This window comes from Anomaloglossus baeobatrachus, chromosome 5 (assembly GCF_048569485.1).
Source record: "Anomaloglossus baeobatrachus isolate aAnoBae1 chromosome 5, aAnoBae1.hap1, whole genome shotgun sequence".
Taxonomy (NCBI): Eukaryota; Metazoa; Chordata; class Amphibia; order Anura; family Aromobatidae; genus Anomaloglossus; species Anomaloglossus baeobatrachus.
Window position 1 is genome coordinate 564311888 of NC_134357.1, and position 144179 is coordinate 564456066.

Sequence of the window (144179 nt, forward strand, 5' to 3'; positions counted from 1 at the left end):
GTCCAGTGGGTTTTTGCTTCAAGGATTCAGCTCTTGAAAATGTTAAAGATGACACATTGTTATTGTTAAGCTTAAATGATAATATTGTGCCCTTGGAACAACCACCCGCAGCCCCTAATATTTCCTTCTTTCAAGGAGGCATTAAATCAAATTTTTTTCCACCAACTAATGCAGGTAACAGCATAGATATTTTCCAGAGAGCAGTATTGCAAGATATTGAATGCTTAAATTATCCAAAGGTAGCGTTTAATATTTCCCAAGCAGAGAGAATTGCAATTGACACACTCAGATCCTGGGAGGATGTCATCATCCGTAAGGCTGATAAGGGGGGAGCGACAGTACTCCTAGATAAGGATTACTATCTAAAAGAAGCCGCAAGACAATTGTCAGATCCCAAAGTATATACTAAACTTAAAACTGATCCTATGTCAAAAGTGGTGGAAAAAATACGCAGTTTTTTGAACAAACAAGTACAATTGGGTACTATCTCCAACAAAAAAGCAGAAAGTCTTTTACCAAGTTTTCCAAATAGACCTCATTGGTATTTTTCTCCAAAAATACATAAATCAGTGGACAATCCACCTGGACGCCCCATTCTGTCAGGGGTGGGTTCAGCGACTGAGCCGCTATCTAGGTATCTGCATTGGTTGCTGAACCCACTCCTGAATGTAATACCATCTTACATACGAGACACTAAGAATTGTTTGGAAATACTGGGAGAAATCCATTGGCAACCAAATTACAAACTCACCTCAATTGATGTCGAAAGCCTCTACACCCGAATCCCGCAGGATCTGGGTGTAGAGGCTGTCAGACATTTTTTGACCAACATGGGAGAACATGATGATTATACCAACTTTATAACTGAAGCGTTATTGATCGTACTTAAAAATAATGTATTCAAATTTGGTGAGACCTGGTACCTGCAACATGGGGGTGTGGCTATGGGCACCCCCATAGCTTGCACATTGGCAAATCTATTTCTGGCGAGATTTGAGGATGACACAATTTATTCCCAAAACAACAAATTTCTATGTTACATCAAACATTTTTATAGATATGTGGATGATATCCTAATTGTTTGGGATGGTACACAAGAAAAATTTGATGAGTTTGTCTTATTCCTTAATCAGTCTAATAGATATAATATGTTATTCACCAGTAATTTTGGAGATCAAACTTTGGAATTTTTAGATTTAAAAATTTTCATACAAAATAATGAAATCAAAACAGAATCATACAGAAAATCTATAGCAGTAAATACCCTCTTGCGCCACGATAGTGCCCATCCCGAACATGTAAAAAAATCAATACCATATTCCCAATTTCTCAGAATAAAAAGAGCAAATAGTGACATAGATCGTTTTATGACACAAGCAGATGAATTGAGTTATAGGCTAAAGGAAAGGGGATATCCACAATCTATAATTACTGAAGCTTTGGAAAAAACCCTACAGGGAGATGAAAATAAAAATAAGCTGGTTAGACATCAGAAAAATACTTTAAAAACAGAACGGTTTAGATTTAATTTTAAATTCAGCTCCATGGATCAAATAATAAAATCGATTATTAACCGCCATTGGCATATAATCGAGAGCGATAGGGACCTACAAGAGGTAGCGAATAATAAACCCCAAATTACATACCGGAGAACAAAAAATATGGGAGATCTATTGATAAAAAGGAGGTTTATTCCACAAAAAACGTGGTTAGAAAAAGCAAGCCCCATAGGAAACTATAAATGTGGGAATTGTACATATTGCGATCAACATCTGACAGGCAAGAGTATCAAAGTGGGTGATAGATGGTATAAAATAAACGACCTAATTACATGCCAGACTAAATGGCTGGTATATATCATTTTCTGCCCGTGTAAATTTTTCTATATAGGCAAAACTATTAGACCGTTATTCACCAGATTTCGAGAGCATGCACACTCTATTAGTGCAGGGGTAGGGGCTACACGCCTCATTAATCATATGCAAGAGAAACATAATGGTAATCATAAATTGCTTAGTTTTGCCGGATTAGAAAAGATTACACCTTCCCCAGCAGGGGGAGATACACACAAGCACTTACTAAGGAGAGAAGCTCGTTGGATTATGGACACCAAAGCAATGGGACCCATCGGCTTCAATGATAAAAACGATATGATAATATTCCTCTAGTGTCTGAAGCCATTTTGACCAGCCTCCCTCTCCTTGGTGATTTGCTTGTGTGTTATCTAATTCATGTATAATCATTATGATATATGTACATAATCCATCATGATTCTGGTACCTTAAAACAATTGATTCTCTTTGTAAAAAAATGTGTTTGCTTGCTGGAAAAATAGAATTACCAACCAGGATACATAAGAGGAATAATACTCTGAGTATTGGCATATAGCTTTATGAATGTTTTTGTCCACTTAATCGATCTTGACAGCCTTAATGAATTCATTTGTAAAAAGATTCTTTGGCATACCAGGAATAAGATAATTAATAGATTTCTATAATGAACAAAATTTAGCTTAATCCCTATATTGTTCTATATAATTAAACAAGCGCAGAATAAAATTATAAACTTGATGAGAAAAGAATATCTTTATGAATTCATAATAATAATAAGGTAAAGAACCAATATTTTTTCCATAAGGCTGTTGATTGAAATTTGGTGATATGCTCTGTTAAAAATGTTAAAAATGTGAGATCATGATCAGAATGGTAATAAGTCTTATAGTCTTAATATTAATGTGATCCAATATACAGCGATCTAATTGCAAAATGTGAATGTTTTTAATTATGTTTTAATCATGTACACGTGAGTTAGTAGTTTTTCTACTTAAATGTATGTTACTCATGTTTCACTTTGTATGGACCCGTGAAAGCATACCTAGTGGTGTGAAACGGTACCGTCGTCCTCGTGCTCCCCTCCCTGCATTCCCTCATGTCCGTTTCACCTGTCAGCATTGAAAAATAAAATAGTCCCAGTTTATCGGTGAGTGCTGCCCTGTCTCTCTTTGTTCTATGGATATACTTGTTTAAATTGGGCAATAGCACCTCGGTAAGGGACTTTGTTGGATCCATTAAGATGAGACAAAATGGTTTTCTGTGACATCTGAAAACTAATGGATATAATCAAGGAAACTTCACACTGAACTGTGTTTGGGAGAGAAATACCACACTACCTCCAGTTTAGGTAAGCAGTGCGGTGCACAATCTTTTCTTATTTTTCAAAGTTCCTATGTAAATACATGATTGAATTTTTGTAATGTTTTGTAATTGAATAAAGGTTTATATTTGTGAGATGTGAGCATTTGATAGTTCCTTCCTCTTTGTCAATTTGTCAAAAAAAAAGAGATAAAGTCAGACAGAAATTCAGATCACAAGGAATAAAACAAAGTTTGTTTTATTTTTTTTCCAGTACATGACAGAATTTTTTTCCTTAAACCCCATTCTAAATGAATGTCTGCAGACAGAACAGGTGATGTCAGAGCAAATATTGTATCTGGGAATCAGATTCAGAACTTTCAATTAAGTAGATCGTAAAACAAATGTCATTTTCGGAAGCACCACCACCAAAGTTGACCTGGCAGTAGCAAAATTATTACAGATCAGCGAGCTCTACCATGATCGTGTGCTAGGTACTTGTAACAAGCAGGTGGACACTCGGACATGCTCGACTTGTTGACGATTATAATGGAAGTCATGGGGAAACTCGAGTAATTTTGGACATCTCCCAGAAAAATGCTCAAGTTCCTAATTATCTTCCATTATACTTGGTACACGAGTTGATCACATATGAGCGTGCAACGTCCCATTACGAGTACCAAGCACCTGAGCATGGTAGTGCCCTCTCATCACTAGTTATGAGTACCAAGCACCCGAGCATGGTTGTGCTCGCTTATCACTAGTTACGAGTACCTGATTATGGAAGTGTTCGCTCATCATTAGTTACTGAGCACGGTAGTGCTCTGAGCACCCGAGCATAGTAGGGCTCGCTCGTCACTAGTTACGAGTACCGAGCACCCGAGCATGGTAGTGCTCGCTCATCACTTGTTACAAGTACCGAGCATGGTAGTGCTCCTCATCACTAGTTACGAGTATCGAGCACCCGAGCATGGTAGTGCCCACTCATCACTAGTTACAAGTACCGGGCGCCCAAGCATGGTAGTGTCCACTTATCACTAAAAATCAGAAGAATCTTCCCTTTTGAAGAGCCCAATGGACAGGAAGGTGGAGTCCCTTCTCCAAACATATTAAATGGTGTGTGCCTCCAAAATTGCCTTGGCATATGTCCCAGTTGCTAGAGCTGAGAATATTTCTTAGCCAGTTGTCTAATGATTTGTAACAAGGGGTTTCAAGAGAAGAGATCCTAGAAAAATTGACATTAATTACCTCAGCCTCAGATTTTTTATGTGATGCACTCCTTGATGTTCTGAGGTGCTCCTCAAGGGTTCAGACTACAGGCAAGTCTACGAGAAAAGCATTGATTATGCAGTGGTTTGGTGATGGTGATAGTTGGGTTCTATCGAATAACCAGCAAGTGGGAGTAGGAGTCTATTCCCTAGTTATTCCAGTTCCCAAACCAGGGTGAAATGGCATCTGGTTGCAGATGTAACCTTTCTAAACAGCCTTCTAGAAGGATAAAACTTTAAGATACTATCTTTCTGTTACAGCAATTCTTCAGAAAGAGAACTTCCTGGCAACTGTAGACCTTCAGTATGCACACAAACTGGCACATTACAGTCCTGCCAGTCCATTGCAAGTTTCTTTGGTTGGACAGTTCAGGTGAAATCTCCGATATTCCACTTCCAATTTAGCTATCTTTCGTTTGGTCTTGCAGCAGCTCCAAGAGTCTTCACCAAAGTCTCAATGGTTCTTGCAGGAGCTCTAAGGCTTTGTGGATTATACAGTGACAAACAAAATGGTAACAATGTTTTTAATTTTTTACTTTCAGGCTCCATATCTCATGATCTACTAGATCTTTGAGTGTGAGACTACCTTCATTTTATAGACAATCATCTTCTTTACCTCATACACAATTTTCACTTTCAATTATCTAGCTATTTAGCATATGATTAGTTATGCAGATTTTTGTCATGTTACTGCATTGTTACTGTTTTGCTCCTGGTTTTTGAAAACAAACCGTTTTTTTCCTGTATACTGCAAATTACAACCTGTTTTCAAATTTCTTAATAGCTCAGTGTTCTTATTAGGTGGATTCTCAAGCGAAAGGTCACTGATTCTGATCAAGGAACAGCCATGAAGAAGATTTCCTAAGAATAGAGAAACTGCATCATCCAGCTCATCGATAGCAATCTCTCTGCAAAGTAAATTGACAAACTGCATCATGTGACTGACAAGACTATGAAATGAAGTCTGTTCATCATTTCTAAAGCCAAGAGGTGACTTCCAGGCAAAATATCAGAGTCCACAAGTCGACTCATCACAAGGTCTATCAGTTCTGGTGCGACAAATCCGGCAGTGGAGGCAGCTCGTATGCTTCATAATTGTGAGATCACATACGTCCATGCAAGCACCGTATGATGCATGTTACACAAGTTTGGAATGGTGGCTTGAAAAAGGTGAAGAAGCCTAGACTTCAATATCATCATAAGAATTGTTAGCTCAAGTTTGCCTGCAAGAAGATTCATGTAGGAGAATGAAACCTGATCCAAGAGACTTTTACTAAAGGTCACCTACAAGATGGGTTTCCCAGATCTAAAGGTCATGACTATACACTAGAATGCGAAAACTCATCTGTTTTGCTCTGTCCTCTGACCGTCCATTGAGGTTAGAGTGTCTCTTTTCCCTGGAAGGGAATCCAAAATGATGTGTTTCCTCCAATCCAATTAATCATCAAAGTGCTGAACAAGATCTGAATCGGAGGTGATAGCAGGATATTCTTCCCATCTGGCCTCAAAGAGCCTGGTTTCCATTGGTTTGGCAGATAGCAAAAGGCAAATATTGGAAGCGAACGCTTATACCAGACCTGCTGATACATCAGAGCAACTATTATCCAGATCCAGCCCAGGATACATCTGACAGCATGACGATTATCTAAGAAGATTTAGCGACTCAAAGCCTCTTGGAACAGGTGAATTCCACCGTGTCTGCAGCCAGAAGACCAGCTACTTGTTAGGTCTATTCTAGTATATGGAAGATCTATTCTACCTGGTGGTCTTTTCAACTGCTGAATCAGAGACCTTGCATTCTACAGTTCTTCCATTCGGGTTTGAGAAGGGCTTAAAGATTAACACTCTTAAGTCTCAATTTTCAGCATTCAACTCTTCTCTGAATAGCTAATTTTTCGGTCACCAACATACATTTTTCAAAACTATTAAGAATCTCAGACCTCCCTTCCAGGCTCCTGTGCCCTCCTGCAATAATTTTAGAGCTTTCAAACCAGCAGAACAGGCATCCATGAAAGATTTATTGCTAAAGACATTGTTTCTAGAAGTGGTTACAATGCTAAGAGGGTTGGGGGAATACAAGCATTGTCTTCAAGAGAACCATACTTCTGGATCTTCCCAGATCATATTGCTGTCAAGCTTATGCATGCCAGAATTAACTCCTAAAGTGAATTTAGCCAACAATATTAATCCAGTTGCCGGTCTTTTTTTCTGATCATTAAGGGAACAAGCAACAGCATTTGAAGGGTCCTTCTTTTTTTATCTTCAAAGGACTCCGGCATTCAGGAAAGAAGATAACCTCTTTGTTCAATTCAGCAGTTGAAATCAGGGTAAGGTCAGTAAGGATGCATTGGTAAGATGGATCTGGGACGTAATCTGCAATTGTCACTCAGAGTTTTGCACAAACTTAGTTGACTGTCATGGTGGACTCGAGCTCCGCTAACATTGCAGATTCTGACACTCCGCCTGATGGTTTCTCTGGTGTCTGGGATCAACACAGGCAGACCTGTGTGTCAACCTGTTGTGTGCTGATTCATAGGCAGACTAGCGAGAGTTAATCTCTGCTTGTTAGGTTTCTTTGATCACATGTGGTTGGGAGGCCAATTACATCTTCTCCCCTTCTATTTAGGCTGGATGAAATCTTCTACCCATGCCAGCTATAGTTTCTATGGTGGTCTGTGTGCTGAAAATTGGGCTATTTGCAGTCTTGGAAGTTTACCCCTGATATTTTGTAGCTTCCTTCGAACTCTTGTGTTTTCTCCTGAATTTATTGCCTTTACCTATGTGCATGAGTGCTGTGTGACAGAGTTTTGGTTTTCCCTTGTCTGTTTATATCTGTTATTTTCATTACACTCCTGTCCTGTCCCTCCATAGGGGGAATCAGATCAGGACTGTTCAGGAGCAGGGTCAGGAAGGAGACTCAGGCATCTGCACCATTAGGGGTATCCCTGAGAATAGGGATTGCATAGGACCCTCTAGTTTGAGGGCTAGCGTAGGAGCTCCAGTTCCCCACTATCCCAGAGTCACCATGATAGTAATACTTAAATATAACAGAATAGAGCAGAATACAGGACCATTATTTTTTATCAAAGGGCTAAACCCACTAGAAACATGGTATAAAACAAGAGAGAAAATTTGGGAATCATAGCCCAAAATGAATTTTCAATTATTACACTAGTATCTTTTGCAAAAATATAAAAATATTTATTATTTCAAATTTTACATTATAACAAGATACACATTATTTCAAAATATTATTTATACAAATAACATATAATTACAAGTAGATAGGAGGATTCCTGACAAAAATATCACAGTGGTCCAGTATCCAGCATGGGGATAAGAATTAAAGGTCCAAACCAAAAGTTCTAGATTATACAGTCAGGTGAATAGACCACCAAGCATTATTTAAGAATAACACCAGCCATTAGAATACAATTTTGACTATATATAAGGTGACAATAATGGTCAATGGGCTTTCCTGATAATATACACCACGGCCCCCCGAGGAAGCTAACGAAACGTGCGCGTCGGGGCACGTTCTCCACTCTAGCATCCATTCCAGCATGGGTAAGCGCACTACCAGTAATGTACTTTAGATTTAACTATGGGACTCAGCTTTAGATGGAAAACAGCTGATTGAATAGACTGTTTATAATTTCTAATTGTCTGGTAGTTCAGAAGTTCACTCCTTATTTATAGATTTATTATCAGGAAAGCCCATTGACCATTATTGTCACCTTATATATAGTCAAAATTGTATTCTAATGGCTGGTGTTATTCTTAAATAATGCTTGGTGGTCTATTCACCTGACTGTATAATCTAGAACTTTTGGTTTGGACCTTTAATTCTTATCCCCATGCTGGATACTGGACCACTGTGATATTTTTGTCAGGAATCCTCCTATCTACTTGTAATTATATGTTATTTGTATAAATAATATTTTGAAATAATGTGTATCTTGTTATAATGTAAAATTTGAAATAATAAATATTTTTATATTTTTGCAAAAGATACTAGTGTAATAATTGAAAATTCATTTTGGGCTATGATTCCCAAATTTTCTCTCTTGTTTTATACCATGATAGTAATACTTACCTACAAAATTAGCAGGACCCTCAGCTTCCAGTCAGGGCTCACTCCACTAGAGCAACTTCTGCGTCTTGGACAGAATTGACACATGTTCCAGTAGAACAATTTGTAAAGCTGCCACTTGGTCATCTATGTCTACCTTTCTGAAGCTTTAATTTCCTGGAGATCGTAAACCACACAGACTCCTTTCTCCCTTTTTTTTTCTTTTGTGTAAATTTCTAATTGCTCCATGAACATACATGGTGTCTGTGGTCTTTGCTCTCTTTATGGTCTAGAACGGGTAGTAGCCAAACATTTGTAGCTAATTAACCTATCTTCTGTTTCTACTTAAGGGTAAAGTATTGGCCCAATATGTCCTGCTTACGGACTCCTTCAGTAAATTTTAGGCTTTGTTATGCATTCTTTGCAGCATGAGATGGTGCATTGTCAAGCATGAAAAGGATTTTGCTATGCATGGCATGGTTCTTCCTTTTGTGCCATGGAAGAAAATTGTCAGTTTGAAAATCTGTATACTTTGCCAAGGTCATTTTTACCATTTTGGAGAATGAAAAGGGACCTACGAGCTCTCTCACATGATTTCAGCCCAAACCATGACTCCACCACCTCACTGCTAACATTGCACTTTGGGAAATGTTAGCCATCCAGCAACCATCCACTACTCCCTCTATCTTGACCATCATGGTTTTATGACACTCATCAGTAAAAAAGTTTATTTTAAAATTATTCTTCATGTATATCTGCACCCATTGCAACCATTTCTGCTTGTGCGCACTATTTAGGCATGGTCGAACAGTAGGTGCACAACTGCAGCCTCTGGAGGATACTAAACCATGAGTTTCATGACGCTCCAGTAATATTTTAGCAGCTTCTCTCTTAATCCAATGAATTTATCTGGCAGAAACCTTCCTCATTATGCTTTATTTGCAGAAACCTGCCTGTGCTGTGTATCAGCCACAAATGTCTTCACAAACCGATGATCAAGCAAACTAATTATCACAGGTGTTTGAGATTAATATCAGTGATCCAAAAGACACAAGACCATCCATGAGTTTATTTAAAAAAAAAAATTATAAACACTTAAATATTTAAACTTAAATATGCATAACAATTTGGAACACAGCTTATATACATCATACACTATATATTAGTATAAAATATTCAGTGCAGAGGTGTGATTTATATTTTAATTATTTGGATTCTATTTGATTTTTGGTTTTATGAAACATTTTTGTAATTGACATGTTTTCTTCTACAATTTCACAATAAAACAGATAAAAAGTAAACATTTTTTAAAGTCTCATTTTTTTCATAGAGAACATTCCTTAAAGTCAGAACAAGAATATGGCTTCTCACTTTTGTGAGTCCTCCTATGTGTAACAAGACTTAATTTCTGATCAACAGAATTTAATTTTCAAATAAAATACCACATTCTGGGTATAAAAATGCTTCTTCAAATGTATGAGATGTGTTGTTTTGGAAAAAAAAAAAAATAATTTCTAACATTATCAACATAGATATGGATTTTTCTCTATATGACGTTTTTCATGTCTACCCAAATCTGATTTAGAAACAAAACATTTTCCGCAGTCTGAACATGAATATGGTTTCTCCCCAGTGTGGGTTCTCTGATGTAAAACAAGACTAGATACCTGACTAAAACCTTGGCCACACTCTAAACATGAATATGGCTTCTCGCCTGTGTGAATTCTCTGATGTTTAACAAGACTTGATATTTGATTAAAATATTTTCCACATTCTAAACATGAAAATGGCTTCTCCCCTGTGTGAGTTCTCTGATGTGTAACAAGAGTTGATTGACATGCAAAACATTTCCCACATTCTGAACATGAAAATGGTTTTACCCCTGTGTGAGTTCTCTGATGTGTAGTAAGAGCTGATTTCTCTGTAAAACTTTTCTCACACTCTGAACATGAATATGGCTTCTCCCCCGTGTGAGTTCTCTGATGTGTAACAAGAGTTGATTTATCTCTAAAACATTTCCTACATTCTGAACATGAATATGGCTTCTCTCCTGTGTGAGTTCTCTTATGTGCAACAAGGTTTGAATGACGAATAAAATATTTCCCACAATCTGAACATGAAAAGGTCTTATTTCCTATGGTAGTGCTAACATCCCGACTCAGACTTTTATTTTCCTTAATAGCCTGTAATGAATCAGAAGATAGGACCGGTTTAAAAGGATCAAATGGTAGATCTTTGCTGTGAAGCACTGAGGATACAGCTGGGATAATGCAATGTTCTTCATTTGTGTTTTGTGGCACACCAAGGTCATATGATTGAAAGTCTGAAGATGCCAGACATCCCTCTGATGTCCTAATACAGTCACCTGCCAAGAATAAATCTTTTATTACTTTTTTAATAATATAACCTTGGAGAAAATAAATAATTATAGAAAAAGTCTATTAACAATGTAAGCCATGTTGTAAAATTCGATTATTCACTAAGGTATTGGTGAGAAAACAGTTCACATTCTAAGTGAGGACCACAGAGTAAGGATCACTAGATAATGATATCAGGCCTCCAGGATCGGCTCTAGCAGTTTTCTAATTCAGTGTTAAATTCAGCATCTTCCTAGGTTCATGTCTCAGAGTGTCGGTCACCACAATTTTGTAGTAAGACCATCAGTGAAGAATCATAAATGAATCTGTCAGTCAGTACTATTAGGGGGTCTGTCCGGCACAATCCCTAACAGCCACATGCATTTTACTGCAGAACAGAGTAACAGTGCGATTATGTATGAAGAAGCTATGACTTTGTAGAAAGTGTTAAAAAATTAATTTATAATTCAAGATTAATTCAGATTTTTTATTTGAATTGTCAAAAAAGAGGGTTAAGTTAGAATGTGATAAATTAAAAAAAAGCATTACTCTCTTTGCTATTTCAGGACTACCAGTTTATCGCTCTTCTTTTTTCTTAGTCTACTTGGCTGCTTTGATGACGAGCCCAATAACAGACATGACCGTTGCATCCCGTATACTGTGAAGACAGTGATGGGCCGCAGTGCTCACATGTCGTATATGGCACAATATGGCTGAAGTCAAGAAGAGAAAGACCGGAGATAAGCACCAAAGCAGGTCCTATTCAGGACTCTTATAAAAGTCTCCCATTTTCCTTGTACTTTTATTTTTCAGGACATTGTCCCAGTTTATTGCACTAAGATCATCTCTTCTACGTTGGAAATTCGCCTTCCTGTTTAGGGTCTTTGTAGACCCTCTACTATACATCTTACTAAAGGAAATAAAAAACATATTTTGTGATCACTATAACCCAAGTGACCCCAAACCCATATACTTGATATGCAGTCCAGCCTATTGGTTAATATTAGGTCTAGCAGCGCCCCCCTTCTTGTTGGGTCCTAATCCTTTTGTAGATGGTAATGGTCTTCCGTTGTTTCCTTTGCTGGACGAGCAGGTTTCGGCTCTCCAATTGATATCCGGATAGTTGAAGTCTCCCATGATAATGACTTCTTCACCCATAGATACTCTACGTTTTCAGTAGCCTCACATTTATCATCATGTAGGATGGGATTTAGGGACGGTATTACATATAAACACTCCTCTCCCCCTCACTTATTTGTACTGTCATTCCAAAACTGAATCCCTGTAAATTAACAGCCTAGGTAATAGCTCTGGTCTCCGTTATCCACCCCCCACATCACTGCTCTGTTCATCTGCTTCTGTGTACTGTCCTAGCCTTTCTCCCCATCCCTCCTTCTCAGGACAGCAGACAGGGGTGGGTGAACAGAACAGGCCCCGACCCACAAAGGCCCGCCCCCGTTGCACACATGAAAAAGTGCAGTGTATGTCTGCAACTTTGATCAAAGATATTTCAGCAACCAAGCATCTGATCTTTCTACAACAGGTATGCTTGGATACAGCAACCTATTGCCAGTATGACACTGCCTTTACTTTATAGAGCAAAATCCTGGTGGTTGGTTCTCTTTAAGTTGATTCTGTGGTTTCCAGTTCCGCCGGGGGCATAATAACTGATAGGCGCATCCGTTTGTTAACTGACAATGCTGACAGGCTGACTGTTCTCAAAATGAACAAGACCTGGATTGGCTCAAACCTCTCAACCCCACTGGATGACAGCAGCAGAACATAAAGCCAAATCAAATGTTCCTTTTTTATTTGGTATATTCCCCTGCACCTCTTCCCACCCAAAAAAGGGTGTTATACAGTTCATGGTTTAATCTTTTTCTTGTCCTCCTCCTCGTACACCATATCAACAAGGTCATCAAGCGGCCCTTGCTTCAAACTTTTATAGGGCCATGAGGCTGCCTTCACTCATACATTTTCGAGGGAAATCAAGGGTCACCCACTCATGCATAAGAGCTTGACCACCACCAGCATGCTCAGGAATAGGTCAAGAAAACATCCAACTAGGTGGGCTGAATGCCTAGGTCCAAAGTGTCTGTGGGCGACAACAATACCTCGTTCCCTGTAGTACGTGCTTGCCCATCCCCTGTCCATGATGTAGGTGCGGATGCCTCGCACCCTGCCTCTGTCATTGCACATTTGCTACCATCAGCAACCACGTCCACTTCCTTGTCTCAACGCAAAGTTCAGCTGTCCCTCCCCTAGGCCTTGGAACGCAAACACAAATACATACCTTCACAGGCCCAAACACTAAATTAGCACATTTACATTCTGCTTTACCTGCAAATGTTGCCATTGAGGCTTTCTGCAACTTCATGGCGGCAGACATCCCTTGGTACTTGTTCCCCAGCCGCCGCTATTTTTCCTGGAAAGCTATCCCCGCCTTACACCAGGACGTGTCCCACATAACATGATTCGTGCCCTCACCAACGCAGTTACTGGAAAGGTCCACTTAAATATTGACACATAGACAAGTGATTGTGCCAGGGATGCTTAATTTCCCTGACGGCACATTGAGTGAAGGCCAGGACCAAATCGGACCCTGGGACAACACACTTGCTACCAACACAGAGGATTGCAAGCCCTAGTTCCATTAGGGTTTCCTCCACCTCCTACTCGTCAATCTCTGAATTATCATATTCGAGCAAGTTGTCCATATTAGACACAAGCTGTAAGCACTGCCTCGGTAAAGTGGCAATAGACTGTGCTGAGACAAATTTGTTAAGGTGATAAACAGCACAATACCACAGAGTTGTTGAAATGTATAACAGATCAGTCACTCTCGCCGCTGAACCTACAACCAGGCACGGTTGTGTGTGATAATAGTCGTAACCTGGTGGTGGCTCTGAAGCTTGGCGAGCTCACACATATTCTATGCCTGACCCAAGTACTCAATTTAGTGGTTCAGTACTTTTTTAAATCCTACCTAGATTTGCCTGAACTACCTGTGCGCCGCGAGTCTGCCTATTAACGCAAGTCAGCTACAGCTGCCACTGGTTTGGCAGTGCTGCAGCTTTGCTTGCCGACTGCTGTGTGACGTGACCACGCGCTGGAACTTCACATTACCCGTTACCAAGGCTTTGTGAGCAGTAGATGAATAACAGCCACAACATGCCCGTCAGTATTCCAGTGAGCCTCTACACATAAGAACCGATAAGTGGGCATGGATGTGTGACATCTGTGAGGTTCTACAAAACTTTGAGAAAACAACCAAGATGGTGAGCAGTGATGATGCCATAATCGGCATAACCAACCCGCTTCTCTGTATACTCAAACGCTTGCTGCTCACAATTAAAGAAGAAACAGTGCATGCAGACTAGGAGGAGATGGAGGAACAAAGTACACAGGGTGCTATGGAGGAACAAAGTACACAGGGTGCTATGTACTTGTATATCCTGACGTCTTTCCCTGGAAACGTTGCCATTTAGGCATGTGGACACTAAAGGGTGCTTTACATGTTGCGACATCGCTAGCGATCTCGTTAGCGATGTGACAAGCCAGATCGCAGATACGATCTGCCGAGATCGTACATAGGTCGTTTTTATAGCGCCGGTCACATGTGCGATCTCAGCAGATCGCAACTGCAATCTGGCGTGTCACATCGCTAACGAGATCGCTAGCGATGTCGCAGCATGTAAAGCACCCTTAAGGGTTTCCGCAACCTTATGGAGGGAGCTGTCCTGCGGTTCTTGCTCTCTAGCCATCACTATATTTCCAGGTGTACTGTCCCTGCCTTGTACCAACACATGTCCTATAAAATCACCCACATCACCCATGCCCTGACCAAGGCAGTTAGGTTGCAGCAGCAATATACCTATAGAAGAATTGTAAAGCAATATACCCTGAATATATGCCTCTAATCCAAAACTGTCCCTTCTCCAGCAGCTATCCCTAAACTGACTACAGCTAACAGCAGTATTTATAGGAAATAGAATAGATGTAGGCCTGAAAAGAATGTTTGGTTTTAGATTGAATTAGTAAGGACTGTAAGGCAATAATCACTGCCTAGATGCCTCTTATACACTATCCCTTCTCCACCAAGTCTCCCTACACTAACAGCAGCTAAGAGTGGTATTATTAGAGAATAGAATAGATTTGAATTAACCCTGAAAAGTAATTTTTGTTAATGTAGCAGCAGCAAGGTCTGTAAGGCTAGAATCCCTACCTACATGCCTTCAGTACACTATCCCTTCTCCAGCAGCTTTCCCTACACTAAATGCAGAGAAGAACAGTATTATTATAGAATGTAAAATATTTTTTTTTTCATAGCAGCAACAAGGACTGTAAGGCTATAAAACGCAGTAACACACTTTCCCTTCTCTCCCTACACTATTTCCGGGTACCATGCGCGGAGCATGGCCTCACCAGATATTATATAGACCCGATGATGAGATGTGGCCAGCCAATCACAGTAATGTCAGTAGCCAACATAGTAGGCAATCACAGCATTTTTAGTGGTTGAAAAACCGCCATGAAACAGGCATGGCGCCCAAGCACACAAATATTTGATTGAGTATAGAGTGCCGAGCACAGTTTCTCATCACTAGTGGTCACTACTCACCTGGGCGATCATCTGTAAGAATCTCCTCATTACTCCACTCATCACCCCTCACATATGTCTCTGTAGTATTAATATGGGGCAGATCTTCTCCCTGAAACAAATATTGGAAAAGTCACAGACAGATGGAGAAGTCCCATCTATGACCAGCTCTAATCCTGCCATCTCCACCGCTCTCATTACACAAGTATAACACATATAATACTGGAGGATAAAACAAGACTGAGCACAAGACCTTCACAGCCGTCTACACATCATAGGGAGATTTCATGGCACCTTCTCTCCATCTACCTGATGATCCTGAGGAACATCGGGGTCTTCTTGTTTACAGTCCTGAGGGAGAAGAGGACGGGGACATCTCTCTGGTGTTGTCCTCTTACTGGATAGACCTGGAGGAGACACATACAGGGACTGAATTCATTCCTTACATACAGATAATTATAGGCCGTGTGTATTTAGTCCTGTCTATTACCTGGTGATGTGAGGGGCTGGGGATCCTCCATCATGACGTCCTTGTACAGATCTTTGTGTCCTTCTAAATACTCCCACTCCTCCATGGAGAAATAGACGGTGACGTCCTGACACCTTATAGGAACCTGACACATACAATAATACCGTCACCCCCGATCCCTTCATAGCGTTACTGTATAATGTCCCAGCATTCCCAGCAGTGTCACCTCTCCAGTCAGCAGCTCAATCATCTTGTAGGTGAGTTCTAGGATCTTCTGGTCATTGATGTCCTCATGTATCGGGGGGTGAGGCCCCGTGATTGGGCTCAGGGGTCTTCCCCATCCCTCAGACACAGGGGCCTGACAGCGCTCACTAGAGGTCTTCTTCACTACTGTGTAATCCTGGTTATGGAGAGACACAGTAAGAAATCTCACTCCAGACATTTCCAGAGTCCTCACCTCTCCAGTTCTGTCCATCTGTTATTCCCATAGATAAGAATGGTGTAATGTGACGTCATCAGAATCTCTCACCTCTCCAGTAAGCCGGAAGAGGATCTCTAGGGTGAGGTGCAATATCCTCTCCGCCATCTTGTCCCTGTCCATATCCATCCTTCACAGGGCAATCAGGAGAATTCTCTTCTATAGAGCGATTGTTCTCCCCCAGCATCTAATGTGTATGGAGCCTGAGCCCAGTAATGGGGAATCTCCACACACCTCCACCTGCAGAGCCGCACACTAGATATATGGAGCTCTGTGCTTCCAGGACCTGTGATGATGTCACATGGAGGGGAGGAGTCAGGGGTCACATGATCAGCGCCTCAGTGTATGCAGGACTCTGCTGTGCTGGGTGTCATGGTGCTGGATGAGGGGAAGTTTATGTGTGGGGTCAGGAGGGGTTTACAGTGTGGATGTAGCAGAGCCGTGTGTTTACGAGGTGTGCGGAGTGGAGATGTGTGTGTACGAGGTGTACGGAGCGGAGCCGTGTGTGTACGAGGTGTACGTAGCGGAGCCGTGTGTGTACGAGGTGTACGGAGCGGAGCCGTGTGTGTACGAGGTGTACGGAGCGGAGCCGTGTGTGTACGAGGTGTACGGAGCGGAGCCGTGTGTGTACGAGGTGTACGGAGCGGAGCCGTGTGTGTACGAGGTGTACGTAGCGGAGCCGTGTGTGTACGAGGTGTACGTAGCGGAGCCGTGTGTGTACGAGGTGTACGGAGCGGAGCCGTGTGTGTACGAGGTGTACGGAGCAGAGCCGTGTGTGTACAAGGTGTACGGAGCAGAGCCGTGTGTGTACGGAGCGGAGCCGTGTGTGAACGAGGTGTACGGAGCGGAGCCGTGTGTGTACGAGGTGTACGGAGCGGAGCCGTGTGTGTACGAGGTGTACGGAGCAGAGCCGTGTGTGTACGAGGTGTACGGAGCAGAGCCGTGTGTGTACGAGGTGTACGGAGCAGAGCCGTGTGTGTACGATGTGTGCGAAGAGGAGCCGTGTGTGCACGAGGTGTACGGAGCGAAGCCGTGTGTGTACGAGGTGTACGGAGCGGAGCCGTGTGTGTGTACGAGGTGTACGGAGCGGAGCCGTGTGTGTACGAGGTGTACGGAGCGGAGCCGTGTGTGTACGAGGTGTACGGAGCGGAGCCGTGTGTGAACGAGGTGTGCGGAGCGGAGCCGTGTGTGCACGAGGTGTACGGAGCGGAGCCGTGTGTGTACGAGGTGTACGGAGCGGAGCCGTGTGTGTACGAGGTGTACGGAGCGGAGCCGTGTGTGAACGAGGTGTACGGAGCAGAGCCGTGTGTGTACGAGGTGAGCGGAGCCGTGTGTGCACGAGGTGTACGGAGCGGAGCCGTGTGTGAACGAGGTGTACGGAGCGGAGCCGTGTGTGTACGAGGTGTACGGAGCGGAGCCGTGTGTGTACGAGGTGTACGGAGCGGAGCCGTGTGTGTACGAGGTGTGCGGAGCCGTGTGTGTACGAGGTGTGCGGAGCCGTGTGTGTACGAGGTGTGCGGAGCCGTGTGTGTACGAGGTGTACGGAGCAGAGCCATGTGTGTACGAGGTGTGTGGAGCCGTGTATGTACGAGGTGTGTGGAGCCGTGTGTGTACGAGGTGTGTGGAGCCGTGTGTGTACGAGGTGTGTGGAGCCGTGTGTGTACGAGGTGTGCGGAGCAGAGCCGTGTGTGTACGAGGTGTGCGGAGCAGAGCCGTGTGTGTACGGAGTGGAGCCGTGTGTGTACGAGGTGTGCGGAGCTGTGTCTGTACGAGGTGTGCGGAGCAGAGCCGTGTGTGTACGGAGTGGAGCCGTACTGTAAATGTCCATTGTGTTGAGAAATTACACAAGCCTGAGAGAGGGGATCATTCGCAGCCTAAATTTTTTTTCAACAAGGGAAGCCTTCTGGATATTATCCTTTTCACCCTCGGGCGATTTTCCGTTTTTGTTTTTTTTCCTCTCCTTCTTCCGAGACCGTAACTTTATTGATTTTTCTGTCAATCTTGCCATATGAGGGCTTGCTTTTTGTGGGACGAGTTGTACTTTTAAATGAAACTATGAGTTTTACCATATGGTGTACTGGAAAACAGCAAAAAAATTTCCAAGTGTGGAATAATTGAAAAAAAAAAAAGTGCGATTGCATGATTGTTTTTGAGATATTTTATTCACCGTGTTCACTATATGGTAAAACTGATGTGTGGGTGTGACGCCAGAGGTCGGTATGAGTTCGTAGACACCAAACATGAATAGGTTTACTTTTATCTAACGGGTTAAAAAAATTCTGACGTTTGTCCAAAAAAGTGGCGTACGTTTAGCGCCATTTTCAGTGATCTGTAGTGTTCTCATTTTTCGGGATCTTTGCTTCAGTGAAGGCTTATTTTTTGCGTCTTGAGCTGACTGTTTTAATGGTACTATTTTTGCACAGATGCTACATTTTGATCGCCTGTTATTGCATTTTGTTTACAATTTGCGACGATTAAAAAACATAATTTGGGCATTTGGAATTTTTTGGCCTCTACGCCGTTTACCGATCAGATTAATTGATTTTATATTTTGATCGGGCATTTCTGAACACGGCCATACCAAATGTGTGTATATATATATTTTTTTTTTATTGTTTAATTTTCAGTGGGGCAAATGGGGCTGATTTGAATTTTTAAGGGTTTTTTAAACTTTTTTTATTTTACTAGTCCCCCTATGGGACTATAAGGATCAGCAGTCTGATCGCTCATTCATTTCTGATGATCAGAGTTGCACAGCTTTGATTAGCAGAAATGCAGTGTTCCTGTTAGAGCCGCTGCTCTGTTGGCTCAAACAGGAACTATGTCATGATAGCAACAGGAGTCATTACATGACCCATTGCTAGCATGGCAACCATTGGGTCCCCACGATGGCAAATATCTCTGATCTAATATGGACATGGCTTTTGCTGCTTCAAAGAAGATATCTCAACTCTCAATGAGTCGCTCGCCATTGCCTTACTAGCAGTCTCTTTTGTGCCTAAGGGAAGCAGGATAATTTTCAACCAACAACAATTAGGACCGTTCTTTTTTCAGTCTAGACCAGTGGTTCCCAAACTCCAGTCCTCACGACCCCCAACAGGTCATGTTTTCAGGATTTCCTTAATATAGCACAGGTGATGACTTGATAATGATTCCATCACTTGTTCAATAGTAAGGAAATCCTGAAAACATGACTTGTTGGGTGCCATGAGGACTAGAGTTGGGAAACACTGGTCTAGACCCATGTGAAATACACATCTGATAACGCACCTAAATGCTTCCTATTTAATTGGGTCTCGGGTGGGGTCTGCCCTGTGATCAGAAAAATTTGAGATGGTGTTTTTAATATCTGACAAGCACACTTTGGCAAGCTTTGCACGCTGCGACATCGCAGGCCGATGCTGCGATGCCGAGCGCGATAGTCCCCGCCCCCGTCGCAGCTGTGATATCCTTGTGATAGCTGCCGTAGCGAACATTATCACTCCGGCAGCTTCACATGGACTCATCCGCCCTGCGACGTCGCTCTGGCTGGCGACCCGCCTCCTTATTAAGGGGGCGGGTCGTGCGGCGTCACTGCGACGTCACACGGCAGGCGGCCAATAGGAGCGGAGGGGCGGAGATGAGCGGGATGTAAACATCCCGCCCACCTCCTTCCTTCCGCATATCCTACGGAAGCCGCGGTGACGCCGGTAGGAGATGTTCCTCGCTCCTGCGACTTCACACACAGCGATGTGTGCTGCCGCAGGAGCGAGGAACAACATCGGACCGTCGCGTCAGCGTAATTATGGATTACGCCAACGCTGCACCAATGATATGATTACGACGCTTTTGCGCTCGTTAATCGTATCATGTAGGCTTTACACACTACGATGTCGCATGCAATGCCGGATGTGCGTCACTTTCAATTTGACCCCACCGACATCGCACCTGCGATGTCGTAGTGTGCAAAGCCCGCCTTTGTCTTTAAAACTTTATCATTAAGTTTCCAAGTATTAAGAGTACTTTACACGCTGCAATATCGTTACCGATATCGCTAGCGAGCGTACCCGCCCCCGTCGGTTGTGCGACACGGGCAAATCGCTGCCCGTGGAGCACAACATCGCTAGGCTCCGTCACACAGACTTACCTTCCCTGTAACGTCGCTCTAGCCGGCGAACCACCTCCTTTCTAAGTCACATGGCAGCAGTCCAACAGCAGAGGAGAGGCGGAGATGAGCGGCTGGAAAAGGCCACCCACCTCTTTCCTTCCTCAACGGAGGTAAGGAGATGTCCGTCGCTCCTGCGGTGTCACACATAGCGATGTGTGCTGCCGCAGGAGCGATGAACAACATCACAACTAAACAGACAACGATATTTGGTGTTTAAACGACCTCTCCAAAACCAACGATTTTTGTCTGTTTTGCGATCGTTTAAAGTCGCTCGTACGTGTCACACGCTGCAATGTTGCTAACGACGCCGGATGTGCGTCACAAACACCTTGACCCCGACTATAAATCGTTACCGATATCACAGCGTGTAAAGTACCCTTTACTCTCCCTTCTCAGAGCCCCAATTCTCTATACCCTGGTTCATGATCCGACCAGAGGAGGACATCGATTGAACAATCAGGGCTGTTATCTAATAAGTTGTGCGAGATGAAGAAGTGGCCTAGCCTTGAGTAACTAGAGCCAGTGAATTGTAGCTATAGTCTCTAACCACCTGATGCAACACCCTCCATAGGTTATTCTTCAAGCGACGTAGTGCTGTAGCGCCCCTGACCCACTCAGCGCACTACTACAGTGCCTACAAGTAGTATTCAACCCCCTGCAGATTTAGCAGGTTTACACATTCGGAATTAACTTGGCATTGTGACATTTGGACTGTAGATCAGCCTGGAAGTGTGAAATGCACTGCAGCAAAAAAGAATGTTATTTCTTTTTTTTTTTTTTTAAATTGTGAAAAGTTTATTCAGAGGGTCATTTATTATTCAACCCCTCAATCCACCAGAATTCTGTTTGGTTCCCCTAAAGTATTAAGAAGTATTTCAGGCACAAAGAACAATGAGCTTCACATGTTTGGATTAATTATCTATTTTTCCAGCCTTTTCTGACTAATTAAGACCCTCCCCAAACTTGTGAACAGCACTCAAACTTGGTCAACATGGGAAAGACAAAGGAGCATTCCAAGGCCATCAGAGACAAGATCGTGGAGGGTCACAAGGCTGGCAAGGGGTACAAAACCCTTTCCAAGGAGTTGGGCCTACCTGTCTCCACTGTTGGGAGCATCATCCAGAAGTGGAAGGCTTATGGAACTACTGTTAGCCTTCCACAGCCTGGACAGCCTTTGAAAGTTTCCACCCGTGCCGAGGCCAGGCTTGTCCGAAGAGTCAAGGCTAACCCAAGGACAACAAGGAAGGAGCTCCGGGAAGATCTCATGGCAGTGGGGACATTGGTTTCAGTCAATACCATAAGTAACGTACTCCACCGCAATGGTCTCCGTTCCAGATGAGCCCGTAAGGTACCTTTACTTTCAAAGCATCATGTCAAGGCTCGTCTACAGTTTGCTCATGATCACTTGGAGGACTCTGAGACATACTGGTTCAAGGTTCTCTGGTCTGATGAGACCAAGATCGAGATCTTTGGTGCCAACCACACACGTGACGTTTGGAGACTGGATGGCACTGCATATGACCCCAAGAATACCATCCCTACAGTCAAGCATGGTGGTGGCAGCATCATGCTGTGGGGCTGTTTCTCAGCCAAGGGGCCTGGCCATCTGGTCTGCATCCATGGGAAGATGGATAGCACGGCCTACCTGGAGATTTTGGCCAAGAACCTCCGCTCCTCCATCAAGGATCTTAAGATGGGTCGTCATTTCATTTTCCAACAAGACAACGACCCAAAGCACACAGCCAAGAAAACCAAGGCCTGGTTCAAGAGGGAAAAAATCAAGGTGTTGCAGTGGCCTAGTCAGTCTCCTGACCTTAACCCAATTGAAAACTTGTGGAAGGAGCTCAAGATTAAAGTCCACATGAGACACCCAAAGAACCTAGATAACTTGGAGAAGATCTGCATGGAGGAGTGGGCCAAGATAACTCCAGAGACCTGTGCCGGCCTGATCAGGTCTTATAAAAGACGATTATTAGCTGTAATTGCAAACAAGGGTTATTCCACAAAATATTAAACCTAGGGGTTGAATAATAATTGACCCACACTTTTATGTTGAAAATTTATTAAAATTTAACTGAGCAACATAACTTGTTGGTTTGTAAGATTTATGCATCTGTTAATAAATCCTGCTCTTGTTTGAAGTTTGCAGGCTCTAACTTATTTGCATCTTATCAAACCTGCTAAATCTGCAGGGGGTTGAATACTACTTGTAGGCACTGTATCTACTGCATCCTCCTCAGGATGCAGGGCCTACCCACATGGACCTGGAACACCAGTGCCAGAAAACACCTAGACACCTTAAAACTCCAGTTTCCATTCCACACCAGGGGTAATTGGCTAGTCAGAAAAAGGGGATTGCCACCTAGAGGGCGGAGCCAGAAAAGGGAACTAGACAGGCTGTGGGAGGGGACGACAGTTCAGTACAGACAGTACAGTAGTAGAGCGTGAAGGAGAGAGACGTGTTTAGAGCTGAGTTGTGTAACGGTGAAACGTGGGCACAGGAGAGTGGTCGCCAGGGTCGGTACATCTACGTACCACTGGGACCAGAGCACCAACGGGGCACAGGGCTCTAGGTCAGGCGTCAGCTTCACGCGGCCTGTCAATTACCTGCACAGTAAGGGGACCCTTACGGACCTCATTGACCCACAGATCCGGGGGCTCCAGCAGTAAAGCGAGGATCAGGGATCAAGATACAGACCGGCCCTACAGGGTCCACACTGCCCACCATATGGACAAGGAGACTGCCACAAAAAGGTCAGTCGGGCCTCAAACCGCTCCAAGCTACGGGGACCCAACCACACTGAGGGTGCTGGGGACAGAGCAACCGAGTAATCAAACTGGCACTGGAACTACAGGGACCTGAACAGCCGTCCGAGGGTCAAGAGTGAGTAGAGACTGTTAATTACAACCCACAGTGTGGCCTCCCTTCTTTGGCGAAAGTCTCCACCATACATCCCCCCGGGCTCAGCCCTACCTGCAGAGGGCCTACCACCATAGCTGCCATTACCACCAGCCTTAGTGATAATCAACTCACCATATTAACCGCAACCCGCAGGTGGCGTCACATCCATGACTTTAATCTCCCCTGTAAATACTCCCCATTAAAAAGCACCCGGGGCACTGGACCGGGCAACGGCCACCAAAGTGACATTCCCCAGTTGTAAACCGCCCGGGACCGAGTACCCCATTCCCTGGCCGACACAGTGCCTTGTAAGAAATAGAGGACCAACCTATAGAAGAGTCTATGGATGGATCCAGAGTGAGATTAAAATTGCCTCACAATATTATCCCTGATCCGTTTGCAAAGGTCGCCAGCTTTCTCAGGATCCCGGAGGCAAAGTTTTCCTGTCCTTGATTAGGAAAATACACATTAGCTAAAGCATAGCTAAATCTTAGAAAGGAGATCTTAACAAACATAATGTCCATCACGGTCTGTGTCCATGTCAAGTACTTCAGGGGAGAAAGACTTTTGAAAAGCTATGGAGACTCCACAAACTTTGTGAGAAGGATGGGGTCCATGGTACCAAATTGGATATAATTTAGAGTTACAGATAGGTGTCTTAGAAGCAATTAAAATGGGTTTCCTGCAGCATCACCAGCTTTATTCCTTTTTTATGAAAACAGTAGAATATCTGACTTGTTTTTTTTAGGTTTGTTCACACCCCTCGCATTGTATGTACAAAAGGTCAAGGGAGTCACCGAGACCCAAGGGAAAGGCCCAGAGGGAGATTATGAGCAAGAAAAGTATGACATAAAAAAAGAGAGGAAACGAGAACCAAGAGGAATAAGAAAACCTACAATATTGGTTGTAATCAATCCCTCCTAAAAACTTTTAACAACTCCTGTCTAAAACAGCAACTGTGCTGTACTCTCTAATAGGGTTAACAAGGAAGCACTTGGCAGGATGCGAGCTCCACACATCCCTAGTGGTGAAGACCTATTGGTTTCAGCTATTTAGAGACCAAAATAGTATGTTAACTTGAAGAACCGCCTTACATCTAAATATGAATAAAGAACAATATAAGCAAACCATCATCTCATGTAAATATCATGTAAATATCATGGAGATGGTCTAGAGCAGGGGTGGGGAACCTCCGGCCCGCGGGCCGTATACGGCCCGTGACGACTTTTTATGCGGCCCCAGGCACATTCCCAGGGACCGCTCTGCTCTGGCAGCAGCCGCGCTTTTCCCGGCTGCCGGCCCTTTAAATCTCACTGCCTGATGCCTTGAGGGTAGATGCTAGAATGTACGGGCTCTATCCAGATCCTGACTTCCAGGACCTGACTGCAGCCCATACATTCTAGGCTTAACCCCGGCCTGTGCTAGTGTGCTCTGGTGGGCTGGGTAAGCAGCACGCTGCGATATGTCACAGAAGAGCTGCAGCAGATTTACCAGCCTCCCGGACCTGCTGTGTGTGTGTGACTCCTCCTCCCCCTCACTGTGAGTACGCAACCCATCGCTGCCGCCCCCCTGCTAAGTGCTGTGTACTCCCTCGTGCTGTGTGTACCCCTCAATGCTGTGTACCCCTAATGCTGTGTGTACCCCCCAGTGCTGTGTACCCCCTCGGGCTGTGTGTATCCCCTAATGCTGTGTGTATCCCCTAATGCTGTGTGTATCCCCTAATGCTGTGTACCCCCTAATGCTGTGTGTACCCCTTAATGCTGTGTGTACCCCCTAATGCAGTGTGTACCCCCTAATGTTGAGTACACCCCTAGTACAGTGTGTACCCACTAGTACTGTGTGTGCTCCCCTAGTGCTGTCTGTACCCCTTGGGTGATGTCTATACCCCCCCAGTGCTGTCCGCACCACCTAATGCTGTCCATGCTGCCACCAGTGCTGTCCATCCCACGGTCAGTGCTGTCTGTGCCCCCTTATGCTGTCTGTGCTTCCCAGTGCTGTGTGTCACCCCTCAGTACTATGTACCCCCCAGTGCTCTGAACTTGCTACTGCTGTCTGTACCCTCCCACTGCTTTCTATACCCCCCAGTCTGTGCCCTCCTGTTGATGTCTATGCTCCCCCAGACTTCTCTGTGTCTCCCTAGTGATGCCACCTAGTGCAGTCCGTGCCGCCACCTAGTGCAGTCCGTGCCGCCACCTAGTGCAGTCCGTGCCGCCACCTAGTGCAGTCCGTGCCGCCACCTAGTGCAGTCCGTGCCGCCACCTAGTGCAGTCCGTGCCGCCACCTAGTGCTGTCCGTGCCGCCACCTAGTGCTGTCCGTGCCACAGCCAAGGCTGTCCATGCCCCCCTACTGATGTATATGCCCCAGCCCCCTCCTGTGATGTGTACTCCCAGTGTCTCATGTAATTTATGCACCCCAGCCCCTCCTGTGATCTATATGCCCCCAGCATCTCCAGACCGAGACAAACCTGGAAAAGCAGCTGTGAGAAACAAGATGATCAATATCACCAAACATCACAGTCACACCAAACAGAAGCAGCTCCTGCCTCCACAGAACGGGTGAGTTAATTCATCGTTTGACCAAATATAGCTGGGTTATTTTTCAAGTTGATAATGTTGTGCGGCCCCCAAAGGTTAGTAGGAAATTCCAAATGGCCCCCGGCTGTAAAAAGGTTCCCCACCCCTGGTCTAGAGGCATATAAATGGTTTGGCAGTATAGAGATCTATAACTCTTAACTGACAACAATATACATCAGAATTATTTCTTCTGCTCAGAGCATCCCTAAAGGGGGCTTTACACGCAACGATATCGCTAACAATATGTCGTTGGGGTCACGGAATTCATGACGCACATCTGTCATCGTTTACGACGTCGTTGCGTGTAACACAAGCGACCGCTAATGATCAAAAATACTCACTTGATAGTTGACACGTCGTTCATTTTCCAAATATCGTTGCTCGTTCAGGACGCAGGTTGTTCGTCGTTCCTGAGGCAGCACACATCACTACGTGTGACACCCCGGGAACGACAATCAGTAGCGTTCCTGCGTCCTCCGGCAACGAGGTGGGCATGTCGATAATTTGGCTGGTCTCCGCCCCTCCATATCTATTGGTGGCCCGCTGTTTGACGTCGCACGAACCTCCCCTTAAAACAGAGGTAGTTCGCCGCCCACAGCGACGTCGCTAGGAAGGTAAGTACATGTGACGTGTACCGGCGATATTGTGTGCCACGGGCAGCAATTTGCCCATGACGCACAAACGACAGGGGTGGGTGCTATCGCTAGCAATGTCGCTGTGTGTAAAGCAGCCTTAAGAGTAAGAAGCACCCGGACAATTTAAGGAAAGTAGCTTATGCCAGCTAAAAATGGTCAGGTTGCAGAGGTGGTCACGTCTCACTCTGCTGCATTCCAGCTGTAAGGTCTCTATAGGGGGCTTGAGAGGATACACGAGTCGACCCGAGGTCGGCCACTCCGGCAGATCCACCATAGGCAGTTTAAAAATCTCTAAGAATTTCAGGAGGTCTCCCAAAGACCGAGAGGTTGCCGATTTCCTATTCTTCCTGGCAATGAGTTGAAAAGGGTAACCTCATCTATATAATATGCCCCTATCCCTGAGTAGTCCCAGGAGAGGTTTAAGGGCTTTGCAGAGTTGCAAGGTTCTGCGAGCCAAGTCCTGGAGTATGATGAGAGGGGATCCCTGATATGAGCGGGGACTTTTGTCTCTGTAACATCTGAGAATTGCCTCCTTCTCTTTATAGAAATGTATTCTACATGTAATATCTCTTGGACCCTTGGCATCTGTAGATCTGGGCCCAAGGGATTTGTGAATCCTGTTCCTATCGATGTGGATCCCCTGCTTGGATTCAAGGTGTCTAAAGAACTTCTGAGCCCATGACTGAAGTTGAGCTGGCTCCATCTCCTCACTAAGGCGGGCTTTGCACATTGCGACATCGGTAACAATGTGTTACCGATGGTGCAGCGATAGTCCCGCCCCCGTCGCACGGGCGATATCTAGTGAAAGCTGCTGTAGCGATTATTATCGCTACGGCAGCTTTACACGCACATACCTGCCGTGCGACGTCCCTCTGGCCGACGACCCGCCTCCTTCCTTAGGGGGCGGGTCGTGCGGCGTCACAGTGACGTCACACGGCAGGCGGCCAATTGAAGCGGAGGGGCGGAGATGAGCAGGATGTAAACATCCCGCCCACCTCCGTCCTTCTCATTGCAGCCGGCGGCAGGTAAGGTGAAGTTCCTCGCTCCTGCGGCTTTACACACAGCGATGTGTGCTGCCGCAGGAACGAGGAACAACATCGTACCTGTCGCACCAGCGGCATTATGGAAATGTCGGAGGCTGCAGTGATGATACGATAATGACGCTTTTGCGCTCGTTCATCGTATCAAAAAGGTTTTACACGTTGCAATATCGACTGCGACGCCGGATGTGCGTCACTTTCGATTTGACCCCATCGACATCGCACGTGCAATGTCGCAACGTGCAAAGCTGCTATTAGGCTTCTGATACATAAATTAGTTTGTCTATGTCTATTTTGAATGACATCCAGATGATTCACAATGTCACCTATCTGAAGGAAGTGTTTTTGCAGAGCCTGTTGATGTGTAGATAGGTGCTCCTGTGAGATTTCAATGTCTTCTATGCGTATGCTAGATTTCCCTCTTAAGAGTAGATATATCCTCCTTGTGGGAATTCTCAAGCCTACCCGTAAAAGATCCATCTCCTGTTTCGTTGGGATGGCTTTTATATGGGCCTTCTAGTCCCAATCTTCCTCATTTTCCCTGTTGTACTCCAGCCCCTCTGGCCCATTACTCTGAGCTAAGTATGGCGCTATAAATCTGTGCCTGCCCAGCCTCATTCTGGCCTCCTGGGGGGGCTCCACTTTGAAGGTGGAGATGTACCATAACCGTGGGGGGTAACTGTGGCACCCCTGAGGCTTCAGTCGCTACAGAGTATTGCACCCAAATTGGGTGTAATGCTAAACCCGGATCCTGAAGAGGTCAGTCTCGGTTTTCACCACATTACGCACTCAAATACACACCAGTTTGCCCTATTCCCACTGGGGACTGGGCTAGGCTCGGGTAATAAAGGGGTCGCTGACAGAGAGGTATTTATAGGATGCCCTCAACAGGGGCCCCAGTCCCACTAGCTTAGAACCTGGGAGGGAGAGGTACAGCCAGCAGGGGGAGTCAGGAACCAACACAACAGTAAGGCTATGTGCGCACGTTGCGTATTTGCATGCAGTTACGCTGCGATCTGCACCGCAGCGTAACTGCATGCGTCCTGCGTCCCCAGCATAATCTATGAAGATTATGCAGGAGACGTGCGCACGTGGCATATTCTAAGAAGTGACATGTCACTTATTCCATGTATCCCCCGCTCTGTCTATGGGAGGGGCTGCACTCAGAGCGCATGAAATCGGCTTTTTTTTTTTTTTTCATTAGGGCTCTTTCTGCAGCGATTTGAAGCGCACATGTGCTGTTCAAATCGCTGCAGAAATGTATGCAGGGACAGAACACTACATGCGCACATAGCCTTAGAGAGTTCTTAGCAGGAGAGCAGCGGAGCAGACGTGCCTCTTAGGTGCTCCGATGGGAAGGAGGAGAAGTTCACCATGGTTGCCACGGGGAGAGGGATCTCTGCTCCCCACGGAACAGACGCCATACAGCAGGACCCTAGGGATTATCATACTTCACGTTGGTTTTCCAGAATCTGCCTGGGCGGTGAATGTTTCAAGCTTCCCTGACCACACAGTGTCCGACAGCACAATGCCATATAGGATCCAGGGCCTTGCATCAAGCCGGACCCCACATCGCAACTGTGGCACCTAACTATAGGGACAAGAGTACATCTCGTAAAACCCGGGGTCCCCATGTAGCTTCAAGCCAGAGGATCCACAGACAGGCATTACAAGGAGAAACCCACCGATCACCAAACCGGATTGACCTCTAAAGGGATTCGGGTTCGACGGAGCCCATCATAGCAAGTGACCGATATTACCTGGGTGAGCAGCATCGTACAAAAGTGAGTAAACAACCTGGAATCGCAACCATAGACTCTGACTCTTTATTACCCGTACTGCCGCTCCCCGCCACCATTACTACTCACCTCATCATCCTCCCCGGGGCCTGCTCTACCTGTGGAGAGCGATACCACCCCTGGCTGCTACTACTATCTGCCCCAGAGGACAGCGAGGTGGCGTCACGACAAACACCTCACTACTACCACCATCATCCTTACCCAGCTATTTACTGTACGCCTCGGGGCAACAAAGCCGGGCTAGGCTGCTCGTGACAATGACAGTCGATGGCCCAGCAACGAGTAGGTTAAATGTACCTGCCCTGTGGGGCGCTACATAATCACATGTCCAGTAGTGCGTCAGGGGTCTCAGCGCTGGGCTGTGCGTTCCCTTTTGTAGAGGCAGGCGCCATCTCATGTGTCAATGGTGGCAGTGCGGGACGTGGCGGCGTCATTTTGAAGAGCATGTCACTACCTGTGATGGAGGCCGGAGCTTCAAAAAAAAGCAGGTAATATCACCTCCTTCCCCCTCCAATGCCACCTCTGACATCTTACTGCGCATCATCGCCTCGGTTTCAGCAGGTGAGTCTCTGTCCCTGGTAATGTGGATGGGATGTGTAAGCTCTGAGATTGTCCTTCCTATCCCGTCATGCGCTAGCCACGCCCCCTCAGTATTTTTAATTTCCAGGACGCCACATGACTGCACCACAGGAATTGCTTCCTCTGACCTCTACAGGGACACAAGAGGTTAAAAGCCCCACCCCACCCCTTCAGTGTTTTTCCTGTCCCTGTGCAGGATGGACGCAAGAGGCTTACCGTGGGATGTAAGGGGTCCAGGCGGATCGGGGGGGGCCTCGTTCTCTCCTTCCGGCCTGTCAAAACGCCCCAGGCCGACACCTCTCAAGATGAGGTCCCTCAGCCACGCCTGTGGAGCAGGAGTTCCCAGCGCCAGCCGCTTACTTCTCTAGAGGGCTCTCAGCATCCTGCTGCAGCCGCGGCACGAGGGGGTTGCGCGTGACATGCGTTCCAGGCCAGCACGCATCACCGTGCATGTGCAGAGGTCACACTTCCTGTTCCGGGTAAGTGCGACTACCGGATGGCAGCACTGATTCCGGTACGGAACTCGGAAGGCGGGATAAGGATCTGGAGTCACCTGGAGATAGGTAGTAAAACCTAAGGGGAGGGGATGGACATTGTCGGTATCCTCAAGCAGGCTGTAGGCAGGTTTTTCTGTTAGAGCCTAACAATGGATGAAGGTGAACGCTCAGACGCTAAGTCCCCTAATGAACCCCAGGTCTATGTAAGAGTCAGCCTTATCGGGATTGGCCCATCTAAGATAGAGCGGTGTACTAAATAGTCTGAGCCTTGTATGTTTGCAGGGTGGAAGTTCCTCTATGGGCCCTGGCACCATCCCTAACAAGGAGACCAAGATATCAGCAGGGAAATCTAAGTGGTGCGTAGTATGCAGTACGAAGCTGTCTGACACCAATTCCAAAAAGCTCTGCGAGGCCTGTATCGCTAAGCTCGTCTCAGAGCAGCAGAAAACCGTCCTGACTGACATGAGGTCTATGATACAAGAGGAGGTGCAGGCGGCAATATCTAGGGCAGTACCCCAACAAGAACTCATAGCCTCTAGGAAGCGGCAGCGTTGCACTTTAGAGGATTCCTCAGAAAAAGACGATGATTCCTGTGACTCTGAGCAGCAAGATGGAGGATGGGACTTTACCTGACGAAGGGAGACGTTACCGGTTCTCATCAGGTGATACGGATGACCTTCGCCGAGCAGTCCGAAAAACCATGATTGTAGAGGAGACGGAAAAACCAAGATCCATACAGGTTGAGATGTTCAGGGGCCTCAGATCTCAGAGGCACAGGGTTTTTTCCGTTCACCAACATGTTCGGGCAATGATAATGGAAGGAAGCCGAGAAGAAGCTTGTGATTCCAAGGGCCTTCGGAGCTCGTCTTCCGTTCGACCCTGAGGATATCAAGGAGACATTCCCAAGATTGATGTCCCTGTTGCAAAAGTTGCAAGGAAGATGTCCATCCCATTCAAGGACTCTTCAGCTCTTAGAGACCCAATGGACAGGAAGGCGGATGGCCTCCTGAAGAAAGCTTGAGAGGCTTCGGCAGCCATTAAGGCCAATATAGCTGCTACATCTGTAGCGAGATCTATGTCTCGGTGGTTAAACGACCTTGAAGCTCAGATGAAAGACAAGGGCCCCTAGGGAAGCCCTCTTAGAATCCATTCCTCTCTTAAAAATAAGTACAGGATTCATGACAGATGCCTCGGTAGAGTCAGTTAGATTTTCAGCTAGCATTGAGGCTCTGACTAACTCGGCTCACCATGCTATATGGCTAAAGATTTGGTCTGGGGATGGCGCTTCAAAAAATAAGCTCTGTTCCATTCCCTTTTCAGGTATCCGGATCTTTGGGCCAGTGTTAGCCGAGATTCTAGAGAAAACTACCAATAAAAAAGGAGGATTCCCAGAGAACAGGCCTCGTCGATCTCTTCCCGCCCCTCGATTTCGGTCCTTCAAAGGGCAGGACTACAAAGGGAAGGAAAAGAAAGAGAGGTAGAGCTATCACAAATGGGGGAAAGATAAAAATGCCCCACTTTGACTCCAGAAAAAGACCAGATAGATCCTGACACCTTAGCCATAGGCTGAAGGCTGTGTGGCTTCCTGGAGGAGTGGAGAAACATATCCTCCAATCCGTGGGTCCTCCAGGTAATAGAACAGAGTCCCTCACGACAGGTTTCTCATGACAAAGCCCCAGTCCAGGTCCGTTTATATCCATCTCTGGACGGATGTAGACACATTGCTGCACACTCAGGCTATTTGTCCTGTTCCCGTATCGGAACAGTTCCAGGGCCACTACTCAACTCTGTTCGCAGTCACAAAATAGTCAGGCGAATTTCGGACAATTATAAATTTAAAACCCCTCAATCACTGGGTCCGCTACAAAAGGTTCCACATGGATTCTATAAAATCTACAATCCCGCTCCTCAATATACATGCGGTCATGGCCGTGATAGACCTGAAAAGTGCCTACTACCACATAGGAATCTCTAAAACTGCAGGTGGATGGCTAAGGTTTGCCCTAGAAAAGGAGGGAACAATTTACCATTTCCAGTTCTGGTGCCTGCCATTCAGCCTATCATCTGCTCCCAAAACGTTCACTTGAAATGGTGGATGGACCAGAACAACCTGCGTGTCGGAGTTCCGTGAGATTCCTCTCCTTGTGTCACGCTTACCACCGACGCAAGTCAGACAAGTTGGGGGGCCCATGTGAAATCCTATTACTTCCAGGGAAAGTGGCCAACACGGATGACAAACCAGTCCTCAAACTTCAGGGAGCTGAATACGGTTTGGCAAGCCCTGAAGAGGAGTCGACACCTATTCCTGAAGCAGCACGTTCGGGTCCTCTCCAACAATGTCACGACGGTGTCCTTTCTTCGGCACCAAGGGGGCTTGAAACATCCCCCTCTACAGGCTCTGGCAAGAAAGAGTTTTCATTGGGCCGAGAAGTCGATCCGTTTCATCTCTGCAGTTCATCTGAAGGGCTCAGAAAATTGCCTGGCAGATTACCTCAGCAGGCGCACGGTAGATCCTTCAGAGTGGGATTTAAAAGAAAGCGTGTTTCAGACTCTGATCGACAGATGGGGCATTCCCAATGTGAACCTGTTTGCCTCCAGATGAAATGCAAAAACAAGGGACTTCTTTTCCCTGAATCCACGAGACAACCCAGCTACAGTAGATGCCATGTCTCAGACCTAGAATATGGGACTAGCATATGCCTTTCTGCCTCTTCCGTTAATCCCCCGAGTGCTCAGAAGATACAGCAGGACAGAGCCAGAGCGATCCTCATAATCCCTTATTGGCTGAAGAGGAGCTGGTTCTCATTACTGAAGGCCCTTGCGATAGCAGACCCGGTGCTACTTCCCCTGACAGAAGATCTCCTCAGCCAGGTACCAGTTTTTCACCAAGACTTACATCACCTACACTTACATAGTTACATAGTTACTTAGGTTGAAAAAAGACCTAGGTCCATCTAGTTCAACCTTCCTCCACCAGTTCTACATTTAGTCACTAAGTCATTTATAACCAACAATGTTTTGTGTACTGAGGAAATCATCCAGCCCTTTTTTAAAAGCTGTTATAGTATCTGCCATTACTACCTCTTGTGGTAGGGCATTCCACAGTCTGACCGCTCTAACTGTAAAGAACCCTTTCCTATTTAGGTTTCGGAATCGCTTTTCTTCCACTCGCAGTGAGTGCCCCCTAGTCCTTAGTACTGTCTTTGGAAGGAATAAGTCATGTGCCAGTCCTTTATATTGACCACACATGTATTTATACATATAAATGAGATCTCCTCTGAGACGTCTTTTTTCTAAGCTAAACATATCTAACTTTTTCAACCTGTCATCATATGGGAGGCCTTCCATTCCTTGTAATAATCTAGTTGCCCGCCTTTGAACTGACTCTAACTTCTGAATGTCCTTTTTAAAATGTGGAGCCCAAAACTGGATCCCGTATTCCAGATGTGGCCTTACAAGTGATTTATAGAGGGGTAACAATACGTTGGGATCACGGGATCTAATCTCTCTTTTTATACACCCTAAAATCTTGTTTGCTTTAGCAGCTGCTGCTTGACATTGAGTGCTGCTGCTCAGCTTATTTGTAATGAGAATACCCAAGTCCTTCTCCTGTTCTGTAGTCCCGAGTTTACTTCCATTTAATGTATATGCAGCTATAGGATTACTCCGTCCTACTTATCGGCTTGGATCCTGAAGGGAGATTTCTGAAGAAAAAGGGCATCTCGAAGGCAGTTATTTCCACCCTCAAAGTAAGAAGAAAACCAGTGACCAGAACTATCTATAGAAGGATCTGGAGAAAATTCTGCATGTTTCTAGGAGAAGAACTGGGGGACAGTGATCATCAAAAATCCCGAAAATCTTAGATTTTCTACAGATGGGAGTCTGCAAGGGGCTAAAACCAAATACACTGAAGGTTCAGATCTCAGCTCTATGTGTTTTCTTCAATGCACCACTGGCCTCGCATCCGTGGGTAGCGCGATTCATGTGGTTACTTCCAATGACTGAGACCCACGATCAGATCTACAGTGCCTCCATGGGACCTGAATCTGGTTCTGAATGGACTTTGTGATCCCCCCTTTGAACCACTCGCTGACATACCTATGGAAAAATTGTCCTTCAAAACAGTATTTTTGGTTGCACTGACAACGGCTAAGAGAATTGGAGAAATCCAGGCCTTATCCATCAAAGATTCATATCTGCAGATCTTAGACGACAGGATAGTCCTGAAAATGGATCTTACATTTCGCCCCAAGGTGGTCTCCTCCGTCACTCTAGAGCAAGAAGTCGTCTTACCATCTTTTTGCCCTTACTACAAGAACCAAAAAGAACAGCGCTTGCATTCCTTGGATGTTTGACGAGCAGTGTTGGTCTATTTGGAGGCTACCAGGAATTGGAGGATAAACTCTACCCTATTTATTCAATTTAGGGGAAAAAATCGAGGTAGGACAGCCTCCAAAGCGACCCTATCTCGGTGGGTCAGATCAGCGATAGCCTCCACCTATCTGTCGATAGGTAAAGACACTCCAGAAAGGCTTAGTGCCCACTCAACTAGATCACTATCTACTTGTGAACGGAAAAGGCAGGGGGCCTCCCTAGAACAGATTTTCAGAATGGCTACGTGGTCAGGCCCAAACAAATTTTGCAGACACTACAAATTAGACATCCTTTCTAGCCACCAGATCTTGTTTGGTTGGAGGAAGGTACTTCAAGCCATGGTCCTCCCTAGTTGTGGATTACTTTGGTATTCTCCTGTGGTGCTGTCATGTGGGGTCCTGAAAACATCATTATTACAGAAAAAAGTCACTTTTAAAATACCAAATCTTTATTATACAAAATTTAAAATGTAGACATATGAACAACAAATGTGACGCCCTGGGCAAGCCAGGGGTCACAGGTCACAACAACACACACACCCCACATTCCCTGCAGGTACACCAGCTAACCTACAAATCCTTGTTGCCTTCCTCCAGGGGCTGGTGTTCACACCAGGGGGTGGAGCCAGGCGGTTGGTGTCCGCCCACCAAGGAGTTCACAGCTCTGGAGGCAGGAAGAAGCAGGCAGATAGAGTGTGGAGTTTGAAGAGAATGGAAGTCTAGCTGAGGGCTAGAGAGGAGTTCAGCCAGGGAGGAGGAAGTGGAAGGAAGTGAAGTGTAGTGGAGCTGAAGAAGAAAGCTGAAGTGACAGAGAAGTGAAAGTAGAGAAAGTGCAAAGTGGCAGTTTAGTTCAGCCTGAAGTGGTCTGAGGCTGTGTGCCTGGACAGAGACAGCAAGGTCAGCAGACGGCGGAGATTGTCTGGAGTGGGACTGTTTGGAGGTTCCTGAAAGGACCGCGGACGGGTGGTGACCCGGCGGTCTGGAGCAGCGTGCAAAGGACAGTCAGTACCAGGGCAGGGGCCTCTCGGACCCCGGCAAGGCTAGGAGTCGCCATAATTTGCCGAATCCGTCAGTGAAGGGGACGTAGATCCCCCAACAGCCAAGTCCCGATTGAAGGCAACAGCTCAACCATTACAGGGGAGACACCGCCACCGCCAGGGCACCAGTTTCCCCAGGGCCAGCGCCTGCGGGCAAAGTGAGGAGCTCCTCCGGCCCAGATTGTAGTCGGGGAGCGGGTAACCGGTGGGAACCCATCGCTACCAATAGATGTAACATAGGTGCAGGGAAGAGTGACCATCACCGCCAACTGCAGGGAACCGCAGCACCGTGAACCGTCCGAGGGACCCGTCCAACCAGCCGTTTGTTTACCGAGAACTGTGTCGTGGTTACTGGCTGAGTGAGTACCTCCGTGCCGCAAGGCACAGCGCTGCCCCCGCGTCCCTGCGCCCACCAGGCCTTGCATCTCCCATCTCATCACCGGGCCCCGGGATCACCAACCCCTACCCACGGAGGGGCAACACAACACCTGGCTGCTCCGCATCACCATCCCCGGGATCCCCATATCGAGCAGCGGTGGTGAAATCACCACAACCGTGGGTGGCGTCACGGACAATAAACAATCCCCACACCCAACAAACCCCTTTCACTCCCGGGCGAGGAGTGCCGCTCGAGAACCCCCGGGATCCGGCCGACAGCTCGAGCCACCACTGAGCAGCGGCCGCCGGACCCGAGCAGAAGGGGGTGAGCGTAGTGTGCTGACACCCTCCTCCCCGCCCGCGACAACTTGGCGTCACGAACAGGATCTTACCGCTCTGCCGTTTGGTAGAGGTGCGCCTTGTTACCGCCGGAGATATCCGGCAGAAAAATTTCAGAAGCCGCCATCTTTGGCGCGAAAAGTTCCCGCTCGAGCGTCTTCTCGAGTAGCAGAGGCGCGAAGGCCAGAACCCCGCCCCGAGAGAGGAGTGGCCGGAAAGAGCTAAGGGGGACGCGATGGCGGCTGGCTGCATGTAGCTGCAGCTATAAAAGCAGGGACGCCAGGACTCTGCAGACATACTGGGTTCCTGGAAAGCACGACTGCCGAGATGTCCGCCCCACCTGGTTCTGCAGAGACTACCGAGCGGGTGTCTGGAACAGCGGCATGGTTGAGGGCCCGGGCGGCGGGGATCTGCCGTCACTACCAGAGTCAGATCGGCGGGCTGATGGAGCAGTGGGCCGCGGAGGTGGAGGCCCTAGTTGCTGTGGCGCGAGTGTATGGAGTGGAGGCCGTGATGGAGGAGCTGGAGAATGACCCACGCCCCTGTGTCCCCGAGGGACCGGTCGCTGCGGCTGAGGGACCCGGTCTGCCCCTGGCTCCTGTGTTACCTCCGTCCTACTCGCTCGCGCGCTGCACCGCACCTGGCCCGTCGGATGTGCCCCCCTCTGTGACTGCGGCAGGGGCAGAAGATAGCGACTCCGGTCCTGACACTGAGCCTGTGTCGGAAGAAGAGGAGGGGGTCGTTGCCCTGCCTGGCATGGAGGCCACCTATGTTCCCCGAACCGGGGGCAACGGGTATCGGGCGGCCCTTCCACGCCGTGCTTGCTACGCACTGGAGGGGCTGGTGGCCGTGTCCTTCCACCCCGAGCCGGGTGAGGAGGACGAAAATACCCAGTAGGGCAGCGGATGCCCGCAGCAGCAGTCCCCGTTGGGACCACCACAAAGTTTGTGTGAATTGTGTTTAAAAGTTTGAAAAAGTTGCAGAAGATGATGAAAAAATGATGATACCGAGTACATTACCTGATTGTCTTTGTGATTTGCAACCGGCTGGAGCCGGCACCGTTGTCCCCGTGGGGACCGTTTAAAAAGTTGCATGGAGGACTTTCCATGGACAAGCCCGTGAACTTGCAGGGCAATCACAAACGTTAAGTGGCTTGTAAATAAGTTGTTTGCCGTTACCGTTTCCGCAATGCCGCCTCCGGAGAGGCAGGTTGGAGGGAGGGCCCTCAGCAGAGCAGGCTGGGGCCCAGCCACCAAAGGAACCGGTGGCTACCCTCTGGAGGGGAAGGACAGATCCCGCTCGGGTACCGTGTGCTGGACTGTGGGTCAAGGGGTGCTGCCTGGGCTTTAGGGGCAGCATCAGGGCCAGGTTGCTTGGGTGGGAGAGAGCGGAAACCGTAACCGTAAACCGTTTGCAACATTTAAGAATGTGCCTCCCGATGTGGGATGATGTTATAATATATATGTGTTTATTCTTTTTACATTTACAGAAAACAAAAAGGAAAATAAAACCGGTGTTGGACGGGCAGCCCAAGGACGGTCTGCATTTTGCTAAGGGGGAATGTGACGCCCTGGGCAAGCCAAGGGTCACAGGTCACAACAACACACACACCCCACATTCCCTGCAGGTACACCAGCTAACCTACAAATCCTTGTTGCCTTCCTCCAGGGGCTGGTGTTCACACCAGGGGGTGGAGCCAGGCGGTTGGTGTCCACCCACCAAGGAGTTCACAGCCCTGGAGGCAGGAAGAAGCAGGCAGATAGAGTGTGGAGTTTGAAGAGAATGGAAGTCTAGCTGAGGGCTAGAGAGGAGTTCAGCCAGGGAGGAGGAAGTGGAAGGAAGTGAAGTGTAGTGGAGCTGAAGAAGAAAGCTGAAGTGACAGAGAAGTGAAAGTAGAGAAAGTGCAAAGTGGCAGTTTAGTTCAGCCTGAAGTGGTCTGAGGCTGTGTGCCTGGACAGAGACAGCAAGGTCAGCAGACGGCGGAGATTGTCTGGAGTGGGACTGTTTGGAGGTTCCTGGAAGGACCGCGGACGGGTGGTGACCCGGCGGTCTGGAGCAGCGTGCAAAGGACAGTCAGTACCAGGGCAGGGGCCTCTCGGACCCCGGCAAGGCTAGGAGTCGCCATAATTTGCCGAATCCGTCAGTGAAGGGGACGTAGATCCCCCAACAGCCAAGTCCCGATTGAAGGCAACAGCTCAACCATTACAGGGGAGACACCGCCACCGCCAGGGCACCAGTTTCCCCAGGGCCAGCGCCTGCGGGCAAAGTGAGGAGCTGCTCCGGCCCAGATTGTAGTCGGGGAGCGGGTAACCGGTGGGAACCCATCGCTACCAATAGATGTAACATAGGTGCAGGGAAGAGTGACCATCACCGCCAACTGCAGGGAACCGCAGCACCGTGAACCGTCCGAGGGACCCGTCCAACCAGCCGTTTGTTTACCGAGAACTGTGTCGTGGTTACTGGCTGAGTGAGTACCTCCGTGCCGCAAGGCACAGCGCTGCCCCCGCGTCCCTGCGCCCACCAGGCCTTGCATCTCCCATCTCATCACCGGGCCCCGGGATCACCAACCACTACCCACGGAGGGGCAACACAACACCTGGCTGCTCCGCATCACCATCCCCGGGATCCCCATATCGAGCAGCGGTGGTGAAATCACCACAACCGTGGGTGGCGTCACGGACAATAAACAATCCCCACACCCAACAAACCCCTTTCACTCCCGGGCGAGGAGTGCCGCTCGAGAACCCCCGGGATCCGGCCTACAGCTCGAGCCACCACTGAGCAGCGGCTGCCGGACCCGAGCAGAAGGGGGTGAGCGTAGTGTGCTGACACCCTCCTCCCCGCCCGCGACAACTTGGCGTCACGAACAGGATCTTACCGCTCTGCCGTTTGGTAGAGGTGCGCCTTGTTACCGCCGGAGATATCCGGCAGAAAAATTTCAGAAGCCGCCATCTTTGGCGTGAAAAGTTCCCGCTCGAGCGTCTTCTCGAGTAGCAGAGGCGCGAAGGCCAGAACCCCGCCCCGAGAGAGGAGTGGCCGGAAATAGCTAAGGGGGACGCGATGGCGGCTGGCTGCATGTAGCTGCAGCTATAAAAGCAGGGACGCCAGGACTCTGCAGACATACTGGGTTCCTGGAAAGCACGACTGCCGAGATGTCCGCCCCACCTGGTTCTGCAGAGACTACCGAGCGGGTGTCTGGAACAGCGGCATGGTTGAGGGCCCGGGCGGCGGGGATCTGCCGTCACTACCAGAGTCAGATCGGCGGGCTGATGGAGCAGTGGGCCGCGGAGGTGGAGGCCCTAGTTGCTGTGGCGCGAGTGTATGGAGTGGAGGCCGTGATGGAGGAGCTGGAGAATGACCCACGCCCCTGTGTCCCCGAGGGACTGCTCGCTGCGGCTGAGGGACCCGGTCTGCCCCTGGCTCCTGTGTTACCTCCGTCCTACTCGCTCGCGCGCTGCACCGCACCTGGCCCGTCGGATGTGCCCCCCTCTGTGACTGCGGCAGGGGCAGAAGATAGCGACTCCGGTCCTGACACTGAGCCTGTGTCGGAAGAAGAGGAGGGGGTCGTTGCCCTGCCTGGCATGGAGGCCACCTATGTTCCCCGAACCGGGGGCAACGGGTATCAGGCGGCCCTTCCACGCCGTGCTTGCTACGCACTGGAGGGGCTGGTGGCCGTGTCCTTCCACCCCGAGCCGGGTGAGGAGGACGAAAATACCCAGTAGGGCAGCGGATGCCCGCAGCAGCAGTCCCCGTTGGGACCACCACAAAGTTTGTGTGAATTGTGTTTAAAAGTTTGAAAAAGTTGCAGAAGATGATGAAAAAATGATGATACCGAGTACATTACCTGATTGTCTTTGTGATTTGCAACCGGCTGGAGCCGGCACCGTTGTCCCCGTGGGGACCGTTTAAAAAGTTGCATGGAGGACTTTCCATGGACAAGCCCGTGAACTTGCAGGGCAACCACAAACGTTAAGTGGCTTGTAAATAAGTTGTTTGCCATTACCGTTTCCGCAATGCCGCCTCCGGAGAGGCAGGTTGGAGGGAGGGCCCTCAGCAGAGCAGGCTGGGGCCCAGCCACCAAAGGAACCGGTGGCTACCCTCTGGAGGGGAAGGACAGATCCCGCTCGGGTACCGTGTGCTGGACTGTGGGTCAAGGGGTGCTGCCTGGGCTTTAGGGGCAGCATCAGGGCCAGGTTGCTTGGGTGGGAGAGAGCGGAAACCGTAACCGTAAACCGTTTGCAACGTTTAAGAATGTGCCTCCCGATGTGGGATGATGTTATAATATATATGTGTTTATTCTTTTTACATTTACAGAAAACAAAAAGGAAAATAAAACCGGTGTTGGACGGGCAGCCCGAGGACGGTCTGCATTTTGCTAAGGGGGAATGTGACGCCCTGGGCAAGCCAGGGGTCACAGGTCACAACAACACACACACCCCACATTCCCTGCAGGTACACCAGCTAACCTACAAATCCTTGTTGCCTTCCTCCAGGGGCTGGTGTTCACACCAGGGGGTGGAGCCAGGCGGTTGGTGTCCGCCCACCAAGGAGTTCACAGCCCTGGAGGCAGGAAGAAGCAGGCAGATAGAGTGTGGAGTTTGAAGAGAATGGAAGTCTAGCTGAGGGCTAGAGAGGAGTTCAGCCAGGGAGGAGGAAGTGGAAGGAAGTGAAGTGTAGTGGAGCTGAAGAAGAAAGCTGAAGTGACAGAGAAGTGAAAGTAGAGAAAGTGCAAAGTGGCAGTTTAGTTCAGCCTGAAGTGGTCTGAGGCTGTGTGCCTGGACAGAGACAGCAAGGTCAGCAGACGGCGGAGATTGTCTGGAGTGGGACTGTTTGGAGGTTCCTGAAAGGACCGCGGATGGGTGGTGACCCGGCGGTCTGGAGCAGCGTGCAAAGGACAGTCAGTACCAGGGCAGGGGCCTCTCGGACCCCGGCAAGGCTAGGAGTCGCCATAATTTGCCGAATCCGTCAGTGAAGGGGACGTAGATCCCCCAACAGCCAAGTCCCGATTGAAGGCAACAGCTCAACCATTACAGGGGAGACACCGCCACCGCCAGGGCACCAGTTTCCCCAGGGCCAGCGCCTGCGGGCAAAGTGAGGAGCTCCTCCGGCCCAGATTGTAGTCGGGGAGCGGGTAACCGGTGGGAACCCATCGCTACCAATAGATGTAACATAGGTGCAGGGAAGAGTGACCATCACCGCCAACTGCAGGGAACCGCAGCACCGTGAACCGTCCGAGGGACCCGTCCAACCAGCCGTTTGTTTACCGAGAACTGTGTCGTGGTTACTGGCTGAGTGAGTACCTCCTGCGTAACTCAGACTGTGCACACAGTAATGATCACACCATTTCTTTGTACATTTTGGTATTCCCTTGTGAAACATTAATATACTGGTATCAGGTGGATATTCTGACGTTTGGGAGATGTGGGGAAATTTTTCCTCCTTTGGTGATACAATTAAATTGTTGACATCTCTCCACATATCCCTTCAGCATATGTTTTGATATCCATTGTGTCAGCTCCAGATTGATACCAGTACATGCTATGCACACAGTGTGACTTTATCAATAAATACATATATCTGGGATACTGTGGATTCAAATGAGTACCCTGAGGGATATAAGGGTAAACTTCCCCTCCTCTGTGATGTTAAAGTCCACCCTGGTGATAATTGTAACTTTCCAAATTTGAAGTATGTAATCAAGGGTCTCCCATATGTACAAAGGATTGGAGTTATGTGATCTTTATATGGATGCATTAACTATTTGTGATACATTGTTTACACATGGTCAGTGTTCGTTGTCTGTGGCCTCACTTGTATTGTGCCGCCCCGCACCTACCCCTATTAATAAAGATCTCACTTTTGCACTTTGGATTTTGGTCGTATTGTTCTCTTTATTTGGTAGAAAAATGAATAGTGTAAATTTGGTCCAGGTATTTTTATATTGCAGAGCTCCCCATCAAATATAATAGTAATAATGTAATCTGGATATCAAAATATGAGAGCACATCGAATGTATATATCCTGATCATATACAGTATCTCTGGAATTCTAGTGCAAATATACTATGACATGAATTATTATGGTATAAATACAAACACCTGATTGATAATATCCTTTAGACGCGTTTCACCTCCTACACTGGAGGTTCATCAGGGGTATTGGTAATATGTCACAATAACAATAGTTGTTCAATAACAATGGTTGTAAGAATTGTACAGTCGTTATGTGAGGAAAAAGAGACAGTGCATATATCAATTTACAAATTATCTGTCCCCTATATGTCACAGGGAAGACCTCATCTCTGAAGAGCCTTTTCTTAAGCCAATTTCTAAATTCCTTATAGAGCGTGATACACAAAGGAGACACTTCAGGTAACAATAGAGGTTCTAACCTGAAAAATATATACATAGGCCACCAATTGGTAAAGTACATTTATCAAAAAATTAACACCTCGAGAAAAATCGGCTACTCCCTGATATCCAGTTGGGTGGCATAATCAATGTGCAAATTCCACATCACAATACATTCCAATACATGGAACCTATAACAAGTCAATAAGAAACGTTTTAGGCAGCCATATATATAAACACAACTGTTACGGGGGGACCTCCTGGTATAGGAATAGATGAAGATATACTTCTACCAGTGGTCAGGGTCCACCGTGCAGTGATGGCAGAACTGCAGCTAGTGGCACAAGGCCCTACTGAAACCAAACAGTAACCCGGTAACTAAGGTATGCTATGTTACAGGTCACACAGAGGTACCAACAGATGTAAAGAGACTCTGTAACCATCACAGAGGACCTGTGTATGCAGTAACCGTGTGTTCTAAGCCACACGATGCTGCAGTATGCATACTGAACTCTATTAAATGACAGAGTCAGATAAAGAAATAATATTATAGTAAATAAACAGAACTCTATTAACTCAAAGAGTCTATATGGCGCATTACACTTCTGTTCCTTCACAGAAGGTAATATATACTTAGCATACATGGTACGTATAGGAGCGGACAAGCAGAACACTAGCTGTATCCTGCTAGCAGAGGCTCAGGGTATATGCAGTGGTTAGTGTACAGAGTACTGCTCCTATATCGGCTTGCTATATGGTACAGCCGGTTAGCCACCGGTCCCAAAGCCGCCCAAACCCGATATCACTGGAGCCTAGCTTCGCCAGCTACTGACCCTAAAACGGTCAACGGATATGACCGCAACGCCTCACCCTAACCTGCCTCCTGACCCTCAATCAGTCCGGTGGGACTTTGCCGCCTTACCCTATCTTAGATGTGTACAGCAGTATGCACAAAGATGAGTGCGCACCTCCATGTGGGCGTCAGGGCTATTTATCACCTCTGTATCGCCCACAAGATGGAGGAACCACGTGTAGCCAGCCCCTTTGGCCAATGAGAGCCCTACACATCACTGATGATGTCACGGTGGCCAATAAGAGCGTGCCACATCACTGATAACATCACCGGCCAATAGGAATGTGCCATATCCCCGATGATGTCACGGCGGCCAATGGGGATGTGCCACATCACTGATGATGTCACAGCGGCCAATGGGAACGTACCACATCACTGATGATGTCACTGTGGCCAATAGGAACGTGCCACATCACTGACATGCTCAGATAGTGGCAAAAGACCCATAGGAATCCCGCACATGCTCAGTAGGCTCTTTTTGACACTTAGTGTCAGAATGCCAAAAAGTCCTGGTCAGCATCCGTGGCTCAGAAGACCGGACCGATTGACTTCGGGTATGGCGAGGAACTGCTCCAGAAGGCAAACGAGGAGCCCCGTACCCTGGTTCGTGACACAACGGACCTCATATGAGATGTAAAGGGAACCAATCACCTGGATATCCAGTGAAACAGAAAGAAGAAATTCAAACCAACATCCAGCATACTCCAAAATAAGTGAATAAGGAAGAAGGTTTACTGTATTTCAAATCCAAATAAGTAAAAAATTAGATTTCACTGGTCCTTCTGTAATATCAGGTAATACTTTAAGGATAGGGTTTCCTCAATGTGGAATGTTGCAGCTCCAATGTCTGCTCACATGACCGGTGCTTCCCCATTATGCTGACATTCCCCTTTTATATACTAAACCCTTGACAAACTCCTCCCACCTAAACCTGCAAATCTTATCTAAAAATATGTCCACTGATATCCCGCGAACACACTACCAGTCCACATGCTATCCAGATTGTAATGCCAGAACAATCAGTGATCTCTAGCAAAATAAAGTACTTGAATCGTATAGATTCCGCATACGTTCCATTGTGGAACGCACGTAAGTGGAAAGGACAACTTAAGTGGGAGGTTCCATGACGTCCGCCTGTTGGTCACAAGCCTGATGCATTTAACTTCCGCTTGCATTCCAGCATGGAGCGCACGGAAGTGATATCTCAAAACAAGAGGCGGTTCTCCATGATGCTCGCCTATGACACGTGATCAGAATGATTTCTCTATTATATGGGACTTCCGCTTGCGTTCCACCATGGAGCGCACGGAAGTATTCTTTCAAAAAGCAGTTCCCCAGTATGAAAATAATGCACACTGTAGGGGAAAGAAGATGCCTAGGGGGAGGTGGCTAGATGACATCATAGCGATCATATAATGTGTTCTGTGATTAAATAGAGGACATAACATTATTAGAGTTGAGCGATGTTCGATTCAAACCGTTCGCCAATTTCAAATTCTAGTGATTTTGGGCGGTGATCGAGTCGTTCGACGAACTCGAACGATTTGCTTCAAGTTCGGCAGTTCGAGTTACGTTCGATAACGGTTTGATCACCAAAAAGCGTAGCTAGTTAGTAGCTGGCTTTTCACTGTAATACTGTGAGTCACTGTTAATAATGATATTATCAAAATTCAGCATGTAGTGTGCGGGGGGGGGGGGGGGGGTAGATCAGTGTTGCTGAGTGCTGAAAGAATGGCCATTTTTTTTTTCCCTAACCGCGCGTACAGTGGGGCGGGCCAGGCTGTTAGCCAAGCACAGACACACACACAGCAAAGTAGATTTTTGCCAGACAAGCAAGGGCATGTGTCATAGGCTGTGCATGTCATATGTCTTCGCCCTATAAGACCCGGCCATTTTCCCCATCGCTGCCATTATCTCTCTGCTGCGGGTGGGTGACAATCACGGCTCCCGCTCCCGCTGCTGATGCTGCTCTGTGCGCTATAGACATACAGTGCAATCTACACATCGCTTTAGGGATTAGGGACTACTTGTAATTTCAGCCCTTTTCAGGGCTACATTACAGCCGTTCATAGCCATTGTTGCTAGGCATGTCTGTGCCAGCGCTGTGCAGGGCTTTATATCACAGCGTCTGGCTACATCAGCTCAGGCCCTTCCTTGGGGCATAGTTTCATTGTCGAGGATAGAAAGTTAGGCTTCCTCTGCTGACAAGCAAGCTACAGCACCTGTGCAGTGTACAGCACTTGTCCATTTTTGCTACGCAATTTTTATTGCAAAAAGTGCTGCTATTTTTAGGGCCATACTTTCATTGTCTGGGATAATACGTTAGGGTTCCTCTACTGACAATTTTTCTACACCACCTCTGCATTGTACAGCACCTGTCCATTTTTGCTACGCAATTTTTATTGCAAAAAGTGCTGCTATTTTTAGGGCCATACTTTCATTGTCTGGGATACTATGTTAGGGTTCCTCTGCTGACAATTTTGCTAAACCACCTCTGCATTGTACAGCACCTGTCTATTTTTGCTACGCAATTATTATTGCAAAAAGTGCTGCCATTTTTAGGGCCATACTATCATTGTCGGGGATACTATGTTAGGGTTCCTCTGCTGACAATTTAGCTATACCACCTCTGCATTGTACACTACATCTCCATTTTTGCTACGCAATTTTAATTGAAAAAAGTGCTGCCATTTTTAGGGCTATACTTTCATTGTCTGGGATACTACGTTAGGGTTCCTCTGCTGACAATTTTGCTATACCACCTCTGCATTGTACAGCAGCTGTCCATTTTTGCTACGCAATTTTTATTGCAAAAAGTGCTGCCATTTTTAGGGCCATACTTTCATTGTCTAGGATACTATGTTAGGGTTCCTCTGCTGACAATTTTGCTATACCACCTCTGCATTGTACAGCAGCTGTCCATTTTTGCTACGCAATTTTTATTGCAAAAAGTGCTGCCATTTTTAGGGCCATACTTTCATTGTATGGGATACTATGTTAGGGTTCCTCTGCTGACAATTTTGCTAAACCACCTCTGCATTGTACAGCACCTGTCTATTTTTGCTACGCAATTATTATTGCAAAAAGTGCTGCCATTTTTAGGGCCATACTATCATTGTCGGGGATACTATGTTAGGGTTCCTCTGCTGACAATTTAGCTATACCACCTCTGCATTGTACACTACATCTCCATTTTTGCTACGCAATTTTAATTGAAAAAAGTGCTGCCATTTTTAGGGCTATACTTTCATTGTCTGGGATACTACGTTAGGGTTCCTCTGCTGACAATTTTGCTATACCACCTCTGCATTGTACAGCAGCTGTCCATTTTTGCTACGCAATTTTTATTGCAAAAAGTGCTGCCATTTTTAGGGCCATACTTTCATTGTCTAGGATACTATGTTAGGGTTCCTCTGCTGACAATTTTGCTATACCACCTCTGCATTGTACAGCAGCTGTCCATTTTTGCTACGCAATTTTTATTGCAAAAAGTGCTGCCATTTTTAGGGCCATACTTTCATTGTCTGGGATACTATGTTAGGGTTCCTCTGCTGACAATTTTGCTATACCACCTCTGCATTGAACAGCACCTGTCCATTTTTGCTACGCAATTTTAATTGCAAAAAGTGCTGCCATTTTTTGGGCCATACTTTCATTGTCTGGGATACTACATTATGGTTCCTCTGCTGACAATTTTGCTATACCACCTCTGCATTGTACAGCACCTCTCCATTTTTGCTACGCAATTTTTATTGCAAAAAACTCTGCCATTTTTTGGGCCATACTTTCATTGTCTGGGATACTACGTTAGGGTTCCTCTGCTGACAATTTTGCTATACCACCTCTGCATTGTACAGCACCTGTCCATTTTTGCTACGCAATTTTTATTGCAAAAAGTGCTGCCATTTTTAGGGCCATAGTTTCATTGTCTGGGATAATACGTTAGGGTTCCTCTACTGACAATTTTGCTATACCACCTCTGCATTGTACACCACATCTCCATTTTTGCTACGCAATTTTAATTGCAAAAAGTGCAGGCAGTTTTAGGGGCATACTTTCATTGTCTGCAATAGTAAGTGAGGGTTCCTCTGCTAACAATAAAGCTACACCACCTCTGCATTCTACACCACCTCTCCATTTCTGGTACGCAAATTTAAACTGCAGGGAGTCCAGCCAATCTGTTAGAAAGGTGCAGGCGTAGATATAATGTTGTCTTCATCCAAAGGTGGTGCTCTCGATGTCTGATAGAGCTCAACACCAGCAGCTGTTTCCACTTCCAAAACAACTGACGACCTGCAAATCACACTGCCTGTTGAAGTTAAAGGGGTGGAAGGTCTGCATCCAAAAGTATGTGTTACTGCTGTCCCCACAGTCACAGAGGATGAAGAGCACTTGATACACTTGTTGGGGCATACGGTGGTTGCACTGCCCCGCTAGGCATCATTGTAACACAGTGACCTTCCCACTGAGACTTATGCTTCATTTAAAGTTGTGTACAGGGTGGGCTCCCCAGTATACAGCAAAACCACGCACTAGGAAAAGGACTCTAGGCAGTTGGGTTGATAAGTTATTGTTTAACTTTACGAAAACAAACAATAACAACCAAGCATGAAACTGAAAGAATAGAACAATCTATTCACAAGTCCAAAAGCCTACACCCCTAGGCTGCGAGACTCGTAATGGCAATTTATACCGCCTTCTCACCAACCTTTGCCTAACCAAGGGACTGTCTAAACAGTTGCATAATACCTGAGAATCCCTCTGCGTAGCAGGAGTAATTGTGTGTGTGTGTGTGTGTGTGTGCGTGCGAACACGACCTACAAGTGGAGCATCACAAGAGCTTACAACTTATCTATCTAAACAAACAAAACACATAAACCCACTTGAATACCCTTGTTTGCTGAAGCCTCACAGATATGGCAGATGATAAAAGTGGTAAGGCAAGCCAAACAGCTCAGCAACAGAGTCATGGAAATCTTGTAAAGCAACAGTCAATGCAAACATGTATCGCTGTCCCTCTAGGATTTTAACTGTAACTGACAAACTAACAGAGCAGAGGCAGCAAGTCTTATTGTCTATATAGTCGGCCTAAGCAGAACAGCTATGTGTTTTGTTACCAAATCAAAGTGTTAGGTGCATGCAGTCCTGGCTGGGCCCAGCCTACCGAAACCCCGTTACTGTGGTGTCCAGTTGCCATAAATACAGACTTGACGATCCTCTCACAGTAATCAGTGTAGCCAGCAATGGAAGAATGGCAGTCTCCGGCACAGGATGCTGCTCACAGGTGTTAAGGTCCTCCGCACCAAACTCCAACACGAGTCTCCTCACAATCCACCAAAGTGTTTCCGCGGCGGCTCCTTTCTGTTCCGCACACCTTTCGCTTTTCCTTTAGCTCACATACAGCACCTACTCCGGTCTCCAAGTCCACAACCGAAGACCGTTTTGATATTGCTATAGTGAGCAAACAGTCAAACGCAGATGCAAACCAGCAGCCCCTTGTGGGTAGTCAGCAACAATGCATACAATGACAAAAACTTGTGAACGAGGGGGGGGGTATTTTTCATGTTTTTTTGGAGTAAGAGTTACTGCACCACAATTGTGAAAAAAGTATACAGTTTTTATTATTACAAAAAATACAAAATACTGGAAATCACATGTGATTGCAGTTAGTGATTAGACATACATAGTTAAAATCCAATTAAATGAGAGAGAAAAGAAGGTCACAGGGAGGAAGACAGGCTACCCCTTAATTTCTGTGCAGGGAACAGGATAGTTAGATTAATTCCAGATGGCCATATAAATAACCAAAGAAACATAGGTATATCCCCTAAGATAGTAGAGTAATGGAGTGCTTATACATGAAAAGTAACCAACAGGATAAGGTCCAAATCAGGGCCTGAACACAATAGTATGTAACACCACCAGCGAGTACATAGCATAATCTCAAACAAAGAAAGAAAAAAAAAAAAATTCATACAATGGTGGAGATTGGCACCTGAAGGACCTACCTGTGGTATGTATAGCACCCAAGGAGGGGAGTCTGTCAGCCTCACATGTGGACCCGGTCCCGATACGTGTTTTGCAGGTGCTTCAACGGGAGACCGTGAAGCACCTGCGAAACACGTGTTGGGACCGGGTCCACATGTGAGGCTGACAGACTCCCCTCCTTGGGTGCTATACATACCACAGGTAGGTCCTTCAGGTGCCAATCTCCACCATTGTATGAATTTATTTTTTTTTGAGATTATGCTATGTACTCGCTGGTGGTGTTACACACTATTGTGTTCAGGCCCTGATTTGGACCTTATCCTGTTGGTTACTTTTCATGTATAAGCACTCCATTACTCTACTATCTTAGGGGATATACCTACAGTTAGGTCCAGAAATATTTGGACAGTGACACAATTTTCGCGAGTTGGGCTCTGCATGCCACCACATTGGATTTGAAATGAAACCTCTACAACAGAATTCAAGTGCAGATTGTAACGTTTAATTTGAAGGTTTGAACAAAAATATCTGATAGAAATTGTAGGAATTGTACACATTTCTTTACAAACACTCCACATTTTAGGAGGTCAAAAGTAATTGGACAAATAAACCAAACCCAAACAAAATATTTTTATTTTCAATATTTTGTTGCGAATCCTTTGGAGGCAATCACTGCCTTAAGTCTGGAACCCATGGACATCACCAAACGCTGGGTTTCCTCCTTCTTAATGCTTTGCCAGGCCTTTACAGCCGCAGCCTTCAGGTCTTGCTTGTTTGTGGGTCTTTCCGTCTTAAGTCTGGATTTGAGCAAGTGAAATGCATGCTCAATTGGGTTAAGATCTGGTGATTGACTTGGCCATTGCAGAAGGTTCCACTTTTTTGCACTCATGAACTCCTGGGTAGCTTTGGCTGTATGCTTGGGGTCATTGTCCATCTGTACTATGAAGCGCCGTACGATCAACTTTGCGGCATTTGGCTGAATCTGGGCTGAAAGTATATCCCGGTACACTTCAGAATTCATCCGGCTACTCTTGTCTGCTGTTATATCATCAATAAACACAAGTGACCCAGTGCCATTGAAAGCCATGCATGCCCATGCCATCACGTTGCCTCCACCATGTTTTACAGAGGATGTGGTGTGCCTTGGATCATGTGCCGTTCCCTTTCTTCTCCAAACTTTTTTCTTCCCATCATTCTGGTACAGGTTGATCTTTGTCTCATCTGTCCATAGAATACTTTTCCAGAACTGAGCTGGCTTCATGAGGTGTTTTTCAGCAAATTAAACTCTGGCCTGTCTATTTTTGGAATTGATGAATGGTTTGCATCTAGATGTGAACCCTTTGTATTTACTTTCATGGAGTCTTCTCTTTACTGTTGACTTAGAGACAGATACACCTACTTCACTGAGAGTGTTCTGGACTTCAGTTGATGTTGTGAACGGGTTCTTCTTCACCAAAGAAAGTATGCGGCGATCATCCACCACTGTTGTCATCCGTGGACGCCCAGGCCTTTTTGAGTTCCCAAGCTCACCAGTCAATTCCTTTTTTCTCAGAATGTACTCGACTGTTGATTTTGCTACTCCAAGCATGTCTGCTATCTCTCTGATGGATTTTTTCTTTTTTTTCAGCCTCAGGATGTTCTGCTTCACCTCAATTGAGAGTTCCTTAGACCGCATGTTGTCTGGTCACAGCAACAGCTTCCAAATGCAAAACCACACACCTGTAATCAACCCCAGACCTTTTAACTACTTCATTGATTACAGGTTAACGAGGGAGACGCCTTCAGAGTTAATTGTAGCCCTTAGAGTCCCTTGTCCAATTACTTTTGGTCCCTTGAAAAAGAGGAGGCTATGCATTACAGAGCTATGATTCCTAAACCCTTTCTCCGATTTGGATGTGAAAACTCTCATATTGCAGCTGGGAGTTTGCACTTTCAGCCCATATTATATATATAATTGTATTTCTGAACATGTTTTTGTAAACAGCTAAAATAACAAAACTTGTGTCACTGTCCAAATATTTCTGGACCTAACTGTATGTTTCTCTGGTTATTTATATGGTTATCTGGAATTAATCTAACTATCCTGTTCCCTGCACAGAAATTAAGGGGTAGCCTGTCTTCCTCCCTATGACCTTCTTTTCTCTGTCTCATTTAATTGGATTTTAACTATGTATGTCTAATCACTAACTGCAATCATATGTGATTTCCAGTATTTTGTATTTTTTGTAATAATAAAAACTGTATACTTTTTTCACAATTGTGGTGCAGTAACTCTTACTCCAAAAAAACATGAAAAATACCCCCCCTCGTTCACAAGTTTTTGTATGTATTCTATGGGGTTCATGTACACTACCATCATTATGAGGTTCGCTGTACTTGGTCTTTGTTTTTCTAATGCATACAATGAACGGCAAATAAGCATCTTGCATTCACAGTGGATAAAGGTCATCAATACACCCTCACCCTATCACTTCATATTCATGTGACGGTTCATGGATGAAGTACTCAAAGTAGTGATTTTTTGGCCTCTACTTAGAGATTGGTGACAAATCTTACAGATGACATGAGTTGTGTGATCCTTTGTGTTGTCAAAAAAGCCCCAGGCTAGGCAAGGCTTACAGCCCTTGCGACCTGCAGAGCCACCATGACTACTGCTCAGAGGCAGAGTTGTGGCTGAGGATTCAGTTGTTGACGTGCTTCCAGTACTTCGTCTCTGTCCATGAAGACGCAACCTAACCTCGTCGTCAGTAGCATCCTCCTCCACCTCCTCTGCTGACCTCATCGACTGGCTGACTGTGGTTTGACAGTAAGTGGGGTCTCCAACCTCATCATTACCCTGTGTGTTTTCACTCCCCTCATCCTGACTCCTCAGAGCCACCCTCTTCCTGCCCTGACCGAATAGTAAAGTTGTGGTTCCAATCAGGTATCTGAGTCTCATCAGCATGTTCCCCATTGTCTCCACCAAGAGGATTTACAATTTGGGAATGAGGGTCTACATTATGCTCAGAACCTTCTTCATCGGGGCCTGGATCTGACTCACAAAGCTTCTGGGCATCAGAGCAGATCATTTCCTTGTCTGGACACTGCAGCTTTTGAGCAGACCTCTGATTCCCAGGCTATAGTGTGACTGAACAGCTCTGCAGACTCAACCATCTCTGTTACCCCATACTCAGTAGGGCGGGTGGAAACTTGAGAGCTGGTAGGAAGCAAGTGCGATTGGGGTGCCACCACAGAGGAATGGAGTATTTGTGATATTGAAGTTGAGGTGGAGGAGAGGCCACTTGATGGAGCACTTGAGATCCATTCAAGCACCTGCTTTTTTGGTGCCTCATCTACAGTTATTAGCGATAGTCGAGTCCGTAAACAAAGGGATCATATCAGATTTTCCACGGGAAGAAGTAGACATCTTATTTTGTCTGGTAGTTTGGGTTAAGAATCGTGGCCGCCGTAGCCGCAAGCAGCCTTCTGCGGTTCCAGTTGCGCCAAGGGGTTAACTGCCATATTTGGCCATGCCTCGGGTCGTCCAGCTGGCTGCTTCCTCCTCCACGTCTATAAAAAAAGCAACAATAAGAGGATAATGTCCTCCAAAAATCAAGTATTACTCACAGCAAGTTGGGCTGCAGTGTGTACATCGCCCTGGCCAAAAACTGATGCTCTAGCAGGATACAGCTAAACCCCCACTAAGTGGAGACATCACAGGTGCAGGAGAAGCACATCACACACACACCTTCATGGAATGGAGGGGAGGTGACTGCTAGATGATAAAACTGCACACAAGTGGCTTGCATAGAGCGCTGTTCACATGCAGATGACACAGTCACAAACCCGCAGCCTATTAGGTAACGCCCTTCTATTAGATCAGGCGGGCTGCCAAGCCGTACTCCACTGTATATCATGCACGGACAGACACTCTACAATGCAAGGCCCAACAGAAAGGGGCCTGGCTGTATCCTGTACAAACAAAAAAATATGAGGTTTTTGTTGGTATTTATGGCCATAAAACGTAAGCCTACACCCTCGTCAAGGGACCTCATGTCTGTAGGTCCCTACACTAAATATAAAAAAAGCAACAATAAGAGGATAATGTCCTCCAAAAATCAAGTATTACTCACAGCAAGTTGGGCTGCAGTGTGTACATCGCCCTGGCCAAAAACTGATGCTCTAGCAGGATACAGCTAAACCCCCACTAAGTGGAGACATCACAGGTGCAGGAGAAGCACATCACACACACACCTTCATGGAATGGAGGGGAGGTGACTGCTAGATGATAAAACTGCACACAAGTGGCTTGCATAGAGCGCTGTTCACATGCAGATGACACAGTCACAAACCCGCAGCCTATTAGGTAACGCCCTTCTATTAGATCAGGCGGGCTGCCAAGCCGTACTCCACTGTATATCATGCACGGACAGACACTCTACAATGCAAGGCCCAACAGAAAGGGGCCTGGCTGTATCCTGTACAAACAAAAAAATATGAGGTTTTTGTTGGTATTTATGGCCATAAAACGTAAGCCTACACCCTCGTCAAGGGACCTCATGTCTGTAGGTCCCTACACTAAATATAAAAAAAGCAACAATAAGAGGATAATGTCCTCCAAAAATCAAGTATTACTCACAGCAAGTTGGGCTGCAGTGTGTACATCGCCCTGGCCAAAAACTGATGCTCTAGCAGGATACAGCTAAACCCCCACTAAGTGGAGACATCACAGGTGCAGGAGAAGCACATCACACACACACCTTCATGGAATGGAGGGGAGGTGACTGCTAGATGATAAAACTGCACACAAGTGGCTTGCATAGAGCGCTGTTCACATGCAGATGACACAGTCACAAACCCGCAGCCTATTAGGTAACGCCCTTCTATTAGATCAGGCGGGCTGCCAAGCCGTACTCCACTGTATATCATGCACGGACAGACACTCTACAATGCAAGGCCCAACAGAAAGGGGCCTGGCTGTATCCTGTACAAACAAAAAAATATGAGGTTTTTGTTGGTATTTATGGCCATAAAACGTAAGCCTACACCCTCGTCAAGGGACCTCATGTCTGTAGGTCCCTACACTAAATATAAAAAAAGCAACAATAAGAGGATAATGTCCTCCAAAAATCAAGTATTACTCACAGCAAGTTGGGCTGCAGTGTGTACATCGCCCTGGCCAAAAACTGATGCTCTAGCAGGATACAGCTAAACCCCCACTAAGTGGAGACATCACAGGTGCAGGAGAAGCACATCACACACACACCTTCATGGAATGGAGGGGAGGTGACTGCTAGATGATAAAACTGCACACAAGTGGCTTGCATAGAGCGCTGTTCACATGCAGATGACACAGTCACAAACCCGCAGCCTATTAGGTAACGCCCTTCTATTAGATCAGGCGGGCTGCCAAGCCGTACTCCACTGTATATCATGCACGGACAGACACTCTACAATGCAAGGCCCAACAGAAAGGGGCCTGGCTGTATCCTGTACAAACAAAAAAATATGAGGTTTTTGTTGGTATTTATGGCCATAAAACGTAAGCCTACACCCTCGTCAAGGGACCTCATGTCTGTAGGTCCCTACACTAAATATAAAAAAAGCAACAATAAGAGGATAATGTCCTCCAAAAATCAAGTATTACTCACAGCAAGTTGGGCTGCAGTGTGTACATCGCCCTGGCCAAAAACTGATGCTCTAGCAGGATACAGCTAAACCCCCACTAAGTGGAGACATCACAGGTGCAGGAGAAGCACATCACACACACACCTTCATGGAATGGAGGGGAGGTGACTGCTAGATGATAAAACTGCACACAAGTGGCTTGCATAGAGCGCTGTTCACATGCAGATGACACAGTCACAAACCCGCAGCCTATTAGGTAACGCCCTTCTATTAGATCAGGCGGGCTGCCAAGCCGTACTCCACTGTATATCATGCACGGACAGACACTCTACAATGCAAGGCCCAACAGAAAGGGGCCTGGCTGTATCCTGTACAAACAAAAAAATATGAGGTTTTTGTTGGTATTTATGGCCATAAAACGTAAGCCTACACCCTCGTCAAGGGACCTCATGTCTGTAGGTCCCTACACTAAATATAAAAAAAGCAACAATAAGAGGATAATGTCCTCCAAAAATCAAGTGTCCGTGCATGATATACAGTGGAGTACGGCTTGGCAGCCCGCCTGATCTAATAGAAGGGCGTTACCTAATAGGCTGCGGGTTTGTGACTGTGTCATCTGCATGTGAACAGCGCTCTATGCAAGCCACTTGTGTGCAGTTTTATCATCTAGCAGTCACCTCCCCTCCATTCCATGAAGGTGTGTGTGTGATGTGCTTCTCCTGCACCTGTGATGTCTCCACTTAGTGGGGGTTTAGCTGTATCCTGCTAGAGCATCAGTTTTTGGCCAGGGCGATGTACACACTGCAGCCCAACTTGCTGTGAGTAATACTTGATTTTTGGAGGACATTATCCTCTTATTGTTGCTTTTTTTATATTTAGTGTAGGGACCTACAGACATGAGGTCCCTTGACGAGGGTGTAGGCTTACGTTTTATGGCCATAAATACCAACAAAAACCTCATATTTTTTTGTTTGTACAGGATACAGCCAGGCCCCTTTCTGTTGGGCCTTGCATTGTAGAGTGTCTGTCCGTGCATGATATACAGTGGAGTACGGCTTGGCAGCCCGCCTGATCTAATAGAAGGGCGTTACCTAATAGGCTGCGGGTTTGTGACTGTGTCATCTGCATGTGAACAGCGCTCTATGCAAGCCACTTGTGTGCAGTTTTATCATCTAGCAGTCACCTCCCCTCCATTCCATGAAGGTGTGTGTGTGATGTGCTTCTCCTGCACCTGTGATGTCTCCACTTAGTGGGGGTTTAGCTGTATCCTGCTAGAGCATCAGTTTTTGGCCAGGGCGATGTACACACTGCAGCCCAACTTGCTCCTCCACGTCTAAGTGTGGAGAGGCGGCTAGTGCACATGCATGTGCTGATTTACCCCAGCCACAGCCTAAGTCCAGTGTCTCGTCTAGTGAGCATGCTCAGCCTGACTGTGCCATTCCTGAGGCTAAGTCCTCAGTTCGGGCTACTGATCATGCTCCCACACTTAGTGCGAAAAGCCTCTTTGCACAGGTACTTGAACTCCGTGCCGTGTCTAAGTCCTGTGTTGTGCCTACTGAGCATTTAGTGCATCAGAGGCTAGGTCCGGTAAGGACCTCACTGACCATGTCCGTGAGGCGGTAGGCCCTGATAGGTCAGAGGGCATCAGGTGTCCTGATGATGTGGCCACTCCGGACTGGCTAGCAGAGGCCCGCCCCTATGACTTTGCACCTTATCATTGTTAGTCAGACGATGAATGGTGAGGTGTTTGGGGCGTGGCTTCCAATGAGGTCATCAGTGAAGTGGCGGTTCCGGATAGTCAGCTGGTTATGTCTCTGATGACGGGGCACACTGATATTGCCTCCTGGAGGTGCATTGTGGTCCACCATGGGTTGGTGCAGACCCAGGTTATAAAAGGGGCTGGATACAATATGGAGGTGCACAGTCTTCTATTATGCTCAGACAGAGCACACCTCCATGTGTTGAACCCATTGCGGCTTTAGGACAGAGGTAGGCAGGGATAGGACGTCGGTGCTGGACGCCACCACACTTGGTAACGCAGAACGGTTACGGCCAGCTCCTGTCCTACCAGTCCTGCTAGTGCAGCCCAGTGGCATTAACTGGGCTGCTGCTGCGCCTGCTGTCCACAGGTGTGCCCCCTACGCACACGGACAGCGTACCCAATGGCCCCTGTGTTATTAACAGGGAGTTCCTGGGCTGGGTGTGTGCACCCTGTGACGATAACAGGGTTCACAGTCTCAGGATCCGAGTGTTGTCTAACTCGGTTCAGGCTACTATTAGTTTCAGAGCCACCAAGTTCTGTATCCTCCACCTAACCTTCGGGTTGCCAGCATCTCCTTTTCCATCTGGGAGCACGGTGGACCCCGACTGGCAATTGGGATATATACCACCTTATCCAAATCTGCCAGTCCCCCCGTAACAGATGGTGTTTCTTCAGCAGATGTTACTGTTGCTTTACCACCAAACCCATGGACACAAACTTTTTTCCCCTTTCCAACACACCTGTTCCCCTCTCCACCAGCATCTGGCCTTTTTCCACTCATTTTGCATATGACCAAATTTGCAACTCTGCAGGGACACCCTACTCAACGCCGTCTCAGCACAGCAGCCAGCCCTCGGTCCCTCAGATGTGGTCAAGTAAAACACCATTTCCTCCTAGCCATGACAAAGCGTTGAGATTCACTTTGTGCAGCACTGGTGTTTGGTGGAAAAGCAGATCTAAGATTGCGTACCAGCTTCTGCTGATACTCCTGCATAAGTGCGTCCCTTTCTATGGCAGGACTTATTTCACCAAATTTTGTCTTGTACCGGGGATCTAACAGTGTGGCAACCCAGTAGTCAGCATTACTTCGAATTCTGAAAATCTGATGGTCATGTTGTAGATAGTGCAGCAAGAAGGCGCTCATGTGTCTTGCGCATCCAGGAGGACCAAGTCCTTGCTGTGTTGTTGGCGGCAAGGTGAGAATCATGCTTCCTTCCTCTGCCCTCTCCCCCCAACCACGCACAACAGAAATGTGATCAAGGTCTCCCTCATTTGCGGAGTCTTCTATGCCCATCGCCAGTTCGTCCTCCATTTATTCCCGGGCTCCTGCACCTTTCTCAACAGTTTGGCTGCTACCATGCGCCCTTGAAAATCACTCTCCCCCACCGTCCCATGCCTGCCGCCTTGGTTCTGCTGACCATCTGGACCTTGTAGATCTTGTTATCCCTTCCGCATATGACTCCTCCTGTCCTTCCTCCCCTTCCTCTTGTCCCACCACCTGACTCCGAATACTGTTTACAGTGTGCTCCAGCATGTAGATGACCGGAATTGTCATGCTGATAATGGCATCGTCAGCGCTAAACATCTTCGTCGACATTTGTAAACTGTGAAGAAGGGTGCATAGGTCCTTGATCTGAGAACACTCCAGCAGCGTGATCTGCACCACCTGTGGATCTTGTTAGCCCAGGCTATACGTCATAACGTATTGGACCAGTGCTCGGCGGTGCTGCCACAGTCGCTGCCAAATGAGCAGAATCAAATTACTGCGTGTCGGCACATCGCATTTCAGGCGGTGAACCGGCAGGCCGAAACACTGCTGGAGCGATGCAAGTCGTTGAGCTGCGGCTTGTGAACGGCGGAAGTGAACACATAGTGAGCGTGCCCTCTGCAAAAGGCCATGTAGGCCGGGATAGTGGTTTAAAAATTGCTGGACAACCAGGTTGAACACGTGAGCAATACAAGGCACGTGTGTCACATTGCCCCGGCGAAGGGCCGCACCCAGGTTTGCATCATTGTTGCACACGGCCTTCCCTGGCTGCAGGTTGAGTGGATACAACCATTGATGAAACTCGGTCTCCAGAGCTAACCGTCCACAACTCCACAGCGGCGTGACTCACATTTCCCATACATTTCAAAGTAAAGAGTCGACTGCCTGATGGTGTTGAGCTCTGCTGCCAGCATAGTATGGAGGTGTACGGGATTCCTTGTGCACAGTTACAACGCGGGTGGCCTTACCAGACAGTATTAGAGCGGAGGTGGATGACCGCGATGAGGTTGAGGAGGCAGAAGCAGTGGAGGAACTTCTACATACAGAGGAAGGATAGACACAGAATTTGTGGGGACAGCAAGACTTGTACAGCAGACACTTCTCCATCGCTCACCATAGTTACCCTGTGTCCAGTCAGCAACATGTAACGTCCTTGTCCATGGTGACTCCGCCAAGTATCTGTGGTGAAATGTACCCTGTCACACACAGAGTTTCTCAAGGAAGCGGTGATGTTGTGTGCGACATGCGGGTGTAGGGCAGACACGCCTTTCTTGGAGAAGTAGTGGCGACTGGCCATCTGCTCTTGGGGCACTGCAATGGACATCAGGTCTCTAAAATCCTCTGTGTCCACTGGGCGGAGAGGCAGCATTTCTGTAGCTAAAAGCTTGCAGATGCTGAAAGTCAACCTCTTAGGCATGTCATGCCTTTCTAAAATTATGTAAAACACAGCAAGGGGGACTCCAACCAGAGTCTCCCTTTTTTCCAAAAATTGGGCCCCGGACAACACTTAGGGCGGCTTTGCACGTTGCGACATTGCACGTGCGATGTCGGTGGGGTCAAATCGAAAGTGACGTACATCCGGCGTCGCAGTCGATATCGCAACGTGCAAATCCTTTTTGATACGATGATCGAGCGCAAAAGCGTCGTTATCGTATCATCGCTGCAGCCTCCGACATTTCCATAATGCCGGTGCAGCGACAGGTACGATGTTGTTCCTCGCTCCTGCGGCAGCACACATCGCTGTGTATGAAGCCGCAGGAGCGAGGAACTTCACCTTACCTGCCGCCGGCTGCAATGAGAAGGACGGAGGTGGGCGGGATGTTTACATCCTGCTCATCTCCGCCCCTCCACTTCAATTGGCCGCCTGCCGTGTGACGTCGCTGTGACACCGCACGACCCGCCCCCTTAGGAAGGAGGCGGGTCGCCGGCCAGAGGGACGTCGCACGGCAGGTATGTGCGTGTGAAACTGCCGTAGCGATAATAATCGCTACGGCAGCTTTCACTAGATATTGCACGTGCGACGGGGGCGGGACTATCGCTGCAGCATCGGTAACACATTGTTACTGATGTCGCAGCGTGCAAAGCCCGCCTTAAGTGGCATCAATTGTCCCACAGATGCAAACTTAAAATGTTGATTTGCATGAAGCACTCTCAAAAATCCACAAGCCTTTCGTCTCCCCAGGATGACACAGGGGTAGAAAAGTCCTTGCAGATCCATGATTTGTTCATCTTGATGAACGTTAGTCTGTCCACATTGTCACTGGACAGATGTGTGCGCTTATCTGTCAGCACACAACCAGCAGCACTGAAGACACGTTCAGAGAGAACGCTGGCTGCGTTGCACGACAAGATCTCCAAGCGTAGGTGGCGAGCTCAGGCCATTTTTCCAGATTGGAAGCGCAAAATGAGCAAGGCTCCAGTCATGGCATCGAGTTTCATTTGGAGATACTACTACATCTGTGTCTCCTCCTCCTTTTACTCGTCCAGCTCTTTCGTTTCAGCATGAGTATATGTCCTTGTCACTTTTCTATGTGTTTGTGGTGTCTTCTGAGCTGTTTATCACCTTGTGGACACCTTAGAAGCTGTTTTCTATGTGTTTGTATGTGTTTGTGTTTGCCTGCCATTGTTTTCAATGGGGTTCGAAGGTGTTCGTCGAACGTTCGCCGAACTAAGCTGCCGTTCGACGAACCGACCCGAACTCAAACACTAGGGGGGTGGCTCATCTCTAAACATTATATATTAAAAAGTGGCCCTGCACTGTCATATTACCATGCATAGGGATACTAATATATTAATATACAGCAACTTAGATTAAATATACATCCCAGATAAAGAAACAATGTAGCCCGTCCCCCTTTGTTCTACAGTCATATGAAAAAGTTTCGGCACCCCTATTAATGTTAACCTTTTTTCTTTATAACAATTTGGGTTTTTGCAACAGCTATTTTAGTTTCATATATTTAATAACTGATGGACTGAGTAATATTTCTGGATTGAAATGAGGTTTATTGTACTAACAGAAAATGTGCAATCCGCATTTAAACAAAATTTGATCGGTGCAAAAGTATGGGCACCCTTAACAATTTCTTGATTTGAACACTCCTAACTACTTTTTACTGACTTACTAAAGCACTAAAGTGGTTTTGTAACGTCATTGAGCTATGAACTTTATAGGCAGGTGTATCCAATCATGAGAAAAGGTATTTAAGGTGGCCCCTTGCAAGTTGTTCTCCTATTTGAATCTCCTATGAAGAGTGACATCATGGGCTCCTCGAAACAACTCTCAAATGATCTGAAAACAAACATTATTCCACATAGTTGCTCAGGGGAAGGATACAAAAAGTTGTCTCAGAGATTTAAACTGTCAGTTTCCACTGTGAGGAACATAGTAAGGAAATGGAAGAACACAGGTACAGTTCTTGCTAAGCCCAGAAGTGGCAGGCCAAGAAAAATATCAGAAAGGCAGAGAAGGAGAATGGTGAGAACAGTCAAGGACAATCCACAGACCACCTCCAAAGACCTGCAGCTTCATCTTGCTGCAGATGGTGTCAATGTGCATCGGTCAACAATACAGCGCACATTGCACAAGGAGAAGCTGTATGGGAGATTGATGCAAAAGAAGCCGTTTCTGCAAGCACGCCACAAACAGAGTCGCCTGAGGTATGAAAAAGCACATTTGGACAAGCCAGTTACATTTTGGAAGAAGGTCCTGTGGACTGATGAAACAAAGATTGAGTTGTTTGGTCATACAAAAAGGCGTTATGCATGGAGGCAAAAAAACACGGCATTCCAAGAAAAGCACTTGCTACCCACAGTAAACTTTGGTGGAGGTTCCATCATGCTTTGGGGCTGTGTGGCCAATGCCGGCTGCACCAGGAATATTGTTAAAGTTGAGGGTTGCATAGATTCAACTCAGTATTAGCAGATTCTTGACAATAATGTGCAAGAATCAGTGACGAAGTCGAAGTCATGCAGGGGATGGATATTTCAGCAAGACAATGATCCAATACACTGCTCCAAATCTACTCAGGCATTCATGCAGAGGAACAGTTACAATGTTCTGGAATGGCCATCCCAGTCCCCAGACCTGAATATCATTGAAAATCTGTGGGATGATGCGAAGCGGCTGTCCATGCTCGGCGACCATCAAACTTAACTGAACTGGAATTGTTTTGTAAACAGGAATGGTCAAAAATACCTTCATCCAGGCTCCAGGAACTCATTAAAAGCTACAGGAAGTGACTAGAGGCTGTTATTTTTGCAAAAGGAGGATCTACAAAATATTAATGTCACTTTTATGTTGAGGTGCCCATACTTTTGCAATGGTCAAATTTTGTTGAAATGCGGATTGCACATTTTCTGTTAGTACAATAAACCTCATTTCAATCCAGAAATATTACTCAGTTCATCAGTTATTAGATATCTGAAACTGAAATCGCTGTTGCAAAACCCCAAATTGTTATAAAGAAAAAAGGTTAACATTAATAGGGGTGCCCAAACTTTTTCATATGACTGTATTGTCCTTTAGGAATACCAGTTTTTAAACTTGGGGGGTGGTGGCTTCTCCAGTGCAATAAACTATTAGTGGCGGTAGGTTTTCGGAAAGTGGTGGTAACTAATTGTCCTTCATTTCCCCTCTTTATGGTAACATCCAAAAAGTTAATCTCCACATCTTGAGGTAAATTTAAGTTCCAGACTATTGAGATTAATGTCTTCCATGAAGCGGTTAAACAGCTGCCAGTCTCCTGACCAAAGGAGGAGAACGTCATCTATTAGCGTCCCCAAAATAAAATATGGGAACTCCACCAGGCCGCATCCTCTTCGTTTCTGAAAATCACTGTGTCCTCCCACCAGCCCAGGAACAAATTAGCAAAAGTTTGGGCTACCGCACTCCCCATTGCTGTGCCCCTGAGCTGATGGTAGAACTTGTCTCCAAAAGAGAAGTAATTACCGTATTTTTCGGACTATAAGACGCACCGGACCATAAGACGCACCCTGGTTTTAGAGAAACAAAATAGGAAAAAAAAATTTTAAGCAAAAAATGTGGTCATGACACACTGTTATGGGGCGAGGATCTGCTGCTGAGACTGTTATGGAGGTAATATCCCCAAATTCTATACTAAGATACCCCATCCTAGTAATGATCCTCCTGCATATAATCCCCATCCTTGTATATATGTCCCTCATCCTGATATATACCCCCATCCTGTTAAATACCCCCATCCTGCTATATACTGCCATCCTGGAATATGCCCTCAGTCTGCAATATACCACCATGCTGCTATATACTGCCATCCTGCTATATCGCCCCATGCTGCTATATACTGCCATCCTGCTATATGGCCCCATGCTGCTATATACTGCCACCCTGCTATATGGCCCCATGCTGCTATATACCCTCATCCTGCTATATGGCCCCATGCTGCTATATACTGCTACCCTGCTATATGGCCCCATGCTGCTATATACCCTCCTCCTGCTATATGGCCCAGGCCCCATGCTGCTATATACTGCCACCCTGCTATATGGCCCCATGCTGCTATATACCCTCTTCCTGCTATATAGCCCCATGATGCTATATACTGCCATCCTGCAATATGGCCCCATCCTGCTATATACCCTCATGCTACTATATGGCCTGTATCCTGTAACACGCAAAAAACAATAAACGTTTATGCTCACCTTTCCTCGCTCCCTGCAGCATCGCTCCTCCCCCTGTCTGTGCCGGCCAGCTGATCAGTGCGGAGCCGTCACCGGCCACTTCCGTGCAGCACGCAATCTCCTCCAGTCTGCCGGTCAGCTGAGTTGCGTGACTAGTGGGGCGCACAGCGATTACGTCATCGTTGTGCTCACCGCTTTCTATACAGATCAGCTGACCGGCAGACTGGAGATCGCGTGCTGCACGGAAGTGTCCGGTGAGTATGCCATACTTATTCACTGCTCCCCGCGCTGATGATGATGCGCGGGGGGCAGTGAATACAGCCGCACATGATCACTCCAGGCTGTAGTTGCCAGGGGTGATCACGGCCGGCTGTTAATTATGCGTGCACTCCCGCCCATCATCCCTCCCACCTATCAGCGCCGGATTCAGCGCTGAGAGATGATGGGCGGGAGGATGGGCGTGCATATGAAATGAGCAGGTCCACGTGGTCACGGCAGGCTTCTACAGCCTGCTCGTGCCCCCGATGACCCGCTCCACCGCAGCACCCTCATTCCCGCAGCCCTATAGTCAGACCATAAGACGCACCCCCCACTTTCCCCCAACATTTGTGGGGAAAAAAGTGCGTCTTATGGTCCGAAAAATACAGTAAGTTTTAGTATGAACTCTAGGAGTTCAATTATAAAGTTGGTATGTTGATGGCAATGAATATCCCTACTGCTCAAATAATACCTGACAGCTTCAAGACCTAATGTATGTGGGATACTACTACAGAGGGCCTCGACATCTATCGAGGCCAGATGTACACCATCCTCTACGGTAATTCCATCTAATTTGCACAGGAGGTCCATCGTATCCCTCAAGTATGATGGCAATGCCAATACATAGCTCCTCAGAAGTTTATCAAGGTACGTACTGCAGTTTTGGGTCAAAAAGTTGATTCCAGCAATAATAGGGTGACCTTTTAAAGGATTCAAAACCTTATGAACCTTAGGGAGGCTATAAAATACAGGTGTGACAGGAAATTTCACCATCATGAAATCCTTCTCATTTTTAGAGATAATCTTATCCTGAAAGGCTCTCAAAAGGATACTGTCTAATTATTTTTTGAAAGTCATGAGAGGATCTCTCCACATGATGGTGTACATAGTAGTGTCCTTCAATACATTCAGACACATGGTGTAATATAGATTTTTATCAAGGATCACTAAATTCCCTCCTTTGTCTCAAGGTTTGAAAATTAAATTATTATTTCTCCCCAAGTTGTCTAGAGCCTCTCTTTCATGTGTACTTAGACTTCGTGTATATCCACCCAGATTATTGCCCTACTTTCTGAGATCTTCACTGACTAAGTCAGTAAAGATATCAATACTGTTATTATCTGTTGTTGGTGGCATCCTTGTACTGGTTGGTTTCAGATCTGTAAAAGGGCCTAGGCCTGGGATCCTTTCATTCTCATTCAGAAGTTCTGTCAGTGTTCTAATGCCCGGTAGATCTTCTTCCAAAATGTTCAATTCCTCACATTGCCTTTTGTCAACATGCTTAAAAAATTTCCGTCATTTGAGTTTGCATGCAAACAGATGAATGTCTTTGGTCCACTCAAAAAGATTGAATCGATTCGTTGGTACATATGAAAGACCCAGACTCAACACTTTTTTATTTCCACCTTAGAAAGTGTATATGATGTCAAATTAATAATATTATTACTGTCCTTTATAGTAGTTTCAGGGTGCCTATACTCATAGATACCAACTAAATCCTCTCTCATCTGTATTGGGGCGCCCTGATCTCTGTCTTAGATCGCAGGTATTCCAAAGAGGGCCTGATTCCAAAAAAAGAAGAATTGGAAGGTGATGAAGAGCCAAATGTTGAATATTTTGGACCACTTTTGCCCATTTTTGCCTATTCCTTGGTCTTCTCTGGATCTGTGGCTCAAAAAATGCTCTAACCCCTGTTGCACCTGTGATATTATCAATCAGGTGTCTGTATTTGTACCATAATAATTCATGTCATAGTATATTTGCACTAGGATTCCAGAGATATATGGTCAGGATATATACATTCTATGTGCTCTCATATTTTGATATTGATATTTGATATTACTATTATATTTGATGGGGAGCTCTGGAATATAAAAATACCTGGACCAAATTTACACTATTCATTTTTCTATATAAAGATATAGTGAGCTGATTGACGGAGTGACATATCTACCCATTTTTTGGGCATATCACCTGTCTTTCCACTATATAACCAGCTGGAGTCTTTTGTTATATTTGTTGTATGCTATTTGCTATTTTCTATATGTATACCCTTAAGGTGTTTGTTGTTCATATGTCTACATTTTAAATTTTGTATAATAAAGATTTGGTATTTTAAAAGTGACTTTTTTCTGTGAAAAATGTACCCATTTTGTTGCTTTGACATATTTCTCTTTTGTGAATTGTCTGGAAACATCATTACCAGTAGGTTGTAATTCCTATTTTGTTTTGCTTTTCTACCAAATTATCATGCTTTAATAGTTTTTTCTAATATTATTTACTCATCTGTTTGTTTCATGTCGGTTTCCATGTGCTCATATTTTGTGGTTTGTTTTTTTTTACGTCTGATATATTTTTTATCTTTCCTTTTCTCTGGAGGTGTTTCCACAAGTGATGCTAATATATGTCATTAATTATTTGATGGATTCACTGCCCCATTAGAGGAGTGATTTTTTTTCTATTTAAACAAGGAGTATGTTGCTGTAAACTTTATCCATGATTTTGTTTGTCAGAAACGAGTAGGAAAATACATCATGCTTGGGTTTACTGTGAGAGCCAAATTTTACGATATGGAATCAATGTTTATGACATATTTTAATCAAGAATCGGGTGGAAAATCTATTATTTCTTGGACATCCTACAGCAGCACATAATGGGTTAATGCTTTACCCCTAGCTAGAAATGGGAGACAGGTTAAAGGGGCTGTCCACTACTTGGACAATGCCTTCTCGTTCCCCATGTTCGCCCCCATAAAAATAACAAAGCCTTTGCTCACTTCCAGTGCTGGACACTCATCAGTAAAGAAGATTGTTTTAAAATGATTCAAATTATACTTCATTCAGTTTTGCAGGACTCTAGAGGCACCGGCGACTTTAAATACCTGTTAGCTGTTTTCTAATAGCATTTTAGCAGCTGCTCTCTTAAGCCGATGAGTTTACCTGGCTGAAACCTTCCTCATTATGCCTTTATCTGCATTAACCCATCTGTACTGTATATCAGCCACAAATTTCTTCAGAGTATATGATCATGCATATATTTTTGTAATTTGATACTTTACGGAAGCAGATACATCCTTTTTTCCCCATTGTAATTGTAGTGGATGCGAGCAAGCATGGACCCCTTGGCCGCAGCACACAGAACACCTGAGGGGTGGGACTAGGCGCAGACCGGGTAGTCACCAAACCCTTTGATGGCGAGATTGGGCTTGACTGCGGTAGCCACCAGGTGCCACTCAGGTGAACTCAGTACTGTGACAGTTGGCCCCAAGGGTCAGGGTACAGACACTGACAGTCTCTGATCTATATGGATGCAGCAGTAATGGCTGATATGGATATCTGCAGCAGCTACAGTGGGCACAGATGAAATGGACAGAAGCAGCAGTGGACACAACTGGTATTGATAGATACAGCAGAGGCTACAGTATGTACTACAAAAGAGGTATTAAGAACACAGCAGCAGCACACGGGTAAGAGACCTGACAACTAGCAACACGTCACTAATGTTTGACCACGTTGCCCAAGCACCTCCCATAAGGGGAGGGTGCCTTAAATATCTAGTGTCTTTCAGTCATAGGCAGAGAGGCACTTCCGGGTTAGGGTGTGCTTGCCGTTTAAGAATAGGTGTATGTGTGGAGACACGGGAGTCAGTGGGTGCTCTCGTCCGCTGATCCGGACACCTTTAGAAAGACAGCATGGCCCAGGGATCATCCGAACTGATCGCCCGACCTTCTTAACTGTGGGCGGAACACTACTCAGACAAGACAAGATGAGGGAATCATAATATTAAGACTTTATTGGATCCCCAAACAATTAACGGCATATGGCACGTAACCAGCAAAACCACAGAATGTAACCAGCAACAGTTTCTCACCCTTCTGCTGGCTCACCAGGGATTAGAATGCCTATGCCTCAGAGCTTCCAGGGCTACTTACTCCAAACCAGCAGCAGCCCACTTTCGGCGGGCACCCATAATTTAGGAAGCTGGCTGAGGACCACAAAGCCTGTAGTCAGGTGAGGGACTGGATTGTCCCAAGCTGGATTCTTTCCTTATGTAGTCCTTGATATCTCAGCCGAATCCTTGCATTTGATGCTGAAGTCCATGTAGTATAATATTCCAGGTTCGGTTATGGCATGCCAATCGGATTTGCAGATCCTAGATTGGTATCATGTAGCAAGAGTCTACCCGGGCAAATGGACAGTCCTCCTTCTTATACCCCTGAGCTCTCTATTCAGACGATTGGAGTTTTCACGATTGGTGGATAAGACTGGGCTCTTATTGGCTAGATTTCAAGCCATATACAAAATATCCCTAGTAGTAATGGTCTCTGGCAGAGACGAGGGAGAGACAGCTAAGTAACATCGCATCTAGCAATACAATGGGAGGTTCGCATAATTGATTTGTCTGGGTGTCTGACCTTCACTGGTCAAGGCAATTACATGAGTCAACAAGAACTTTAACACTAGACTCCTAAAGCCCCCGTCACACACAGCGAGATTGCTAGTGAGATCACTGAAACGTCACAGGTTTTGTGACGTATCAGCGACCTCGCTAGCGATCTCGCTGTGTGTGAAAAGCAGCGAGCGGGCCCCTGCTGCGAGGTCGCTGATCGTGACAAAACAATCAGGACCATTTTTTACTCGTTGGTCTCCCACTGTGCAGCACACATTGGCGTGTTTGATGGCGGAAGACCTACAAGCGCCCGTTCTGAGTAAGCAGGCAGCAGTCGTTACTTGGGTCGCTGGTGGCTGATCTCTGATCGCTGTGGAGATCTGCCTGATTGACAGCTCACCAGTGACCATGTAGCGACGTTCCAGCGATCCCTGCCAGGTCGCAACGTGTGACGGGACCCTTAGAGTCTTGTAGAAACAATGAGGTGCTTATCTCCCGTTTATAAAAAAAACTATCATCATGTCTGGCTGAATGTTAAGAAACTTAACCCATGCTAGGCACTGACAGAGTCCATGTCGTCACATTATGCACCCTAAGTGCCCTGTCAGGAGACCAGCATGATGTGCACAGGCCCTGGGTGCTGGCACCTGAGGCCAGTGCAATCACCGCTGAGCAGTGGTGAGTCAGGTTACAGATGTCACAGTTGAAGGATGGAGGCAGGAGAGTGCAGGGACATGGTAAAGTCATAACATCCTTATTACTTTAAACCTGTGACTGCTTATTAATAACGTGGAATTTCTGTCTTAAGTTTCCCTTTAATTGGGCTCAAACTCATTCATTACCACAGGTGTGTGAGATTGATTTCAATGATCCATAGACCATGAGACATGAGACCATTCATAAATTTATTTCAAAGACAAATCAAATCTTTAAAACATCCAATTTGCATAATAATTTGGAACGTGGCATATGTATATCATACACTGTATATATTAGCATAAAATATTCAGTGCACTGGTGTGATTAATATTTGAGCTATTTGGATTTTTGGATTCATGAGAGGTGACTTTTGTAATTGATGTTTTCTTGTACAATTTGACAATAACAGTTAAAAAAAGGCTATTTTCTAAGTTTTTTGAAGGCAAAATTTATTCCTTAAATTCAGAACATGAATAAGGCTTCTCCCATTTGTGAGTTAGCCTATGTGTAACAACACTTAGAAATTAATTTTCACGTAAAATACATCCCACATATGGGGTATGAAAATTTGTTCTCAAAATGTGTGAGCTGTGTTGTTTGCAAAAATAAAATAAATTTCCCACATTCTCAAAATAGCTATGGCTTCTTTACTATGTGACTTTTTTGATGTTTAACCAAATCCCTTGAGTGAATTCTCTGATGTATAACAAGAGTTCTTTTACTTGTAAAACATTTCCCACATTCTGAACACGAAAATGGCTTCACCCCTGTGTGAATTCTCTGATGGGTAACAAGAATTGATTTACCTGCAAAACATTTCCCACATTCTGAACATAAATATGGCTTTACTCCTGTGTGAGTTTTCCGATGTGTAATAAGAACTTTTTTCTCTTTAAAACATTTTCCACATTCTAAACATGAAAATGGCTTCTCCCCTGTATGAGTTCTCTGATGTACAAGAAGAATGGATTTCTTTGTAAAACATTTCCCACATTCTGAACATGAAAATGGCTTCTCCCCGGTATGAGTTCTCTGATGTACAAGCAGAATGGATTTCTTTGTAAAACATTTCCCACATTCTGAACATGAAAATGGCTTCTCCCCTGTATGATTTCTGTGATGTATAAGAAGAGTGGATTTCTTTGTAAAACATTTCCCACATTCTGAACATGAAAATGGCTTCTCTCTTGTGTGAGTTCGCTGATGTGTAACAAGAGTTGATTTATCTTTAAAACATTTCCCACATTCTGGACATGGATATGGCTTTTCCCCTGTGTGACGTCTTTGATGTGTAACAAGAGCTGATTTAACCTTAAAACATTTCCCACATTCTGAACATGAAAAAGGCTTCTCCCCTGTGTGCCTTCTCTGATGTGTAACAAGAGTTGATTTATCTTTAAAACATTTCCCACATTCTGAACATAGATATGGCTTCTCCCCTGTGTGACTTCTCTGATGTGTAACAAGAGTTGATTTATCTTTAAAACATTTCCCACATTCTAGACATGGATATGGCTTCTCCCCTGTGTGTACTCTCTTATGTGAAACAAGATTTGAATGACGATTAAAAAATTTCCCACACTGTGAACATGAAAATATCTTCTTTCCTACGGTAGCTTTAACATCCCTTTGGTGATTTTTAATTTTCTTAATAGTCTTTGATGAATCCTGTTTAAAAAGATCAGATGATAGATCTTTGCTGTGAAGCACGGAGGATACAGCTGGGAAAATGCAATATTCTTCACATGTGTCTTGTGGCACACCAAGATCATATGACTGAAAATTTGAAGAAGCCAGAAGTCCCTCTGATGTCCAAATACAGTCACCTGGCAAAAATAATGGTTTTGTTACTTTTTCAATAATATATCCTGGGAAAACATTTTATATGATTTAAAGAAAAAAACAAAACCCTTCCTGTAACCCCTTCACCCCCAGGCAGTTTTCTGATTTTCCTCCTCTTTTTCCAAGAGTTCTAACTTTTTTATTTCTCCATCAATATACAGTAGCTATATGAGAGGGTTTTTTTTATTTTGCGTTGTACTTTTGAATGACACCATTCATTCTGCTGCATAGTGTATTGGAAAACGGGAAAAAAAAAAATCCAAGTGCGGTGAAATTGCAAAAAAAGTGCAATTGCACGATTTTTCATTGAGTTCTTTATTTACCGTATTCACTATCCCAGGTCAGTGCGAGTTCATAGATACCAAACATGTATAGTTTTATCTAAGTGGTGAAAATAAAATTCAGAAGCTTTTTAAAATAAAACAGAATTGCGTTTTTGAAGCCATTTTCCGAGATCCGTAGCGTTCTTCTTTTTCGGGATCTGGGGCTCAGTGATGGCTTATTTTTTGCATCTTGAGCTGGCGTTTTTAAATTATACTATTTTGCGTATATGCTCTGTTTTGATCGCCTGTTATTGCATTTTATTCCAGTGTTGTGGTGACAAAAAAAAACGTAATTTTGACATTTGGATTTTTTTTCTTGCTATGGCATGTACCACGCAGATTAATTGATTTTATAATTTGATATAGCAGGCATTTCTAAAAGCGGTGATACCAAGTATGTAAATTTTTTTATTGGTTTGTTTGCACTGGGACAAAAGCAGGGTGACTTGAAGTTAGGCGTTTTTTGTTTGTTTTTTTTTACTTTTTTAAAATTTTTTCTAGATTTTACTAGTCCCCCTAGAGGACTTTGACTTTATGGCACAGACAAGTGCGGAGATTACCGCAAGCTCGCCACCAGAGCCCGTGGTAATGGGACAGACACGGCCAAGGACGTACCAGTACATCCTTGGTTGTGAAGGAGTTACAATTCTAAACCATGCTGCAAAATTTGCTAATTCACTAAGATATTGGAGACAAACAGTTCACATTCTAACTGAAGACCACAGAGTGAGGACCACTAGATAATGATATCAAGCCACCAGGATCGGCTCTAGCAGTTTCCCAATTCATTTTTGAATTCAGCATCTTCCTAGGTTTATGTCTCAGAGTGTCAATCACCACTATTCTGTAGTAAGACACTCAGTGGAGAATCAGAAATGAGCCTGTCAGTCAGTACTATTAGGGGTGTCTGTCGGGCACAATCCCTGACAGCCACATGCATTATACTGCAGAACCGAGGAGCAGTGCAATTATGTATGAGAAGAGTTTCTGGAAAGTGGAAAATTTAATATAGCAAGTTAATTTTTGAAGTGTTTTTTTAGAGCTGTCAAGAAAAGTGGGTTAAGGGAGAATGTAATAAATTTAAGTTAACATTATTCACCTGCTGAATCCATTGCCATTTCAGGGATACCACTTTAGCGCTCTCCTCCAATATTGGTCTACTTATCTGCTATGATGACGAGCCCGATATCACACATGACCGTTGCATCATGTATACTGTGATGACAGTGATGGGCTGCAGCGCTCACATGTCGTATACGGCACATTATTGCTGCAGTCAGGTACAGAAAGGCCGGAGATAAGCACCAAAGCAGCAGGGGCTGTGACTGGCGAGTAATGCTTCTCTTATTCACATTCCGTATTTTTCGCTTTATAAGGCGCACTTGATAAGACGCACCCCAAATTTGGTGAAGGAAAAGAGAATTTTTTTTTAAATGTTAAATGGGGTCCGTCTTATAATGCCAGTGTCCGTCTAATAAATCATATACCGTATATGTCCCTCATAGCCCCCCCATTCTAAAATTAGCCCCCTTAATCTGGATATGGTCCCCTTATATTGAATATAGCCCCCTTGTGCTGGCATACGTACCCTAGTGATGCCACACGTCTCCCATTGATGGCACATGTCTCCTACAGCTGGCACAGGTCTCTTATGAAATCCTTTTTTTTAATCCAATTAGTTTTTATTGAAAACACGGTAGATAAAAAAAAAAATCATACATGGTAAATGAAGATTACATTTTCCAACTGCCCGCACATGAGGGCTCCATACATTAGTATACTCCAAGACAATCCGGTTACAATTCCTCTGCCTTACACTTTAACCACACAACAACATGGGGAATAAAGAATATATATACAGGAGAAAAACGAGTATATGCCGCGCTTAAAAACCACTGAGGCAGAAATAATATAAAAAAATATTTTTTATTTACAGCATTCCTACGCGTTTCAGAGACAAGGACCGTCTCCTTCCTCAGGGAAAAAGAAATCATACAGACATTCACAAGCCGGTGTCTTATAAAGGATCCATACTGCCACGTTGACAGCCATGACGTCATCCGCCCTCAGGATTGCAGGGCGATGACTCATCAGCACGTGGAGACAACAGACACATGAAGGAGAAAGAATAAAAATAAAAAATAAAATTTCCACATTTTTAATCATTCATAACTTATCGCAGAAAAACAAACATTTATAATAAAAATTGAGAAACTTTTTTTGGTTTATTTGATTATTTTGTGTGAAAGGAAAGAGTATTGAGAACTTGAAAAAATGTGTATAGAAAAGGGAAATAGGAAGGTACGAACCTATAAGGAATATGCTGGTGGGGAGAGGGGATGAACAGCGAACCATTGCTCTAAGGGCATCAGGCAATCCTATTTGACTACGGGCTGGTATGTGATAAAGAAGAAGTGAACCGTGGCTAGTGGGATGATTTAGATTTATAATAAAAAAAGATAATAATTCCGGGTAAGTGCTAATAATTCTGGCCGGTTAATAATTAAAAGGAATAGTGAACATACATGGTACATAAACGTAAAGTTGATCTAAATTTATGCAGTGGGATAGCTCCTGAAAAAAAAAAAAAAAAAAAAAAAAATCAGGAAATAATGTGTCCGTAGCTTGGAATTAAAAAGAAGAAGATGATCGTATGCATAGAAAAAAAAAAAAAAAAAATGGGACGGGTATTAACTATCAAGGTGAAAAGAGTTCAACTAGTAAAAAAGGAAAGAGCGCATGCGTGAGGGAATGGAGCGGGTACTGAACTGTCAGGGTGAATAGAGTTCAAACCGTGGGAAAAAGCTGGAGTGCGCAAGCGCATGAAGAAGATTTAGCTCAGCGGAGGTAACTCCGGGTCAGAGCGTGGGAAATAAACGCTTACTGTGATATGGAGTAGTGGGAGAAAACATGTGTGAAGCGCCCGCTAAAAGGAGGGTAGTGGGCAGACGCGATCTGGGAAGATAAAATGGGTTAAAAGGGTGTTAATGATGATAATAATAATAATAATAAATAATGGGGAAAAAAATGACATTGCATGATTGGATAAAATAGAATAAAATATATATAGAATATGAATTAATGAAATAATTAAAAACACTTTCACGATTTTAAAAGAGAAACTTGCTGGTTGGTTTTACAAGCAATTCCAAGCTACGGACACATTATTTCCTGATTTTTTTCAGGAGCTATCCCACTGCATAAATTTAGATCAACTTTACGTTTATGTACCATGTATGTTCACTATTCCTTTTAATTATTAACCGGCCAGAATTATTAGCACTTACCCGGAATTATTATTTTTATTATAAATCTAAATCATCCCACTAGCCACGGTTCACTCTTCTTTATCACATACCAGCCCGTAGTCAAATAGGATTGCCTGATGCCCTTATAGCAATGGTTCGGTGTTCATCCCCTTCCCCACCAGCATATTTCCTATAGGTTCGTACCTTCCTATTTCCCTTTTCTATACACATTTTTTCAAGTTCTCAATACTCTTTCCTTTCACACAAAATAATCAAATAAACAAAAAAAAAATTTTCTCAATTTTTATTATAAATGTTTGTTTTTCTGCGATAAGTTATGAATGATTAAAAATGTGGAAATTTTATTTTTTATTTTTATTCTTTCTCCTTCATGTGTCTGTTGTCTCCACGTGCTGATGAGTCATCGCCCTGCAATCCTGAGGGCGGATGACGTCATGGCTGTCAATGTGGCAGTATGGATCCTTTATAAGACACCGGCTTGTGAATGTCTGTATGATTTCTTTTTCCCTGAGGAAGGAGACGGTCCTTGTCTCTGAAACGCGTAGGAATGCTGTAAATAAAAAATAAATTTTTATATTATTTCTGCCTCAGTGGTTTTTAAGCGCGGCATATACCCGTTTTTCTCCTGTATATATATTCTTTATTACGCTTACACGGGGCCGCTGCTTGAACCACACGGACACTCACATGCGCTTTAAGGAGTTGTGACTGGCATAACCCCATCAGGTGAGTGTACCTATTTCTTTGTTATCACCCCTGTTATATCGGGTAACACCCTATTGCGCCTTTGTCTCCCCACCTCTAGTTTCTGCTAGTCTTCGAACAACATGGGGAGGGAGGAGAGGGGAGGAAAGATGGGGACTTCATTCCAGTAAGGGGGAACAAGAACAAAGGGGGAGGGGAAGAAGGTAGGGTTGGGGTGGGAGTGGGAGGGGGGTTAGTAAGGATAGAGGGTTAGATGCCTGCCTGCATTACCAACCCCAGTCCACCAGCCGGGGCCATCAACTCCTCCTAGATTCCTCCCATAAACCGCCGCCTCAGTCAGGGCCTCAATGCCTTAACCTCCTTGGCTAGCCGAGCCAGGGCTATAATTCCATCGGCTCTATCTCAACTAGGTGCTCTTTGCCTGGGGAATATAGGTGTTGCATGGCTGGATGACAGCCAGGGTTCCCATATTGTAAGAATTCTAGTTTTTTGGTTTAGGGAGTGGGCAAGGCAGTATTCATATTGGCATTGTTAGTCGATCCTACTATATAACTCCAAAACAAATAGCTGGACCAGCAGGGGAACAAATAATCACAAGGAATTAGACCTAAAACATAACTTTGTGCATATATTAAAAGTGAAAAACATTCACTAAAAGGTGAGAGATAAAACCACACGTACACAGTCAACAATTGGTGACTATGTCAGTGATAGGGCACATATAAATGACCCAATCATATCCCCATCAGAATACTAGCTTAGAGGGTATATATTCTAGGATTCCAAAAATCCTCCACCATATGGCTAGCTGGGGTAGGCAAACAAGACACACATATACAGATCCTTCTTAAATATCCCAACAGAGGAGAGGTATTAGTATGTCAAAAAAACACAATGTGCATAACCACTAAATTCTGGTCCTGAGCGCCGTAAAGTTGAATCCTAGTCAAAAGGGAACGGTCTTACCGGATCCAGAAGTGATCATAGGGCAGCATATACAGGGTTAAAGCTAAGGAGGGGGCTGTCAGCCAGCACATCAGATCCAATAAGGTAGCCAGAACCTGTATCGGACAATTCAACACATACTCCCAACGTGTTTCATGGTGTGTAAATCATCAGGGGAGTCCAAGTGGGGTACAGTAAGGACGGTCGCCAAACATCACATGTGATAGTGCAGTCCACTAATGCCCGGATCACGCACACCTCCGTGTGCCAGGACCAAATTTCAAAGTTGTTGAATTGGCCGATACAGGTTCTGGCTACCTTATGGGACCTGATGTGCTGGCTGACAGCCCCCTCCTTAGCCTTAACCCTGTATATGCTGCCCTATGATCGCTTCTGGATCCGGTAAGACCGTTCCCTTTTGACTGGGATTTAACTTTACGGTGCTCAGGACCAGAATATAGTGGTTATACACATTGTGTTTTTTTGACATACTAATACCTCTCCTCTGTTGGGATATTTAAGAAGGATCTGTATATGTGTGTCTTGTTTGCCTACCCCAGCTAGCCATATGGTGGAGGATTTTTGGGATCCTAGAATATATACCCTCTAAGCTAGTATTCTGATAGGGATATGATTGGGTCATTTATATGTGCCCTATCACTGACATAGTCACCAATTGTTGACTGTGTACGTGTGGTTTTATCTCTCACCTTTAGTGAATGTTTTTCACTTTTAATATATATGCACATTAAAAGTTATGTTTTAGGTCTAATTCCTTGTGATTATTTGCTCCCCTGCTGGTCCAGCTATTTATTTTTGTAAGTACTGTGGATCTCTTTGGTATATTGCTATTTACTACTATATAACTCCACTCCAGAGGGCGCTTCAGTGGCCTTCCACGAATGGCTCAAAAACTGTCTGGCAGCTATTAGATTTTGCACAATCAGTCCCCTAAAATTCTGCGGGTACGAGTTTATGCCCAAATTCAGAACTACCAGCCCTGGGCTGGGGTTGTGTGCACACCTGTCATTTCTCTAATGAGTCTGAAAACTGCTATCCAAAAAGGTTGGATCCTCGGACAGTGCCACCAAACAGTGTCCCAGTGATCCCCTCTGGAGGCAGCCCTTCCAACAGAGCGGTGAGTAGCTGGGGATGTAATGCACCAATTTTGCCGGCGTAAGGTACCAACGTAGATGCACCTTTTTCAGCTGTTCCAAATGGTTAATGCATTTTGAGGATTTTTGCACCCACTGTGTCGCAGTATGCCACGTCGAGGGGGAGGTGTTAATGTCTAAATCTGATTCCCATTTAGTCATGAATGGGAGCTTTTGCTCGTCAGAGGGGTTGTTCAACCATTTGTAGGTTAAAGAGATTCCCGGTTGCCTCAATAGTTTTTTAAACAATAGCGCCTTAACAGTGGGTAAGGTCGGGTTTGATCCCGGGGGGAATTTTGTGCTTATTAAATGGCGAATCTGCAGGTGTTGATAAAAACACCCCTTTAGGGAGGGGTGCTCCTGAAGTATATCATTGAAGGGCCTAATCTCTGCACCATTGTAAAAGTCCGCCAAAACTCCAAAACCCACTGCCTCCCATTTACTCAAATTTGTATATGGAATGTGGGATTCTAATGCTCTGAGCAAAATTTCTGACAGCGGGATCTGGATCTTAGGGATCATCTCACTGCGCCATATGGCTATCGATGCTGTCATAGTAGAGAGACACAGGGTGGACCTAGAACGTTTTAGATATTCCACCTCCATCAGTTTCCTCGTTGAACCCTGGTCTGTCAGAGTTTTCTAGTTGAACCCACCTATGGGAGCTCTCAGTGTTCCACCATTCTTTGAGTGATTCTATAAGAGAAGCTTTATAATAGGCCATCACATTAGGAGTAGCCAGACCTCCCATTCCATATGGCAGATGCATAATCTTACTAGCAACTCTAGCTCTTTTATTACCCCAAATAAACTTATTGGTCAAAGACTGCAGTTTTATCAAATATCTATATGGAATTTTAAGAGGGAGACACCTAAACATATACAGCAGTTTAGGAAGGAACGTCATCTTAAAAGGACTGAATTCTCGGCATCCAAGATAACGACAACTTCTTATACCTGCCTAGATCCTAACCCAAGTTTTTGAGTAGGTGATCGATATTGGATCTGATGAGGGAATGGGTTGGTGTCAAATGGATACCTAGATAAGGGATACTGTCTTCACACCACTGTAAAGGAAAGGCTGCCTCCAAAATCCTTCTGGACCTTGCTGGTATATTAAATGCTAGTACTAAGGACTTAGTGGCATTCAATTTGTAATAAGACACCTCAGAAAAGGTCGACAGGGTGGACATCACTGCTCAAGGTTAGTACATGATATTATTACATCATCCGTGGAATAGACCCAATTTATGTTCATGCTCCCCTGCCCTTACACCAGTTATTTTCGGGTTCACCCTAATCGCCTCCACCAGAGGTTCCACCACCAGAGCAAAAACAATAGGGGACAGCGGGCACCCCTGGCGGGTGCCATTGGTGATAGAAAATTTTAATGAGCGAAAACCCGAGGCTAGAACTGAAGTGTTTGGGTGAGAGTACAAGGCCAAAACAGATGACTTAATTCTTCCTTCAAACCCAAATTTCGTGAGCACTCTTTCCAGATATCCCCAGTGCACCCTATCAAAGGCCTTTTCGGCGTCGAGTGAGAAGAATACACTAGGGACACCCGATTACTCCGTCACCCCAATTAAATCCAGCATCCGCCTGGTGCCATCTTTGAATTGCCTGCCCGCCACAAAACCCACCTGATCTGGGGCTACCAAGGAGGGGATTATTTTATGGAGTCTGGTGGCTACCATTTTTGAGTACATTTTTTAAATCACAGTTGAGCAATGAAATTGGTCTGAAATTCCCAGGGGTATCCGCCGGTTTTCCCGGTTTAGGTAGTGTAGTGATAACTGCTTCTAGGTTCTCTGAGGAAATAGTCCCGGTCGTTTGCCACTTTGCTACAAAGTAAAGGTCTTTACTAGAGATGAGCGAACTGGTCCCGGTTCGGCTCGAGTTCGGTTCGCCGAACGGAGGTCTCGTTAGAGTTCGTCGAACGTTCGACGAACCGAACTCTAACCGCGTAGGAAACAATGGCAGGCAATCACAAACACATAAAAACACCTAGAAAACACCCTCAAAAGGTGTCCAAAAGGTGACAAACAACTCACAACACAACACAAGGGAAAGTGACACGGACATATACTCATGCGGAAACAAAAGAGCTGGACAAGGAAAAAGAGGAGGAGACACAGATATAGGCATGGCACGCCCTTCTAAAATCATGTAAAACACCGCAAGGTGACTCCAAGCGGAGTATCCCTTTTTTCCAAAAATTGGGCCACACAGACACTAACCCCTTCAGTGGCAGCACTTGTGCCCTAGTTGTACACTTCACAGCTAGATTTGCATCAAGCACATTCAAAAATACGCCATACTTAACCGTCCCCATGATGACACCGGGGTAAGTAGCAAAGTCTTTCTTGATCCCAGCTCTGTTCATCTTGGATCATTTTTAAAAACAATGTAAGCAAGGGTTACTCTAAGCGGAGTCTCCCTTTTTTTTCCAAAAATTGGGCCCCACACACACCCACCCCTTCAGTGGCAGCACTTGTGCCCCAGTTGTACACTTCACAGCTAGATTTGCATCAAGCACATTCAAAAATACGCCATACTTAACCGTCCCCATGATGACACCGGGGTAAGTAGCAAAGTCTTTCTTGATCCCAGCTCTGTTCATCTTGGATCATTTTTAAAAACAATGTAAGCAAGGGTTACTCTAAGCGGAGTCTCCCTTTTTTTCCAAAAATTGGGCCCCACACACACCCACCCCTTCAGTGGCAGCACTTGTGCCCCAGTTGTACACTTCACAGCTAGATTTGCATCAAGCACATTCAAAAATACGCCATAGTTAACCGTCCCCATGATGACACCGGGGTAGGTAGCAAAGTCTTTCCTGATCCCAGCTCTGTTCATCTTGGATCATTTTTAAAAACAATGTAAGCAAGGGTTACTCCAAGCGGAGTCTCCCTTTTTTTCCAAAAATTGGGCCACACAGACACTAACCCCTTCAGTGGCAGCACTTGTGCCCTAGTTGCAAACAGGATGTTTTGATTTGCATCAAGCACATTCCAAATCCACAAGCATTTGCTCTCCCCAGGATGACACAGGGGTAGTAAATTCCTTGTGGATCCATGACTTGTTCATTTTGATGAACGTTAGTCTGTCCACATTGTCACTGGACAGACGCGTGCGCTTATCTGTCAGCAAACACCCAGCAGCACTGAAGACATGTTCAGAGACAACGCTGGCAGCTGGACACGACAAAATCTCCAAGGCATAACTGGAGAGCTCTGGCCATTTTTCAAGATTTGAAGCCCAAAATGAGCAAGGCTCCATTTGCAAAGTCATGGCATCGATGTTCATTTGGAGATACTCCTGTATCATCCTCTCCAGCCGTTGAGTATGTGTCAGACTTGTTGTCTCTGGTGGCCTTGCAAAGGAGGGTCTAAGAAAATTATGAAAAGATTCAATAAAATTGCTGTTACCAGCACCAGATACGGTGCTACTGGTATGGGTAGACTGTTGGAGATGACGAGACCGTCCCATGTTTGTCAAGTTACAACTGGGAGATTCACTCCCTGCACCTGCACGGTTGTTTGGTGGAAAAGCCGAGCTAAGATCGAGTAACAGCTTCTGCTGATACTCCTGCATACGTGCGTCCCTTTCTATGGCTGGAATTATGTCACAAAATTTGGACTTGTACCGGGGATCTAATAGTGTGGCAAGCCAGTAGTCATCATCACTTCTAATTTTGACAATACGAGGGTCATGTTGGAGGTAGTGCAGCAAGAAGGCACTCATGTGTCTTGCGCAGCCATGCGGACCAAGTCCACGCTGTGGTTGTGGCATAGAGGTGCTAACCGTGCTTTCTTCCTCTGACATCTCCCCCCAACCTCTTTCAACTGAAATTTGACCAAGGTCTCCCTCATCCGCTGAGTCTTCCATGTCCATGGACAGTTCGTCCTCCATTTCTTCATGTTCTCCTGCACCTTCCTCAACATTTCGCCTGCTACCATGCGCCCTTGTTGATCCCTGTCCCCCATGGTCCCATGCCTGCCGCGTTGGTGATGATGAACGTCTGGACCTTGGTGATGTTGTTGTGTCTTGCGCATATGAATCCTCCTGTAGTTCCTCCCCTTCCTGTTGTCCCACCCCCTGACTCCGAATAGTGTTTAGCGTGTGCTCCAGCATGTAAATGACTGGAATTGTTATGCTGATAATGGCATTGTCAGCGCTAAACATATTCGTCGCCATGTCGAAACTGTGCAGAATGGTGCACAGGTCCTTGATCTGAGACCACTCCATCAGGGTGATCTGCCCCACCTCTGCATCTCGTTGGCCCAGGCTTTACGTCATGACGTATTGCACCAGGGCTCGGCGGTGCTGCCACAGTCGCTGTAACATGTGGAGAGTCGAATTCCAGCGTGTTGCCACATCGCATTTCAGGCGATGAACCGGCAGGCCGAAAGACTTCTGGAGCGATGCAAGTCGCTCAGCTGCGGCGGTTGAACGGCGGAAGTGAGCAGACAGTTTTCGTGCCCTGGTCAGAAGGCCATCTAGGCTGGGATTTTGTGTTAAAAATTGCTGGACAACAAGGTTCAACACGTGAGCCATACAAGGCACGTGTGTCACCTTACCCAGGCGAAGGGCCGCACCTAGGTTTGCAGCATTGTCGCACACGGCCTTACCAGGCTGCAGGTTGAGTGGAGACAACCATTTATTAAACTCAGTCTCCAGAGCTGCCCACAACTCAGTCGCTGTGTGACTCCTATTTCCAAGACATGTCAAGCTAAAGACCGCCTGATGCCGTTGCGCTCTGCTGCCAGCATAGTAATGAGGGGTGCGTGATTCCTTCTGCGCAGTGAGAACGCTGGTGGCCTGACCAGGCAGGCTTGGGGCGGAGGTGGAGGACCCAGATGAGGTGGAGGAGGCAGAAGCAGTGGCGGAACTTGGACAGACAGAGGATTGGCACACAAGTCGTGGGGACGGCAAGACTTGTGCAGCAGACCCTTCACCATCTATCACCATAGTTACCCAGTGCCCAGTCAGCGACATGTAACGTCCCTGTCCATGCTTACTGGTCCAAGTATCGGTGGTGAAATGCACCCGTTCACACACAGAGTTTCTCAAGGAAGCGGTGATGTTGTGTGCGACATGCTGGTGTAGCGCGGGCACACCTTTCTTAGAGAAGTAGTGGCGACTGGGCATCTGGTACTGGGGCACAGCGACAGACATAAGGTCTCTAAAATCCTGTGTGTCCACCAGGCGGAAAGGCAGCATTTCGGTAGCCAAGAGCTTACAGAGGGATAAAGTCAACCTCTTAGCTTTGTCATGGGTCGCAGGAAATGGCCTTTTATTTGTCCACATCTGAGGGACAGAGATCTGGCTGCTGTGTGTAGACGGTGTTGAGTAGGGTGTCCCTGGAAAAATGCAGGTTTGTGAGGAAAGTGCAGGTGGAGACATGATGTTGCCTTCATCCAACGTTGGTGCTATCGATGTCTGAGAGAGCTGTACACACGCACTTGTTTCCCCTTCCAAACCAACTGACGACCTACCAAGCAAACTGCCTGTTGCGGTTACAGTGGTGGAAGTTGTGCGTGGAAAACCAGGTGCAACAGCTGTCCCCACAGTCCTAGAAGATGAAGAGCGCGCGGATGCACTGGAAGGGGCGGGCGGTGGATGGTTCGCTCCGCTAGGCCGCATTGCAGCACGGTGAGCTTCCCACTGGGACATGATATTTATTCATGTGACGATTCATGGAAGAAGTTGTCAAACTGCTGAGGTTTTGCCCTCTACTAACAGAATCATGACAAATTTTACAAATCACATAATTTGGGCGATCTTTTGCTATGTCAAAAAAGGACCAGGCTAGGCAAGGCTTAGAGGGCATGCGACCTGCTGAGCCCCCCCGACTAGTGCTCAGAGGCAGAGTGGTGGCTGAGGATGCAGTTGTAGACGTGCTACCAGTGCTCCGACTCTGTCCAGGAAGGCGCAAGGTAACTTCGTCATCGGTTGCATCCTCCTCCACCGTCTCTGTTGACCTCCTCGAGTGCCTGACTGTGGGTTGACAGTAGGTGGGATCTAGAACTTCATCATCAATTGTTCTGTTTGCACTACCCTCACCCTCAGACCGAGCCTCTTCTTGCCCTGACCGAATATTTAAGTTGTCATCACAATCTGGTATCTGCGTCTCATCGTCATCAGTATGTTCCTCATTGTCTATAACAACAGGTGTTACAGTTTGTGAAAAAGGGTCAACATTATGCTCAGAAACTTGGTCCTCACGGCCTGAATCAGCGTCACAAAGGTTCTGGGCATCACTGCAGACCATTTCCTGGTCTGTACTCACTGTAGCTTGGGAGCAGACCTCTGATTCCCAGGCTATAGTGTGACTGAACAGCTCTGCAGACTCAGCCATCTCAGTTCCACCATACTGTGCAGGGCGGATGGAGACTTCAGAGCTGGGAGAATGCAAGTGTGATTGTGCTGACAACTCAGAGGACTGGTGTTTTCTGGATGCGGTAGTTGAGGTGGCGGAGAGGGCACTTGTTGGACCACTTGAGATCCATTCAAGCATTTTCCTTTTTTGGCCATCATCTACCTTTGTTACAGTTGTTCGTGTCCGTAAAAAAGGGAGCACATCGGATTGTCCATGGTAAGTAGTAGACATCTTACTTTTGCTGGAAGATGGTCTATCTTCAGCAGATGTTAATGGAGCTTTGCCACCTTCCCCACGGACAAACCCTTTTTTTCCTTTTCCAACACGCCTCTTCCCCTTTCCATCAGCATCTGTCATTTTGCCACTCATTTTGATTGCGACAAGATTGTGCACTTAAAATGTGGTATTAAAAATTGAGAGGTGGTGTAGATTGCAGCGGTGGTCTAGCTTTATTAACAGCAGAATAAACAACAATAATTATCCCTGACAATGGAACTACGGCCCTTAAACTGGCAGCATAAATTGCTAGTATAATAGCTTTGTAACAATGAGCTTGGATGTTCAATGCAGACGTGCTGCAAATATCTTTGCACTAGTGGGACAATACAGAAGTCCAACAGCCACGTTTAGGATGCCACTAAGTTTCCTCAGTGTTTGCTACTATAATGGCTTTGTAACAATGAGTTTGAGTGTGCAATGCAGGCAGACGTGCTGCAAATATCTTTGCACTAGTGGGACAATACAGAAGTCCAACAGCCACATGCCGTTGCTTCTCTGGCTAAAAGTCCACTTAGCTGTGTGTGTGTCTACTAATTACTGATAATATTCATAGGGAAGCCCATCCGGGCCTGGGGCTCAGTTTCGTTTAGAAGCTCTAATGGTGTCCAAAATTTCCTGTATAGTAAAGGGAAGATTTAAAGATTCTAATTGCCGGTCTGAGACCCGAGGCAATTCCAGACCGTCTAAAAACTCATGAATTTTTTTCTGGTGTTGGCTGAGGGGTTTGCGGGTTATCCCTTAAATTGTACAGGGCAGCATAATACTTGGCAAAGGCATCTGCTATCCCATTAGGGTGCCTTCTAAGTGATCCGTCTGGGCCCTTCAAAAATTCAATTTTAGATTTAAATTTCCTGTTTTTTTGTTCTTCTAGCTAGTAAGGTGCTGGCTCTAGCCCCCATCGCATGAAAAGTTGATTTACTCTTTTTAAGATTATGTTCATATCTATACAAACAGGAGGGATCACAGTTGAAACCTGCAAGTAAGAATTTCCCTGGACACTGTAGACGACGGGGAGGCCTTGTTAATAGTTTCTAAGTGTTGAATATGGGCTATAATTTCTTTAATTTCTGATTCTCTTTGCTTTTTCAAGAATGATGCAGTTTTTAAAAACTGCCCTCTAACAACTGATTTGTGTGCAGCCCACAAGGTCTCATCAGAGACCTCCCCATTGTCATTATGCCCAAAGTATTCCAACAGGCCTGCCACCACATCCTCCTGAATGTTCTTTTGGTTCAGTAAACTAGTATTAAGTCTCCACTGAGGCACCATAAAACCACTAGTAGAGTCCTGTACAACCAAAGTTATCGGAGCGTGATCCGACCATGCTATCAGACCCACTTCAGCACCCGTACATTTGTGAACAGTCTTACTATCCGTCAGGAAGAAGTCGATCCTGCTGTACGACCGATGCCTTGGGGAAAAGAAAGTATAGTCCCTTTCCGATGCATGAAGGTATCGCCATATGTCATGTAGATGAAACTCCGTGACCAACTGTTTCAGTTCCTTTCCTGACTTAGCGGACCCCGCCGAGTAGTCCATAGATCGGAAAACTGGAGTGTTAAAGTCCCCGCAGATAATCTCTGACCCCTGTGCAGTGCTCCTATACATCTGGAAAAATTTCCAGGCAAAAGTTAGTTGAGATGAGTTTGGAGCATAAATCGATGCCAAGGTATACAAAAGCCCATTCAGGAGGCACTTTAGAATAATATATCTCCCGTCTGCACCATAGGTTACATCAATCATTTTGAAAGCCACAGAGTTCTTAATCAGGATAGCCATTCCTCCTTTTTTTTTAGAGTAATTTGCAAAGAACTTATGTGGAAATCTTGCATGTAGTAGCCTTTTATTGTCATTAGTAAGAAGGTGAGTTTCTTGAATACATGCTATATCACATTTGGATGCTATAACTTCTCTCCACAGCATGGATCTTTTTGCAGGAGAATTGAGACCCTTCACATTGAGAGACAGAAACTTAATACTCATGGCGGATCCCAGAAAGGATGATGTCTCCAGGCAGGCCAGCATGTCCCCGAGCAGAGTGGGGTCGATACCTTTAGGTTTAGGGATTCTATGAATTCTATCCACTAGATCTCTTTCTGTGTGTTCTGGGAACAGTAGTTGGAGAAACTTGTGAAAGAAATCTGGCAGCTCTTTATCAGCTACTGACACAGGAATGCCCCTAATTTTAAGATTGTTCCTTCTGGACCTATCTTCCAGATCTCCAAGCTTGTTTTTCAGTATTCCCACCTCCTCCTCTAACGCTGTGTTAGCATCAATCAGATCATTGTGTGACTGAGCAAGTTCGGCCATTTTAGACTCCACATGGTCTGTACGGTCCCCCAGTGATTTGATTTCCTCTTTAACTTCTTTAATCATGTTCTTAAGATCCCTGAAATTATCCTGCAGTGATGACCTCAGAGAACTGAGCATGGCTTGCAGCCTTTCATCTGTGAGAGCAGTGCCTATGACACTGCTTCCCCCCCTGTCTCTTCCTGGTGTAAGGGACACACTGCAGCAGGAGACATCTGCTGAGGAGAGGGGGATCCCCTATCCCTGGGATAAAAGTCAGTAAGCTTGGCCGGGGGGCCAGATTTCCAGGGTCTACCCTTTGGCATACTGTGCAGGGTGGATTACTCCCTGTTTCAGAGGAGAGTTCTCAGCGATTTGAAGCAGCTTTGAGCCAGTTTGTACAGCCTCAGGACAGAGCTTCACTCTCAAGCAGCCATTGCCTTCAGCGTGCAGGCCACGCCCCTCACAGGTCTCTTATGGATGGCACACGTCCCCCCGTGCTGCCCATGGCACCCGATGGATGGCACACGTCCCCCTGTGCTGCCCATGGCACCCGATGGATGGTACACGTCCCCCTGTGCTGCCCATGGCACCCGATGGATGGCACACGTCCCCCTGTGCTGCCCATGGTCCCCTATGGATAGCACACATCCCCCTGTGTTTGATATGGCCCCCATGCTGCTGCCCATAGTAAAATAAAAAACTCTGCACTTATCTTCTCCAGCGCTGTCCTCCCTCGTGTCTCCCTCCGTGCTGCTGAGCTCCTGCACTTCATGGTTCTCGGTGCCGGTCATGTGATCGGCACAGCAGAGTGATATCATCTCTGCGTGCCTGATAACAGCGGCAGCAGGGAGACACCGGGAGACACGCTGGAGGAGGCAAGTAAAGCTTTTTTATTTTACTATGGGCAGCAGCACGGGGGCCATATCTAACACAGGGGGGGCATGTGCCATCAAAGGGGGTGGCGCAGGCACATATAATATGCGCCACTCCCCCAGCTCATCACCGCGGTGCGGTTTCAGCACCACGGTGGAGGACAGCGGCAGTGCATATTATATGAGCGGGTGCAGGAGATCTCCCGCTGCCTCCTACAACCTTCACCAGCCTGCCTCAGCCGCCAGCACTGCTCCAGAGCTGCCCCCACCTCCCCTGCGCCCTGCAGTATAATCCATATATTTGGATTATAAGATGCACCCCCTACTTTCCCTCAAAATTTGGGGGAACAATAGTGCGTCTTATAAAGCGAAAAATACGGTACTCCCCTCACTCTTGGTAGGTTGTGACCCTAAATTCTGCACCCAACTTCTATAAAAAAAAGTCTATTCTAATGACCCATTAAGTGAAAGCTGGAAGTAGAGTCAGACGTTTATGTAAATCCATTAAGTACGTCCATAATTAAGTTCTGCCAAATACATGTTCATAGAAGGTGAAATAACAGGTGACATACCGGCCTCATGATCAATGCTGAGGGACGTAATGTAGTGGGAACAATTGTATTATTTAGGCATTTCTGAAATCACTTTCCTATAACGTTTAGACTACGTTCCCACAGAACAGATTAGCTGTGGACCTCAGAGAGTTAAGGGTGCTTTACACACTGCGACATCGCTAGCGATTGCTAGCGATGTCGGGAGCGATAGCACCCGCCCCCGTCGTGAGACATGTGGTGATCGCTGCCGTAGCGAACAATATCGCTACAGCAGCGTCACACCCACATACCTGTTCAGTGACGTCGCTGTTGCTGCCGAACAATCCCTCCTTCAAGGGGGAGGTGCGTTCAGCGTCACAGCAACATCACAGCGGCGTCACAAAACGGCCGCCCAATAGAAGAGCGGCCGGAACATGCCACCCACCTCCTTCCTTCCTCCTTTCCGATGGACGCAGGTACGAAGATGTACGTCGTTCCTGCGATGTGTGGTGCCGCAGGAACGCCGAACAACCTGCGGAATGAAACACCAACGACATTATGATTTGGAGCGAAGTGTCAACGATCAACGATTTTTGCCATTTTTGCGATCGTTGATAGTCGCTCCTAGCTGTCACACGCTGCGATGTCGCTAACGACGCCGGATGTGCGTCACAAACACCGTAACCCCAACGATATATCGTTAGCGATGTCGCAGCGTGTAAAGCACCCTTTACAGTGAAGGAAATAATTTGATTCCTTGCTGATTTTGTAATCTTGCCCACTGACAAAGACAAGAACAGTCTATAATTTTAAGGGTAAATTAATTTTAAAAGTAAGAGCTAGAATATCCAAAATAAAATCCAGAACATCACATTGTATAAAAGTATATACATTTATTTGCATTTTGCAGAGAGAAATAAGTATTTGATCCCCTAGCAACCATTAAGAGCTCCTTCAGACCAGTTCGTTAGATGTTCCTAATCAACTTGTTACCTGCATTATAGACAGCTGTCTTACATGGTCACTGTATAAAAGACTCCTTTCCACAGACTCAATTAATCAGTCAGACTCTAACCTCTACAACATGGGAAAGACCAAAGAGCGTTCTAAAGATGTCAGGGACAACATCATAGACCTGCACAAGGCAGGAATGAGCTACAAAACCATAAGACGCTGGGTGAGAAGGAGACAACTGTTGGTGCAATAGTAAGAAAATGGAAGAAGTACAAAATGAGTGTCAATCAACATCGATCTAAGGTACCTTGGTAAATCTCACCTCATGGGGTATCCAGGATCATGAGGAAGATGAGAGATCAGCCTAAAACTGCACGAGGGGAACTTATAATTGATCTCAAGGCAGCTGGGGCCATTGTCACCAAGACAGCCATTGGTAACACGTTATGCTGTAATGGCTTAAAATCCTGCAGTGCCAGCAAAGTCCCATTGCTCAAGAAGGCCATTGTGCAGCCGGCCCGTCTGAAGTTTGCCAATGAACACCTGGATGATTCTGAGAGTGATTGGGAGAAGGTGCACATGAGACAAAAATTGAGCTCTTTGGCCTTAACTCAACTCGCTCTGTTTGGAGGAAGAGAAATGCTACCTATGACCCAAAGAGAACGTCCCCACTGTCAAGCATGGGAGGTGGAAATATTATGTTTTGGGTGTGTTTATCTGCTAAGGGTATAGGACTACTTCACCGCATCAATGGAACAATGGATGGAGCCATGTACTGTAAAATCCTGAGTGACAACCTCCATCCCTCCGCCAGGACATTAAAAATGGGTTGTGGCTGGGTCTTCCAACACAACAATGACCCAAAACATACAGCCAAGACACTAAAAGGAGTGGCTCAAAAAGAAGCACATTAAGGTCATGAAGTGGCCTAGCCAGGCTCCAGACCTTAATCCCATCGAAAACTTATGGAGGAGCTGAAGCTCTGAGTTGCCAAGCGACAGCTTCAAAATCTTAATGATTTAGAGATGATCTGCAAAGAGGAGTGGACCAAAATTTCCCGATATGTGCACCAACCTCATCATGAACTACAAAAAACGTCTGAATGCTGTGCTGCCAACAAGGGTTTTGCCACCAAGTAGTAAGTCTTGTTTACCAGAGGGATCAAAAACTTATTTCTTTCTGCAAAATGCTAATAAATTTATATAAATTTGTACAATGTCATTTTCTGGATTTTATTTTGGATATTGTATTTCTCACTGTTCAAATTAACCTACCCTTAAAATTATAGACTGTTCATGTCTTTCTCAGTGGGCAAACTTACAAAATCAGTAAGGGATCAAATAATTATTTCCTTCACACTAAATTGTTAATAAACAACATTTACCATATGTCTACTTTACATAAGCACCCTTTAGGTGCTTCACATGAACAAAAGCAATGTGGAAGGAAAAGATGAAAATGTTACTTTTTCCCATAAAAATATTTTATCCCAAATTATTGATTTTTACAAGGGTAGCAGGAGAACATAGACCGTACAATTTGTATGGAAATGATAGTAGATGAAATGTCATATTTGCAGAGCCTCTGATATGCCTAGACAGTGGAATCCCCACAAGTGACCCCATTTTGGAAACTAGACCCCTAAAGGAATTTATTTAGATGTGTGGTGAGCATCTGGAACCCACAGGCGCTTCTCAGAATTTTATAACGTTGAGTCATGAAAATTACAAAATACTTTTTTACCATGAAAATGTTGGTTTAACCCCAAATTTTTCATTTTTTTTTTTTTACAAGGATGACAGGAGAAAATGGACCATGCAATTTGTTGTCTAATTTCTACTGAGTACAAAAATGCCCCATTTATGGTGGAAAACTACTGTTTGGGTGCGTGGCAGAGCTTGGAAGGGAGGAAGCGCTATTTGAATTTTGGAGCACTATTTTGGCTGGATTAGCTAATGGACTCCATGTCACTTTTGAAATGCCCTTGACATGCAAAAACACCAGAAATGCCCGACAAATTAACCCATTCTGGAAACTACACCTTTCAAGGAATTCATCTAGGTGTGTAGTGATCAATTTAAACCCTCAGGTGATTCATGAAATTGTATAACATTGGGCTGTGAAAATAAAAAAAATATTTTTTTTTTTCCACTAAAATGTTGCTTTAGCTACAAAAATTATAATTTTCAGAATGGGTAATATGAGAAAATAGACTGTACAGTTTGTTGCACAATTTCTTCTCAGTTTGCCAATACCCCATATGTGATCAAAAACTACTTTTGTGGCACAGTGTAAAGCTCAGAAAAGAAGGAGCACCATATTGGATCTCAGATTAGGTTGGAATGGTTTGAGGGTTCCATGTCACATTGCCAAAACCCCTGACATGTCATGAAAGCAAACCCCCACATAAGTGACCTCATTTTACAAACTAAACATCTCAATTAATTCATCTAGGGCAGGGGTTCGCCATCTTGTTGTAATGTGCCCATCCTTGTCTCCTTGTATTGTGCCGCATCCTAGTCCCCCTCCTACAGTAATGTGCTCATCCTTGTCCCTATCCTATAGTAATGTTCCCCATCTTGTAGTAATGTGCCTCATCCTTGTCCCCATCCTATAGTAATGTTCCCAACCTAAAGTAATGAGCCTATCCTGTAGTAATGTGTCCATCCTTGTCCTCATCCCATAGTAATGTACTCACCTTGTCCCCGTCCTATAGTAATGTCCCCAGCCTTGTTCCCATTCTATAATAATGTCCCCATTCAATAGTATTGTGCCCATCCTTGTAATGTCCCCAGCCTTGTCCCTATTCTATAGTAATGTGCCCACCTTGTCCCCATCCTTTAGTAATGTGCCCATCCTATAGAAATGTGGCAGCGGCTGAAAGGGGGCAGTGACGCTATAACTTACCGATCGCTCTCCTCAACTTCCACAGACGCTGGAGTGAAGCTGAGGGGAGCGGTCTCCAGCCCAAGATCCAGTGATTGGAGAGATCGATCACAAGGCCGGTCTCTCCAATCAGAGCTGGGGTCGGGTGGAACAGAGGTCACCCAGCTCCAGCCAATGATCAGTGCTATAGCTGCACTGATCATGGCTGGATTTCAATGTTTCAGACATTTTCAATGGCTGAAACATTACAGTGACTGTGATTGGCTGACGAACGCCGCTCAGCGAATCACAGCCTTCGTAGGTCCGGGGAGGAGACACCACTCCTGAGGTCAGGCAGAGGTCCCCTCCTCCCCGAATCTAAGGTATTTGCAAAGCAATCGCAGCCACCTTGGCTCCAGGGTCGCAATTTTGCCATGACATACTGGGCATGTCATGGATCCTTAAGTACCAGGGAGCCATGACATACCCAGTAAGTCATAGGTCGCTAAGGGGTTAATGTCCCTTCACATACAAAAAAAAAAAAAAAGAAAACACCATTCTTCTCACCTGTCCCGCATTCCCTCGGCTGCCTCATCTCTGCTCTGCTCTTGCTGTCTGCAGGCCCGTGCCCCCGTTGACTATCGCGGTAGGTGCAGGGGCCGTAGCCACTGTCAGCGATTTATGTCAGATGAATGTTTTGCCGGCGCTGCGCGCGCAGAGTCAAGCGCTCTATGCTCAATGTTTCCAATGCAGCCTTAGCCATCCGCCAATCAGAGGTAAGCAGCTGAGGTCAGGCAGTTTCCATTGGAAGAATAGCTGTGCACAGAGAACTTGACTGAGAGCGCAGCGCCAGCAAAACAGTCATCTGACATAAAGAGCAGACAGTGGCTGCGGCCCCTGCACCGGTCGCGATATTCAACAGGGGCACGGGCCTGGGAGCCGCATGAAGCAGCTTGAGGGGCTGCATGCGGCCCGCGGGCTGCGTTTTTTGAGACCTCTGATCTAGGGGTAAAGTGAGCATATAAACACCACAGGTGTGCCACATAATTTTATACTATTAGTTGGTGAAGAAAGATTAAATAACATTATTTTCCACTAATATGAAGTTTTAGTCTCAAATTTTTAATTTTTTTTAAGGGCTAATAAGAGAAAAAGTGGACCAAACAATTTGATGTATAAGCGCCAGTACCCTCCATGTAATCGGGAACTAGTTTTGAGTTACAGTGCAAAGCTGAGAAGGGAAGGAGCACCATACACTGCAGAATTTGCTGGAATGGTTTATGAGTATGATGTCACATTGGTAGAGCCCCTGAGGTATCAGAACAGAAGAAACCCCCCCACAAGTGACCCCACTTTACATACTGCACCCCTCAATGAATTCTTTTAACCTGTTCATGACATGACGTACTGGGTACGCCATGGATAGTGTGAGGTTAATCCCCGCCGCCTGCCGTGGGCAGTCGGCAGCAATCCCTGCACACGTCAGCTGATTTGAACACCTGACATATCCAGCTATCAACCACGATTGGATCCACTCTACACTCGCGCCATTCACTTACCCAGCACCATCAAAAGTCACGTGACATGATCACGTGGATCCAATAGTTGCCATGGTAGCACAGGGTCATGTAATGACTCCTGTAGCTGTCTTGAGTCACTTCCTCTTACACCCAGAAGAGGGCCGTGTGCGAGAGGAGAGGTGCTTTTCTGCAGATCTCAGCTGTGTAGCTGTGATCTGGAGAAATGGAAGAGCAATCAGACTGCTGATCTTTACTGTATAGTGCCCTAGGGGGACTAGTAAAATAAAATAAAAAAAAAAACAACAAAAATAAAAAACAAAACTAAAAGTTGAAATCACCCCCATTCAACTCATTGAAAATTAAAGGGGTATAAAATTAAAAATATACACACATTTGGTATCGCCGCGTTCAGAAACGCCCGATCAAAATATAAAATAAATTAATCTGATCAGTAAATGGTGTAGCAGCAAAAAATTTCCAAACGCCAAAATTACGTTTTTTTGGCTGCCGCATATTTTGCACAAAATGCAATAAAAGGCGATCAAAACATAGCATCTGCGCAAACTTGGTATCGTTAAACATGTAAGCTCGAGACGCAAAAAAATAAGCTGTCACTGTCCCGAAAAATGAGAATGGTGCGGGTTGTGGATTATGGCGCAACAAGTTCTTTTTTTTGGACAAAACTTGTGAATTTTTTTTAAACCCTTAAGATAAAAGTAAACCTACACATTTGGTGTCTACGAACTTGACATGAGGCATCACACTCACACATCAGTTTTACCATATAGTGAACACTGAATAAAATATAGCAAAAACAAATCAGGCAGTCGCACTTTTTTTGCAATTTTTTCACACTTGAATTTTTTTTGCCGTTTTCCAGTACACTGTATGGTAAAACTCATGCTTTCATTCAAAAGTACAACTCGTCCCACAAAAAACAAGCCCTCACATGGCAAGATTGATGGAAAAATAAAAAAAGTTACGGCTCTAAGAAGGGGAGCGAAAAAATAAATAAATAGGAAAACGGAAAATTGCCAGGGGGTGAAGGGGTTAACAGTGCAGTGAATATATTGACACCACAGATGTATCACAAAATGTTATACTATTGGGCAGTGAAGAAAAAAAAATATTTTAATGGTAAAAATGTAATTAAAGTGGAGGGGCGTGGCTAACTATGGTGGTGTGAGGACGCACGTTCTGGAGCTCCTGCAACACCGACCCGTTTATTCCGGCAATCCATAACCCACCATGGGTAAATCCTCCAGAAACTCCAGGGCCTGGGCATCCTCACAACCCCCATCCGTTAAGGGGGACATTGCCAGACTCCTCACCCGGACAACTACCCCCCACAGAGGGACCCAGGACTCCCTGCAGACAGAACTAAACAGGGGCCTGCAGCAAGGCACGCTCGTGGATGAGCCCTCAGCCCCTGCGACGGATCACCGGGTTCCTCTGCACCCTCCAGCAAGCCAGACTTCACTCACCTCCTCCGATGACGGGTCCCTAGGGAGGCAGCACACTAGACCGGAGGAAGGAGAGGACGCCGCGGGGCAAGATGTCGGCTCCCCACGTGGAGATATGGGCGGGAGTGTGGCGCTGCCTGCGCGTCCCCTAAGCACACCAACGAGCAGAGCGCTGAAGGGAAATCCCCAGCAGCCGCCGGAGAACACAGCTGAAAAGGGAAGACTGGGAGAGCAGGCAAGCCACGGCAGCCCTGGTGGAGGTGAGACGAGGGGGGAGGGAGGACGGGGGCCGACATCAGGCATGCTTTAGACAGATGTGGAGCAGCACAAATCTCCCTAATGTACACACCAGGCCTGAGACAGGAGGGGAAGAAGGCACCCACAAGTGGAGAGCCCCCCAAGATAGCAGCATCACCCCCTATGCCTGGCGCTCAGGAAGGGGGGGGTTGTGGAAGGGGGGGGGGTCCTGAGAGGGGGTCGTTGTCCCCGTGCACCCCATGTTCACCTGCGGAGGCACCTACACAATACCAGCAGTTACCCCCTGCATTAAATGAGACCTTAGAGAAGACCCCATAAGATCACAGGGGACTGGGGTTGCGGATAGACCCCCCTCCCCCACTCCGTCGCATCATCTGCCCGTGAGTCGATGGGCTCCTCCGGGCTTGGCTTACAACCTTCCCCCGGGACGGCGAGAGGCTTGAGACGGAGATTCAAACACTTCCTACGCGGCAAGTGTCACAATTAACAACACCGACCGCAGATCATAGGGGCGACCCCACTGGATGATCCGACAAAATCACACACCCCAGTAGCCTGGACCAACGACACCAGGGGAATAAGAAGATACCTAAACATACGTCCCCAGAGGAAAACAGGCCGGCTACTCTGGCAGATCTACGTTCACTATTAGAATCCATGCCAACCAAACAGGACATAGCAAACTTAACATCTCAAATTGTTGCTGAATGCAAACAAGAGTTTGCCAAATTCCGTTCGGAACTAACGGATTTATCATCACAAGTGGACTCCTTAAATCAATCCCGTGATTCCACAGCAAAATCTATCCAAATGCTGACGGACACTGTTAAGCGCCACTCCTCCCAATTACAAAATCTCCACTCTACCCTAGACGATCTAGAAAACAGAAACAGGAGGAATAATTTGCGGATTAGAGGCCTCCCAGAATCCATTTCCAATGCTGATATCCCACCCACACTGACCTCCATATTCAATGGATTATTACAACGCCCGCCAGACACCTTTATTGAAATAGACAGGGCCCATAGAGCCCTACGGCCTCCAGACCCGAATAACCCCCAACCACAGGACATAATATGCCGGATCCACTTTTTCCAACTTAAAGAACTAATTCTACAAGCGACTCGCCAGAAACAAAAACACTCTCTTACCAAGGCAAGACTATCCGAATCATGCCAGACTTATCCAGATACACATTGGCCCAAAGAGCAGCCTTTAAACCCCTACTCACCCTTCTACAGGACAAGGGGATCCCCTTCAGATGGGGGTTCCCCTTCTCTTTATCGGTGAGGAAGGGGCCCTGGACCTTCACGATACGAGCACCCAGAGACTTGAGGGAATTCCTGACCGGTCTGGGCTTACCCAATACCCAATATCACGCAACCTGAATGGATGGCACTTATGAAGAATGGCATATCCACGGCTGGGAGACCCCAGGGCCCCTCGAACCGACCCCCGCCGGGACACCCCGTTAGAGAAATACCAAAGGGAGGGGAAAAAAAGAGGACCGATCGTGGACCGTCGCATCACGACCTGAGGACCCGACCTGAAGATGAGACATCATCTTTACTTAAGAATTGCGTATGACTTTCTCTCGTTCTCCTGTGCTGACAAGATAGGAGGCATGCATGGGGGGGGAGACGGGAGGAAATGTACTAGAACTCAACGCATTCAGCAATAATTTTTTTTTTTTCCCAAGCTTAATGGTTGGACTCTGTTTGAATAGGGCCACAACCTTTCTAGTGCCCAAGGATAACGTGTATTATTATTCTGCCGGTAGATATTCGGTTATACCAAGTTAGAATGTTAAACTAAACATGGCGTTTCGCAGGCTCCTGTGCTACCTCGTCACTTGCTAGACTAGCCTTCGCCCCACATAGGGAGGGAACCTCTGTCCTGCCGTTCAGGGTAGCACAAGCTCCTGTAATACGTTGGTACCTTACTAGTTATCTTCTCTTTTCTTCACAAGAGGCTTTACCTCTGACTTTTGTTGTTCTCTGTAATCTCATCTTCTGATTCTCATTCTACGCTCTAAGTTTTCTATTCTTTTATTTCTCCCTTGGCTTTGCACTAAGCCCTCCATTCTTCGGGACCATCCCACTGAACAATAGAAATGACGGAATTGAGAATCGCCTCCTTCAACGCCAAAGGCCTAAACACGCCAGAAAAACGGGCTCAAATTCTGCAACATTTTCATCAGCAAAAGATACAGATAATCTGTCTACAAGAAACGCACTTTAAAGAGAACCACTCCCCTAACATTAAACATAAACACTACACTAGTTGGCACTTTGCCAATAACCCTAGTAACAAATCGAAAGGAGTTGCCATCGCTATACACAAATCCCTCCCTCACCAACTTGTCAGCTGCACGACAGATAGAGAGGCCAGATACATCATTCTTTCTTTAAAAATCGAAAGCCAAATTATAACCCTACTAAATGTCTATGCCCCAAACCAGGACCAAGCCAGTTTCATTTCAAACCTAGTGGACATCTCCTCCCCCTTGATTCAAGGGACGGTCATTCTATGTGCTGATCTTAACCTTACACTGGACCCGGTTTTAGATAATTCAAAGAAAAAAAAAAAAAAAAAAAAAAAAAAAAATCACACCTCTCCTACAAAGCCATTAAACAGGTCAAGAAAACTCTCCTCAGGCTACAGCTATGTGACCCCTGGAGACTGCAACATCCTGAGGTTAGGGATTACACCTTCTATTCTACACCACACGATTCCTATAGTAGGATAGACTACATCTTGATCCAACACTCAGCCCTCCCTTGGGTTTCTTCTACAACAATTGGTAACATATTGTGGTCTGACCACGCCCCAATCTATTGCTCGTTGAAAATACCTTCCCTCTCTAAAACGGCACGCCCATGGCGCTTGAACGAGAGCCTGCTTGTGGACCTGGTGTGTCTTTCAGATCTTCAGGAATCCATAGGACACTTTCTCTCAGACCACTCTGCTGACACAACGGCCCATATTTTTCAATGGGAGGCCCTCAAATGCGTACTGAGAGGGGGTACTAATAAAACACGGCTCGCGTTTAAAAAAAGCTAAAGCTCAAGCTCTAAGTTCCGCTCTCCAAAACGTCACCAAGCTAGAACTAACCCACAAAAGCGCGCTTTCAACAGAAACGTTGAGAAATCTTCTTAAAGCCAGACAGGAAGTAAAACAACTGGTAGATAATTCCTATAAACGATGTCTCCAAATTGGATGCAGCCATTTTTATGAATTTGGTAATAAACCGGGGAGGATGCTTGCTAGGGCCTTACGCACACAATGCACCCAAAACTTTATCCCTTGCATTAAGGGACCCAGTGATGTCATGGTCCACACAACGGAGGAGATCTCGGAAACTTTCCGCTCATACTACTCAAACTTATACAATCTCCCTAGTCCAGTAAGCTCTCCACACCCTGTTGCCTCCCCTTCCAGTATCTTGAGTCCAGATGTGATTACCGAACTAGATAGCCCCTTTAACCATACAGAATTATTGGATGTAATAAAAAACCTACCAAGTAATAAAAGCCCGGGCCCGGATGGATTCACAGGAAAATTTTACAAAATATTAGCAGACCTCTTATCCCCTTTGATGTTGGTAGCATTTAACTCTATTTCTGAATCCTGCCCATTCCCGGCCCAATCCACGGCTGCATATGTCACCGTAATTCCTAAACCGGGAAAAGACCCACACGCCTGCAAAAGCTACCGCCCAATCTCCCTTTTGAATATTGATCTAAAAATTTTCGCAAAATTAATGGCAAATAGGCTGAGTCTCCTGCTTCCCTCGCTGGTTCACCCAGACCAGGTGGGATTTGTCCCGGGCAGGGAAGCACGGGACAATACCCTAAAAACAATAGATATCATACACTACGCAAAAACCCATAAAATACCGTTGATGGTTTTGTCCCTTGATGCTGAGAAGGCATTCAACAGAATTTCATGGTCTTCTCTGGCACAAACCCTTACACATATTGGTCTTGGTCCCGCTTTCCGAGCTAAGATACATGCTCTTTACAAATCCCCAGTAGCTAGACTGAAAATCAATGGCTCAATATCACATCCCTTTGCCATTCACAACAGCACACGCCAAGGCTGCCCACTCTCTCCCCTTCTTTACATACTAATCATGGAACATCTCCTGACAGCCATTCGCAACACCCCTGAGATTCGGGGGATTAAATTAGCTGGTAAAGAATATAAATGCTCCGCGTTTGCTGATGATGTACTAATTTACATAACTAATCCAGCGACCTCCCTGCCTAACTTGTTGGATTTGCTGGAAAGAGTCGGTAGGTGGTCCAACTTCAAGATCAATATGGACAAGTCCGAAGCCCTTAATGTCTCTCTCTCAAATGAGGTGGTACAAGACTTGAAGACGCATTACCCATTCAAGTGGCTTTCAAGCAATGTCATAACCTATTTAGGCATTCGTCTACCTTCGGAGTTGTCCAGGTTGTGCTCTCTGAATTTTCAGCCATTCCTCTCCAGATTGGAGAGCAGTCTGGCCGCTTGGGAGCGGACAAGTTTTTCCTGGTTTGGACGCATTAACATACTAAAGATGACTATCCTCCCCAGGTTGCTGTATCTAATACACAATCCCCACATATATCCCAGCTTCGTTTTGGGATGGAATCAGGCGACAATTTCAGAATTTTGTCTGGGCGTCCAAACACCCGAGGCTACGCTGGGAAACCCTGGTCCGCCCTAAGGAAGCTGGTGGGATGGGTTTACCGGACTGTCGTCGCTACTATTCAGCAGCAGCATATGCGCATATACTAGACTTAATTCATAGCTATTCGACGAAACTGTGGGTACGCATGGCGACGGATATGTGTCCAATACCGGCAGGATCCCTACCTTGGCTACGCTCCTCCCTACTTCCAAATAATTTGGAAGTATCCTATACAACAGCCAATACGCTGAAAGCCCTGAACGTCCCCTCTTTGAAAAAAAGACTGGTGGACGGACACGGCCCCTTATTCCCCATTGCGGGAAACCCTTTGTTTGAACCTGGGTGTACCGCTTCTTCTTTTCTAGGATGCCCTAAATCCCGCCCACTACGTCTACACCAGGTAGCCCCTAACGGAATATTGTTGCCACTTAACACGATCCTGGGAGAGACATCCCCCTCTCCACGCCATGTATTTGAATATACCCAACTCCAACACTTCTACTCATCGATCCATGACAAAGACAGAATGACACGCCCCCTGTCCGCCTTCGAGTCGCTCTGTCTCGCAAAGTCTGCGATACCGCATGCGACGTCGGCTATCTACAAGTTGCTCGCGGATAAAGATCTACTCTCCCTCCCCCCGTATTGTAAGGCTTGGGAGTCGGAACTTAATAAAACTCACAAAAACCGAATGGGATAAATGCTTCACCCTCTCTCATAAATCAATCATAGCATCCAAATCACAAGAAACAAGTTATAAGATAATTTCGAGATGGTATAGGGTGCCAGCTACATTGAATAGAAGGATTTTTGTGTACTCACCGTAAAATCTCTTTCTCTGAGTCTTCATTGGGGGACACAGGACCATGGGGTTATGCTGCTGTCACTAGGAGGCTGACACTAAGTAGACATAAAAAGTTAGCTCCTCCCCAGCAGTATACACCCCGAGCCAGAGGCGAGCTCAATTTAGTTTAATGCACAAGCAGTAGGAGGAGAACCAAAACAAAGACCCATAGATAAGTCACAGTAAAAATTATAACCAAGTCGTCGTGCGACAAGTGGCCTGGAAATATGGACCACCGAGGCGATAGGCAGGCAATATGTAACACAAGACAAGCAGGGTGGGTGCTGTGTCCCCCCAATGAAGACTCAGAGAAAGATTTTACGGTGAGTACACAAAAATCCTTCTTTCTCTATCGTTTCATTGGGGGACACAGGACCATGGGACGTCCAAAAGCAGTCCCTGGGTGGGAAAAGAGCAAGCACCGGAGATAGGCAGGAAACATCTTCCCCCTGTCGGGCTTGACCCAGACCTGCCAGTACCTATCTTGTTGTAGGTGTGCTACCGCCGCCCGCAAAAACCTACACCAAGAGTGGCCTCTGCCGATACCTGGGTGCGGACTAGATCAGGAGGCGACCTCGCGGACCTGGCCGGCCGACGTCCGAAGACTAATCGACTAAGATGCTCCCATTGCACGGGTATAGTGCGCCTTCACTGCCCGTGGCAGGGATCCGTTCTACCTGCGGTAGGCCTCAACTCTAGCGGAATTGGAACCATGTGGCAATCTTGGCCTTGGGCGCCAGCATGAACTGACTGTCGGTGACACTGAAAGGTGCGGTCCTGAGGACATAACAAAAAACTGAGAGCTCGTACCAGGGCCAGAGTAAACAAGGCCCCTTTCAGGCTGAGAGAAGTACTAGGACAGAATGACCGAAACCCAATCCCCTATCTAGGTGGAACGGCGAGACAGCCCCGGACCGAAGGCGGGGTCTGGCCGGAGCACCCCCTCCTGTGCAGGTGGAGGCCCAGAAAAAGGAGGAGAAAACGACCAGAGAGGACTGCCTGTCCTGATGCCCTTCGTAAAAAACGTGATGGCAACAAGGAACCCACTTTCCAAAACAGGTGAGAACAGAAGGAAACTAGGAAGGAAAAAACAGGATACCCTGAAGCGAACCCCTCGCCCGATCTAGGTCCCACGTCTCTAGTGGATGACGATACAGTAGAGTCAGATGGGTGACTCCCTGGGTGAAAGTCCTAATTTGGCGGACGAGAAGCGAGAGGCTTCTGAAACCGAATAGATAGAGCAGACACCTGGCCCTTAAAAGGGACGCGCGAGAGACCCGCATCCAGACCTGACTGCAAAAATGCCAGCAATAACGGAAGGGAGAAGGAGCAAGAGAAGAGAAGATGTGCTCCTTACACCACCGGAGGAGATCTCCCCGTGTGGAAATAGATTTGTGATGAAAACTGGCTGTCCGGCCTTAAACATTGTGTGTATCGCTCCTGTCGAAAGGCCTGTCTGAGCCAGTAGCCGGGATCCACTAGTAAGGTCATCAATAAGGACCTTTGAGTCTTGGTGGAAGAGAGGGCCCCGACACGGAAGATCTGGAGGGTCTGGAAGGTGCCACGGGGCAACTGTGAGGAGCTGAGTGAGTTGTGTGAACTATGCTCGTCTGGGCCACTCTGGCGCCACCTTCTGCCTTGATTCTTTGAAGAAACCTTGAAAACCCGGAAAACAGAGGGAAGATGCACGGGAGCCTGAACTGGCATCACGACAGGGCGAGGACGTCGACACCTAGGCCAGGTGGAGGGAGCACCACTCGATGAACCGTGGACCTGATAGACGAATCGTGAGGCCATTGGGTCCCTGACCGGAGTCTTCCTTCACCGAAAATCTGGCTGGGGACTTCTCTGTTGAGGAACCGTCTGCCTGACGCGGGGCCATCCCTGCCGAGAAAAGAGGGCCGTTCCATTGTCCACGCTAGGGATGTGCACTGCCGAGATTAGGGCGCGAAGAGATCCGGCTCAGTGCAAGGTCCTCTTGACTTCACCCATTACCATGATACTCCTTGCGTCTTCCTGGTGGATGATGCACGCCACCATTGCGGCATGGTCAGACTGGAATCTGACTGGGCAACCCAGTACATGGTGCTGAAATCGTAGCCGGGCTAGCCGGATGGCTGAATTCTGGAATGTTGATAGGGAGACAATACTCAGGGGTGTCCAACAGCTTTGTGCTGCGGGAATGGAGAGGCACACCCCAGTCTTGGAGATCGGTGACGGTGGACACTATCCTCCAGAGAGGAAGAAGAAGAAGAGAAGGGACTCTCCCCAGGGAGGATGCGAAGAATGGTCCACTTAGGAAGGGAATGGCGGGTCATTCGATATAGACGGGACCAGCGGTCCATAGCAAGGAGAGATTTGACCCCCCTTCTTCGTTAGGGCCCGCTGAAAGAGTCGAGGATGCAACTGGGTACAATGTACTGCCTATATCCCCGCTGACAACTGACCGGGGACTCGCATACCAAGACCGATGGACAAACTGGTGGGGATGGCAGAGAGTACGGAGGCCTCGGTGCAGGGAAGAGAACCACTCTTGTGCGAGGAGTACCTGACCTTGGACGGTATTGAATACCGTGTCTAAAGGGATGATCCGCCGGGGCGGGGTCTGAGAAGACCTTTCCCGAAAGATCGGCTACTCTAGAAGCGAAAAGGCGACGAAGCTATCTACACACCCATACGACAGCCCTTGAGGGAAGAACTCCTGACCACCAGGTCGTACCAGGGCGGAGTGACCATAATAGTTCTGGAGTGTAGGATGGGCATGGCAGCCGCTATGATCCCTGTAACGACCCTTAAGCAAGGAAGTGGTCCCTTGCCTCGCAAGGTGGATGAGCTATTGGTGGGATAGAGGCGCCTTGAAAGGTTAAGGCGCGAAGGACTGGAACCGAGCGGTGGAGCGACGCACCCGCATGCGTCTGGGTCGATGTTGGGTAGGGGAAGAATCTCTTCCCTCAGGTGGCCTAGGGGACCAACTGGACTAGCCCATTTCCGAAGGGACGCTGTCCTAAGAGCGGAAGGGAGACCAGCAATAGAGGTCGCACCGCATTCCAGATCTTGAGTTAGAGTGCTAACAGGTGGTCACACTGCTGCTAGAGACCTAGACCGTGCCGCTGGCAGACGCCCGGGCTGTGTTGAGAAGGTACTCACCGAAGATGTCAACCAGTTCTGAATCGGCAGAGATGGAACGTAGACCGCTGCGTAGGGTGTCCGTGGAGTCCCTGAGAGACGTCACGTTAGGGATGATAAGCCAGGTGGAACCCTGGCGGGCCGATCACAGGGGAGCATGCCCCTTCTCTCCGGAGCCCTTTGGGGAAGGGATAATGACAATGACAAGACTTACCACTGGTAAACGTCGTGTCTGGTTGTTGTCTGCCATGACGCAACAACCCGGCGAACTACTGGATGTCCACTGAATACATCATGGGTCCGCCAGAAAAGTCTTAAAGGAGACCTGTGTGCTCAGAGGGGAGAAGAGGACTCACCGTGCTCTTATGGACTGACTCACCGTTTCTACCAGGCTATTCGTCATGCGGCGAACCTCTGGCGCCTGCTCGGAATCCAGCAGAGGTGGTATGCCTGGGTCATCACCAGAGGGGCTGGAAGGCTTCCGGTGGAGCGGAAGTTTGGACCTGGGAATGAAGGAAAAACTAGGGGGGGGGCACCGAAGAGACCAGGCGGGTCCGCTTCGAGCCGTGGATAAGGTCCCTGGCACGGGACTCACCTCCCCCTGTGTGTGCACGGAGAGAAAAGGGCTGTCCGTACCTTTATGGCTTGACTCACCATTTCTTCCGGGCCATTCGTCATGCGCCGAACATCAGGCGCCTGCTCGGACTCCAGCAGAGGCGGTATGCCTGGGCCATCACCTGAAAGGTCGAAAGGCTTCCGGAGGAGCGGCCGTCTGGACCTGGGGATGAAGGTGAAAACTCCCCGAGGGGATTGCGCCAGTCCTGTGGAGGCATGACAGAGCGTCGGCCAGGGACGCAGCGTATGCGTACCGACCCGAGGACGTCAGCGAGGGGAATTATGGCTTGAGACAGGGGCGCTGACCAGCCAGCCAGGGGAGATACCGGGACCTGCAGTGTCAGGGGCTGCGATCACTAAATCTGACATGAATTGGGTGAATTCAAAAGTTGAGATAATATTCTGGGAACATATGTTGATAGTAAAAACCACCGTTCCCTTCTATATGTATGTATCTATCATGTCAACTAGTTGCCTGATAGCACCTGTATAATTCAATATATATATATATATATATATATATATATATATATATATATATATATATATATATATATATATATATATATATATATATATATATATATATATTATTTCTATATGTATACAATAATAAACTCAACCTCTGATAAAAACACAATCCCTGTATGATTGTGGCACTTTTGAGGGCTTGTTTTTACTGTTATAAACGGTTGCTGCAGCTTCAGCAATCCGCACACTGGGAGTCCTATTTCCTTTTTTTTTTTTTTTTTTTTAAAGGAAGATGGACGCTGAGGAAGTCTGGAGAGCGGGAAAAACACAGCCACCGCCCCCCCTGTGATGCCTGGGGCAGAGCGGAGGGCGGAGACGGACGGCCGGCAACCAATAGCGCTGCAGTGAAGGGGCGGGCATGGGACACTGGAGACAAGGCCGGAGCCGGGGCCTAAATTTTGGGGCTGCCGGCGCGCCGGGAAGTAGAGACAGGCGGTCCTGCCTGCAAGCAGTGGTGGGGCAGCAGCGATGACCGGAGCGCCAAGAGGGGGGTCTGCGCTTGTGCCTGCGCGCGCCGCCGACAGCTGAGACGTGGCAGGGGCGCAGAGCGTCTAGGCCGAGACCGGGGCCTCAATTTTGTAGCCGCCTGGAGGAGAAGGTAGGAGAAGGTCGGTCCTACCTGTTCTCGGCGGCGCCGGCCCAGCGACGGATGCGGTGCAGGCAGGGCTCCTTGCCCCTGCCTGTGTACAGTGCTCTTGTCCAGGAAGACTGAAGACTCCGGGGGAGAGCGTGCTGAGGCAGGGAAGTAGACATCATGATGGGGGAAGCAACCCCCCTGCAGGAGAAGGCAGCGTGAAAGGCCCATCGGATTACAAACGCTGCGGAGGTTCCATCCCTGCTGTATGCCCCTGTACGCCCTTTGGGGTGATACCGCAGCGCGAATCAGGGGTGCCCATGACAACCTGCCCACACGCGCAACCCCGGGAGTGGTACCACGGGGATGGACGGGGGAGAGGGCTCGAAATCTCAAGCCCCTGCGACCCTGGGGTGTGGTACCCACAGGGCTGCGGAGGAAGAGTGACGAAGAAAATACCTGCAGAAATGAGAAGACAGGTATGAGAGCGATGAGCGGCGCCGAAAAGGGAAAAAAGCGCAAAAATCAAATGGCTGAGGGGGGGGCCGAGACGGCCCACATCAGCCTCCTACGACAGTAAGCTAAAAACTGAATTGAGCCCGCCTCTGGCTCGGGGTGTATACTACTGGGGAGGAGCTAACTTTTTATGTCTACTTAGTGTCAGCCTCCTAGTGACAGCAGCATAACCCCATGGTCCTGTGTCCCCCAATGAAACGATAGAGAAAAATGGTTTTCTGGGATGCCGGACACATGTTGGCATTGTGGCACGGAGTTGGGAACCATGTCACATAAATGGTGCTCCTGCCTGACCTTGAATGCTTTGCGGAGTCCTCAAAACGGTATTGGAGGTGACGGAGATCTCAGTCCCACAGTCTCCAGAAGCAATTTTGCTCTATATGTTCCCTCTATCTAAAACTAGATATAAAAAAATCACTACTCAGACATCTATTGCAGGCCGCGAAAACAGTAATCCCCAGACACTGGAGATCTATGGATCCCCCGTCTTTGGAGGAATGGTTTGCAGAGGTGAACCTGACACACCGCATGGAGTCTCTGATAGCCTGTTCCCATCGGGAAAGGGATGTGGTAGCCAAGACTTGGTTCCACTGGGAGGCGTTCTTGTCTTCGCCCTTGTACCGACAGATCCTGAAGTAAAGTGCAAAGTCATATATCTTTTCCTCTCCATCTCTTTTCTTATTTCATAACCTGCTTTCTCTCTTTCTTCTTCTTCTATGGGTTTTCTCTCCCTGGATTAGGGTTGAAAGTCCCTCAAGTTGAGGGACTAAAAGGTTAGGAATGTATTAGAGTGTTTTATAGACCATGGAAAGTTTTTCGTGTCTTACACATCTGGCCACAGGCCATAGAAGCCGACACGAACAGCAAAGTATTATAGTATGACGGATCAGTTAACTGAAATGGTCGCTTCCTAGCTTCTTATTATAATAATTCTTGTTAACTTAATACAAATTGTAAACATAACAAGTTCTTTGATGCCCTCACTTGTTTGTATGTTAAAATTCTGAAAATCAATAAAAATTTATTGTTTAAAAAAAAAAAAAAAAAAAAAATGTAATTAAAGCCCCTGATTTATAATTTTCATGGGAATACGTAAAAAAGGCCCCATTACACAATTACTCCTGAATGTGGCAATACCCTACATTCACAGTACTGGGCTCGCAAGGGAAGTGGATCTATTTGACTTTTGCAGTATAGGTTTCCAAGAATAGTTTGCGGACTCCATTTGCAGAGCCCGTAGTGCCAAAAGAGAAAAAAAAAAAAAGAAGACATTTTTATAGACTATCATCACTTACATATGAATTTTTATATTACATTTTATACTTTTTTGTTGCAGCTCTATGATGAAGCAACATAGTATTTTACTTTTTCTTACTGTGTTCACTGAAGGGGTTAACTAGTATGACAGTTTTGTAGAATGGGACATTATAGACATGACAATACCAAATATATGTTTTGTTTTTTGTTTTTTACATAATCATATATATTTATTGATCTATTTTGTATTTTTTTTTATTTTTATTTTTTGTAAATATTTTTTTCACTTTATACCTGTCAGTGAAACAGTGACAGAAGCCTTTTAGACCGTGCTGCTGGCATTATCTAACTATCATCTAACTATTAGCTATCATGTTACTATAGCTGGTAGACCTGGAGGTCGTCAAGACGATCTCAGGATGCTATGACTACCATCGGTGAATTTTTCTGAATTTTTTTTTTTGGGGGGGGGGGGGATTTATTTCACTTTTTGTGGTTTGGGGCTTAACCTATAGCCTAACATGTTGATCCAAAGTAAGGCAAAAACCCCATGGAGCAGACATGAATATCTTCATATTATGGGGAACAATTCCCTACCGACTCCATATCAGAATCTACTGCCCTTAACCAGTAATATTGGGTTTTTCAAGTAGTACAATATTTGTACATTCTAATAAGATCGCTCCCAAGCCTTCGTTTTTCCAAATTGAATAACTCCAACTTTAATAACCTGCCTTGGTATTGCAGTCCACCTATTCCTTTAATAACCTTGGTTGCACTTCTCTGCACCCTCTGTAGTTCAGTGATGTCCTTCTTATACACTGGAGACCAAAACTGCACACCGTATTCTAAGTGTGGCCGAACTAATTACTTGTTTGGAGGCAAAACTATATTCTCATCATGAGGTTCTATGTGTCATTTAATAAATCCAGTTATTGTATTAGCTTTGGCAGCTAAAAATTTTAAAGGAGCATCATAACTTGGTCCTAGTGGGACAACCAGGTGATAAAGCAAACTTTGACCTCCTTTCTTGTAGTTTTTGGTGGCCAAGGTTGTATAAGGACATAGTGAATTTTGTGTCTTCCTGTAATACCTGTGCACATTCTAAGAACCTGCTTACTTGTCCGTCCGGGTCTCTCCTTGACTATACCTAACAGATGATGGACTCAAGTATCTATGGACTTTATTCCTGACCTTCCTTCGACTGCTGTTAAAATGGTTATCTTAGTAGTGGTAGATAGCTTCAGTAAAATGAGGCACTCCATTGCTCTACCGGTCTTCCCTAAAGATAAAACATTCACTCATATATTTCTGATATCGTGGTGTCTGATCGGGGGACCCAGTTTGCTTTTAAATTTTGGAGGGCATTCTGTTCTCATCTGGGAGTACATCTGTCTTTTTCCTCAGCGTTCCATCCCCAATCTAAAGTGAAGATTGAACGCATAAATCAGAGTTTGGAGACTTACTTAGGGTGTTTTGTGTCCGATAACCAGAAACATTTGTCGTTGTACCTCCCTTTGTTATTTAATGCAAACTCAACCAGTCAAAAGGAATCCACTGGGAAGTCACCTATTTTTGGTGCCTACAGGTTCCACCCTCAGTTCTATGCTTTCAGTGCGTAGGGATCTTCGAGGGATCCTGGGGAAGAACGATTTTCCTTGTTGCTTCTTTCCATTTGGCATGTAAAACTGAACATCCTAAGCATTATGGGGGAAAGGTACAAAGGTGTGCATGACAAAAGTCTGTCATGTCTTGACCTGTGTGTGAATGATTACATATATTTGTCCACTAGGAATATCAACTTGAAGGTTCTGTCTTGGAAACTGGGTCCTAGGTTCATCGGTCCATATAACATTATTGCCGTTATTAAACCTGTGGCCTTTCGGCTTAAGATACCCCAGCACTCAAAATACACATTTTTCACAGATCATTTCTCAGAAAGTGTGTCGGGTTTGGAAAGCCATCACCTTTACCACTGCCTCCAGTTATTGTTGATGGGAAGTTATGAGCTTGAGGTGGAAAGAATCGTGTCTATTTCCCCCTGTCTGTCCTCCTACCCTTGTATTGAATTATTGCAGTAGGTACGACTAGTGCTCTCGCCGGGTTTCTCACTAGCCAGGGTGAGTTCAGGGCAAGCGAGGGTCTAGACACGTGATCGGCGATGGGGTGAAAGAACCTGTATAGGGACAGTAGGGAGTGCAGGAGGTTACCCCCGCTCCCCTCTCCTTGAAAATGAATAGGCCAGTCAGTTCTCATCTAGCCAAGTCTCCAACATTTGCAAGGACATCAGATAACTGATCCAACATTGTTATTTATGTTCCTCTATTTGGTTTACTCAATATAGTTCTCTACTAGAACCAATCCACGTATTCTTATATATGTTCACCACTGTGTGAAACATAGCGAGAGCATGGAGAGTTTGAGGGATAGCCATCGGGGAATGAGGGCACCATTTGAAAAATTAGGGTGTTATACTCCATTGCTAGGAAGGGACAGAACCAGGGGTGGGATTCAAATTTTTAACAACAGGTTCTCTGTAAACCCCGCCCATTTGAAAACCACACCCATTCTGTTACCACACCCGTTTTGTTAGCCACACCCATTTTCACGCACTTTTCGCACCAAAAAAATACAATTAATGTAAAGTATAATCTCTTTCCCCTTCTTCCCTTCCTATACCGTCACTCTCCTGTCCAGCACCAGTTGTTCCAGTCACTGTCAGGCATATTGTATTAAACGGTTTTTCTACATTTTTTAAAAATTATTACTAAAGGAGCCCTGCTAAAACTGGAACGGACGACCTTCCCTCTGCAGATCCCATTCCATTATGGCCTCTTTCTCCCTGCAGATCCCATCCCATTATGGCCTCTTTCCCCCTGCAGATCCCATCCCATTATGGCCTCTTTCCCCCTGCAGATCCCATCCCATTATGGCCTCTTTCCCCCTGCAGATCCCATCCCATTATGGCCTCTTTCCCCCTGCAGATCCCATCCCATTATGGCCTCTTTCCCCCTGCAGATCCCATCCCATTATGGCCTCTTTCCCCCTGCAGATCCCATCCCATTATGGCCTCTTTCCCCCTGCAGATCCCATCCCATTATGGCCTCTTTCCCTCTGCAGATCCCATCCCATTATGGCCTCTTTCCCCCTGCAGATCCCATCCCATTATGGCCTCTTTCCCCCTGCAGATCCCATCCCATTATGGCCTCTTTCCCCCTGCAGATCCCATCCCATTATGGCCTCTTTCCCCCTGCAGATCCCATCCCATTATGGCCTCTTTCCCCCTGCAGATCCCATCCCATTATGGCCTCTTTCCCCCTGCAGATCCCATCCCATTATGGCCTCTTTCCCCCTGCAGATCCCATCCCATTATGGCCTCTTTCCCCCTGCAGATCCCATCCCATTATGGTCTCTTTCCCCCTGCAGATCCCATCCCATTATGGCCTCTTTCCCCCTGCAGATCCCATCCCATTATAGCCTCTTTCCCCCTGCAGATCCCATCCCATTATGGCCTCTTTCCCCTGCAGATCCCATCCCATTATGGCCTCTTTTCCCCTGCAGATCCCATCCCATTATGGCCTCTTTTCCTTGGCAGATCCTGACCCATATGGCTCCTCTCCCCATATAGTTCCCATCTTATGCGGCCCCTCTCCCTGCATCTACGGCTCACTGAACGCTTACCTGATCCAAGCACCGACGGCCTCTCCTCTGTCTTCCATCCTCCTTGGCACGCTGCACCCACTGACGCTGACAGACGACAGTGGGAGGAGCTACCTCCTCACACTTCTGTGACCTCTGCAGCATCAGCACGTCACTGCACGCCGGGTCAGGGAGCAGACTGGCTTCACTGAACCCGGAAGTGCGGCGCGGAGGTATTGGGATTCATTTGTGCTAGTGTCTTAAAGAGACACTAACACTACGGTTTTTATACAAGAAAATGCCATGGCAGATGACATGACCAGTGATACCATAAATTCACCCTTGAATATTACCTGCTTAACCCAGCAGGAAGTACGCCGCCGCCTCGAAATCACTAAGGTTGACAAATCTCCGGGCCCGGATGGCATACACCCCAGAGTTCTACAGGAATTGAGTTCTGTGATAGGTAGCCAATTATTTTTAATCTTCACAGATTCCTTAATAACAGGGTCGGTACCGCAGGACTGACGCATAGCAAATGTGGTGCCAATATTCAAAAAGGGGACAAAAACTGAGCCGGGAAATTATAGGCCGGTAAGTTTAACCTCTATGGTTGGTAAAATTCTTAAAGGGTTTCTTGAGAGATGCTATACTGGAGTATCTCAAGAAAAATAACCTTATGACAGAGTATCAACATGGGTTTATGAGGGATCGATCCTGTCAAACTAATTTGATTAGCTTCTATGAAGAGGTAAGTTCAAGCCTGGACCAGGGAAATGCAGAGGATGTTGTGTATATGGACTTTTCAAAAGCTTTTGATACGGTGCCACACAAAAGGTTGGTACATAAAATGAGAATAATGGGGATAGGGGAAAATATGTGTAACTGGGATAAAAACTGGCTCAGTGATAGGAAACAAAGGGTGGTTATTAATGGTACGTACTCGGACTGGGTCTCAGTTCATAGTGGGGTACCACAGGGGTCAGTATTGGACCCGCTTCTTTTCAACATATTTATAAATGACCTTGTTGGGGGCATGCGGAGTAGAATTCAATATTTGCAGATGATACTAAACTCTGCAGGGTAATCAATACAGAGGAGGATAATTTTATATTACAGGGAGATTTATGTAAATTGGAGGATTGGGCTGAGAAGTGGCAATTGAAGTTTAATGTAGATAAATGTAAGGTCATGCACTTGGGTAGAGGAAATAAAATTTATAATTATGTACTTAATTGTAGAACACTGGGTAAAACAGACACAGAAAAAGACTTGGGTGTATGGGTGGATGGTAAACTTCACTTTAGTGGACAGTGTCAGGCAGCTGCTGCCAGGGCTAATAAAATAATGGGATGTATTAAAAGAGGTATAAGTGTTCATGAAAAAAAAAATATAGTTCTACCTCTGTACAAGTCAATGGTGCGACCGCACTTGGAATACTGTGTACAATTCTGGTCACCGATATATAAGAAGGACATAGCTGAACTGGAGAGGGTGCAGAGAAGAGCGACCAAGATTATTAGAGGAATGGGTGGGCTGCAACACCAAGACAGGTTATTAAACTTGGGGTTATTTAGTTTGGAAAAACGAAGGCTTAGGGGGGATCTATTCACAATGTATAAATATATGAGGGGACAGTACAGAGACCTTTACGAAGATCTTTTTACACCTAGGCCTGCGGCTGGAACACGGGGGCATCCGCTTTGTCTTGAGGAAAGAAGGTTTAATCATAATCACAGACGAGGATTCTTTACTGTACGAGCAGTGAGACTATGGAACTCTCTGCCGCATGATGTCGTAATGAGTGATTCACTACTAACATTTAAGCAGTGCCTGGATGCCTTTCTTGAAAAATGTAATATAACCAATTATGTATATTAGAGTTTATGACAGGGTGTTGATCCAAGAAACTAGTCTGATTGCCGTATGTGGAGTCAGGAAGGAATTTTTTTTCCCCCATTGGAGCTTGTTTGCCACATTGTTTTGTTGTTTTTTTTTGCCTTCCTCTGGATGTTAGGCTACGGGTTGAACTAGATGGACTTAGGCGGGCTTTGCACGCTGCGACATCGGTAACAATGTGTTACCGATGCTGCAGCGATAGTCCCGCCCCCGTCGCACGTGCAATATCTAGTGAAAGCACAGAGAGAGGAAGGGCACTACCCGCGGGATCTCCTGGTATACAGAAAACTATACCAAATAGCGTAAGAAAAAGAAGTATACCAAAACGGGATCACCACAAGGTCAATTTATATAAAGAATTACTTTATTGTACAAAAAACCACACGTCCACACCAGGAGTGTAGCACACACAGGAGAACAGAAGAACCAGCAAGATAGAAAAAATACCATACAAAATACATTTTTTTTCTATCTTGCTGGTATCTTACCAATAGTGAGTATAGATTGAGGATATCTTAAAGGCTTGGTGCAGGACAAATTACTTTGATCCATTCTGGGTTATACTAGATCTTTGGTTATGTCTTTTTCATCACAGTCAGAATTATGCAGCCAGCTAATGGTTTGGGATCTTAGGTTGTAATACTGTGTATGTGATGCTAGCATAGCACCTCTTATATACATCTCCTGGATATATCTATTTGGCGGTCTAGGCCTTTATTAAACTATGTATAGTGTTATTTTCCCATATATCATCTGTGGTGGATATAACTGATCAGTTATTTTGGACAAATAAAGCAGCATTGTATGGTGCATTAGGAGAGGTTATTAATATTGGATAATATTGTATTGATATACTTTTCATAATTATATGTATTGTTTCCCAACGTGACAGTTCTTATATGCCATAGGCTTTTTAAGTGTTTTTAATTTTCTTCTGTGTGTGCTACACTCCTGGTGTGGACGTGTGGTTTTTTGTACAATAAAGTAATTCTTTATATAAATTGACCTTGTGGTGATCCCGTTTTGGTATACTTCTTTTTCTTACGCTATTTGATCTAGTGAAAGCACCTGTCGCTGCACCGGCATTAGGGCGGCTTTGCACGTTGCAACATTGCACGTGCGATGTCGATGGGGTCAAATCGAAAGTGACGCACATCCGGCGTCGCAGTCGATATCGCAACGTGCAAATCCTTTTTGATACGATGAACGAGCGCAAAAGCGTCGTTATCGTATCATCGCTGCAGCCTCCGACATTTCCATAATGCCGGTGCAGCGACAGGTGCGATGTTGTTCCTCGCTCCTGCGGCAGCACACATCGCTGTGTGTAAAGCCGCAGGAGCGAGGAACTTCACCTTACCTGCCGCCGGCTGCAATGAGAAGGACGGAGGTGGGCGGGATGTTTACATCCTGCTCATCTCCACCCCTCCACTTCAATTGGCCGCCTGCCGTGTGACGTCGCTGTGACGCCGCACGACCTGCCCCCTTAGGAAGGAGGCGGGTCGCCGGCCAGAGGGACGTCGCACGGCAGGTATGTGCGTGTGAAACTACCGTAGCGATAATAATCGCTACGGCAGCTTTCACTAGATATTGCACGTGCGACGGGGGTGGGACTATCGCTGCAGCATCGGTAACACATTGTTACCGATGTCGCAGCGTGCAAAGCCCACCTTATGGAAATGTCGGAGGCTGCAGCGATGATACGATAACGACGCTTTTGCGCTCGTTCATCGTATCAAAAAGGATTTGCACGTTGCGATATCGACTGCGACGCCGGATGTGCGTCACTTTCGATTTGACCCCATCGACATCGCACGTGCAATGTCGCAACGTGCAAAGCCGCCCTTAGAGTCTCCTTTCAACCTTAAAAAACTATGAAACTATGAAACAAATGAATAGAGGGAACCGGATCACTGGAGCCGTTTCTTGCCGGTTCGGGGAACCGGCTGCTATTTTAACAACCGGTTCTCCCAAACCGGACAGAACCGGCTGAATCCCACCCCTGGACAGAACCTTTTGAGGGATAAGTATGTAAGCACCGATCTCATTCCTGTTTAATGGTTATCTGGGTATATCTAGACTCTTGGTGTCAGCCTAAATATTTTGTATTATTCACTTATGTGTTTGTGTTGAGTCAGTTTTAGGTGGTTTTAATAAGAATTTAACAAAATGTATGTTTTTCTATTTCTTAATAAAGGTATATACTCTGCAAAACACTCAATTATCTATACCTTATGCTTCATTTTTGCTGTGGAACATTATTTGTAGGACAATAAGTTTTGTTCCTTCTTCTTAGTCCCACATTGTAGCAGCTGCTGAATGAGAAGAATCTGTCACTCTTCTGCATTTAGTGGTCACTACTCACCTGGGCGGTTATCTGTAGGAACCTCCTCTTTACTCCGCTCATCATCCTTCACATATGTCTCTGTAGTATTAATATGGGGTAGATCTTCACCCTGAAACAAATATTGTAAAAGTCACCGACAGATGGAGAAGTCCCATCTATGATCAGCTCTAATCCTGCCATCTCCACCGCTCTCATTACACAAGTATAACACATATAATACTGGAGGATAAAACAAGACTGAGCACAAGACCTTCACAGCCGTCTACACATCATAGGGAGATTTCATGGCCCCTTCTCTCCATCTACCTGATGATCCTGAGGAACATCGGGGTCTTCTTGTTTACAGTCCTGTGGGAGAAGAGGACGGGGACATCTCTCTGGTGTTGTCCTCTTACTGGATAGACCTGGAGGAGACACATACAGGGGCTGAATTCATTCCTTACATACAGATAATTATAGGCCATGTGTATTTAGTCCTGTCTATTACCTGGTGATGTGAGGGGCTGGGGAGCCTCCATCATGACGTCCTTGTACAGATCTTTGTGTCCTTCTAAATACTCCCACTCCTCCATGGAGAAATAGACGGTGACGTCCTGACACCTTATAGGAACCTGACACATACAATGATACCGTCACCCCCGATCCCTTCATAGCGTTACTGTATAATGTCCCAGCATTCCCAGCAGTGTCACCTCTCCAGTCAGCAGCTCAATCATCTTGTAGGTGAGTTCTAGGATCTTCTGGTCATTGATGTCCTCATGTATCGGGGGGTGAGGCCCCGTGATTGGGCTCAGGGGTCTTCCCCATCCCTCAGACACAGGGGCCTGACAGCGCTCACTAGAGGTCTTCTTCACTACTGTGTAATCCTGGTTATGGAGAGACACAGTAAGAAATCTCACTCCAGACATTTCCAGAGTCCTCACCTCTCCAGTTCTGTCCATCTGTTATTCCCATAGATAAGAATGGTGTAATGTGACGTCATCAGAATCTCTCACCTCTCCAGTAAGCCGGAAGAGGATCTCTAGGGTGAGGTGTAATATCCTCTCCGCCATCTTGTCCCTGTCCATATCCATCCTTCACGGGGCAATCAGGAGGATTCTCTTCTATAGAGCGACTGTTCTCCCCCAGCATCTAATGTGTATGGAGCCTGAGCCCAGTAATGGGGAATCTCCACACACCTCCACCTGCAGAGCCGCACACTAGATATATGGCTGCTCTGTGCTTCCAGGACCTGTGATGATGTCACATGGAGGGGAGGAGTCAGGGGTCACATGATCAGCTCCTCAGTGTATGCAGGACTCTGCTGTGCTGGTTGTCATGGTGCTGGGTGAGGGGAAGGTTATGTGTGGGGTCAGGAGGGGTTTACAGTGTGGATGTAGCAGAGCCGAGTGTGTACGAGGTGTATAGAGCGGAGTCGTGTGTGTACGAGGTGTACGGAGCGGAGCCATGTGTGTACGAGGTGTACGGAGCGGGGCCGTGTGTGTACGAGGTGTACGGAGCGGGGCCGTGTGTGTACGAGGTGTACGGAGCGGAGCCGTGTGTGTACGAGGTGTACGGAGCGGAGCCGTGTGTGTACGAGGTGTACGGAGCGGAGCCGTGTGTGTACGAGGTGTACGGAGCGTAGCCGTGTGTGTACGAGGTGTACGGAGCGTAGCCGTGTGTGTACGAGGTGTACGGAGCGGAGCCGTGTGTGTACGAGGTGTACGGAGCGGAGCCGTGTGTGTACGAGGTGTACGGAGCGGAGCCGTGTGTGTACGAGGTGTACGGAGCGGAGCCGTGTGTGTACGAGGTGTACGGAGCGGAGCCGTGTGTGTACGAGGTGTACAGAGCGGAGCCGTGTGTGTACGAGGTGTACGGAGCGGAGCCGTGTGTGTACGAGGTGTATAGAGCGGAGTCGTGTGTGTACGAAGTTGAGCCGTGTATGTATGATGTGTGATTTACAGTGTGGATATAGCAGAGCTATGTGTGTACAACATGTACGGAAGAGGGCGATGTGTGCAGAGTGCAGGCGCGTACTGTATGTACAATGTGTTTGGAGCGGAGCCGTGTGTATACGATGTGTACTACGTGTATGAGCAGAGCTGAGTGCCGCTCTGCCCTGCACACGGTGATGTTATACGGAGCCGTCTGGACGCTCTGCACTCACAGCTTATTGCTCCTCTCTGGTGTTATCCCAATGTAAGGCCTGAGGCCTCGATCAGAGACATCACCCCCTCCCCTCCCCCTCCTCAATGTTCTCCTCTGTGTAGAGCCGCCTCATTGCTTTCACCATTTCTCTAGTTCCCTCAGAACTACAAGTCTTCCCGCATAAAACAAGCCCTCTTACGGCTGTGCTGGGGGAGAATAAAGAAGGTGAGTGGTGAGATATTTAGGAAATAATGCATACAGTATATAGGTGATGCTCCTACGTCAGGTAAGTACAGAGGGGTTACTTTGTCTCATTAATGGCCCCAGCGCTGCACAATATCCAGTCGTGGACAATTCATTACATGAGCAGCAGCTGGTGCAGAGCGATCGCTGCTCTATTTCTACAGGTAAAACATTTCGGGGCCAATGTGCCATCCCCTCCAGACACACACCGGAGCTTTCCCCCCCCCCCAGACACACGCCAGAGCTTGTCCCTCCCAGACACGCCAGAGCTTGTCCCCCCCAGACACACACCGGAGCTTGTCCCCCCCAGACACACACCAGAGTTTGTCCCCCCCAGACACACACCGGAGCTTGTCCCCCCCAGACACACACCGGAGCTTGTCCCCCCCAGACACACACCGGAGCTTGTCCCCCCCAGACACACACCGGAGCTTGTCCCCCCCAGACACACACCGGAGCTTGTCCCCCCCAGACACACACCGGAGCTTGTCCCCCCCAGACACACACCGGAGCTTGTCCCCCCCCAGACACACACCGGAGCTTGTCCTCCCCAGACACACACCGGAGCTTGTCCCCCCAGATACACACCGGAGCTTGTTCCCCCCCAGACACACATCGGAGCTTGTCGCCCCCCAGACACACACCGGAGCTTGTTGCCCCCCAGACACACACCGGAGCTTGTCGCCCCCCAGACACACACCGGAGCTTGTCCCCCCCAGACACACACCGGAGCTTGTCCCCCCCAGACACACACCGGAGCTTGTCCCCCCCAGACACACACCGGAGCTTGTCGGCCCCCAGACACACACCGGAGCTAGTCCGGGGGCTGTGCTCCAGTTGAGGTGAGACTACAATGGGTCTCTTAAGGTCTGACTGCCGTGTTCAGATTATAATGTCATGTATGCACATGAGAAAGAATAAAATAACGGACTACGAGTCAGTTATGAACTTTCTCCATGACAGACGCCAGAGACTTCTGTCTCAGTTTATTGTTCACAAAACTTTATAGTTTTAGGGGAGTAAAGGGTGTAGAAAAAATATAGTCCAATGAAATATCGTAGGCTGGACTCAGGACGTATAGGAATTTGCATAGTCTCTGCTGGATTGGTCAGTCCATAGTTGAGAATTCTCCTTTGTGTTCATCATCTTGGGCGTTGGCCAGGATGTAGGAGCCATCTTTAACCCCTTCACCCCCGGCCACTAAAACACCCTAATGACCGGGCCATTTTTTGCAATTCTGACCAGTGTCACTTTGACAGGTTATAACTCTGGAACGCTTCAACGGATCCTGGCGATTCTGAGATTGTTTTTTCGTGACATATTGTACTTCATGTCAGTGGTAAATTTAGGCCGATATTTTTTGCGTTTATTTGTGAAAATTTAGGAAATTTGGCGAAAATTTTGAAAATGTCGCAATTTTCAAACTTTGAAAATTTATGCCCATAAATCTGAGAGATATGTCACACAAAATAGTTACTAAATAACATTTCCCACTTGTGTACTTTACATCAGCGCAATTTTCGAAACAAATTTTTTTTCCGTTAGGAAGTTAGAAGGGGTCAAAGGTCATCAGCAAATTCTCATTTTTCCAACAAAATTTACAAAATAATTTTTTTTAGGGACCACATTACATTTGAGGTGACTTTGAGAGGCCTAGGTGACAGAAAATACCCAAAAGTGACCCCATTCTAAAAACTACACCCCTCACACTGCTCAAAACCACATCCAATAAGTTTATTAACCCTTTAGGTGCTTCACAGGAACCAAAGCAATGTGGAAGGAAAAAATGAAAATTTTACTTTTTAACACAAAAATGTTACTTTAGCCATAAAATTTTCATTTTTACAAGGGAGAAAAGAGAAAGTACACAATACAATTTATTGTACATGTTCTCCTGAGTACGCTGATACCCCATATGTGGTAAAAATCAATTGTTTGGGCGCACGGCAGAGCTCGGAAGGGAAGGAGCGCCATTTGAATTTTTGAACGCAAAATTAGCTGCACTCATTAGCGGACGCCATGTTGGGTTTGAAGACCCCCTGAGGTGCCTAAACAATGGAGCTCCCCCACAAGTGACCCCATTTTGGAAACTAGAGCCCTCAATTAATTTTTCTAGATGTTTGGTGAGCACTTTGAACCCCTGGGGGCTTCACAGAAGTTTATAGCGTTGAGCCGTGAAAAGAAAAAAATTTTTTTTTACCACAAAACGGTTGCTTCAACTAGGTAGCTTTTTTTTTTTCACAAGGGTAACAGGAAAAAATGCACCATAAAATGTATTGTGCATTTTCTCCTGAGTACGCAGATACCTCATATGTGGTGGAAATCAAATGTTTGGACACACAGCAGTGCTCGGAAGGCAAGGAGCGCCATTTGAATTTTTGAGTGCAAAATTAGCTGCACCTGTTAGCGGACGCCATGTCGGGTTTGAAGACCCCCTGAGGTGCCTAAACAATGGAGCTCCCCCACAAGTGACCCCATTTTGGAAACTAGAGCCCTCAAATAATTGTTCTAGATGTTTGGTGAGCACTTTGAACACCTGGGGGCTTCACAGAAGTTTATAGCGTTGAGCCGTGAAAAGAGAAAATTTTTTTTTTACAACAAAACGGTTGCTTCAACTAGGTAGCTTTTTTTTTCACAAGGGTAACAGGAAAAAATGCACCATAAAATGTATTGTGCATTTTCTCCTGAGTACGCAGATACCTCATATGTGGTGGAAATCAAATCTTTGGACACACGGCAGTGCTCGGAAGGCAAGGAGCGCCATTTGAATTTTTGAGTGCAAAATTAGCTGCACTCATTAGCGGACGTCATGTGGGGTATGAAGACCCCCTGAGGTGCCTAAACAATGGAGCTCCCCCACAAGTCACCCCATTTTGGAAACTAGAGCCCTCAATTAATTTTTCTAGATGTTTGGTGAGCACTTTGAACACCTGGGGGCTTCACAGAAGTTTATAGCGTTGAGCCGTGAAAAGAAAAATTTTTTTTTTTACCACAAAACGGTTGCTTCAACTAGGTAGCTTTTTTTTCACAAGGCTATCAGGAAAAAATGCACCATAAAATGTATTGTGCATTTTCTCCTGAGTACGCAGATACCTAATATGTGGTGGAAAGTAATTGTTTGGGCGCATGGCGGGGCTCAGAAGAGAAGGAGCGCCATTTGACAGCAAAATTGGTTGGAATCATTAGCGGACGCCATGTCACGTTTGGAGACCCCCTATGGTGCCTAAACAGTGGAGATCCCCCACAAGTGACACCATTTTGGAAACTAGAGCCCTCAAATAATTTTTCTAGATGTTTGGTGAGCACTTTGAACACCTGGGGGCTTCACAGAAGTTTATAGCGTTGAGCCGTGAAAAGAAATTTTTTTTTTTTTACCACAAAACGGTTGCTTCAACTAGGTAGCTTTTTTTTTCACAAGGGTAACAGGAAAAAATGCACCATAAAACGTATTGTGCAATTTCTCCTGAGTACTCAGATACCTCATATGTGGTGGAAAGCAATTGTTTGAGCGCATGGCGGGGATCAGAAGAGAAGGAGCGCCATTTGACTTTTCAAACGCACAGACGCAGTGCACTGATCGGCCGCTGCAGGACGCACGGTCGGATGCGATAAAAAAAAGCGTCGGGGATACGTAAAAAAAAAAGTCACGCCAAAAATTGACCATGGATGCAGATACGTTATGTGCATCCCTGATCAGCGCTTGGCGGGATGCACGGACGGATGCGATACAAAAAGCGTCGCAAATACGGAAAAAAGTCACGCCAAAAATTGAGCAGGGATGCCGATCCGTTATCTGCATCCCTAATCAGCGCTCGGCGGGACGCACGGACGGATGTGATACAAAAAGCGTCGTGAATACGGAAAAAAGTCACGCCAAAAACTGACCACGGATGCAGATCCGTTATCTGCATCCCTGATCAGCGCTCGGCGGGACGCACGGACGGATGCGATACAAAAAGCGTCGGGGATACGGAAAAAAGTCACGCCAAAAATTGACCATGGATGCCGATCCGTTATGTGCATCCCTGATCAGCGCTTGGCGGGACGCACGGACGGATGCGATACAAAAAGCGTCGGGGATACGGAAAAAAAAGTCACGCCAAAAATTGAGCAGGGATGCCGATCCGTTATCTGCATCCCTGATCAGCGCTTGGCAGGACGCACGGACGGATGAGGTGTAAAAATGGACAGGGGATACGGAAAAAAAAAAAGTTATACTCACAGTACCCAGAGGACTAGCAGGAGGATCACTGACCAGAAGAGCTGCAGAGGAACAGATGGCAGAGAGATGGACAGCTTTACAGGAGCAGCAGGCAGATCAGCAGAATGCCCAGGAAGGACCCAGCGATGGACGCAGATGTGATCAGGCCGGCGGTGAAGACAGGTAAGAGGACGTCGGGGGAGAGCAGAGGGGGAGAGGGGGGGTGAGAGCAGAGGGGGGGTTGAGAGCAGAGGGGGGGGAAGCAGAGGGGGAAGGGGGAGAGCAGAGGGGGAGACCGGAGAGGGAGCTGCAGAAGCAGAATAGAGATAATGGGGGAGGCAGTCAGATCGCGGGGGGAGCAGATCGGGATGTCGGGGGGGGGGGGGTTGGGGGGAGCAGATCGCGGGGGGGGCACGGCAGCGCGCAGGGGCACCACGGGAGCGCGCATGGGCTGCAAAGTGAGCACAGTACTCACGTGCAGCAGCAGCGGTGACCTCAGCTACGGCGGCGGCGGCAGCAGCAGCGGTGGCGTGGTACCACAAGTACCAGCCACTGCACGCTGCAGACATGTTGGGGGAGGGCTCGCAGGCCAGCACAGGCCTGGGGAGGGCGGCCACCGGCAGATCAGACCGCCCCACTGCACACTGATTGGAGCGATTGCGCGTCATAGCACGATCGCTCCAATCAGTGCTGCAGGGGCTGGGGGCGGCATGTTTGAGGTCCACCTATGATATGCTGCAGCAGCTGCGGCATCTCATAGCTGGATCTCACAGGATCGCACTAATTCGGGCATTATTTTTGCCGAAATTAGTGCGATCGATGTGGTTGGCGGTTCAGATTTGAACAGCCAATCACATCGATCGTCGATAGGGGGTGGCGATGCCGCCCCCCCTGGGGTCAAGCAAAGGTCCCCTGCTGTAAGAAACAGCAGGGGACATCATTTGAAAGCCGTTGCTATGGCCACGGCAATCAAATGAGGTTTAGGCAGTAAAATTACGTCCCTGGTCGTTAAGTCACGTTAAAATAGGACGTAATTTTACTGCCCGCGGTCGTGAAGGGGTTAAGTTACATGTGCTGGTATATTGTATTAAGGCAAATCACTGAATATATTATATACAGTTAGGTCCAGAAATATTTGGACAGTGACACAATTTTCGCGAGTTGGGCTCTGCATGCCACCACATTGGATTTGAAATGAAACCTCTACAACAGAATTCAAGTGCAGATTGTAACGTTTAATTTGAAGGTTTGAACAAAAATATCTGATAGAAATTGTAGGAATTGTACACATTTCTTTACAAACACTCCACATTTTAGGAGGTCAAAAGTAATTGGACAAATAAACCAAACCCAAACAAAATATTTTTATTTTCAATATTTTGTTGCGAATCCTTTGGAGGCAATCACTGCCTTAAATCTGGAACCCATGGACATCATCAAACGCTGGGTTTCCTCCTTCTTAATGCTTTGCCAGGCCTTTGCAGCCGCAGCCTTCAGGTCTTGCTTGTTTGTGGGTCTTTCCGTCTTAAGTCTGGATTTGAGCAAGTGAAATGCATGCTCAATTGGGTTAAGATCTGGTGATTGACTTGGCCATTGCAGAATGTTCCACTTTTTTGCACTCATGAACTCCTGGGTAGCTTTGGCTGTATGCTTGGGGTCATTGTCCATCTGTACTATGAAGCGCCGTCCGATCAACTTTGCGGCATTTGGCTGAATCTGGGCTGAAAGTATATCCCGGTACACTTCAGAATTCATCCGGCTACTCTTGTCTGCTGTTATGTCATCAATAAACACAAGTGACCCAGTGCCATTGAAAGCCATGCATGCCCATGCCATCACGTTGCCTCCACCATGCTTTACAGAGGATGTGGTGTGCCTTGGATCATGTGCCATTCCCTTTCTTCTCCAAACTTTTTTCTTCCCATCATTCTGGTACAGGTTGATCTTTGTCTCATCTGTCCATAGAATACTTTTCCAGAACTGAGCTGGCTTCATGAGGTGTTTTTCAGAAAATTTAACTCTGGCCTGTCTATTTTTGGAATTGATGAATGGTTTGCATCTAGATGTGAACCCTTTGTATTTACTTTCATGGAGTCTTCTCTTTACTGTTGACTTAGAGACAGATACACCTACTTCACTGAGAGTGTTCTGGACTTCAGTTGATGTTGTGAACGGGTTCGTCTTCACCAAAGAAAGTATGCGGCGATCATCCACCACTGTTGTCATCCGTGGACGCCCAGGCCTTTTTGAGTTCCCAAGCTCACCAGTCAATTCCTTTTTTCTCAGAATGTACCCGACTGTTGATTTTGCTACTCCAAGCATGTCTGCTATCTCTCTGATGGATTTTTTCTTTTTTTTCAGCCTCAGGATGTTCTGCTTCACCTCAATTGAGAGTTCCTTAGACCGCATGTTGTCTGGTCACAGCAACAGCTTCCAAATGCAAAACCACACACCTGTAATCAACCCCAGACCTTTTAACTACTTCATTGATTACAGGTTAACGAGGGAGACGCCTTCAGAGTTAATTGCAGCCCTTAGAGTCCCTTGTCCAATTACTTTTGGTCCCTTGAAAAAGAGGAGGCTATGCATTACAGAGCTATGATTCCTAAACCCTTTCTCCGATTTGGATGTGAAAACTCTCATATTGCAGCTGGGAGTGTGCACTTTCAGCCCATATTATATATATATATAATTGTATTTCTGAACATGTTTTTGTAAACAGCTAAAATAACAAAACTTGTGTCACTGTCCAAATATTTCTGGCCCTGACTGTGTGTGTGTAGATATATATGTATATATATATATATATATATATATATATATATATATATATATATATATATATATATATATATATATAATGTGTTAGTAAGAAACAAAAGCATTCATAAATATGTGTGTTAGGTTACATCAACTAAACTATATACCTGAGTCTATGAAATGGCTGAATTAAGTATTTTTGGTTACTCAATTCTTATCCTCAACACTCCCATGGACGTACAAGCAAGGGAAGTAGAGAATTGATGGGTGGACTCTCAGATACCCAGCATCGGTGGGTCTAAACAATTCTGGCTCAGAATTGATTCCAGAAATCTGGAAATCTGTCCAGACGCCGGACCCCATATAAGTCTATGAGGACCAGAATTTGGCGCTTAAAAATTCTGTTAGAAGGGATAGGGGGATTGGAGCAGGCACACAATACTTCTCTACTTCCCAGTCTCCCGCGCGGCTGTCACACTGCTTCCTGGCTGCTCATTCTACTTCTGGGGCCCTCAGTATCGATTCAATGCTTCCTGCGTGCACCAGTAGTACTGGCTTCTGTGTTTGGTTGCAGCCAGACAGCGCCCGTACTCTGAATGGCAGCGAGTCTGACTGCTTCCAATCACAGACCCAACATATTAAGAAACCCAGCACAGATAAAGCATACAGCTACAGGCTGCAGCCCCCAGCTGTACTCTTATCTTGGCTGTGTCTCAGGTTTTGATATCCAGCCATGGTAAAGCCAACAGCTGGCGGCTGGTATTCTCAGGCTTGGGTGACCCATGGTTATTGGCCCCCCCAGCCTAAAAATAGCAGCTGCCCATGATTGTGGCATCCATTAGAACTTTACCCGGCTCTTCCCGATTGCCCTGGGGCAGTCACAGTCAGGGTAATAAGGAGTTAATGACAGCTCACAGCTGCCACTAACCCCTGGTTTAGGATTGGCAAGGTGTCTATGAGATCCCCCATTACTAATCTCTGAGTGAAAAGAAATAAATACAAACGACAAAAAACTCCTTTATCTAATATATACAGCTGAGACAGGGAAAGACACAGACAGGGAAAGAGACAGACGGACAGGGAAAGAGACAGACGGACAGGGAAAGAGACAGACGGACAGGGAAAGAGGCAGACGGACAGGGAAAGAGGCAGACGGACAGGGAAAGAGGCAGACGGACAGGGAAAGAGGCAGACGGACAGGGAAAGAGGCAGACGGACAGGGAAAGAGGCAGACGGACAGGGAAAGAGGCAGACGGACAGGGAAAGGGACAGACACAGGAAAGGAGACAGACATAGGGAAGGAGACAGACACAGGGAAGGAGACAGACAGGAAACGAGATAGAGAGAGGCAAGGAACGAGATAGACAGACAGGGAAAGAGACAGGTAAAGAGTCAGACAGACAGGAAAAGAGACAGACAGACAAAGAAATAGGAAAAAAAAGAGGAATAGTTACTATCCCGGGTAACGCCGGGTACTACAGCCAGTTTGAAATAAAATACAAAGAAAAAACTCTTTCACCCCTTTTTTAACCCCAACCACCCAGTTCCTACATTAGCCACACAAGGTCTCACGACGATTCCAGCTCTGCTACATATGAAGTGACAGTGCACGGGCACATTAGAAAACATGACCGCACACTGTCGACTTCAGTCAGAGACTGAGCCGCAGCAATCAGTCGTGACATCACTCGGGTTATTTGCGGTCACAGCTGTAGATTCCCACGGTCCTCTATCTATGACCACAGATAACCTGACCTCAGGTGACCTCAATAAACTCATTGACTCATAAACTCAGGTGACATCACTGAATTCACAGACCTGCATCTCCTGGCAGAAAACCGCATTTTGTTTGCCAAAAGAAAAACGTTTTGGTACCGTGTTAGCCAGTTGAAAAATTATCGTTCTCAGTGAGAGAAACAAAATTATAATCTTGTTGTTCTGATACCTTTTGATGGCTAATAAAAATAAAATAAATGATGTTACAAAGCAAGCTTTCGAGACTTCTCAGGTCTCTTCATCAGGCAAGGTATAACAAAGTATCTGAAAAAACACAAATATATCCACAAACAGAGCAGAGGCAAGGTATAATAAATGGACATTTAAATAAACTCTGATCTTATAAAGTGAATCCTTAATTAATAGTGATGAGCGAGTACCAAAAAGCTTGGGTGCTCGAGGCTCGGGCCGAGCATCCCAAGATACTCGTGTACTCGGCCTGAGCACCGAGCCCAATGTCATCCTATGGGAGACCCGAGTATTTTGCTGAAATGACCCCCCGGCAGCATGTAGAAACCCTAAAAACAGGGCCGGATTATAGGCGGGGCAGACGGGGCTTCAGCCCAGGGGCCCCCACCACAAGAGCCTCTGAGGGGGCCCCCACCACCATCTGTGTGTCCGCCATTTTATTAAAGTTGCAGTGGTTCAAGACTGCACTGTACCTTTAAGGTATTTCAATCCCGGCCATCACTATACTGCAGACACGCCCACTGCACGCTGTGTGGGCTGCGTCTGCCAGGATGACGTCACCGCGCTGCTGTCTCTTCCTGCCGTAGAGGAGCTTGTGGAAGGACCGGAGGTCTCAGTGGATCCCGTAAGTATGAGGTCATTAATCATGGTGCCGGCCGGGCAGGAGGCTGCAGTGAGGAGGGAGCAGACGCCGCTGATAACTCCAGACCGGTTCCATAGTGTCAGCGGCCACTCTGCTATCAGTGTGAGTTATTGCCGGAGTCTGAACTGCTGCAGATCAGGTCGGGCTGTCAGTGCCGGGTCATCGGCCTCATCCCTCCCCTGCAATAACTCACACTGATCTCCAGCAGACATCACTACACAGATCCTGCACTGATCACATCTGAGCCTGCAGCACACATTACACTATATGGCCCATATTACATATAGAATATGTTACATCCTGTCCTGTAGGCCCAGGTGTGATCAGTGCAGGGCATGGTATATCTGGTGCACATGGTATACCGCATCCAGTGTACAGAGTAGTGTGATATACTGTGCACACACATCAGATGGTATATAATAATGTGTATATTGTATAGCATCTGGTGTCTGTGTCACAGTATATTGTGTAACAGTCATGTATTCTCCTGTACACTGTACAGGGGCGTACCTTTGGGGAACATGCGTCATATTTGTCCCTGCACAGCAATCAGGGGGGCACCAGTAAAGAGTGTGAGGCAGCAGTATGGTGGGAGAATATTGTAAGTGGAGAGTATTGGTGGAGAAAAGTGTGAGGGGCATAGTATAGAGCCTGGGTAGTGGGGGGGGGGGGGGTTAGCAGTATAGAGAAGGGGCAGCATGGTGGGCAGTGTGAGGGCACAGTATGGAGGGCACAGTATGCTGAGGAGGGGGAATGTGAGACTGAGGTGCGGTATAGTGACTGTATAGTGAAGGAGGTAGGCAGTATAGAGAAGGGGCAGCATGGTGGGCAGTGTGAGGGCACAGTATGGAGGGCACAGTATGCTGAGGAGGGGGAATGTGAGACTGAGGTGCACTATAGTGATTTTGGTACTGAGGGTGAGGGGAGTATAGAGAGGGGATAGCATGGGGAACAGTGTGAGGGTACAGCTCAGGAGGGGGAGTGTGAGGAGGGGGCACAGTATAGACATTTGGAGGTATAGTGGGTACACAATGTAGAGGACTGTGTGAAGAGGGGGCCCAGAACTGAAAGAAGAGGCTATGTACCATAAGAATGACATTGTGTGGGTCATTGTGAGGGGCAATTATTTATTCAGACGCACAGTGTAGGTCATATATTTATATTTAGGAGCATTATAATCATTCTGCTATTTGTTGAGATGTTGAGATGTGCTGCAGAAGACCCGGGAGGTCTGCAGAGAGGAGCTGTAGAAGACCCGGGAGGTCTGCAAAGATGTGCTGCAGAAGACCCGGGAGGTCTGCAGAGGGGAGCTGTGGATGAGAATAGTCATCATGATGTCTGGACAAGATGGAGAAGAAAGAATAAGATGACTCCGATCAGGGAAGATGTCACCTACAAGGTCCCTGGATGTGACTGTATGTGTGTGATACTCAATGCTTCTCATCAGGACTGTGGTTCCTGTATGGTCCAAAGTCTGATAAATACTGATAATAATTCCCAGCATTTTTTTACAATTGTTAAGGACATACTGGGAGTTGTTAATTCATGTGATACAAATGTATATGGGGATGTGACACTGCAATATATTGTTGCAGTAAATTTGGCACTGTAGTCATGTATTGGTGGCTCTGGTGATATATTCGTTTACTGATGAGGGTGCTAGTGATGTATTTTGGTATTGCTTTTGGTTCTGGTGCTGTACACCATGTGCAGAATTATTAGGCAAGTTGTATTTTAGAGGATTTTTTTTTATTATTGATCAACAGCAATGTTCTCAATTAGCCCAAAAGACTCATAAATATCAAATCTTAATATTTTTGGCAGTTGGAGTGGGGTTTTTTTTAGATTTGGCTATCTTAGGAGGATCTGTTTGTGCAGGTAACTATTACTGTGCAGAATTATTAGGCAACTTAATAAAAAGCAAATCTATTCCCATCTCACTTGTTTATTTTCACCAGGTAAACCAATATGACTGCACAAAATTTAGAAATAAACATTTCTGACATGCAAACACAAAACCCAAAAAATTAGTGACCAATATAGCCACCTTTCTTTCTGATGACACTCAGCAGCGACCATCCATAGATTCTGTCATTGCTTGATCTGTTTACGATCAACATTGCGTGCAGCAGCCACCACAGCCTCCAGACACTGCTCCCAGAGGTGAACTGTTTTCCCTCCCTGTAGATCTCACATTTTATGAGGGACCACAGGTTCTCTATGGGGTTCAGATCAGGTAAACAAGGGGGCCATGTCATTATTTTTTCATCTTTTAGACCTTTACTGGCCGGCCACGCTGTGGAGTAGTTGGATGCATGTGATGGAGCATTGTCCTGCATGAAAATCATGTTCTTCTTGAACGATACCGACTTTTTCCTGTACCACTGCGTGAAGAAGTTGTCTTCCAGAAACTGGCAGTAGGTCTGGGAGTTGAGCTTCACTTCATCCTCAACCCGAAAAGGTCCCACAAGCTGATCTTTGCTGATACCAGCACATACCAGTGCCCCCCTCCACCTTGCTGGCGTCTGAGTCGGAGTGGAGCTCTCTGCCCTTTACTGATCCAGCCTCTGGCCCATCCATCTGCCCTTCAAGAGTCACTCTCATTTCATCAGTCCATAAAACCTTTGAAAAACCAGTCTTAAGATATTTCTTGGCCCAGTCTTGACGTTTTATCTTCTGTGTCTTGGTCAAAGGTGGTGGTTTTTCAGCCTTCCTTACCTTGGCCATGTCCCTGAGTATGGCACACCTTGTGCTTTTTGATACTCCAGTAGCGTTGCAGCTCTGAAATATGGACAAACTGGTTGCAAATGGCATCTTGGCAGCTTCACGCTTGATTTTTCTCAATTCATGGGCAGTTATTTTGCGCCTTTTTTGCCCAACACGCTTCTTGCGACCCTGTTGGCTATTTGCCATGAAACGCTTGATTGTTCGGTGATCACACTTCAAAAGTTTGGCAATTTCAAGCCTGCTGCATCCCTCTGCAAGACATCTCACAATATGGACTTTTCAGAGCCCGTCACATCTCTCTTCTGACCCATTCTGCCAAAGGAAAGGACGTTGCCTAATAATTAAGCACCCCTTATATAGGGTGTTGATGTCATTACACCGCACCCCTCCTCATTACAGAGATGCACATCACCGGATTTACTTAATTGGTAGTTGGCTCTCAGCCTATACAGCTTGGAGTAGGACGACATGTATAACAAGTATCATGTGATCACAATACTCATTTGTCTAATAATTCTACACACAGTGTATTTATGTACATTTTACTGATTCTGATCCTGTACACACGTAGCAAGCCATAATTTGTAAAATTACATGACCGCAAGGGTTTCTACATTGTTAGTATCATTAAAGGGGTTGTCCAGGTTTGTGATGAAAGTTTCTATGTGACTGCAGACTTCTGAATCCTCAGTCTGCACACTGTCAGGACTCTCCGATGCCAGCAGTGAGAGCTTGAGGGCATGTAACTATTGAGTGAGGCTGCAGACGTCTAATTTGAATGTGGCCGGAAGTAAGCAAATCGCATACTTGCAGTCCCATGACTACTTGCTCATGGCTCGGGAAAATCATGACAATGTGCAGTCCGTAAGCTGTGAGAATTCAGAAGTCTGCAGTCATATAGGAGAACAACAAATTTTCCTTGTCGACCTGGACAACCCCTTTAATAATAAAAGTAAGCCACGTAGCATGCCCAATCCAACAACCTGTAATATACTCAATGTAAGGATTCAGCTCTGCTTGCTAATTCTAGAAGTGGTCACATGACCACTTGCAGGTCATTTTAATACTTTGAGTCACAATTAGCTTCTCTTCCTGCTTCTCTTTATGGGCTGTAGTATTTCACTGAACATTGAGAAAATTCGGAAGAGCAGCTCATCGGCACGTGTGAAAATGGCGTATGAGCGGTCACATGACAACTACTCAAACCGCATAAGCCGTGTATAGAAGGGGGCGCCAAACTGACCTCCTACTCCATGGACAGGAAAACCTAGATCCACCTCTGATACTGTGTATGGCATACCGTGTACAGACATCAGCTGCTATGTACTACTCCGGAGATAATACAATAGAGAGCACACGGTGGCTCAGTGGTTAGCACTGCAGTCTTGCAGCGCTGGGGTCCTGGGTTCAAATCCCACCAAGGGCACCATCTGCAAGGAGTTTGTATGTTCTCCCCGTGTTTGCGTGGGTTTCCTCCGGGTTCTCCGGTTTCCTCCCACATGCTAAAGACATACAGATAGGGACTCTAGATTGTGAGCCCCAATGGGGACAGTGTTGCCAATGTATGTAAAGTGCTATGGAATTAATGGCGCTATATAAATGAATAAAATTATTATTATTATTATTATTACATTGTTATTTTTAGCAACCATTGCTGCCAGTGAGAACTTTCCCTTTATTTTTACTATTCCTTCGCTGTCTTAACATTGGGATCAATAAAAAAATGTAACTTTCTGTGTATAAGTGTAAATGTGAATGTGGCAGAACAGGATAAGATCCATGCTCAGTGGATTTATTTCTAAATGCTTCAGTTCGTGCTCTACTGTTATGGCTAAAAATGTTAACGTTATGGGGCCCCCACCAGATTTTCTGCCCAGGGGCCCCCACCAACCTTAATCTGGCCCTGCCTAAAAATGTCACAAAAGTCTCAGAAGAGTGCTCAAATGACATGGCAACAGCATGGGAAAGACCCCTTGAAGCATTTATCACTCAAAAGTCACAGCTGTGAACAATTTTGTCTGAGTTTTACGCCATTTTTACAGACTCACCAGAAAACCTTCCAAAATGACACCAAAATGAATTTTCATGGTGGAAATGTTAAGGGCACATACCCAATAGTGAGATAGAGCTGGTGTATGTTACTTTTTAAGATTATTACATGAAAGATTTTACGTAAAAACAGCTGTCACTGAGGTTAATTGCGGCCACCGCTGGATCCAGCGGTGGCCGTGAGTTACCTGACTGACAGCAGCTGATCGCGCTACTCACCTCATTTGTTGCGTGGAGGTGACAGGAACGGCGGTGTATTCTGCAGCTCCTGTCACCTGCGTGCAGCAGAGCTGGATGCGACGCTGGAGGTCCGTGGATTACGCCGGACATGGAGGGCTTTGTCGGGGTTAATAAATTGGTCATGAGGGACTTTGTTAGTGTTTTTTATTTCTAATAAAGGATTTTTCGGGTTTGTGTGTTTTTTAACTGTAATTTACAGATTAATCATGGAAGGTATCTCGGGGAGACGCCTGACATGATTATTCTAGGATTTAGTGGCAGCTATGGGCTGCCATTAACTCCTTATTACCCTGATTTGCCAACGCACCAGGGCAAATCGGGAAGAGCCGGGTACAGTCCCAGAACTGTCGCATCTAATGTATGCAGCAATTCTGGGCGGCTGCTGACTGATATTGTTAGGCTGGGGGGCTCCCCATAACGTGGGTCTCCCCATCCTGAGAATACCAGCCTTCAGCCGTATGGCTTTATCTGGCTGGTATTAAAATTGGGGGAACCGCACGCCGTTTTTTTAAATTATTTATTTATTTATTTTACTGCACAATATAGACACGCCCACCGGCTGCTGTGATTGGATGCAGTGAGACACCTGTCACTCAGCGTGGGGGCGTGTCTCACTGCAACCAATCATAGACGCCTGTGGGTGGGGAAAGCAGGGAATACAAGATGGCTGTGTGCAGAGCACAGTGCGCCCGCCGGTATAAAGGCTCGGTCACGCTGTGCGTGCCGGCCAATCACTGCAATTCCACAACTAACAGGGCTGTGGCATTGCAGTGGTCTGCCAGCCAATCCCTGCATGAGGGCTGGCTCTCAAAAGAGCGCCAACATGCAGGGATGAAGACCACGAGTACAGCACGAGTATCGCGAAATTACTCGGTACCCGCCGAGTAGCCCGAGTACAGTGATACTCGTGCGAGTACCGAGTAGTGACAAGCATACTCGCTCATCACTATTAAATAACTTTGATTAGTGGTGGGAAATGTTTATTGTCCCAATATCCATGTAAGATCAGAGACCTGGTGTCCTCACCATCTCGGAAGCAGAGTCCTCAGATTTTGTAGTGTTCATAAATCCTCCTGACAGATTTAGTCCTGTGTGGACAAAATCAAACATTGTAATGAATTTGTCTTCGCAGACCCTTCGATGATTTGGTGATCTGAAGTTATCTTATAATATGGCAACTTTCATGTGGTTTATCTTGTGTCCTGAACCACAGAAATATTTGGCCACAGGTAAATGTTTTTTTTTTGTCTGTAATTATGTAACGATGAGACCGCAACCTTGCTCTCATTTTCTGTTCTGTTTCTCTAACATAATAGCCCCCAATAGGACATACAGTTAGGTCCAGAAATATTTGGACAGTGACACAAGTTTTGTTATTTTAGCTGTTTACAAAAACATGTTCAGAAATACAATTATATATATAATATGGGCTGAAAATGCACACTCCCAGCTGCAATATGAGAGTTTTCACATCCAAATCGGAGAAAGGGTTTAGGAATCATAGCTCTGTAATGCATAGCCTCCTCTTTTTCAAGGGACCAAAAGTAATTGGACAAGGGACTCTAAGGGCTGCAATTAACTCTGAAGGCGTCTCCCTCGTTAACCTGTAATCAATGAAGTAGTTAAAAGGTCTGGGGTTGATTACAGGTGTGTGGTTTTGCATTTGGAAGCTGTTGCTGTGATCAGACAACATGCGGTCTAAGGAACTCTCAATTGAGGTGAAGCAGAACATCCTGAGGCTGAAAAAAAAGAAAAAATCCATCAGAGAGATAGCAGACATGCTTGGAGTAGCAAAATCAACAGTGTCGGGTACATTCTGAGAAAAAAGGAATTGACTGGTGAGCTTGGGAACTCAAAAAGGCCTGGACGTCCACGGATGACAACAGTGGTGGATGATCGCTGCATACTTTCTTTGGTGAAGAAGAACCCGTTCACAACATCAACTGAAGTCCAGAACACTCTCAGTGAAGTAGGTGTATCTGTCTCTAAGTCAACAGTAAAGAGAAGACTCCATGAAAGTAAATACAAAGGGTTCACATCTAGATGCAAACCATTCATCAATTCCAAAAATAGACAGGCCAGACTTACATTTGCTGAAAAACACCTCATGAAGCCAGCTCAGTTCTGGAAAAGTATTCTATGGACAGATGAGACAAAGATCAACCTGTACCAGAATGATGGGAAGAAAAAAGTTTGGAGAAGAAAGGGAACGGCACATGATCCAAGGCACACCACATCCTCTGTAAAACATGGTGGAGGCAACGTGATGGCATGGGCATGCATGGCTTTCAATGGCACTGGGTCACTTGTGTTTATTGATGACATAACAGCAGACAAGAGTAGCCGGATGAATTCTGAAGTGTACCGGGATATACTTTCAGCCCAGATTCAGCCAAATGCCGCAAAGTTGATCGGACGGCGCTTCATAGTACAGATGGACAATGACCCCAAGCATACAGCCAAAGCTACCCAGGAGTTCACGAGTGCAAAAAAGTGGAACATTCTGCAATGGCCAAGTCAATCACCAGATCTTAACCCAATTGAGTATGCATTTCACTTGCTCAAATCCAGACTTAAGACGGAAAGACCCACAAACAAGCAAGACCTGAAGGCTGCGGCTGCAAAGGCCTGGCAAAGCATTAAGAAGGAGGAAACCCAGCGTTTGGTGATGTCCATGGGTTCCAGATTTAAGGCAGTGATTGCCTCCAAAGGATTCGCAACAAAATATTGAAAATAAAAATATTTTGTTTGGGTTTGGTTTATTTGTCCAATTACTTTTGACCTCCTAAAATGTGGAGTGTTTGTAAAGAAATGTGTAGAATTCCTACAATTTCTATCAGATATTTTTGTTCAAACCTTCAAATTAAACGTTACAATCTGCACTTGAATTCTGTTGTAGAGGTTTCATTTCAAATCCAATGTGGTGGCATGCAGAGCCCAACTCGCCAAAATTGTGTCACTGTCCAAATATTTCTGGACCTAACTGGATAGTGCACAGGATTAAGTACACCACATTGGAGGAGGAACATATGAATGTCCCAGGGATCTTATAGTTCTGCTGTGTGTTAGGGATCTGTATCCGATCTTTGGTCTCTACATGATTGCAGGTTTTGCAGATTCATACATTGCAAGCATAAGTTCCTCTTGGTATATATGAGGGCATTCAACTCATTCAATCATGATGTTTCTTAAATTGGGAGGTTGCCTGTAGAATAGAAATGGAAGATCTTTGAATATTGTTTTTAACCGGTTATCCTTGTGTAGAATGTGGTGAAGTTTCTTAGCCATTTTTCTCAGTACCTCAAGCTGTGGGTTATAGGTCACCACCAGAGGTACACGACTATTTTTCTCTTTCTGTTTGTAATGAACCAGTTCACTTCTAGAGGTCCTTGTGGCTCTAATGATCTGATCATCAGTGGAGGAGGGGTGGTAGCATTGGTTTAAAAAATGTGTTTTTAAAATGTGATAAAGGGGTGCTTCACCCATATTTATTATTTGCGAGATCAATATTATGTTCAGAAACAATGTTTCTCTCAAATACCTTATGTTAGCAATAGTGCCTGTGGGAGGAGCTATTGCAGACTGCTGTTCCCCATCGCCTGACCTCTAGGCTCTGTGACCTCAGGAATCCGGTGATGTCATGTAAAGTTCCTGATCACGTGACATCACTGCGGCCGGCCCCAGTCTTCCTGAGTCACTGGGCTGTGGATGGTGTTCCCCCACTCGTCACTGCCCAGCGTGTCTCCTGCTTGCAGCGCTTTGCTGTGAGGGAGGAGGGAGCACGGAGCTGATGGGCTATGACGCTGGGCTGTGCTGAGCGGTGAAACACCACCCACATTCCGGTGACTCAGGAAGACTGGGGCCGGCCGCAGTGATGTCACGTGATCAGGAACTTGATGTGACATCACCGGATCCCCGAGGTCATGGAGCGCGGGGGTCAGGCGATGGGGAAAAGCGGTCCGCAATAGCGCCTCTCACAGCAGTATTGCCAACATAAATATGGGTGAACCACTTTAAGTGTTCATGCCCACCTGCTGGGCTGGAACAGATTTGATTATATCTGAAGAATGGCTGTAGGCAGTGGACTTTTTTATGTGTTTCAGGTGGAAGCTGTCCCATCTGAGGTATGTGACACAATCAATAGGTTTCTGATACACAGATGTCTGGATTGAACCATTTTGAATTTTTATGGTGGTATCCAGGAAGTTAATTTCCGTTTTTGAGTGGTTCAATGTCACGTTTATGGTAGGATGAAATGCATTGAATTTGTTATGGAATTTTAGAAGTTCTTGTTCAGACTCGGTCCAGATTATTATGATGTCATCGATGTAACGTATATACGCCCATGGTTTGCTGGAGCAGGATGCTAAAAAGTAATTTTCCAGTTTAGCCATGAAAAGGTTAGCATACTGGGGTGAGATTTTGCTCCCATAGCAGTTGTTTGCCAAGAGATGCAGATTTGTTGAGGAAAGTTTTACAGCATATTCCTGCACCCAATCTACACCTCCTGGCAAAAAAATTGCATCAAAACCATGTTACAGGGGGACTGGCACATTAGGATGAATTAGCAAATATCCCAGTCGCCAGTCTGGGTCCACTGTACAGTGATGGTAAACTGCTGCTGGAAACCAAAGGTTAGGCACATAAGACAAAGTTAGGTGGCTCGGTAATGAAATAAAGCCTGGCCCAAGTTAAAGGTCACTCAGATCAGGATAATTGTGAACCCTGTTAACACCACAGAGCCCACACACCGAAACCAGGACGTCTCCTGTTCACAACACAGGGAATCATAAGGGAAAACTATCCGTGTATGTAAGTGGCACACCCTGACAGTAGGCGCAGCCCAGTTAACACCATTGACCTGCTGCAGAAGAACAGGGGAAGCGGGATGACTTGCACTACCGTGCCTCACCACATGATCTTCGCGTTACGGGCACCGGACGCCTAATCCTACCTACCGCTTTCAGTATAATAATGGTGCTATCCGCAATGTGGCTGCACTGCTCTGATATCATGAAACAGAGCTTATGTGACGACTGCGCACTGGGGTGCATTCTCCAGGACCTTTTAAGAACTAAGGTCCACCCCAAATACCGTGTCAAGCAAGATGGCACCGACAGGAGCCAATAGCGGAGTGTCACATTATCAGTGACATCACCAGCGACCTATCCGGGACCGCCACGTCACTGATGACACAACCGCAGCACCACCCCAAACACCCTACCAGTCATCGTCTGATGACCAGTGGCGGGCTTCAAGGTCATAGGGGCAGGCTTCCGCGAACCAGTCGGGAATGGCCACATCATCAGGACATCTGACGCTAACCAGCCTATCAGGTCCTGCCACATCATGGACATGCCCAGTGAAGTCCTTACCTGACTTAGCCCCAGATAAGCACAAAGTGTCTGTGCATTCTCAGTAGCCTGAAGTGAAGACTTAAGGGTACTTTACATGCTGCGACATCGCTAGTGATCTCGTTAGCGATGTGAAATTCTTGATCGCAAGTGTGATCTTTTGAGATCGCACATAGGTCATTTTACGCATGTGCGATCTCAAAAAATCGCACTTTCGCTCTCGAAGTTCACATCGGTAACGAGATCGCTAGCGATGTCGCAGCATGTAAAGTACCCTTTAGTCGCATTTCTGAGGCTAACAGACTGAGCATGCTCAGTAGGCAAAACACAGGACTTAGAACGGAAGTCAAGCACCTATGCATGGGCAATGAGGCTTTTCGCACTAAGGGTGTGAGCATGCTCAGTTGCCTGAACTAAAGACTTGGCCTCAGGAATGGGGTTAATAGGCTGAGCATGCTCAGTAGGCGAAACACCGGACTTAGACTCAAACTGGGGTAAATCGGCACACGCATGCGCACTAGCCACTTCTCCACACTTAGGTGCGGAGGAATAAGCAGCCAGCTGGACGACAGGGGGAAAGGTCAAAAATGAGGCTGGCGCCTGGGCGTAACAGAAACTGCAGCAGGCTGCTTGCATCAACGGCGCCGCCGATTTGTAACACTCCATATGCATTATGATGTGGTTTTGATGCATTTTTTTGCCAGGAGGTATAGTTTGGGTGCAAGACTATGGTCCTTGTAACCTCAGGTACGTTGACCTTACCACTAGGTAATTTAGAAGAAGAGCAAGAGAACATATCCTAGCCATTGCCGCAGCAAAAGATGAAGATGTATCCAAACTAACAACTATTCCCGTCACTTCAGACAGTTTAATCAGTGCAACTCCTCTTTGTTACGGATTCGTGCAATTGATAGAATTATGGTAAGTCAAAGAGGGGGGAAATGGAAAAAAGCCCTAGCCCAAAAAGAATCTCGTTGGATTTTTACTTTAAACACCTTAGTACCTCATAGGTTAAATGAAAATATTAGTTAAGTGCCATTTTTGTAACAAGTAAAGAAGGAAAAAAGAGTAATAAAAATGTTTCCCCCCTGTTTTTATATATATATTTTTTATTTTCCTACTGGTATCAATAATGATCTGCTCATTTTTTTAGCTTGTTTTAATCCATTTTAATATTTTTTATTATATATATTTTTTAGGTTAATTCGTTACACTGGTTTTGGAATGGACATATATTTTTGAATCCGGAAGAATCATGGGATTAATTGAGGGACATCTTCAACTAGCTTTTATCAACTTTTTTATTATCTTTATGAATTTATTAATATATATATTTTGTGTACAATATTGATATGCGTATGTGTATGTATGTGTATGTATACATATATATGGATGAATGTATTTACTATATTGTATGTATTTATCACCTTTTTTTCACTCGCACTGCGCACTTTTTGCATTTTTTTCACATTATTAATCATTTGTGATTATCTTAATTTATTTCAATATATGAATTGGATTGCGTTGATATACACATGTATAAATATGCAGGTGTGTATATGTACTCTTTTCTTTTTGCCACGAATCATATACTGTATATTTCAATACATATACCGTATTTTTCGCTTTATAAGACGCACCTGATTATAAGACGCACCCCCAAATTTGGTGAAGGAAAAGAGATTTTTTTTTTTATTAATGTTAAATGGGGTCCATCTTATAATGCCAGTGTCCGTCTAACAAATCATATAGGGTATATGTCCCTCATAGCCCCCTATCCTAAAATTAGCCTTCTTAATCTGGATATGGCCCCCTTATATTGAATATAGCCCCCTTGTGCTGGGACACGTCCCCCTGTGCTGCCCATGGCCCCTATAGATGGCACACCTCCCCTGTTGGATATGGCCCCCATGTGTGCTGCCCATGGCCCCTATAGATGGCACATCTCCCCTGTGTTAGATGTGGCCCCCATGTGTGCTACCCATGGCCCCTATAGATGGCACATCTCCCCTCTGTTAGATATAGCCCCCATGTGTGCTGCCCATGGCCCCTATAGATGGCATATCTCCCCTGTGTTTGTTATGGCCCCCATACTGCTGCCCATGGCCCCTATAGATGGCACATCTCCCCTGTGTTAGATATGCCACCCATGTGTGCTGCCCATGGCCACTATAGATGGCACATCTCCCCTGTGTTAGATATGCCCCCCATGCTGCTGTCCATAATAAAATAAAACACTTTCCTTACCTTCTCAGCGCTGTCCCTCCTCTGTCTCCCTCCTCGCAGTTGAGCTCCGAGTCCTCCCTCCTCCACTTCCTGGTTCTGGTGCCGGTCATGTGATCGGCACGGCAGAGTGATATCATCTCTGCCTGCCTTATCACAGACAGCAGCAGCAGGAGACCGGAGATCAGCGCTGGAGGTAAGTAAAGCTTTTTTTATTTTACTATGGGCAGCAGCACGGGGGCCATATCTAACACAGGGGGATCATGTGCGATCAAAGGAGGGCGCAGGCAGATATAATATGCCCCGCTGCCCCAGCCCCTCAGCGTGATGCAGTTTCAGCACCACGCTGCTGATGGACAGCGGCTGTGCATATTATATGAGCGGGAGCAGGAGATCAAACGCTGTCGCCCGCAGCGTTCACCTGCCCCCAGCACCGCTCCAGAGCAGACCCTGCAGTATATATATATATATTTATATATATATATATATATATATATATATATAAAAATATGTACACCCCCCCGTATATTCGGTTTATAAGACGCACCCCCTACTTTCCCCCAAAATTTTGGGGAACAAAAGTGCGTCTTATAAAGCGAAAAATACGGTATTTGTTATATTTCACTTTATTGCCCCCCATTAATATTTTTTCTCCCAGGAGGTGCAAATTTTATGCTGAAATCTGTGCACACATTTCTGTGTAATCCATTACTGTGTAATCCATTATTGTGTAATCCATTGTACAGTCATGGCCAAAAGTTTTGAGAATGACACCAAAATTATATTTTCACATGATCTGTTGCCCTCTGGTTTTTAATTGTGTTTGTCTGATGTTTACATCACATACAGAAATATATTGGCAATCATATTATGAGTACCAAAAGGTTATATTGACAGTTAGAATGAGTTAATGCAGCAAGTCAATATTTGCAGTGTTGACCCTTCTTCTTCAGGACCTCTGCAATTCTCCCTGGCATGCTCTCAATCAACTTCTGGACCAAATCCTGACTGATAGCTGTCCATTCTTGCATAAGCAATGCTTGCATTTTGCCAGAATTTGTTGGTTTTTGTTTGTCCACCCGTCTCTTGATGATTGCCCACAAGTTCTCAATGGGATTAAGATCTGGGGAGTTTCCAGGCCATGGACCCAAAATCTCTATGTTTTGTTCCATGAGCCATTTAGTGATCATCTTTGCTTTATGGCAAGGTGCTCCATCATGCTGGAAAAGGCATTGTTGGGCGCCAAACTGCTCTTGGACAGTTGGGAGAAGTTGCTCTTGGAGGACATTCTGGTACCATTCTTTATTCATGGCTGTGTTTTTAGGCAAGACTGTGAGTGAGCCGTTCCCTTGGCTGAGAAGCAACCCCACACATGAATCGTTTCAGGATGCTTAACAGTTGGCATGAGACAAGACTGGTGGTAGCGCTCACCTCTTCTTCTCCTAATAAGCTGTTTTCCAAATGTCCCAAACAATCGAAAAGGGGATTCATCTGAGAAAATGACTTTACCCCAGTCCTCAGCAGTCCACTCCCTGTACCTTTTGCAGAATATCAGTCGGTCCCTGATGTCCCTGAAGCACTCACACCAGCCTGCTGCCATTGCTGAGCTAGCTCGGCACTGCTGGTAGTCCGATCCCGCAGATGAAACAGTTTTAAGATACGGTCCTGGCGTTTGCTGGTCCTTCTTGGGCGCCCTGGAGCCTTTTGGCAACAATGGAAGCTCTCTCCTTGAAGTTCTTGATGATGCGATAGATTGTTGACTGAGGTGCAATCTTTGTAGCTGCGATACTCTTCCCTGTTAGGCCATTTTTGTGCAGAGCAATGATGGCTGCACGTGTTTCTTTAGAGATAACCATGGTTAACTGAAGAGAAACAATGATACCAAGCACCAGCCTCCTTTTAAAGTGTCCAGTGGTGTCACTCTTACTTAATCATGACTGATTGATCGCCAGCCCTCTCCTCATCAACACCCACACCTGTGTTAATGGAACAATCACTAAAACAATGTTAGCTGCTCCTTTTAAAGCAGGAATGCAATGATGTTGAAATGTGTTTTGGGGGTTAAAGTTCATTTTCTTAGCCAATATTGACTTTGCAAGTAATTGCTGTTAAGCTGATCACTCTTTATGACATTCTGGAGTATATGCAAATTGCCATTAGAAAAACTTAAGCAGTAGACTTTGTAAAAATTAATATTTGTAGCATTCTCAAAACTTTTGGCCATGACTGTAGCTCCTGGCTACACTGGATTACAAGGCCAGGCATACCACCTGGAAAACAGGTGGCACACATATTTGACAGTGATCCCAGTTCAAGGGTGGATGGCCAGAGAGATGTGAGCACCTTACAATTAAATATTAGACATCAAAAGCATAAACGGACAAAAATATGATGGAATAAAGTTTTCTTGTTGAATTACATTAAGAAAGACCTGATTCCACGTGGTTTCAGTCCCAATAACTAATTAAATATTATTTAGTAGATGGGAAAATATCTCCACAGCAAGCTCTAACCAATTTATGGAATTACTCATAGCACTAAACCAAAGTTCGCTAAGATTAGAAATTAAATTAGATTAGTCATATAAATATATATCCACACCTGAAAATCTATCATCATTCCATACATCTATGGATAAAGCATCTGATGATTGGGAAAAGGAGATACATGAGACACAAGCCAAAAAGTTGTTCCGAAATAGCACTGATATCAACAAAAACGAATCTACAAATGGCGACTGTCAGGGAAAGGGGGAGGAAGAGGAAGAAGCATCCCCCCTTTCCACCAGACAGAGCACGTGACTCGCTCTCTTGCTGCCCTCTTATAGTCAGGCCAATTGTGGAATTTCCCAACAATAAGAAAGGAGGCCACTATTCTACTATGCCGATGATTGAAGGGTTCCCGGTGAGAGTAAGGTATATATTCTCCCGACTCCTGCGGAATATATCTAAACCTCCCCAGATCTCACTGGTTGCCCCACAATGATCCTTGGCATAAACTCGCTGCCACCAATCGATTACGATAACTATTATGCCGAGCTCACAGATGTGGAATTCAGGATCGAGATAACAGAACAATCCAAGATTAAATTATATATATTTAATCGCCTTAAGGGCACACTAGATACTACAATATATACAATATGGAATTTACAGAATATATATATATATATATGTCAGAATACATTTACAGGTAAGTTATGGATCACAAGCAGATATCAGTTTTATCAATTAGCTTATTCCCTAGCGGACACAGGGGGGCGCTGTATGGCTACACGATTACTGGATCTTCCCCCACGTGCACCACACAAGACCACCCGAAGAAGAACGCCCAATAAATGTCCGTACTGTGTTTATCAAACTGGTTACAATCCATGTCCCCTCCCACCGGTGACCCCGCTGGGCTGGCCTTCTACTTGTCCAGGAAAAGTATGGATTTTCAATTTTTGTTCATAGCTCTGCCCCTGAGCATCTTACATGGGGAATATGACCCTCATTTTTATTGTTGTGAATGGATCTCCGTTTTGATAGGAAATATGAGAGTCCTGCAGGCTTCCTGTGGCCAGTTATTATTTATTGAGGGCTACGCACATCATACAGGTTTGCCGAAATATGTGTTACGTGCGTCTGGCCCTCAGTAATATGAAAATGTGCCTGTCTTGTTTGTGGGGACGACGTACCCCCCAATATCGAAACTCTTCTGACGGCTCCGAATTGCCTGGAGGAGACGATTGAAGTTAGGTTATAAACCTGGAGCTCCCCACCCACCTCCTGTGTAGACCAATTCACTCCACAGGGGGTGTGCTGCTTCAAGAGCTGTCCTAATTGGATTTTGACACCTTGAGTTTTACATTTGCTGGGTCTCCAAGCAGCAGGAAGGGAGGGGGTGACATCACAGAGTAGCTGACTGACATGAATAAATGTCATAATTCTTATCACATCTCAGGATGTCCCTCACACCTCCCCCTTTTAGAGGGGGCTAGGGGACAGCACATTCCTTTGTTCCCCTGCGCGCACATCCGCGACCTTTCCTTGTCGGGACAGCCCATCAGAATTACTATGGTCACGGCCCTTCTTGTGGCGAATGGTGAAGTTGGACTGCTGGAGTGCCAGGCTCCATCGCAACAACCTCCCATTGGTCCTGGAGACAGTATGTAATCAGCTGAGGGGGTTGTGGTCCGTCTCCACGATGAAGCGGCGCCCGTATAAGCAGGGTTGCAGATGCTGTAGAGCCCACACTATGGCCAGGCATTCCTTTTCCATTGTGGAGTAGGCCACCTCCCTCGGCAGCAGCTTTTTCTCAGGTACAAGACTGGGTGCTCTTGGCTCGCAGAGTCCACCTGGCTGAGCACCGCACCAAGGCCGAAGTCACTGGCGTCGGTTTGTACTACAAACGGCCACGTGAAGCCAGCTGCCTGTAGCACCGGGAAGCTGGACAGGGCAGTCTTGAGGGC

General features: G+C 46.1%; 1 protein-coding gene across 1 annotated transcript; it reads right to left on the reverse strand.

Annotated features, from left to right (window-relative positions):
* Positions 1–9526: 9526 nt before the first annotated feature.
* Positions 9527–115799, reverse strand: LOC142312350 (uncharacterized). The gene is made up of 5 exons (XM_075351288.1): positions 115682–115799; positions 115501–115598; positions 115213–115303; positions 70232–71335; positions 9527–10476 (listed from the first exon to the last, which is right to left on the reverse strand). The coding sequence occupies exons 1-5, from the start codon at positions 115764–115766 to the stop codon at positions 9995–9997; spliced, it is 1860 nt and encodes a 619-aa protein (XP_075207403.1). The 5' UTR covers positions 115767–115799; the 3' UTR covers positions 9527–9994.
* Positions 115800–144179: the final 28380 nt, after the last annotated feature.

Excerpts from the sequence above, each read along its gene's own strand:
- LOC142312350 (XM_075351288.1), bottom strand. The coding sequence starts at position 115,766 with ATGGAGGAGTGGGAGTATTTAGAAGGACACAAAGATCTGTACAAGGAC. Across the intron at positions 115,599-115,681 it reads CCAGCCCCTCACATCACCAG|GTCTATCCAGTAAGAGGACA; the intron begins GTAATAGACAGG and ends TGTCTCCTCCAG. Across the intron at positions 71,336-115,212 it reads TCCTACAGATAACCGCCCAG|GTGACTGTATTTGGACATCA; the intron begins GTGAGTAGTGAC and ends TATTTTTGCCAG.